A 114,585-nucleotide genomic window follows, 5' to 3' on the forward strand; every position below is an offset into this window, starting at 1 on the left:
CACATGGGGGCCTGAGATCACTCATGTGAGCTGGAAGGGAGGGAGGGGAGTTCCATCAGAGAAGGGTGCTCTGAAGAAAATCTCTCTTTTCTACCTTAGCTAAGACTGCAGAGACCATCTGTTACCACCCCTCTGTCCTCTTCCCCTGGGCCTCAGGGAAGGAGATGGTTAAACTAAGTAGGAGGGATAGACACTTTCCCAAAAGCAGGGCAGGCTGCTTGCTCCTTGAAATGTCTGGGGAGCTGGGTTATGAGCCTCAGCCAGGTAACTGGAGCGGAGGAACACAGGATCCAGGAACAGCAAATCCTTTGGGGCTGTACTGTCTAGACCCTGGGAAGCAGGAGGTGGACAAAATGACCTCTAGGAGGTATCCAGTCTCCAGCCCAGGGCTCTGTCTGACTGTTTTGCTGCCCTTGCCATCTGACCTCAAACAATATTCCCAAGTCTGTGAAGAGTTAAAGTTAGGCCAGGCCTGGTAGCTCCTTGCTCTCTGTGGCCACTCCCCATTACTAACCTTGAACAAGCACACAGACAATTATAGACCTCCCAGCTCAGAGCACCTCTCTGACCCAGCTCAGTGCCAATACCCAGTCCTCACAGCAGCCTCTCACTCAGTCCCCTTATCCTTACAGTCCCCAAAGCACCCAGGCATCTGGGGTCATGGATCTGGGAGCCATTCTGAGTAGTGTTTCTCTCTTTGACCCCACCTGTTCTCTGAGCCCCTAATGAAGCAGGACAACTCAGGCTGCAGGCCAAGTCCTTGTGTCCCTATCAAAGGCAACATCTGTCCCCTCTAAGAAGATAACCCTGGGGGAAGGGGGTGAGACAGGCACAAGGGAGAAACCCCAGTCTTGCCTGGGCCCTCACCCCGGATTCCACTGCAGGCATCTTTTGGGAGTGAGGGCCAAGAGAGCCGCAGAGGCCTACACTCACACATGCCCCTGTATGGGCCTTCCTGCCTCTCAGCCCCCACATATGAGAGCCCCTCCTGGGCTTACCCAACTACCTGGGCTGCTGCTGCTGCCAAGCGGCCTTCTTTTATTCATGCGTTGTTTTATTGCTGGCAAATGCTGCTGCTTGCCGCTGTTGGAGGCGTTCCTGCCAAATCCATCCCAACATCTTGGCCTGGCATCAGGGCGGCATGCTAATGTGGAAATTTAAAGAGCCGCTCGGCTTTAAATCGGAATTTTAAATGAGCAGCAGTGCTCCGATGGGACCCAGGCAAAATCGAACAGTATCTGATACACCCTTCCTCCTCCCACACCCACAGCATCACCCCAAGTTCCTCCCACCTCTCCCTTTGATTTGAACACTAGAGGAGGTAGTGGCATGGGACACAGTAGGGGAATAGGGAGGGAATGGGGAGCTACCAGGGCAGAGGAATTGGTGCAAGGTGGGTCATCTGGACCAGTAAGGAGCTGGGACCCCCTGCTCAGGACCAAGAAAGGATCTACTTCTTGCTGTCATGGGCAAATGGCCAAATGGAGGGTGCAGAGCTGGGAGTAGTGAAACTGAGGCTTACTCCCTCACTCCCATTTTCCAGGAATCAAGAAGAGAAGGCCTGTTCCGCAGAGAAGAGAGAAGGTAGAATTCCATGAAGACACTCACACATTTGTGCACAGTGGGATGTGTGTACACAGCTGTGCGTGCGGGCTGGGATGCTTGCTGAGGGGCCTGTAGCACATGTACATGTAACTCACACACCACCCATGCATGGAGAGGAATTATCAACACATGGAGGGCAGTGTTTCTTTCCCTATCCAGGCCACTATCCTAACCCAAGAGCAAGCTGGCCTCTGCCAGTTGCTAACCTACCTAAACTGCCCCAGGTTTTTCTATAGATCCTAATTCCCCAGCTCCTGGCAGCTACCTGGAGTCAGTTATGGAGACGGAGCCCCCCAGCTCCTCTGCCAGGATGTGGGCAGGGGCACTTGAGGTCATCCTGTGCACCTGTCTTGGCCACAGTGTGGTGCCTTCTCTGTTGACCACCAGATGACAGGCTCAGACATCTCATCTGGGAGAGGTGGTAAGCACAGCCTTGGTTTCAAAGGGAAGAAGGGGCTAATGGGAGGTGAAAGAGGCAGAATCTGTGCCTCCCTCTCCTTACCTGTCTCCAAGAGTTAGATGGACCCTCATTATCAGAAAACGTTTTTTGAGTACCTGCCCTCAAGGAGACACCATGCTTAGTATAGCGGAGTGCTATACTCCGCTATACTCCTCACAATTTTTGGGTTCATGACAGCCTGGAGAATCTGGATGTACTGTCCCCAGTGGAGGATCCACAGTAACTCACATGGTAACCTCAACCTTACCCATATTAGGCTGCTAGGCCAAGGGATGCTCCCAGACCTTCCCCAGGATTCCCCCTCCCTTAAAGAAGGGGCCAGCTCCTCCAGGGGCTGGTATGGCTGCCAGCCAAGAGGCTTGGGGCAGGCCTGGGGCAGGCAGCTGGCACCTGCCCACCAGATCCCCAAGGAATGCCCTCCTCCCCCACCCCCACAGCCCCATTTAGATGGCCCCTGGGCTACCAGGAGATAGAACTCACTTCTCCCCATTCCCAGAAAAAAACAAGCTGGACAGCCCATTGCCTCCCTTTCCACAGTAAACTACTCCAAGATCCTCCACCCAGAGTAGATACACTAAAGACCCACCAGGCAATTTTTCCAGGCAGGACCAAATGCCTAATATGGTAGGTGTTGAACTGGGCCTAGGTAAGAGAACTTGAGGGGTAAGGCCTGAGCTGCAATTCTAGGAGAAGTTGCTGAGGTCAAAAGATATATGAGGAAGAACAACTCTATGTAGTGAGATAGGACAGGGAGACATGAAGGGGAGGGCCTGAATGAATCTGTCTCTTATCTAATTAGCAGCATGCAAATAATATGCAAATAACACCCTCTTTGTTTAGAGACCACAAGGTTGGTGCTTTTTAGAAGTGCATTGCAGAGGGCCTTCCAGGCAGCATGGCTGAGACTCTCAGACATGGCACACCCAGGCTCAAGAGAGAGGCCAAAGTGCAGCCATCTGGTTCTAGCTTATTTCCTGGATTGGCTCGCTTTCTGTGGGCCTCAGTTTCTCTATGTGTAAAATGGCAAGATTAATTAATTCATTGGTTCCTACAGCTTTTTTCCAGTATTGACAGTCTGGAGTTCTCTGATCTGGGGCACAGTGCCAGTGCAGGGCAGAGGGGTTGCTTCCATTCTTGGGGGAAAGCCAAGGTCCTCAGCTCTCTTGCCTCCACTGCCCACCTCAGCAGTTCCATCATGCCACCCCCCATTCCCCACATACCTGCCATCCCCAAATGTGGGCAGTTTCCTGAAGGCAATGTCTCTCCCACTCCATGTCTTTTCCCATGTTGTTTCCTCAGCTGGTAATGCCCTTCCTGCTCTAGCCCCTCATCTGGCTAAGTCCCCTCCAGCTCCAAGAGCCTTACCTGCCCTACCCCTCAACTCCCCAGTTCTGGCAAGGTGGCTCCCTTCTGGGTGCCCCTATGCACTGTCTGTTTACTTCTCTCTTTTCCTACTAGGCCATGCACTCCTGGGTTTTGTTCAAGACTGAATCACCAATATAAGTGCATTAGTTTCCCAGGGCTGCTGTAACAAATTACCACAACCTTGTGTCTTAAAACAACAGATATTTATTCCCTCACATTTCCAGAGTCCAGAGGTTCAACATCAATTTTACTGGGCCAAAATCAAAGTGTTGGCAGGGCCACACTCTCTCTGGAGGCTCTAGAGCAGGATCTGTTCCTTGCCTCTTTCAGCTTCTAGTGGCAGCTACATTCCTTTGCTTGTGACCCCATCATTCCAATTTCTGCCTCCATCTTCACATCACCTTTTATTCTTCTGTGTGTATATACTCTCCCTTTGCCTCCCTCGCCCCTTCTCTCTCTCTCTCTCTCTCTTTTGAGATAAGGTCTTGCTCTGTTGCCCAGGGAAGAGTGCAGTGGCATCATCATAGTTCACAGCAACCTCAACCTCCTGGGCTCAAGCAATCTTCCTGCCTCAGCCTCCCAAGTAGCTGGGACTACAGGCACATGCCACCACGCCCAGCTACTTTTTCTATTTTTTTTGTAGAGACAGAATCTCACTCTTGCTCAGGCTGGTCTTGAAATCCTGACCTCAAGCAATCCTCCCGCTTTGCCCTCCCAAAGTATTGGGATTACAGGTGTGAGCCACCATGCCCAGCCCTTTTCTTCTCTTATAAGGACACTTGTGGTGTTATGTAGCACCCACCTGGATAATCCAGAATAATCTCCCCATCTCAAGATTCTTAATGTAATCACATCTGCAGAGACCCTATTTCCAGATATGGTAACATTCACAGGTCCCAGGGATTAGGACATGGACATATCTTTGGGAGCCATTATCAGACTACCAAAATAAGCAAAGACATTTTTTAATTTATCATTTATTATCTACCATCTGCCAGACACTGTACATTTTTCTTACTTCAATTAAGTTTTGCAGTAACCCTGAAAGGTAGATATAAATATCTCTAGACAAGGGAACTGGGGCTCAGGGAGACTGAGTCACCTGCCCAAGGTCACATAGTTGGTAAATGTCAGAGCTGGGATTTGAAACCAGATGAGCTTGGCTCCAAAGCCGGCATGCTTTTGCCTCCCCAATAGCCTCCGAGCCTACCCCAGGCCCTGGCACAGATTTCTTGCCTGAATGGATGTGCAGAAAGAGGAAGATAGGTGGACAAGAGAAGGGAAGATGAGGCCCAGCTTCCTAGTGATACTGGCTTAAGCTTTCTTTTGCCAAAGCCCCCTTACCACCCTCTTATTCTCCCCCACCAACTCTGATCCCTTGTTTCAGAAGCCTGGAATCCCCCAGTTTGCAGCCCCCTGCCAACTACTGCTGCCCAGAAGGGTGGCACAGTGCCTGGACTTCAGGCAGGAGCTATCAAATCAGAACCAGAGGGACGTCTGGAGGTCACCTCATCTAGCCCTCTGCCCACATCCAGGCCTGTGCATGAGGACAGGGGCAGACAGGGTCAGGGTGGTGGGCAGCAGAAGGGTGAAGCAGCCATCTCTCTTCCTTCAGCTGCCCTTTCTCCTTTCTCACTTTTTATACAATTTATTTTGGGAAGCCCTCACTCTGGTCTAACCTTGCAGACATCATGCATAATGAAAGTTGGCCAGAGTCAGAAGGCCTACTACCCAGTCCTAGAGTCTCCAAAAAATAAAACGAGATTTTTGGCTAATCTGTTCACCTCTCTGAGCTTCTAATTCTTGATCTTTAAAATGTGATCGATAATGGTGATGATGATAATAATAATAGCCATCTCACAGGGATGTTGGGGGGATAAATACAGCTCAGGAAAGAAGTGTCCAACCCACAGCCTGGAGCAAGGCAGGTGCTGCAGGGATATTTCACAGCGGCCCAAAGCCCTCCAGCCGAAGTCCCCTCATCCTGGATAACAGGGCTCTGCTCACCTCAGCCATTCTGGTCTGCCTTGCGCGCTAGACTGTGAACTCCTCTTGGCAGGATCTTGTTCATTTTTAATCACCGCTCCTTCCCCTCCCCAGTGTCTAGCCCATGCTCAGGCACGTAGGCTCAATATACATTTAATAAACGAGTGAGAGTACGAGTCGGACCCCCAAGTCCCCAGAGGCACAGAGCCTGACTCCCACCAGCAACCCTTCTCTGCACAACCCTTTCCCCTGGGGTCCAGGCGCCGACTGCAGCGGCGGGGAAAGAGGCGCTGCAGCTTTAAGATTTCTCTCGGGCGTCCCCGTTGCCAAGGCGCGGTTGCCAGGGGCCTGCGCGGAGCTGCGTCCGGCCTTCGCGCGCCGGCTTCGGGTTTCCTCCTCCTCTTCCTCCGCCGCCGCCGCCGCGCCGCCCTGGGCTCGGCTACTTCGAACCGTCTGGCGGACTTGGCACTGGCCCCCGCTCCTCGGTGCCCCCGCAGTGCGTGGCAGGCTGCGGCTTCATTATCCTGATTGATTCCTCCTGCTCCCCGACACCGTGGGGGCCCAGGCCAAGGAAGGGGGGCGGAGGCGGCATCTGCGGGCCCCTGCCCGGCCCTCGCTCCCATCGGCTCTTCAGGCTGCCGGCCCCTTGGTGCCCTGCTGCGGCCGGCAGGGCAGGCAGGGAGGGCCACCCCCACCCTCTGCCCCCCTTGGTGGGCCGGCAGGGACCCAAGGAGCAGAGCACTGTCCGGCTAGGCGCTTCTGCCCAAGTGCCCGCTCTGGGCCACGAACGGCCGCCTTCGTTTTGCCTTCTCCAGGAGGATATGGAGGGGTTCGGGTTGGGAAGGAGCACGGTGGAGGACTGAGAACTTCAGGAGAACAAGCCCTCGCAAAATGGGAAAGGTGACATCGAGGAGCATTGGTCACGTGGGCCAAGGCCTGGTGACATGGATCTTATCATGTGACTCCCTGGGCAGCTTAAGTACAGTTCTCAGGAGACTCAGGGACAGGGTCTTCGCAAGCCCCACAGGACACCTGGCGTGGATGTGAACTCAAAGCAAGGCCTCTGTGAGGGAGAGGACCTGTCCCAGAATCTGGCAGGGTGTGCCCACCCACCCCCAAACTTAAGTGCTGAGACCTTAGTAAAAAGAGCATTTGGGAGCCAGGCCTGAGAACGGAGTCATTCTAGTTCTGCCACTTTGTTTGCGAACTGGACAAGTCACTTTGTCTTTCTTAGCCATGGTTTATTCCTCTGTACAGTAGGGCTAAGACTTCGCAGTTCTCAGTGGCTAAATGGGATAATGCGTAATGTGTCCATGAGAGGATCCTACCTAAGTTCTCAGGCAAGAAAAAGAAAGGGAAATGAGGGGCTGGCCACCATCCCTCCTGTTTTGGGTGAATCCCATTGAGGGAGGTGAGTCCCTTCCATATGCTTAAATCCCTTCTTAACTAGAAAGATGACCTTGAACTTTCCAGCCAAAGCTGCCCCCTTGTCAGAGTAGAGGGGCAAAACTGCTCTCTACCTCAGTGGCATGACATGGATTCAATATGTGAATTCACATCCGGCTCTCTACCACTCTTATCCCTCTCTGCGTGGGGCTTCTCTTTCTACAGCCCTGGCAGTCTTCCTCTAGTGCCCCAGCCCTGTCCTGTCCAAGGGCCAGACATGAGAAATTCCTTATATGGCTTGGCCCATGTGGGTAACTCCAACCTTTAGTCCTCCTCACCCCTGGGAAAGAGGGAGCTGGTAGAGAATTTGAGGCCATTTTCCCGACCTGTTGTGTTTGTGAATACGATCTGGGCCACTCTGGCAACGCAGTGTCTATCTCTGGGCCTATTTCCTCTTCTGTAAATTCCTTAATTTATTCTTCCAACCCATATTTACTGGTGACCACAGTGGGGCAGCATGGTGCACCCAGCATGTGAGTGTGTGGGAATGAACACAGACGGGTGGGAAGCGCTCCGCTGTGAAACCACTGTTGGTCAACAGATGCATACAGCAGCCTCTCCAATACAAGGGGGTTTGCTGCAGGGGGACCTCCCAGATTCTAGAACATTCCACAGTGTCATGATGCTTCCTCTCTCCTTCCTTAATACTGCAGACTCTTGCCCTGGACCCTTCAGTAAGAGGCTAATTACTTTCCTGCGGGAAAAAGACAGTTTCTAAAATTGAGTCTGGGGCTTTCGTTCAATCCCTTTTGTTGGAATTACTTATTTTTACAACAATCATGCATTAATTTTACTTTTTTATTTATTTATTTATTTTTGAGACAGAGTCTCACTCTGTTGCCCGGGCTAGAATGCCATGGTGTCAGCCTAGCTCACAGCAACCTCAAACTCCTGGGCTCAAGCGATCCTTCTGCCTCAGCCTCCCAAGTAGCTGGGACTACAGGCATGCGCCACCATGCCCAGCTAATTTTTTCTACATATTTTTAGTTGTCCAGCTAATTTTCTTTCTGTTTTTAGTAGAGATGGGATCTCACTCTTGCTCAGGCTGATCTTGAACTCCCGAGCTCAAACAATCCTCCCGCCTCAGCCTCCCAGAGTGCTAAGATTACAGGCGTGAGTCACCGCACCTGGCCCATGCATTACTTTTATATTCAAGAAGAAAATATAATAAAAACAGTCCCAGTTTGGAAAAAAGATGCCAGGGAACATTTTTTTCCTCTGGTAACCAGAGGCGGGTCAGCACGTATATTTAGGCCTGCTAAGCTGCCCAGGACCCTTGAATAGTGTGGCCCTGTATGTGCCTGCCTCAGTCTACTCACTGGCCCAGCTATCCATCCACCCGCCCCTGTCTGGCCTGCCCATCCTCAGCGCCTGTAGCTCTCAGCTTCACTTCCTATTAATACAAGCCACGTGGGACCCTGGCTGTGGCGTCTCCAGGCAGAAGAGGAAGCCACAGCCGCCTAGTGGCTGCCAGGGAGGCTGGCAGGAAGGGGCATCTCTACCAGGCATCTCCTGGGAAACAGTGAGCTTCCCAGAGAAGGGATATTTGGAAATAAAATTCCTGCCTCTGTGTGTGTGTGTGTGTGTGTGTGTGTGTGTGTGTGTTGGGGTGGGAGAGGGAGTTAGGACACCTCCCCAGCCCCTGTGCTCTTCTCTCTTCTCAGGGAAAGCCTCTCCCAGCAGCCCTCCTCACTGCCTCCCCAACTCCAGCCCCTATGGGTTCTACTGGGGCTGGACAAGTGGCCTAGACCACGTCCCTCAGATTCATGATACAGTGGTCAGAGGCCCGAGTTCTCGGCTTCCCTGCCTCGCCCTGTGGCTCTGGCTTATCACACCTCCCTCTCTGAGTCCCAGCCTCCTCCTCTGTAAAGTAAGGGAACTGGATGAGATTTTCTTGTCATTCTTCGTCCCTACATTGGGGCTCCTCCACAAAGCTCAAAAATACAGTCAGGGCATTCTAGGCCATTCTTTCCTGAACTTAGAACAGATATTTGATAGGATCTCATGCTTCCCTGTGTGACTTTGACTGGTTGCTGAAACCAGCCTGGGCCTTTCACCTGCACATTCATTCTTTCAGGTATTTGTAGGTTCTTTTTCTTTTTTTTTTTTTTTGAGACAGAGTCTCACTCTGTTGCCCAGGCTAGAGTGAGTGCCATGGCGTCAGCCTAGCTCACAGCAACCTCAAACTCCTGGGCTCAGGCAATCCTCCTGCCTCAGCCTCTGGAGTAGCTGGGACTACAGGCATGCACTACCATGCCTAGCTATATTTTTATTTTCTATATTTTTAGTTGGCCAATTAATTTCTTTCTATTTTTAGTAGAGACGGGGTCTCGCTCTTGCTCAGGCTGGTCTCAAACTCCTGACTTTGAGTGATCCTCCAGCCTCAGCCTCCCAGAGTGCTAGGATTACAGGCATGACCCGCCGCGCCTGGCCTGTAGGTGCTTTTTGAGAGTGAAGTCTCCACTAAGAAGGTCCAGAGGTAGCCCACATTTCCATGAACGAGGCATCTCAGCTCCCCTTTACTGTTCTGTAACCAGAGGCCAGCTGCATGCCACATTCCTTTCATGATAACCCCCTTCAGGAGGAGCTTGAGGGCCCTGGAACCTTCCCTTCCCATAGTGTCCAGAGCCAAGTGAAGGGAGAAGCCATGGCATGTGCTGAGAAATAGGGTTGGAGGTGATGTCCCTGCCCTCTACCCTCTCTCACCCCCAGCTGTTTCCCTTTGCTCTCCCTTGTCTTTGAGGAACCGCACCCCCACTCCCAGCACAATTCACCCTTCCCCGTAAAATTATGGGATGCCAAAATTGGGGACAGAAGCCCTTTGTAATCCACAGGCAGAGGTCAGAGGGACCTAAGTAAAAGCAAGTGGCTCTCTCCCAGCGGGAGTGCCCTATCCTCTGCTCTAACTTCCTAGAGCTCCTCCTCCTCAAAGGACCCTACCTTGGAGGCAGGCTGGGAGTTGCTGAGAGAGTTCTGCACGCAGGAGACAGGCCCCCACAACTTTTGGAGGAGACAGAGGAGCTCCAGAAGGAAGAGGGCTGGGGCCCATGCAGAAGCCCAGGCCTCCTTGGATGCCCTCTGGGGAGGAAGCCGTGGCTGGCCCTCACAGCCTGGCCGGACCCTGAGGCTTCCCAGCTCTTGGTCTGCCCTGGGGTTGGGGGAGCAAGGAGTGGGAGGTGAGAGAGGAAAAGGAAGGTGAGGGGGATGGGAAGGCAGAAGCAGTGTGAGAGAGTGGAGACCTGGACTCTGACTTGTCACCTTTACTGGACACCTACTATGTGCCAGGCGACGGGCTCTGTCCCAGTTTTACCTGTGTTATGTCATCCAGTCCTCATCCCAGCCCCGTGCATGATGTTGTTAGTCTGCTCTGACAGAGAAGGAAACTGAGACTCAGATGCATTATGTAACTTGCCCAAGGTTACACAGCTTGTCAGGAGTGAAGCCAGGAACCCAGCCCAGGTCTGTCGGCCTCCAGTGGGTTCTCCCTGCTGCCAGAAAGTCCTCCTCCTGGAAAAGCAGGTCTGGGGTTGGGGTTTTCAGTCAGAGCTCATCAGGATCCCCAGAGGCAAATCTATTGTCATCTGCCCTCCTCCTCCTCACCCATCTGCCAGGCAAGTCGCAGGTGAGTCCCCTGCCACGGCCCCTGCCCCAGCCCCAGGTGCCAGCTCAGCTCTGCCTGGCTCCCGGCCTCTCCCTGGTGCCCCGAAGGTGGCTCTGAGGTCACCCCACACCCCAGAGCCTTCCATTCTGCATTTCCACATCTCAGCGTGCATGGGAAAAGCAGGAGACAGGAGGTCACTTGAAGGCTGGCAGTGGGGGCTCTGATCGCATGCAAGGGATGGGGGCCTGGTTATCTCCCTTGATTCAAATGAACCCTCTCCCCACCGCCCACCCCCTCACCCCCAGAGACAGCCAAAGCTTTGCTTAGTTAATGAAATACAAAAGAAGGAATCGGGTGGGGGGTGGCTCCAGAGCACTGGAAAGCGAGGGAGAGAGGAAAAGTTGGGTCTCTTCCAAAGAGTTAATGTTCCACAGTATGATCGATTAGGTGTCAGATGTAATTTCAAACCAATACAAGATGAATGGCATAATTTTCCCTCTCTCATTTTAGACAGAATTAAGAATCCATTAGCTAACACAAATTTTTGGCAAGTTTAATAGGAGCTCAAATCTACATTCGGAGGAAATGCTCCCCAAAGCCTGTTTCAAGCTTTTACTTCTCAGGCCCCCTGCCTCCAACGTCCTCTCACCAGCCCGCTTGTTGTCTGTCCCCCTCTTGCCCCTATTCCCTCCCCTTGGTCCCATACGTTCCCCTCCCCAACCCGCCTGAGATTAACCGGCCTGACCCCTCTCACAAAGGCTGGCCTGCCCACTATTGTCCTCCAGTGGCCATTGGTGGAGGGGAAGGGGTGGAGGGGCTGGCAGTGGCCCAGGAAACAGGGAGAGGTTGCTGTGGCCCCAAGCTCCAGACAAACCCTGGGGAGGGGGTCAATTGGGACATTGGGCTATTTGAGTGTCAGCTACTCAGTTTCACCCCCAGAAAACTTGTTTTTATCCTAGACAAAACAGTTCCTAAGGGAGACACATAGCCCATTCTTGATGCCTCTTATATTTACACATATTAATTCACATGGTAAACCTGAGAGCTGGCAAGAACAACTATCATCCCATTTTATAGATGAGGAAACTGAGGCTGAGAGGGGTTGATTGGAGCCAGCTGGGCCCAAAGATGGACCTTGGCTCTGCTACTTGCTCACTTACTAGGGCTCAAAATCACTTACCTCTGGGCCTCAATTTCCTCATCTGTAAAATGGGAAGAACATTAGTACCCAGCTCATAGGGTTATCCTAAAGGACAAATGAGTTGGTATACATCAAGGGCTCCACACAGGGCCTGGCACATGAGGAAGCTCTTGATAAAGAAGAGCTTTCATGAGTGTCCATCCAGGCATAGGTGCCAGGTGTCCGCTCTGTGCCAGCCTTGTACTAGGCTTGAGACCTGGAGCATAAGCTCAATCAGCTCCAGCCCTGGCCCCCAAGCTCACAGGCTGGTAGGGGAAATGGATACGTAGACCAAGCCCTGTCCTGGCCTAATCATGGCGGCTCACCCTTGCCGGGCATTTACTCTTTACCCGGTGTGGGAACAAATCCTTTACACTTAGTAGCCCATTTCCTCCTTACAATAACCTTATCAAGTAGATACTATTAGCATCACCCCTATTCTCCATATCAGGAAACCGAGGCCCAGAGAAGCAAAGTGACTTGCCTTAGGTCACTCAGCTAGGAAGTGACAAGTTGGGATTCTAATTCAGGCAACCTGGTTCTGGGGCCTGTGGCTCTTAACCCAATGGATGGTGGAGCACGAAGACATGATAGACCATGCTTGGGGGTCTAGGAAGGTTTTGCCGAGGACAGGAAGCTTGAACTAGGTCTTAACGGATGAGTAGGAGTTTGCCAGATGAACAAGGAAAGAAAGAACATTCTAGGCAGGAAGAACAGCATGTGCAAAAGCACCAAGAGAAGTCTCAGCCCCCGGGGGATGGTGAGTAATGCACTTGCAACATGAGGTTCACGTGGAGGACGGCAGGAAAGAAAGTTGAATGGTCAGGCTGGGTTCTTCTTTTTGACAATCCTGCTCTACAAGTTGGGAAGTCCTTCCTATTGTCTGACTATTACTGACAACTTTGCACGGCATTCTCAGGAGCCGTGATTTGTCATGTTATAATGATAGGTATAGCCAGTATCTCCTATGTGCCAAATGCTTTGCATTCCTTGCCTTGTTTCTTCATTACAATAACCACTTGAAGTAGGTATTCTTATCCCATTTTTCAGAGGAGTAAATTGAGGCTCAGAAATGTTAAGTAACATGGCCTAAGAGACACAGCCAGAAAGTGACAGAGCTAACCTTCAACCTAAGCCTGACACTCGAGCCCAAACTCTTAACCACTTGCTTGCTGTATCTGGTAGGCAATGGAGGACTTTGGAGGAATTTTCAGCAGCCGATTTTTTTTTTTTTTGAGACAGAGTCTCACTCTGTTGCCAGGGCTGAATCTCAGAGATCCTTCTCCCTTCAAGGCAGGAGGCCTGGGTCTGTTTTGCAGGCTGAGGCCCCAGTAGGTCTCTTCCTTTCCCTCCCTCCTCCTTCCTCCCCTCCTCTGTCCCCCACAAACACTGTTCCTTCCCCTCTCTGCTGAGGAAGGGCCAGGGAAGGGGGCCTGGTCATTTCCCCTTTTCAGGTGGGATACTCTGGAACCTAGCCACCCCTCTCCATCCATGAGTTCCATGGGTTCCATGGTGTCAGCCTAGCTCACAGCAACTTCAAACTCCTGGACTCAAGCTATCCTTCTGCCTCAGCCTCCTGAGTAGCTGGGACCACAGGCATGTGCACCATGCTTGGCTAATTTTTTTCTATATGTTTTTAGTTGGCCAATTAATTTCTTTCTATTTTTTTTAGTAGGGACGGTGTTGCACTCTTGCTCAGGCTGGTTTCGAACTCCTGACCTTGAGGGATCCGCCCGCCTTGGCGTCCCAAAGTGCTAGAATTACAGGCACGAGCCACCTCGCCCAGCCCCGATTGAGTTTTAAAAATAAAATTCTGGCAAGGTGTAGAGGTTGGATTGAAGCAAGATAAGACTGGAGGCAGGGAAGTCCCAATAAAAAAAATATTGCCCTGGTCCAGCTGAAAGTTCCAAGTGGAGAACGATGGGAGGGAAAGGCCCTTCCTATGGATCAAAGAGTGGCCCTTTTGGAACCTAAGTAATAACAACCATGATGCTAACTGGTAAGTGCTACCCTGTGCCAGGAACTTCCTAGAAACCATCTCCCAACTCACACAGTGCTGCGGGGCAGGTATTATTAGCCGCACTTAACAGATGAGAAGTTGACCAGCCTCTCTGGATCACACAGGTGGTCCAGGACTGGCCTGAAGCCCCAACCTTTTCCTTGCACTACACTGCTGGAAGGTGCCCGGGCCACGCATCAGAGGTCAGCTCTTCCCTCTTGATCTGGCTCAATATTCCCTGGGACACATATGGGGCTGGCCCTCTGTTTTGGCCCCAGCAAGTGGCCTTGAACTGAGGGAAGTGGGAAAAGGGGTGAGGGGGAGTAGAGAAGGGAAGCTGGAGAAGGATGAGATCCAGAGCTCTGAGGACATGTTGCTGACCATTCAGGAAGATGCGTGTATTTAATTCTCTTAGCTCGTAAGAGAAGACACCTCATTCCTTCACTTCCTAACTTTTGGGAAGTCCTTCCTGCTGTCTAACTTCCATCCCTCCTAATAGAGTCACACAAACAACCCCAGTTGCCAGTTTTAAAGAAGAGCTCCTGCCCATGCTCCCTGCCACGAGGACATACCTCTTCATCCTTTCTCAGGGTGGGGAGTGAGGAGATGGGGGAGTATTTCATCTACTTATGCATACTCATGGGTGGGGAGGGGTGGCTAGGTTCCAGAGTATCCCACGCGAAAAGAGGAAATGACCAGGCCCCCTTCCCTGGCCCTTCCTCAGCAGAGAGGGGAAGGAACAGTGTTTGTGGGGGACAGAGGAGGGGAGGAAGGAGGAGGGAGGGAAAGGAAGAGACCTACTGGCGCCTCAGCCTGCGAAACAGACCCAGGCCTCCTGCCTTGAAGGGAGAAGGATCTCTGAGATTTAGTAAAATTTAGTTAAATTCTTCAGTGCCAGAGTAGAGGTTGAATGAACAGGGAACTACTGAGTCAGTCCAGGATTCCCCTTAGGGAGAGAACTTGGGGAGGAGGCTGGGGAGAATATGTAAGAGAAAGTGGCTTTGACGGAAAGAACTTTGCTTTGGAAGCAAAAGGGATGTGGTTAGAATCCAAGCTCTCCTGCTGCAAAGGCAGAAGTATCAGGGCAGGTTTGTTCATTTATTCAACATACTCTCATTGATGTCCTACTATGTGCCAGTTACTATTTGAGGCACTGGGATATTTGAGATAAAGATCCTGCACTGAAAGAACTTTATCCCAGCTGGGAGCCGGGCACAGTGGCTCATGCCTGTAATCCTAGCACTCAGGGAGGGTGAGGCAGGAGGATTGCTTGAAGTCAGGAGTTCGAGACCAGCCTGAGCAAGAGTGAGACCCCTGTCACTACTAAAACTAGAAAAGTATTAGCCGGGCAAATAAAAATAGAAACAAAAAATTAGCCGGGCATGGTGGTGCACACCTGTAGTCCCAGCTACTCCGGAGGCTGAGGCAGGAGGATCGCTTGAGCCCAGGAGTTTGAGGTTGCTGTGAGCTAGGCTGACACCATGGCACTCTAGCCTGGGCAACAGAGCAAGACTGTCTCAAAAAAAAAAAAAAAAATTTAAATTAGAGTTGACCCTTGCACAACATGGGTTTGAACTGTGTAGGTCTGCTTCTATGTGGATTTTCTTCTGTTTCTGCCACTCCTGAGACAGCAAAACCAACCCTTCCTCTTCCTCCTCCTCCTCCTCAGCCTACTCAACATGAAGAAAACGAGGATGAAAACCTCCACTTAATTAACAGCAAATAAATTTTCTCTTCCTAATGATTTTCTTAATAACATTTTCTTTCCTCTAACTTACTGTATTGTAAGACTACAGTATATAATACATATAATATACAAACTTAACTATTAGTAGTTAAATTTTGGGGACATCAAAAATTATACATGGATTTTCAACTGCACAGAGAGTTGAAACTAACTCCCACATTTTTCAAGGGATCGACTGTAATTAAAATTAAATAACAGTTAAAATTCATTTCCTCGGTCACATTAGCCATACTTCAAATGCTCGGTACCCTCATGTTGGCTAGTGGCTTCCATATGGACAGAACAGAAATAGAACATTTCCATCATTGAAGAAAGTTCTATCAGTCTAAAGAACTCGACACAGGGCCTGGGTCAAGTTAGCGCAGTGAGTGAACACCATCATTCTTGGAGAGTTTAGGGGGGAGTTACTTAACATCTTTGACCCTCACTTAACTCATCTGAAAAATGGGATGAACACCTACTTCCTGTGGTTATTGCAATGAAGACACAAGGCAATCAATACACAGCACTTGGCACATTGGAGATGCTCACTATACCTATTTTTATAACATGATAAAAGAGCTATGACTTTATAAGAAAGAGAAGACCAAGAGGTAAAAGAGAGAGAAGAGAAAGAGAAAGCTGGGAACCAAGAGCTGGACCCCAAATAGGTCTCTTTGCCTCCCCTGAAGAGTGAATGCCACTTTGAGATCCTCAATCACCATACCTTTATTGCTGAGTACATTCTTCAATTATTCACTGAACATTTATTTATTGGGTACCTAATATGTGCCTGGTCCTGTCCTACCCAAAACAACCCCCTCCCCAGGGAGCTTGTATATGAATGAGAGACTGGATGGGGGGAGATAGACAATGCACATATTTAATAATAATTGTGTAAAACAGTGTGTTAGTGATATGTACTAAAGAGAAAGAGGGAAAGCAAAGAAGGAGGAGAGGAAAAGGAGTTTTGGATGGGGTAGCCAGCAAAAGCCTCTTAGAGAAGGTGATCTTTTCATACAGACCTGAAAGAGGACAGATACCTGGGGAAGAGCTTTCCCAGCAGAAAGAACAGCCAGCACGAAGACCTGGAGGCAACAGATTTCCCAGAGTGTTTGGGGGAGTGAGGGGCACGAGGAGGGTTGAAGGAGATGAGGCCGGGGAAGAATCCTAGGGTCAAATTGTGTTGGGCCTTCCAGGTTTTTACTGGGAATGAAAAGATGCCACCTGAGGGCTCTGGGTTCTAAGCAGAGGAGTGATATCATCTGACTCAATATTTCAAAATCCCCCCACACACATACCTAGGGCTAGGGGGCAGGGGAGATGGGGAGTGACCGCTAATGGGTATTGGGTTTTTTGGGGGGTGATAAAAATGTTTAAAATTGATTGTGGTGTTGGTCACACAACTCTATGAATATGCTAAAAACCATTGTATTGTACACTTTAAATGGGTGAATTATATCTCAAAAAACTGTTACTTAAAAAAAAATAACTCTAAGCCGGGCGCAGTGGCTCACGCCTGTAATCCTAGCACTCTGGGAGGCTGAGGCGGGCGGATTGCTCAAGGTCAGGAGTTCGAAACCAGCCTGAGCAAGACCCTGTCTCTACTATAAGTAGAAAGAAATTAATTAGCCAACTAATATATATAGAAAAAATTAGCCGGGCATGGTGGCGCATGCCTGTAGTCCCAGCTACTTGGGAGGCTGAGGCAGGAGGATTGCTTGAGCCCAGGAGTTTGAGGTTGCTGTGAGCTAGGCTGACGCCATGGCACTCACTCTAGCCTGGGCAACAAAGTGAGACTCTGTCTCCAAAAAAAAAAATAACTCTGGCTATTGCAACAAAAGTCAACTCTAGCCCGGAGGAGACCAAGGGCAGAAGCTGTGGTCATCCGGGAGAGAGAGAACGGCAGGCTGGTGGCAGTGGAGTGGTGGGAAGTGCTCAGACTCTGGATGCATCTGGAAGGCAGACAGAGCACACATGTTGGCTGATGCATGAGGTGCGGGCTATACAGGAGCGGACGGACAGCAGAACAGGTGAGGAACTGGAGTCCTGGAAAGGGGAGGGGCCGACCTAGGGTGCAGGCCACCAAGGCTAGTACTGGGACTGCCCTTAGCATGTAGTTCTAAGACTCTGGCCTTTAATTTGAATTCTAACCGTGTCGTATTTCTGAGCATCAGTTTCCCCAACCTGTACTCAACAGGGAGCTGCAAAGGCTGATGGAGACAGACCTGACTCACATAAGGTTTCTTTTCTGGCCTTCTAACTGGCCTTCTAACTTAGACTGCTCTGACCCAGGGGCCCGGGATAGAATGGGAGGAGGACTATGGCAGACTTTAGGTCCCAGAGGGAGTGCTGGGCTGGGGGCCTGGGCATTGCTCCTAGCAGCTGTGCGATTCCTGTAGTGGGGAGACAGGAGGAAGACACCGCCTATCACCTGTGAGCCCGACTCCTGGGCATCCTCCACCTTCTCTGGGGACAGAAGGGCTAGTGCCTACACATTTGGGGTTGGCAGAGGATTTTTTTATTTCATTTTTTTTTTTTAATTTGAGACAGGCGGGGCATGGTGGCTCACGCCTGTAATCCTAGCACCTGAGGCGGGTGGATCGCTCAAGGTCAGGAGTTCAAAACCAGCCTGAGCAAGAGCGAGACCCTGTTCCTACTAAAAAAATAGAAAGAAATTAATTGGCCAACTAAAAATATATAGAAAAAATTAGCCGGGCATGGTGGTGCATGCCTGTAGTCCCAGCTACTCGGGAGGCTGAGGCAGGAAGATCACCTGAGCCCAGGAGTTTGAGGTTGCTGTGAGCTAGGCTGACACCATGGCACTCTAGCCTAGGTGACAGAGTGAGACTCTGTCTCAAATAAATAAATAAATAAATAAATAAATAAATAAATAAATAAATTTTGAGACAGTCTCACTCTGTCGCCTGGGCTAGAGTGCCATGCTATCAGCCTAGCTCACAGCAACCTCAAACTCCTAGGCTCAAGCAATTCTCCTGCCTCAGCCTCCTGAGTAGCACACACCACAACACCTGGCTAATTTTTCCATTTTTAGTAGAGAGACGGGGTTTTGCTCTTGCTCTGGTTGGTTTCAAACTCCTGACCTCAAGCAATCCTCCCACCTCAGCCTCCTAGAGTGCTAGGATTACAGACGTGAGCCACTGCCTCTGCCAGTTGGCAGAGGATTATCTCAGAGCCAGTTCTCCTCAACCTAGTGGGAGGTTCTAGGAAGCCTTTAATTACTACCTTAGAGCGGATGCTAGGTTAATGTGATGATCTGAAAAGTATATTTTTCAATTACATTTAACAAAAAGATTTATAGGCAAGTAAAACATAATTAGGAGGCTGCCAGCAGACAGGCCTCCTGAGAGGAAGAAAGAGAGGTGAAACCAACTCCTAATGAGGCAGGTTGGAGCCCAGGCAATAGGACCTACTCACCCTTCCCCATCCCTCTTCAAAGATGACAAAGCACTAATCAATTCTGCCATTCAACACACATTTATAAGTACCTTTTCCATGCTGGATCCAGAGTGCCCAATGGTAGCAGAAGAAATACTAGGATCCCTACCTTCAGCGAGCTTACTGACCAGGAGAGGCGGCAGACAAAACACTAGTCCTCAACAACAACAAAAAGAGCTAGGTGTGGTGGCGCATGCCTGTAGTCCCAGCTACTTAGGAGGCTGAGGGCAGCAGGATCGCTTGAGCCCAGTAGTTGGAAGTTACAGTGAGCTATGATCACACCACTGCACTCCAGCCTGGGCGACAGAGCAAGGTCGTGTCTGAAACCAAAACAAAAAAACAAAAAACAACAACAACAACAAGCCAAAGGAGCCAAGAGGAGAAACAGGTGGGAAGACATGTATAAATATAATTCAGACTTGGAGACCCTCCTGAGGTTTCCCTGGCCCTGAGAGATGGGAGAAATGGAGATCTGGATGCCCCACCCAACGGGGTCTGCTCTGACCACCCGTTCTGTTGCTCCCTGGCTTATCCTTCACCTTTTTTTGCATGTCTAACTTCCATTCCTCCTGTGCACTTGGGAGTGCATCTCTCTGGTTTGGAAAGAGAATTCTGTCATTCTCAGCTCCCTTTAACTGCCTACGTTCCCGATAGTCTACCACTAAATTCATACATACTACACTTGTATTCATTGAGTATCCACTATGGGTCAGACATTGCTCTGGAAGCTTTGGCTGCATGATTTAATTCAATCCTGCCAATTCACTCTTTGCATAGTATTAATAATATAATAATAATAAGGCTCAGTGGCTCATGCCTGTAATCCTAGCACTCTGAGAGGCTTAGGTGAGTGGATCACTCAAGGTCAGGAGTTCGAAACCAGCCTGAGCAAGAGCGAGACCCCATTTCTATTAAAAATAAAAAGAAATTAATTGGCCAACTAAAAATATATAGAAAAAGTTAGCTGGGCATGGTGGCACATGCCTGTAGTCCCAGCTACTCGGGAGGCTGACACAGGAGGATTGCCTGAGCCCAGGAGTTTGAGGTTGCTGTGGGCTAGGCTGATGCCACGGCACTCTAGCCTGGGGAACAGAGTGAGACTCTGCCTCAAAATAAATAAATAAATAATAATAATAGCAAAACAATAAGAGACAAGATCGGGTGCATTCAGGGTGGTATGGCCTTAGACAATAATAGCAAAACAATAATAGGGACCACTGACAATTCACTTGAACTAAATCCTTTACATGAATTGTCATTTTTAAATCCCTGGGAAATAACCTGCCCAGGGTCACACAGACAGTTACAACTGGGACTGGGATGAGAAATCTGGGATCATCCTCGTCTCCAGCATGCCAGACTCTCTAGGGGAATGAAACCTTTGGCTACATGGGCAGAGGTACACAGGAGCCATTTTGATGCCTTTCCTCTCTTTCTCACTTCTTCTTTCTCACATGAAGCACGGGGCAGCATTATCCCGGGTGCAGACTGCCCTGGGTCCATAAAGCAGACACCCCTGATGACAACCCCAGGGCCTGCACTGTGCTGGGGAAATGTGTCTATTTCTTAGGGAAGGCAAAGCTGTCATAGGAGCTACCAGACTCTTAGAGTGGTTGCCCAGTATCATAGGAGGGAGGGCCCCACCTATGTAGTGCAGGATCCTGCTCTGTGATACAAAGGGGTGATTCTTGTGTCCTTCATCCTCTGAGGATGGTTTAGGTGTTTGTGTGTGTGTGTGTGTGCATTTTTGCAGGAAGTGGTATGCAAAGAACCATGTGATTTGCACACATGCATGCAAGCCAGAACAGCCTGCATCCTGTGCATTTCCCTTAGGATGCGTGTGTGTGTGAGGGGTGATTACCTGGGTGTCTGGGCCCTTGCAAAGGCAGGTAACTCGTAAATTGTATGTGAGTGGAGTTCTCACAGGATAGAAAGGGCCTGGCCCCAGAGTAGAGTTCTGAGCTCAGCTCTCCACCTCTTCCTGCCCATATCCAGCTCTCTGCCTCCCCCCACCTTCCTCCAAGCTGGGCAGAATGCCCTCAGCCTGTGCCGGCTGGCACACATGCCACATGGTGCCTGGCGTGCGTCTGGGCAAGGATGACGCCCCCAGGACCGGCTGGGATACCAAGCCACCCGCTACCTCCCCCACCTCCAGAACGCAGCGTCCCCATCCCGTCCCCTTTCCCAGCCAGGGACTTGGGGAGCAGGCGGGGACACAGCACAGACAGATACAAACACACAGATGCACCCAGAGACGCCCACAGGCGTGCGCCCCAGAGAGGCACAGACACAGGCGCTCACAAACGCTCGGGTACGCACATGCACACTCACACCTGCCCAAAGAAATTCATGGGCAGTTGCCACTCGCTCAGATCCAGAGAAGTTAACGGCCTGGGCTTAGGCTGTTTAACCCACCCAGTGTCTCTGTCCGTGGTGCTGAAACCAGAGCGGTTTAACCCTCCTCCCTCCAGAAGGACTAGACAGGAAAGAGATGGGAGAAAGAGACTTAGGAATGGGTGATGGACAAAAAAGGAGAAATGGAGGAGAGAGAAGAGAGGGGAAAGAGAAATCCAGTGATAAGTGAGAGAGAGTTGAGAGGATACCAGTGGAACCAATGCCTGAACGCTGGGACTGGGAGAGAGAGGTGAGTATGGGAGGAGACCTCAGTGTCCCATCCCTGCCCAAGTACAGGCTTAGACTCAAGGATTTATCCCTCTTTGCCCTTCAAGGCCAAGAATGGGGAGAGTTTGGTAAAGATTCTGTGGCAGCTGAGGGACTCTGGGTATGTGGCTTCTGTGGCCTCCAGTCATCCCTTCCAGGTGCCACCTTGTCCTGGAGGACCTGAAAATAGTAGGAGGAGGCAGACACCAGGAAAGCTCAATAATGGCCCTGCAGATAGCTCCCTACCTGATTTCTTATCCCAATTTGTGTTGGGCAAGTGGACAACAATGTTGATCTGGATTTGTTCTGGGGATTGCAGGGATTTAGCATCTGCTTAATGCTTATCCATAAGATTGGATTATGGGTTCCTCTCTCCCTCTCTTGAGATAAAAACTTCCCTCCAATGAGATTGTTTAGTGGAGATGGCTTTCCCACCAGCAGCCCCTTAGTTGTGGAATGTATGGAACATGACGTATGCCCACTCTCCTGGTAGGGGGATATTTTCAAGGACTAAAGGGGGATATCATATAACCAGTGAGGAGGGATGAGGAAAAGCAAGGGAGAGAACAAAGAGGAAAGGGAAGGAGCAAGAATGTGTAAGGATGAATGAAAAGAAGAAAGAAAGGTGAGAAGAGGAAAGAGGCTTGAGAAAGAGGAGGGAGGAGGATGAAGATGCAGATGGCAGGAAAGAGAGGGCAGGAGAGGCCCAGACAGACCCCAGTGTCTGGGGAAAGCACGGGGAAGATGCCAGGTGAAGCAAACTGCTCCCCGCCAGCTTCCCAGGGGCCCAGATTAGAGTGGAATTCCAGCTCAGCCCTGCAGCTGTTCACAGTGGCATCCTTCACCCAGAGCTTCGGGCAGAAAGACCCCATGGGCCGGGGCTGCGACGCGAGGAGCAGCTGCTCTGGCAAGGAAGGTGAGGTCAGACGCAGTCAAGTGCATGTGTGGTTTCCTCATGGTGGGGTGGGAGGTGGGCGCCTCCTTGGGGGTGTTTCTATCTATTCATGTGTGAGCAGTGGCAGGAGGCAAAGCCACATGTGTGGGCATTCACTGCAGAGTGGGGACTGAGTGGATAGAGGGTATGGAGCAGGCAGAGGAAGAGGAAGAGGAGAGGCAGAAGGAGAGAAGTAAGTGGGAAGAAAGGATACTGGATCTCTTTCTGAAAAGTTCTGGACCTCCTGTTACTCTCTTTTTCTTCTACCAAAACAGAAGAAGGCAGGCCTAGGCCACAGCTGGGCACGTGTACCTTAGTCAGCATCCTTGTCTGTGGCATAGATAGAATGACAGGCCTGACCTCATGGGGATGTTGGGGGTGGTTATCAACTCATGTATAATGCTTAAGCCAATTACTGATATATAGTGAGCTCCAAATGGATGTTATGTTAGCTTCTATATTATTGTTGTTGTTGTTCTATCTTGGCCTTGTACTGGGATCCGTTGGGAAGTTCTTCTTTATGTTTAACTAGACCTTCTTGCTATAGCCTCAGGTCCAACCTTTGGGTCTCCCTTTGGGCACTATGGAGGACTGATATTTCCCAGATCTTCAAATTTACTCCTGAAGAGGGGGAGCCAAGAAGTTTTCTGGGGTGCAAAGAGGAAACTCCAGGATAAAGAAGGTGACAGAATCTTGGGAACAGGGCACTGAATTTTCCCACCAGGGCTTATCAAGGATGTTTCCTGGATTCCTGAAGAAGTTAGACCCTGGACCTACACCTCCCTGCCCAGTCTGGAGCTGCAACCATCTGCCCTACTCAGTGCTGATGCCCCAGCCCCCAACCAAGCTGGCGTGGATTGGGGTCGTTTCTTCCAAACTTCTCTTCCAACCCCAATTCCTTCTCCTCCTTCCCCCTTTTCTACCTACTCTTCTCGTTTCTTGTCCTTTCTCAGGAATCTAGTTGGAAGGAAAAGAATTCCCTTACTACTTAGAGAGGTGGGATTCCCCCACTCTGCACCAGCGAAATGGATGGTCTCATTCTGGAGGTCAAGGAAGCATGTGGGGGCTGGCACAGGAGGGGTGAGGGGTGGCAGGGCAGTCCCCATGTCCCCCCATTCCCCCCAGCTCCTGTCTCATCACTGTCACCATTCAATCATAGCAGATGGGCTGCAGCTGTGAGCGCCAGCCCGGCACACAGGCTGGTCCGTGCCACTTGGGAGAGAAGGAAGAGAAAGGGAGGGAGGGAAGGAGGAGGATTAAGGGAGGAGGGAGAGAGGAAAGGGAAGAAGAAGAGGAGGAAAGGGAAGAGAGTGGAGGAGGAGAGAGATGGCTTGGAGAGAAAGGAGACTTGGTGCCTTTTATGCCTCTCTCTTCCCAGCAGGAGAGCAGAGGCCAGGGCTGGGCTCATGAGCTGGGCAGTGCCAGGCGAGATGGGCATATGCCCTTGATTACTACCAGGACCGCAGGCCAAGCCTCCGCAGCCGCCACGGCCTCATAAATCAGTTTTTAAGTAGCAACCACATGGACATTTCCCAGCTGAGAGGCCTGGCCTCTGTCAGCCCAGCTAGGGCAGCCCTGGCAGAGGGGTAGGTGCCAGGTCAGGGCACCAAGGAGAGAGAGGTGGTCATCCAGGCTTGGTGGGAAGTAGGGTTGGAGCTTGTTCAGGCAAAACCTGGGGCTGGGTCTCCTGCCAAAAGGGAGTAGGTAAGAAGGAGACAAGTGACTGGCAGTGGGTCGGGGACTCCCTACTGGGCCTCCCAGACTCTGTCCTGGATTTTCCTGGGGAAGCTGCTTACAGATGAGGGAGGGGGTGTTGCTACTGGAACTCCCACCCTCCATCAAGAACAGAGTCTGTGAGCCTGTGAGCCTGTGAGCCAGGGCAGCGGTGTGGGCAGGTGCATGCACTCAGCAGCTCCTGGCTGGGGACCCTATCTCCCCAATATCCAGCCTGGGCCCAGCACAGACTAGGGACCCAATAAAGTTGCTTGAAGGAATAAGTAACTGAGTGGGAAAGGGGCCAGTTATGCAGACTTTTGTGTGTTCCCAGGAACGGGAGGATTTATGTCTGAGTGTGAGAGGACTGGAGTCTGGGTACGTGTACATGGGGGGTGTCTGTGGGTGCTCTGGCAGGGGAGGGCGTGGGCAAGTGGGGGGATGGGAGGAGCTGGGGGGCGGGGATCTATTCCAACAGATGTCCCTCTACCCTCCCTTTCAGGATCTCTGTCCCACACAGCCCTCCCCTGAGCCCTGCTTCTCCCTTTCTGAGGACCCATCAGTAGAGCAGCCGCAGCTCCTGCACCCCCTAGCTCCACACGCCCTGACCCCACGCCTGGCACCTCCCCTTCCCGCGCTGGCCGGCGTAGGTGGCCTGGGGTGCGAGGTCCCGCCCTGAGCACTGGGCTGCAGAGCGGCGCGGGGCGGGGGCGCCCTGCCTTCTCGCGCGGTGTCTCCTCCCTGGGTGAACAGATGTCTCGGAATTTTAGATGTGCTCTCCGCCCCTCCGCCCCTCCTCGCAGTAGCCCCCTCCCCCAGCTGGCACCCGCTGTGGCGTGGCGCCCTCCTCCTCCTCCCACCCCATAGCAGAGCGGGCTGACGATCCTGGAGCGCGGCCGGAGGCCAGGAGGCCCCGGAGGCCCGCGGGGTGGCGGTGGCGGTGGCGGTTCCTTCGCCCAGTGAACCAGTCGGCGCTGCCCCGGCCTCTTGCCTCCTTCTCTGGTTCCTTCCTTCCCTTCTTCCGCTTCCCCTAAGCTTCAGCTCTCCACGGTCTCTGTCCCTGTAGATACTGCCCCACCCTACAGCCCAGCCCAACGACGCATCTACACAGACCCTCACATTTAGCGACAGAAACTCCTCCTGGCAACTTTGGCTGATTTCTTCCCTCAGGAGACCCCTTCTCCTGCATTCCGTGAGCTGCCTCCCCCCATCAACAACTGGCTGCCTGCCCTCAGTAGAAACCCGGAGTTAATCCGGAAAACGCGGGGAGAGGGCAGGAGGGAAGTGGGGATCGAAATTAGGGAGGTGGAGGGGACCGAGTTGGCCCAGCAGAGAGACACCCAGATTTTCTAATCGCTGCTAATTAATGAATAATCCAATTCCGTGGGCCCCCAACTCAGGGAAGGGGGCGGGACCCGCAGCGGGCAGGAGGGGGCCTTGGCAGGGCTCAGCAGTCGGGGTGGTGCCAGGCGCCCTCCCCCACCCTCCCCCCACCCGCCAGCATTCCGAGGTAACAGGCATTTGTTACCCAGCTCGTGCCAGGAGCGATTGGCAGGTTCGAGTAGGCACAGTCATTCCGCACACAGATGTCCCTGCGTTCACTCTTCTGATATGAATTCTGTCAGCTCCGAATCCGAGAGCCCAGCAGACAGCTACACAGACAGAGTCACAGACAGACACAGACACAGATAGAGCAATTGTCTGGAGGACTCTACAGATATTTGTTTTTCTCCCCTGAGAACAAATTTTTTCTTAAAAAGAAAAAAGAAAGAAAAATAAGCAAGGCTCCCCCTAATTTGGGGGGACACTTCCAGAGCCCTGTGAATGGCCCTGCCCTTTTGTACTCCTCGTGTTGCCTGTTCAGACTTTTCCAGTAGCCTTGAGGCCCCCACAGTGTCATCCTGGAGCTTCGAAGTTGAGTGGTGGCAAAAAGGACCGCTGAGGTCTGGAGGTCTGCTCCCTCAGACAGGACCATTTGGAATTCTAGAAATTCAGCATCTCCGGGAGTTCTCGAATACCACCAAGGTGCAAGTTCCAGCAGTCTAGAATCTCCAAAATTTGAAATTCCAGAACTCCCACAAATTGCAAATTGTTCTGAGTGCCCAATTCTTGTGTTAACACTCCTCATCAGCAAGGGGGATGTGGGTGCTTTCAGGTGTCCCCAAATGGAGGACCCTACACGCCTGGTCCTCACCTGGCTGCTGGAACTTTGGCAACTAGCCAAAAATGCAGCCTGCCCTTTGAATTAGGAACACAGAAAGGTCAAGCCCCCTGGCTACTGTCCCCTTCTGGCGCTGCCAGTCCAAACCACACACCATGCCTGCTCCTGTCCCCACCCTGGCCCTCTGAGCCCGACCGGGCCACCCTGCCTCTGCCCCTGCCAGCGGCTATGGGAGTGAGCTGCTTGGCCACTGGGCGCCTGTGAGCAGCCTGGGCGTGAAGAGCGCTGGGGTTTGGTTCTCCCTGGGCATCCCCAGCTAGTGCAAGAAGAAAAGGTGGGCAAAAGGGGGCAAAGAAACTTGTCACGACAGAGGAGAGGGGCACAGAGGGGTTTGGATGATGGTTTGTTGGGTTGTGTTTTTTAATCTTTCTTTCTTTCTTTTTTTAAAAGAAAAAGCCCCCATCCTGTGTCATCATTTTTATGGGATCTGCAATTCTGGCAAAAATCTGTCTTTAATTTAGCTGTCCATATAAAAATCCTCACTGTATAATAATGAACAGATGCCATGGAATTTAAGCTGGAGCCTCGGCTCCTCCCCGCCTTCCCCCCGCGCCTGGCACTGGGCACTGGGCACCGGCTGAGTGGCACAGACTGGCACCAACACGCGAGCAAAGGGTGGGCAGGGGGCGACCTGGGCTCAGCGCCAGGGCGCTGGGGTGGCGAAGGGGCGTTGGGGCGCTGGGCTTGGCCAGGCGGGAGCTCTTTCGTGGCGGCACCAGGGGAGCAGTGTCTGAGGGATTTTTCTTTTTCTGCAAAATGATCATCAGTTAAGGATTTTGGTTTGGTTTTGCTTAGGGGCTTTCTGGTTCTTCTGACATTTTTTTAAAGCACTGACCTCCGGTCCATGTAAACCCAAATGTTTTCGATATTTTAATTGAGTTGTTTTTAACTCTCCCCCTGCGCCGTGCCCCAGCCTCGGCCTCGGAGCCCAGCCGAGCCGAGTTCGCTACAAGCGGGATCAGTGCGGCGCCGGCCGGCCGGCAGCCTCCGCGGTACTCCCGGCGCGGGCACCTCCGGGGGCTCCCCGGCAACTCCGGCAGGGCAGGAACACCCTGCTGCCCTCCAGAAATGAGGCCGGATGTGGCAACTGATTGGAAGTGGGGTGTATGAGGGGAAGAGAGAAAGCCCCATGTGCCCCCACCTCAATTCTCACGCTGTTCTCTAGGGAGAAGAAAAAAACTATGGGAGTCCGGTGTTCCCTCCTGCCTCCGCCTGCGGTTGAGAAAGTGGGCATCGGTCTGGGCTTGAGGGGTTGGTTCTGAGCCCCTCACCCCCACCCTTCGCCTTTAATGCGACTCTGGCGAGAACAGATGTCCCAAACCGGGCGGACTGCCCAGACCCCGCCCAGCTGTGCCCTTGGCGAAGACTTGGCTGAGGGTAGGAACTGGCACGCGGGTCCCCAAAGGGACTTGGGGGTTCCTGCGGCCCCAGCGGGACCTGACCTTGTAGGCACGGCCTCCTGGCCAGCGCAGCCCACCGGCGGGAGGCGGGAGAACCCCGAAAAGACCGTTCCTAATGTTCCTAATTGAATTAATTCCAAAAAGAAGAATAAGACACAGACAGACTCTTGAGAGAGGCAGAGAGAGAGAGAGAGAGGTTCGAATGACCGAGCACCAGACACACACTCCGGTATGGAACTCGGCAGCCCTAGTCGGCCCAGGGAGACCTCGCGGCGATCCTGCTCCGGAGCGGGCAGGAGAGTTGGAGGTGCCAGAGCCAAATCCAAGCGCACACGGGGCAGCGCCTCCACACAGCGCCGGGCCCCTGCTCCCTTGGCTGCGCCTAGGGGTTCCCTTGTTCCCTTCCCTCAGAGCGCCCCAGCTTCCTCTGCCTCTCCTAGAGGGCGAAGGCGACTCCTCTCCTGGTTTCCCCCAAGAAACCCGTTGCCTTCCTCCGTGTGAACCGGCCCTGGCCATGGCCTTTTTCTCGCCTCCATGCTCCCAAGGCTGCTGCTCCTGCCCAGGTGCTTTAGGATGAAGAAAGTTTCAGAGAGTAGAGCCACCCTCCGGAGGCAGCTTCACCCTTTCTTACCACTTCTCACCCAGGGAAACTTTGTCGAGAATGTTTAAAGACGCAGGACAGAAAGGCAGAGCTGCTTCAGGATTCCGAACCCGGGCAGGGTTTCAAGGATTCTGAAAGTCCAGGTGTCACCTCCACTCTGGGCCAGTGGCCAGCGCCTGGGCGCCCCAGCCCCAAAGGAAGAAAAAATGACGGTGTCTTGGGCTGTGAGCTGGGAAGCCTGTTCTGACAGCAGAAACCCATCTGCCCCCTCCCACTTCCCACAAAAAGAAGCTTTCTCCTCTGAGCACATTGGAGCAGACAGGAGCAGGCTTGTCACGGAGGGGCTTGGGAGAGGAGGTCAAGGCCAAGACTGGTCAGGCCTGGCCTGTGTTTTCTCTTCCTTCCCATCTTCCTTGAGGACTCAACTGTGGGATCTAGAAGCACACTTCGGGCTCAATGCTCCCCTCAAATCAACGGACTCTGTAGGAGCAGGTGCCTTCACATTAAATATTCTGGGGAAGAGGTGGAAGCAAAGGTTGTCCAAGAGAGAACGAAATTTCTGACCTCTGCCCAGAAATTCTTGTGTCCAGAGCTTGTGGACTTTCCCATGAAAGCGAAAGAGAGAAACAAACACAGCCCCGTGGAGTCTCAGGAATGTCAGGGCTTCCCTGTGGCTAACACTCATGGGGCTCAGCTTCCCCTAGTGATTTACTGGATTGTCTCCCTGGGTGACAAAATCAGAGCAGGACGTTCACTGGGGGTCAGTGGCTCACTGTCCAGGTCCTGGCTGGAATAGAGTTAGAAGGTAAGGAGAGAGGGAGTGATGGATTTCCTTCCCTTTCCCATCAGATGGGCGAATGGCCTGGATTCAGAGATATCTCTTTTTCTCTGTCAGTTTCCAAATGCCAGAATTGAAATAGGGGCTGGAAAATCAAAGGGAACACACCCTCCTGGTTGAACCTGGCTCCAGCGGTCGGTTTGGCAGCCCAGGGGGTGAGGTGAGCTGGCTGGAGAGTGCTTGGAGATCCTGCCGCTCAGGCTAGGGCAAGGAGGGCGTCCTCTCCCGCCTTCTCTCCTTGGCCCTGGGCACCACACTGGCCCCTTTTCTACCTCCCCTCCCCTTCTGTTCCCGGCTTCTCTGGGTGTGTGCGCAAGCGGGAGTGCGAGCGAGGGAAAGAGACCAGCGAGGGGACGTCTGGGGCCAGGTGTCCCTGCGCATCTTCTTCTCCTGCTCATCTCGCCATCTCGCCAGGGAAGTTGAGTGTTGGGGAGGAGGGCGATGAGAGGACGGATGAGAGGATGGAGCGCAGCCAGAGTGCAAGAAATGTGGGGGAAGGGTCAGGAACCGGGAAAGGGGGGGCAGTTGTAGACACCCGCATTTATAAGAAGCGGAAGCACTTGGGATCTCCGCCCCAAAAGGGGCTCATGCGACGACCACCCCCCACCCCACCCCCTACCCCCCACCCCCCCACCCCCGCGCCCAACAGGATCACAGAAGCAGTGGCCCAAGAGTTGTCAACATCCTTCTAAAGGGGCTGGAATCTGGTTTCAAAAACATAATTGAGCCACATAGGGTAGCTGGAAAAGTGATGCACAGAAGTCTGTGGTCTGGCCAGGGGAGCCACGTGGAGGGGTCCTTTGCTCCCGGCCTCAAGCCACCTGGATCCTGCCCAGCCAGGACTTCAGAGCAGGTTCTGGGAAATTGGCTGAGTGGGATAGAAGCCCAGTTAACCTTGTTCCCAGGGCAGGATAAGAATCAGGCCTTGGGATGACTGCCGAGTCCCTTTTTTCTCCAGTTGTCCCTGCCAGGCCTTGCCCTACACCATGTGCCACGAATGGAGACTAGACTTCTTCAGGTTAGAATCTGGGCTGCTACGCACCGTGCTCCACACTCTTCGTAAGATGTGAGGGAGAAGGAATGTGGGTCCAATTCTTTCTCCCAAGAATAGGAGTGATTCAGAGGTCTATATGACCCCGAAGACAAGGAGGAATCCTTGGGACGAAGGGCCTAGTCTGTGATCTTACTCTAGAGAAGTGATCCCTGGAGAATTCCAAGAGATGGCAGTGAAATTTTGAAAGAATCTGGTAAAATGCTCTGAAAACTGTGGGAGAATTCCGGCAGGATGTTGCAAAGGGCCTCATGCTACGCCTCCCCAGAGCCAGGCACGGGGAACCTCCCTTTGCAGTCAGAAGAGGAGAGGCTAGATGAGGGTCAGCACCTTGGAGCGGACAGCTCCGGGCCCGGTGCCCTCTCCCCAAGCAGCGGTCCTAACAATGCCCCGAGAATCGAATCGTCTCTACTGGAGAGGCAGAGGGGGTTTAGTGGTAGACATTTAGGGGAGCCAGTGAGCTGAAATTCAGACAGTATGATTGGATCCACCCTATGACATTTATGACTTCCTTCTTCAACTGCCTTTCCCTTTCCTGCCCATCAAGGCAATCGCATTTTGGGATCTTGGACCCAACCTTTAAAAGCCTTAGCAACCCTGAACTCATTCCTCAACCCCAAGACTAAAACCCCCATTTCAGCTCTAAAATGAGCCACAGTGTTGTAAGAAAAATAATTTAAGCAAGCAACATCAGAAACACCCCCATTGGGGCATTCTTAAGTGTATTCAGGCTTTTAGGATGGGGGTCTTTGGGACTCAGATCCTCCTTCAAATATTCCAGGACTAGGGTGTGCCAGGGTCTGGGGGGTGGGGAGGAACTTTTTTAGGGAAGCCTGTTCAGAGCTACCTCTGAGACTCAGAGAAAAAGAATTTCGAGGCCGCTGTGTCTGAGCTGGAGAGGCTCCTCCCCAGCGCACTTCATTTTCCCCCAACCCCCAACTCATTGAGGGGTTCCCTCCGTCGGAACTGTGCCAGGCAGGCTGCCCAAATGTGGACCAGGGGGTTCCTGCTGCCCTGTCCCAGGGAGCACATGGTCAGGTCAAGCTCCACTCTACCAGGTGGGCACCCAGACTCAGCCACCACACAGACCACTGGGATGTTCCTCTGACTTTATCAACACCCTTAAAAATGTCAACATTCCTGAGACCAAGATGGTCAATTTCCTTGAGTCCACTGAAACACAAATTTAAGATAGAAAAGGGGTTTTCTCCATTAATATTTTATCCTCATGACATTATAATTTTTTTAATTTAAAAATATCCCTGTCTGGCTCAAATGGTTGTCTCTTTGTCTCTACCCACTTGCTTTTTGCAACAGTGGGCAGAGGGTTGTGAAATGACTGGCTGTTCCCAACCCGATCATTTTTCAGTGATGAAAGGATATTTTATTTTCCAGGGACGTGCATGCGGACTGAAGGAGTGTACAGCTATCAGTGCCTTTGTGCTAGGCTGGTGTGAGTCTGGGTCGGGTCTGGGAGGGGCAGCTAGTGTAGCTGTTTCTGTGCCTACTTGGTGTGTGTGAGGGGGTTGCAGGCTGGGAATCCCACCCAGGAATCCAGGGTTCCTCTCTCTGGCCTCTGTACAGTCAGTTGACACTACCTGGATCGCCCTTGCCCCAGCTCAATCCTCTTCTCCCCCCTCAATGAAATGAGGCCACCGTGAGAAACTGGGTCCAGCTTTGCATCTCATTTACATAAATATTTATTAATCGTCATTAAACTGAACAGAAACACGCAATGCACTTCGGGTGTCCGACGGGAGTTTCATCTTCGCTACAAGAGGAAGGTAAAATTGTGTAAGTGTGTGGGTGAGTGTGTGGGTGTGTCGTCTGTGGGTTTGCATTTTTGCATCGTGTGTTTAGATGCCTGAGCCCCTGCCTCCTGTGGGGAGAGGTTCACCTTTTGCCCCTTTTTGGGGAAACCTCCAGCAGGAACCCTCAGCCCTCTCCCCTCCCACCACCTGGCAAAAGCCAGGAGGATTCCTCGGACAAAAACCCCCCTCTCCAGACACCTGAAATCGCTAGGCGCCTGGCGCCCACCGAGGCACTGTCCCGGCAGGTGTGGTGCTGCCCCCAGGTCTCCGTCCCCACCCCCTCACCGCCAGGAGGGGACGGAGTGCCTTCGGGGAGGGAGAGCCGAGAGCTCACCTCCTTCTGCCCCCGGACGCCTGCGCCGGGCCTGCTTGTGCGTGCGGTGTGGTGTGCGTGTGTGTGTCTCTCATGCAAACCCTCCCTCCCCAAACCGACCCCCCAACAGTTTGCCATTCCATACAAATTTGGAAACAGGTTTTTAAAAAACAGCATGACGCACAACGGGGACGGGGCGGGGGAGGGCAGTGGCACTGGGGCTCCAAATCTCCGAGTCACTGATTGTAAGAACCTGGGGAGGGGGAGGGGGCGGCGCGGCCCCCCACTTCACCAAAGTGCACAGATCCGCGCTGGGGCGGGGCGGCCCGCGGGCCGGGAGGGGCATCCCGGGGCCGGGCCGGGCCGCTAGGCTCAGTCAGAACCTCCTTGCATAGATATTTGTGTCTTTTTTTTATTATTATTGGTAGTAGTATTTTTTGCCTTTTATTGCTTCTAAAAGTTCTTACTGCGTTTTCTCTCCGATCCGGACTCTGCGTTCGGCCTCCGTCGCCTCTTAGCTTTTTTTTTTTTTTTTGTATGTATGTTTGTTTGTTTTAAAAAAAGAAAAAAGAAAAAACGGATTCTAGTTACAAATTGTCTTGGCCTCTCTCTTTCCTCTCAATCCACATCCCCTCCCGCCAAAATTAAAATCCCAAAACGCGGAGACTCGGGGTTGGGGTGAGGGCGCTCCAGGCCCGGCTCCGGCACCCTGACTTCTGCCCTCTTCAAGAATAGGGGGTCGCCCTGCTCCTTTCTGGCTCGGCGGCTGGGTGTCTTTTTAAAATAATAATAATGAGGGGGAAACCGCATCCCACAGCTCAGCTGCCCCCTTACCAAAGCCTCTGGGCCTGCAGGGAGGAACGGGAAGAGGAAACCCAAGCGAAGATATTGGGAATGGGGGAGGGGTGTCTCCAGGGAGCGCCGGAGCGAGGTCCCCGGAGAAGCACTCCCTGGGAGAAAGGAGGAGTGAACCCCTTGGGGAGAGAGAAGGCGAGTCCCCTGGGGGAATCAAGGCCCCTGGGACGGGCCACCCACAGGTAAGAGGACCACGCTGCCTAGGAGAGCGGTAGGACCGGCGGCCTGCTCCCCGCGCCCGGCGCCGGAGTAGGTGGGGGCGTCCCTGCGCTCAGGGGGCTGAGGGCAAGGGGGCGGGCAAAGGCAAAAGAAAAAGAAGGGGGCCGGCGCGAGGTCTCAGTTATGAAAAAACGCATTGAGCTCCTCGTACATGGGGCCCCGGTCGTGGTGAAGGTGCATATCGTAAGACAAGAGATTCTCCGAGTGGACGCCCCCGCGCACAGCCGACGAGCCGAAGACGAGCCCGTGGCCCGTGGGCCGCGAGCCGGGCAGCGCCGAGTAGTGCATAGAGTAGTGGTAGCTCTTCTCGTGGTCCGGCGACGAGTCCTGCTTGAGCGAGAAGTTGCCATTGAGACAGAGCGGGGGGCTGAGCGGGCCCTCGTACTCGGAGCTGTTGTAGTCCGGGCTCGCGCCGCCACCGCCTGCCGCCGCATACAGCGTCTCGTAGGCGGCGCAGTAGCCGTGGGTCCGCAGGGCGTGCGCCGCGCCGCCGCCCAGGCCGCCGGCCGCCTGGCACTGTGCGCCCGCCAGGCGCGAGCACGGGTACGGGTACGGGTGCATGGCGAACGGGCCGCCCGAGCCGTGGAAGCGGCCCGCGCCGTCGGCGCCCTGCTCTGTGAGGAAGTTGCGCGAGTTGAGCTGCAGGCAACCTGCCACCAGATTGGTTGTGGGCTGCGACAGACCCTTGCACAGAGTCTGCACGTAGGACACCAGGTCTGGCCGCTTGCCGGAGCGCAGGATCTCCGAGAGCGCCCAGATGTAGTTCTTGGCTAGGCGCAGCGTCTCGATCTTGGACAGCTTCTGCGTCTTGGAGTAGCAGGGCACCACCTTGCGCAGGTTGTCCAGCGCCGCGTTCAGGTCGTGCATGCGGTTGCGCTCTCGTGCGTTCGCCTTCTGCCGCCGAAGCTTGGAGCGCTCCAGGCGCGCCTTGGTCATCTTGCGCTTCTTGGGCCCGCGCTTCTTGGGCCGCTCGCCCTCCGCCTCGTCCAGCCCTTCTTCCTCCTCCTCTTCCTCCTCCTCCTCGCCCCCCAGCTCGCTCTCCTCCTTGACCTCGGCCAACGTGGCCTCCGGCACCTCTTCTCCACGGAGGGGGACTGGCTTGGGAGCCCGGGCGGGCCCCGGAGCCCCCGGCCCGGGCGCAGGCGGAGGCGGCGGCGGCGCGTCGCCCTTGTCGCTCCTCGGCTCGTCGTCGTCTCCGTCGCCCCAGCTGGCGAACTTGGGCACGTCCGAAAGGAGGCCGGGCTCGCTGAACAGGCGGGTCAGCATGGTGCCTGAGGGCGCCCCGCGGGCGGGAAGGGAGACAGACAGCACAGAGTGAGGGGCGCGCTGGGGTCACGACGAACCCCCAGCAAACCGCCTCCACCCCCAAGTCTAGAGGGGGTTCCTGCCCAGGGTGCCCCGATGCCCCCGGCCTGCCTGCGCTGCCCCGCCCAGAGCCGGCCCAGCCCTACCCGGCTGCCCGCCCGGGATCTCGGCCCAGGCCCTCTCCCCTGCGCTGGGCTCCGGCTCCGCCCCTGGCTTGAATGGGGGGCCGCTCCCCGCACCTGGTTCTTCTCAGGGTCAGGGCGGGGACCGGGTGGGGGCTTTGGCGACCAGATATCTTTGCCAGAAGAGGCACCGCGCCCGCCCTGAAAGCCTGTTCTCTCCCGGCGGTGGAGAGAGGCTGGTCGGCCGCGGGTGGGGACAGCCCTGCACCGCGGCTCTCGCGGCCGGGCCCCTCGGCCGGGCTCCCCCACCCCTCCCGTGGCTCTCACCCCCACGCTCCCTAATCCAATTTGCAACTTGGCCGCGCGCCGCCCCCTGCTCGGCCCCCACCCCCGCAGCCCCAATTCCAGAGGCGGGAGGATCGGCTCCTCTAGCCGAAGCGTCCCCAGCTCCGGGAGCTGGCTCTGGGCGGCCAGGACTGGAGAAGCGGGGCGTGGGGAGGAGACTGAGAGAAGCGAGCCCTGTCCGTCTCCCCCGCGGTCAGGGACCCCCTTCCCCCTTCAAACTGCCTCCCTCCCACACGGCTCTTCAGATCTCGTTGTATTTCGGGATTGATGGAAAAAAATCCAAATTTGTTTGTTTGCTTCTCTTTTTTGGTTGTGGGGAAAGGTCGCAGGTTTTCTCGGTACAACCGTGGGGGAGGTCCCCATCTCGTCCCCTTCGTGTCCCCCCATGATCCTGCCTTTCTCCCCCCAAGCCCGTCGCAGGCAGGGACGCCTCCTCCGCAGCCCCCTGAGCTGCAGCCCCACGGGGAGAGAGAACCTGGGGCGCCTCCGATGCCCACCCAATGAGGGGGCATCTTCCCAGGAAGGGGGGATTTGGGGACCCTCCTGTCGGCCGAAGCAGCTGCCCCCCTTCCCCACCGGCGGGTCAGATCCAGCTCCCTTTCGGACAACTTACCTCGGAGAGGAGTCAAGGGGAGAGGGGAGGGGAGGGGGGGAGGGGGCAAGAGAGAGAGGGGGGAGAAGTGGAATCTTCTCGCTTATTTCATTGTTCCCCCATCTTCAGGGAGCGGGGGCAGCGGCTCCTCAAGGCGGCGGGCGCCGGCGTCTTCAGAGCGCCATGCGAACCGCGGAGCGAGTGTGGCATCTCTACCAGGCGGGGTACCAGCCTCTATGCCAGGCCATATGGGCTTGGCACGTCACGGGCAGCAGCTATCACATGAGAGACGGTGATTGGCATGCGTCTGCATTGGGGGAGAGCCGGCTCCCCCGGGACCCGCCGCCATCTGTCACTCTCTACTCCAAAAAAAAAAAAAAAATTAAATAAATAAAGGAAATAAATAAATATTTCTGCCGCCCTCCCCTCCCCGCCCAACGCAGGGAAAGCAGGGACTGAGCGGGAGGTGGGAGGAGTTGCCCCCCCTCGGATATAGAGCCCCCCACATGGGAACAATGGGGTAGCAAGGTTGGAAATTGGGGGGTTGGGATGGCCAATTCTGTGCTCCCACCAGGGTCCTGCTCTGTCCATTTCCTCTCTTGCATGCCCCCAAGGTGAGTCCTGGACCAGACCCTGGGGTGTGGAGAAGGGACCTCTGTGCTTGCCTCTACACCCCAGGAGGGTCCCCTTGGCCACAAAGGGACAGCTGAGGCCCCCCTCCCAGGGTGGGCATGGGGGTGTCCCTGGCCCAAGCCCCATAGGTAGATGTTGGCACCATGCCATCCCTCATCCCCGTCTGCCCCTCCCCCCTCCCTCACGCACACACAACATATGTGGCTAAAGGAAATTCAAACCAAGGGAAAGATAGAGAAAGGAAAAGATTTGCCTGGTGTCTGTGCCTCTGCATGGGCGTGTGTGTGTCTGTGGGGACGTGTGTATGTGTGGAGTCCGCCGATGGCAGATATTTTCTCAGTTGTTGGGGGCATCTGTTTGTTGGGGTGGGGGTGGGGAGGAGCTGGGGAGATGAGCCCACCTCATCTGGGGGTGGAGGACAGGGTCTGAATTCCTAACCCAGAAACCTCTTACTCTCCCCCTCGCTGTCCTCCCCTGCCAGACAGGTGGCCATCCCACCAGAGGCTCTCCCTCCTGGCCTTCTGACTTGGTTATGGAAGCAGGCGGAGAGGGCTGGGCTGGGAACTGCCTAAAGTTCCTGGATGAGACTTGAGCATTCTCCTCCCCTTGCAAAAAGTACTGAAGCCAACCCCAAGAGTGGCCAGGAGGAGGCAGGTCAGACAGGTGTTTTGACAAGGAAGGTAGGAAATTGCTGTTTTATCTTGCAGCTCACCTTTCAACCCTCTCACTGGGCCAGACACAGATGCAAATGGCCCAGGTTGAGGGAGGTAGCCTTAGACACACACACACACACACACACACACACACACACACACACACGGGCCTGTTCCTCACCCCTTGGTGCAGGAAATGGATGCACACTCCCACTCAGATAGACCAGAGTGTGGACTGTGAGCAGGTAGTCACAGCCAGGTGTTGAGAGCCCCTGCCCACACCTCAGTTTGGCCATTTGTGTGTTTTAGAACCACATTTTCTGTACCTCCTGGTCCTCTGGTTGATATATGAACATCCAACGCCACCTACACTTTCAGCACACATGTTTTACTGTCAGCCATGTGCCGAGCACTGTGGTGGCAGAAAGGGGAGCAGAGGAGGACTAGACCTTCGCTCTCTCCCTCTGGCAGCATCCAGAGATAGCCTTGGGCTGGTAAGATTTGACATGGGGGTAGACTGGATTCAGTTGTAAATAGGGGCGCATGTAAAGGCTAAGAGGGCCTTGTGGAAGGGGGTGCTGGTGCTGTCTGGGGCTCTCAGAGTCACCTGGCCAGGAACTAAAAGAGCCTCAGACAGCACAGTCCCAACTGCCCCTGGACAGAGGCCCAGGGAGGGAAACTGACTCACCTAGGAACACACAGGTGAAGCACTGAACTGAGTCTGGAACTCTGGTACTTGACTCCCAGCCCAGTCTTGCTCCTTCAAGAACCCACAATCTGCCTCAGTGGTCTCCAAGGATGAGAAGCAGAGAGTAAGTTTTCCTCCATTCATAGACTCCGAGTGTGGGAAGGTGAATCCCTTCTATGGTAGATTCCATGGGGGGTTCTGAGCATGGCAGAGAACGGGGCCAACGGAAGGGCCTTGGGTAGGGCAGAGACTCAGGAGTGCTGGCCAGACCCCCCTCTAAGTTCGGGCACAGCCCCTAAAGCTTTGCTGTCCCTTTACTGAGGGCAGAGTCCTCAATCCTAGTAGCCCTTCTCCTTGAGTTCCCTGGCTCCATGGTCCTTTGGCTACATGCAAATGCTCTGGGCTTCTGATTCCCAGCCAACTCTGCTTACGAACTTTAAAAAATGCTGAATGCCTTGAGCAAGTTATATAACTTCTCTCAGTCTTGATTTCCCCATCTGTAAAATGGGGATAATTATGCTACACCCTCGTAGGGCTGCTGTGAGTTCTAAATGGAATAACACATGTAATGAGATTAGCACAAGACCAGCAATATATGGAGCCTCCAGTAAACGCCAACTCTTATTTTTATTAAAACACTTTGTAAACTGTAACATGCTTTACAATGTTGATTTCTTGCACGTACCCCTCCCTACACACATTCAGAATGCTTTGTCTGTATAGAAAGGAAATTTTTGTTGAATTAATGGATGAGTAAATCGAGGAACAAGTGAATGAACATTTCGCTGGGGGGGAAGGATACCCCCTGCCTTCTTCCCTGGACACTGAGGGTGGGGTGAAACCCACCAGAGGCTCCTCCAAGCTGGAGGCAGAAACCTGTTCAGGATAGGGGAGTCCTTAGGGGGGTCCTCCTGTCCCTTGGGTCTCCTGTCAGGAGCAACCTCAGCTCTCTGGGTCTGAGAAGCCCCCAGAGAAGGAGGCCTGAGTTGGGGGGCTTGCCTGGGGGTGCAGAGAACTTCATCCCTCTAGGTCTCTCTCCTGCCCCTGTCTTTTCTTCCTTCAGAAAAATGGAACAAGTTTTTCTCACTCGACACATTTCAACTTTTTTTTAGAAGATACAATAAAAACCAGGGGAAAATTGGAACAGAGGGAGGTGTGGGATGGGCCTGCCTCAGACATGGGCTTGAAAGAGGCACAACACGTGTGTCCACATACACACGAGCAAGCATGAACACGCAGGGACATACGCGCCCCTCTCTACACCAGAGATGCAGAGATGCAGTGACGGAGAGACAGAAAGAGCCAGAAATGGAAGGAAGGAGACGGAAGGAGAAGGACACCCAGAGATGCCATCTGTTCCTCCCCCTGGCATTGGGGGAAGGGAGTTGGTGAGGGGCCTGGTCCCCTCCAGGTCTCCGAGAGGAAAAGGGGGATGGTGGGCACTTCAGACAGGCCTGGAAGACCCCCGTTTCTGCCACCCACACCTCACACAGGGAGCTGGGAGCTGGGGGCCTGAGGTTCCCATGGAGACATAGCCCCATCCCAAGGGAGGCCACAGTCTGGGCACCTAAAATGGCTGCCTCAGAGGGGTGGCAGCCATTTTGTACAGGCTCAGGTCCTGGGGGGCAGGGGTGAGGGGGCTGAGGGTGTGGAGGGGGAGTAGAGAGGGAGGGCGGGAGGGGTTAGGTCATTCCTGAGCAGTCTAGGGGAATCTTGCTCAGGGGACAGCAAGAATGTTCTATAAAACTGCTCTCATTATACCCCCTGCTCCACCAAAATAAATACACACACACACATGAATCTGTAACTGCTCCACTCCACCCTGACACACAGGGACAGCTAGCCAGTCGCTGCCACCCCCATGAGACTGGTGGGGGCAAGTGCGCTGAAGGAGACTTGATTTCCCACCAAAGCACCAGGCTGGGGAGAGAGGCAGCAGGTGGGTCAAACGCAGGTGTCCCTCCCTGCTGCAGCCAGACACCTCTCTCCTGGGGCCGCCCTAGGTGGAGGGGGCAGGCAGGTAAGGGAGCAGTGAGCACGGGGCATGGGGAGAAGGGGGACACCTGTTCTTCCCACCCCCACTTCAGATTTGAGGGCTAGGGCTGGAATTTGGAGATCCTTGCAGGGCCTGTGTCCCTGGCATTAGCTGGGCTGCGGGGGGTGGGCGGCGGGAGGGGAGGGGAGGGGCGGGCTGGCACTGCCCAGACGGCGCCTCTTCCAGCAGTTCGGGTGCTTGAAGCTTCCTCCTGAAGCAAAAGAGCACCTGCCGCCCCCTTCCCAGCCCCCTGCCCCACCTCAAGTCCAAAGGATGCTGGGGGAGGGGACCTGCAGCTCCTTCCTGGCTCTGGGGTGGGCACCTGCCCCGCTGCCCCCTCCTCCTCCCGCCCGCCGCAGTGTGCTGGGGAGCGGCGGGCACGCCAGATGGCGTGGCTGAGAATGCGGCGACGTTGCCGGGAGGTGAGGGCTGGCACGGGTGATATGCGGCTGCGTGCCTTGTGGTGCCATAGGGGAGGGGGAGGGGAGGGCCAGGGAGGTGTCGCCCCCTCCTCCGAGCTGACCTCCTGTCCTGATCCCCAGCTCACGACCAGGATTCTTTCCCACTTCCTTTCTCTGCTCCCTGGGCTCCCACTCTGGGCCTAGACCCCACCCAGAGATGGGTGGGCCAGGCATGGGCTGAGAGCCCTGGGTCAGACGGCCACTGCATCCCTGTCCCCTGCCCCACCCGCAAACAGGGATAAAGGACAGAAAGAGGAGACCAACTAGTCCTCCAGCAAAGCCAGCCCCTCAGGATTATTCCCTTGCTCTAAAAGTGGAATGACCTTTGCTTCCATAACCTTTGACTTCTGGCCTCTGAGCCCTGTTTTTCAGAGAAGAGCTCCCTCCCTGTGGGCATAGGTCCCTGAGTTTCCCTTTGACCAAATGCATCCTCATTCCTACCAAGACAGGTTCCCAGACACCTCCTCCTGGGAGCCTTCCCTGATCTCCCCAGCAGAGCAGCTTACCTCCTCTGTCAGGGTCCACTTACCCTGACTTGGCCTTGGTGCTACTTGTTTCCTGTCTCTTTAGTCCCAGGCTTTGCGCAGCCCTTACTGGTTGGCACTCCACAAATGCTTGTTGCATTGAAGCCTGGCTGGGTTAGAGACTCTCCTAAAGCAGTAAGGTCAAGGTCCCTGTCAACCCGGACCCCCCAACCCTGCCCTTGCTTTTTGCACAAATTTCAGCCTGGAGAGGTAGACTCGCATGGCAGGCCACAGATTCTCCCCAAAGTGGCCCTCACCAAGAGGGCTTGGGGCTAGGAGGCCCTGGTCCTGAGGCCCCATGAGGCCCCATGGGACTTGTCCCCAGCAGGCTCAGACCCCCTCTTCTTACCCCTCACCCTACTCCTGCCCACTAGGGGGTAAATGCAACTCCCTGAGGAGAGGTGAAGTCCAATGACACAGAAGAGTCCCACTCCTGCTGCCTTTTCATCTCTGCTGATGCCAACCCAATCCCTCAGAACACTTCTGATTTATGGGCCTGCCCAGGCCCTCCTCCTCCAGGAAGTTGGCACTGATTTCCCAAGGGCCTGGCTCCTCTGGCTACCTTCACAGGACCAAGGCTACCCACCCTGTCAATCTCGTCTCAAATACAAATCCGAACATGGTATTCCCCTGCCCACTCAGGCACCTTCAATGTCTCCCCCTCACCCTGAGGATCAGGTCAGGCTCCTTAGGGACCCTAAGCATATCCCTGACCTGGCTGCCGCCTTTAACTCTGTCCTCTCAGATCGTGACTGTTTCCACTTTCCCAAGCCTCATGCCCTGGGACTTTTGTTCAGGCTGTCCCTTCTTCCTGGAGCGCCCCCTTCCTCACTTATTCAGTCTAAGCGTCACCTCCTCCAGGAGGCCTCTCTGGGCAGCACGTTCCATAAGCAGGAACTGAGCCCAAAGCCTGGCCTGCAGAAGTTCCTCTGTCTGTGGTTGTGGCACCAAAGGCCTGTCCTGCCACTGTTGGAGGAGGTGCCAGTTCCACCCCAGAATGGGAGGCTGCAGCCGGGGCAGGGCACCCATCCCCAGGAAGCCCCTCCTCAGCCTCCCCACCAATCTCAGCACGGACATGGCACCTCAGCCTTCCCCTCTGTAAAATGGGTGTGATCACTACGCTAAGCCCTGCCCGATAGCACTGTTAGAAGCTGGACGTGAGCTAACAGGTGTGAAAGTGCTGCCTCAGCCGGCAGCCCTGTCCAGCAGTGGCTGATTTCACTCCAAGCTCCTGATCAACTTTATTTTTTTAAAAAAGTGTTTGTTCCTGGAGCTCTCTTCATCACTGTATCTTTGTTCTGCTTCTCTTGTTCAGTTTCCACGTGAGCAGCTGATACACCTTGCTCCTGCCGCCTCCCAACTCCACTCCCACGGCCAGAGCAAGAAGAGGGAGCTCCAGGTGCACCAGACTGGGCAGTGCCTTGACCTTGGTCAAACCGTGTAACTCTCTGCTTCCCATCTGTAAAATGGGAACAGTGAAGCCTGGTCACCCATTCCCTGCACCTCAGCACTGACAGGGGACCAAAGGACAGCAGGTTATGAAGTGCACTTCTGGGGAGCCAAGTACTGACTGATGGGGGTGGCAGGCCCCTCACTGACAGCGCAGAGCAGGGCAGCGGCAAGAGCACGGAACCAAGGTGCAGCCTGGGCTCTCTTTCCTCTGGGGAGGCTCTGCTGTGGACATCCCTGTGACCTGGACATTTCCCAGTTTCCTCCCCTGGAAGTCAGAGCCAGGGGTCTTGGCTGGGGAGTTCTGGGGGCCTGATACCGGACAGTTCTCTGATGCTTCCCTTGAGCCTGGCATGGATGTCATGGACACTTGGGCCTGGCAGTAGGCACAGGTGACCCACGCCACAGTGGTGCTGGTGTTCACAGGAGGACAGCCCCAAAGGGCCACTGGGGCAGGGTGTGTGTGGAGGACTTGGTCAGGGCAGGGGGTCTCAATTTAACCAGAGCTCTCTTGGCTCAGCCCCAGGAGTGGAGCTAGGAAGGACCGCCTGGCATAAAGGGTGGATACTTTTTAATTGGGGTCCAGAGGGAGGAAGAGAGAACAGTCTAGGGGTAGGAGCCTCGGGGACCAACCCCACATTTGAAGATGAAGAGATCATAGCACAGAGAGGGGAAGCGACTTGCCTGGAGTCACGCAATGAGTGAGTGGCAGAGCTGGGACTAGAAAGCAGAACCCGATCCCTGATTTGGGGTCCTCCTGCTCCCGGGGCCCCAGAGGTCCCTGTAATAATGTGTGTAAGGGTGTAATGATGACAATGGCGAGCCTTATCTGTGCCAGGCACTGGGCTTCACAAGTTTCATCTTATTTCATTCTTGACAAGACATCAGAGGGAGGGACTACTATTACCGCCACTTAAAGACCAGGACGCTGAAGCACAGAGAGGTTGAGGTTAAGGTTAGTGTGTCAAGGTCACACAGCTAGTAAGTGGCAGAGCCTGGATTTGAACTCCTGAGTCCTGCTGCTCTAATTCACTATTATAAAAGCACTCTCCTTTCCCTGGTCTGCTGAAAGGGAAGTATCTGTGCCCAGCATTTGCCCTCTGTCCTGGGCCCCCATCACAGGAGCCAGTGCCATGTCCTGGGTCTATCAAATTCTCCTCATGGGCAGGGAGGCAGGGCTTCCTCTATACACAGGGAGGGGCACATGGGGTTTCTCCCTCGTACCCTCCTCCCTCAGCTCCTCCGGAGGGGGCCCTATTCGCCCTTACAGGCTCAGTGAGGTGCTTCCTCCACCAGAAAGTCCTCCCTAATGTCCCCTCAGCAAATGCCACTCCCTCTTCTGGCCCCTGGCACCACGTTGAACATTTGGGGATGGGCCGACCAGCTCCATGCGCCCCAGCTTTGCCGCTTGCTCAGTAGCCGCCCGCCCGCAGCGCCTCTGACGTTGCATCTGTAAAATGGGAACAGGAGCCCCGCCTCCCAGGATCTCCGCGAGGATTAGCAGCGGCCCCATCCTATGAGGAAGCACCTGGCACCCAGAGGCTCCTGCCACTCTCTCCTTCTCCTTGTCCTTCTCCTGGCTTGCTCCCGGTCTCTCCTCGCCACCCCCGCCCCGCGCCTGGCACCGCGCCCGGCGCGCCCAGCCGCCCAATCCGCGCTCGCAGCCCCGACTTCCTGCCGCCCGGCTCCCTCGGCACGTGCCCCGCGCCCCCGTGACCGCGCCCCTCCCGGCGGCTCCGCGCGCGCCCTCTGGCCAGGAGCCGGGTCGGGGGTGCAGGGCGCCCAGGCTCCGAGGTGGGGCCGGCGGCTGCGGGGGCGGGCCGGCGGCGGCGGCGGGAAGAGGACGCTGCCCCTTTAAGGTGCCACCGCCGCGTGGCAGGGAAACAGCTTGTGCCAGCCCCATTCCGCCCGGCTCCGCTCGCTACAAGGAACACAATGCATAACAATCAGGCGCGCGCTTGGAGCCGTGCCACGCGGCGGGGGCGGGGCGGGGCCGCGGGCCGGGCGGGGCGGGGGCGCCGGGTCGCGACCCGGCCGGGGTCTGGGGGCCGCGGGGGGCCCGGGCCCGCGCTCCTCCGCGCGGCTGCTCTGCGCCCCAACAGGCGCCCCGGCGCCCCCAGCCTCACCCTGCTCGCCTCCCCTCGCTCCCCGCCATCGCGCTCCCTACAAAGTTCATTCCCACTAACTCTTTTCCAGGCCACTTCCCCCTCACATCTGACAATCGGGGCCCCTCATTCTCCCAGTAATCACTCCACTGCACTAATTGCACATGCAAATATGCAAATGCGTATTAATTAATTACTATACTAATTAGTTCTGTGGTATTTGCGAGTAATAAATCATTGGATGGGAGCGAGGAAGCTGGAGACCTGGCCCATTTTCATTCTGCATAAAATTTTAATGGTCTCTCTGGCTGATCCGGGACGGCAGCGCGCGGAGAGGCTCTTAAAGGGCCAGTGGCGGCGGGAAGGGGCAGGGGCAGGGAGCGCGGGTGACCCTGGCGGCACCTAGCTCCCTGGGTAGACTTGGAGATGCAGCCCCGCGCCCAGCAGGGGCTGTCTCAAGCGGGCGATTGGCTTTTTCCTACCCCTGTGGGACTCAGTGTCCTCCTGGGTGGCTTCTAAGGAGAGAATCTGGGCGGGAAGGAGGAGGCTGAACTCAGATTCTTTAAGAAAGGAAAGAGGGCAAGGAGCTCTGAGAGTCAATGCCAAGGCCTTTGAGACCCCTGGGAACCTGGGAGACAGGAAGGAAGGCTCCATTTCCAGGATAGCTGAGTAAACTGAGGCACAGGACAGGCCAATCTCAGCTCCCACCCCTTTCTGTCCCCAGGGGAAGGAAGCTACAAGCATGTCCTGGGTGGCCCAGGCTCTCTTCTTGTATCTGGTAGGGGCCACCAAGGTTGGGGGTGCCTCCAGCTTTCTCTTTCCACATGATCAAATCGCGGCCCCGCCCCCGTGGGCACCAGCTGGCACCCTGGCAGAGCAGTCCTGGGCTTGAGTGGGCCCCGGGGACCCTGCTTTATTTCCAGGAGGTAGTCAGGACCCGGGCACCGGGAGGGGGCTGGCTGTTTGCAGGGCCATTGACTGGGGAAGGCAAAGGGAACCAGTTGTGCCCAGGCCAGGGTCCAGGGGGAGGCCAGAGGTGGGCACACTGAGGAGGTGAGGATTGAGGGCTTGTCCTGAGCTGGGGTCCCCAATGCCAGGGCCTCCAGTCTGGTCCTGCTCACTCTCCAACCTTTTGCCTTCAGCAAGCCCCTAGGCGGGGCAAGGCTTAAGGAGGGTCAGAGCCCTAGTGGGGGCTGATGATAATGACAGCAACTAACAATACTATTAAATCCTGCAAACATTTATTTAGCTGGAGAGCTGTTCCAAAAGCTTTAGATGCCTCACAACCACCCAGTGACATAGGTTCTGTTACAGTCCCCGTTTTATGGATGGAGAAACAGGCACGAGAAGGTTAAGCAACCTGCTGAAGGTCACCCAGCTGTCAGTAGTGGAGAAGGATTGGCACCCAGACAGTCTAGCTCTGGCATCTGAGTTCTTTCCCCCACACTCTACCCCCATGTCTGCAGCTCCTGCTATGCGCCAGGCCCAGTGCTAACAACTTTACGTGCAGTGTCCCATTCAACTCTCACAGCAACCCAGGAGGTGGGTTCTAGAATTATCCCCATTTTAGAGATGTAGAACCCAAGGCACAGAGAGGTTGACTAAGTTGCTCTGGGACACACAGGGGGAGTGTAGCAAGGCCAGGCTGTGGCCCGGCCTGTATGAGAGCAGAGTCCACCAGGCTCTGGGACAGGGTGGAGAGGACCAGGGCAGAACAAGAGAGGAGGTGGAAGGGCTCTCAGTTAGACTGTGGGAAGAACTGGCTTCTGGAGAAGGGGCTCCAGGAGCTGAGGTGGGGTGGAGACTTTTCCTTCCTTTGCCAGAAGGAGGCTGGGGAAGGGCCATGGCTGCCCAGTGGGCTAGAGGTGGAGGCATGGGGGGAAACAGAGAAGCCCAGAGTGGTAAAGCGTAGTCTGACCTCATAACCCAGGAATCCTGGTTGGGTTTTTTCCTTAATTTTGTCCCAGACACACTCCTACCTGCCTCCATCCCATTCCCTCTGGCAATCTCTTGGGCACCCTCACCCCAAGATTTGCTACTTTCTCTGCTCCAGTATCTACTCTTTCCAGCAGGGGAATAAGAAGATAATACTATGATCACTTCATAATAAATCACTTTTTTTACCATGTGCTTATATGTATCAACTTGTTACATTTTCATAATAATTCTATTATTATCAACATTTTGTAAATAGAGACACTGAGGAAAGAGAGAGAGGTTAAATGACTTGACCAAGGTCACACAGCTAGTAGGTGGTAGAACTGGGATTTGAACTCCTGCGCTAGCTTTACCACCCTCCTGCCCCTTTCCTACTGAGCGTGTGGCTACAGGGGCATGGCCGAATTGACCCCCTACCCCTGTGGAGGCAAGGATCACAACGGCAGCAGGCTTTTCACCCTGGGTGTCTTTGGAATTTGCAGAGGCAAAGAGAAAGAATATGCCTCCTTCCTGCCATCGTAGTGGCCCCCAGCCCTCGTGGATTTTCACGTTGTCTTTTATGTGCTAGCAGGAGCTGGGCAAAGTGGACGTTCAGGAGGCCAGACCTCCTCTGCGTCATCCTGGGGGTGGATGTGTGTGGGGATCTCCCGGGAGTAGGCTGCCTCCCCTCCCAGCCCACCCCGGAGCGAGGAGCCGGTTAGCATCTGTCAGGGGGACCACCCTGATATGGGAATTGAGATTCCTATGCTCTCAGGGACAAGCCCTGGGCCCTATCAGGGTCCCCTTACCTCCAAGGGGCTCAAGGGAACTTCTCCAGGGAATCCCGACACCTACATCTCCCCAGAACTAGAGAAACCTTTGACACCCACCTTCTGGGCCTGGAAGTCTAGGGTGACGGGTTGGAGAGCATTGGGAGGGATGTCCTTTGGGCTGCGGCCCACCAGGCAGGAAAACCCATCCTCATCTCAGCACTCACTACAGACCAGAGAAGCTGGGTTCATCAGGGTTTCCCCCCACAAGCCCAGTTTCTGGGGGCAATGTTTGGTGGGGGGTGTTGGGGGAAGGAGGCATGAGGAGCAGGCTGGCGGCTCTGAGCTTCTCCATGCAGCCCCCGGGGCCGGGTGCCTGGGCAGGAGGAGGGGGCAGAGCAGCTGCTGGCGATTTATTAAGCAGTCACGGAAAAATTGGTTTATAAATTAACAGCTGTTTTAACTTTAGGGCCTCTTCTTCAGGGAATGGAAGCAGCCGACTGGACCGGGATTGGAGTGTGTGCGAGGCTGGTGGAGGGAGTGGGAGGCGGCGGACTCCGGCAGCTGGCATTCTTCGGGGGCAGCCTCAGCTGGCACCTCGGGGGGCACCAGGCAGTGGCCAGAGCAGGGGGTCTCCAGGTGCCGCGGGCTGAGGCTGCCCCCGCTGTGGGCTGCGGCTTGGTCTCTTCTCGGCAACACCCCAGCTTCCACCTGGGGGCGCCAGAGGGCACAGACACTGCTGTACTCGTTTATGCCACCAGAGGGCAGCTTCGGCACATCGATTTCTGCAGCTTCCGCGGTGGGTCCAAACCGGGCTGGGTGGGAGAGAAACCTGGTCTAGTAACCCAGCAAGAACGACGTCCGCTGCAAGAAGTGCGTCCAGGCGATCCTCCACTCGTCCATCCTCAGTGGGCTAAAGGCAGCAGTAAAGACTGAGGGCTCTGGAGTTACACTGTCTGCGTTTGAACCCAGGCTCTGGGCAAAAGCTGCTGAACCCCTCTGAACCGAATCGCCTCACCTGTAAATGGGAATGATACTAGTGAGGTGCATATAAAGGGTCCAGCCCAGTGCCCAGCACAGAGTAAGTGCTCCATATATGTCACCACTGTCAGTTTCTATGACTCATGGATTTACCTATGCATTCCTTCGTTCCTCAAGCCATCCTCTCTAGAGCATGTACTGCAAACTGTACTCTGGGCACTGCAGCAGGCAGGTGGTGATGTAAAGACGGGTGGTGGGAAGGACGCGTCTCAAAACAGTGTGCTAAGAGTTATGATACACCCAGTGGGGCGGGAAGGGAGATTGACTTGGATGGAACAAAAGAGAATGTTTTAGGGTGATGGAAACATTCTATGTTTGTATCCTGGCAGTGGTCACACGCTATAAAATTTTCAAAAACTCATTGAAATATATATTTAATATTTTATTGTATGTAAACTCTAACCCAATAAAGTTGAATTTTAAAAAGCACCTAAGTACCCAATGTGAATTTATTGAATGGGCAAAGAGATGGATGAGTGAATGAATGAATGAACGAGGGTGTAAATGAATGTCTCAGATGATTGCCCACTTGTCCTAGTGCCACCACCGTCCTGGCTGATGGTACCTTTGCCCTATCCTCTCGGTGTCCAGGGTTTCCCTAGAGGAGGTGGGTCTTGGAATGTCTTTCCCCCCAACGCCCCCCCCCACACACACACAATTTCCCCAGCCACAGAGAAGGAAGCCCTGGTGCGCCCAGACAGCCCTCCCGGCTCCTCTAAGGCTGCTTCCCGGGACTTCCTTGGGCCTCCCGTCCAGCTGCCACATGCCAACCCAGACAGCTCCAGCTCGGCCAGCTCCAGCTCCGCTCCCTGGTGCCAAGGTCACAGGTGTGATGCCCAACTACGGACCTGCAGTGCCAGCAACTTAGCGGCCCAAACCCTGGCCGACTCCGCCACCTGCTGGCTCTTTTCAGAACTGCATCCCTAAAGCTCCAGGGAAGCAGGAACCTTTTTGTCGAGGTCCCCTGCCCTGGGCTAGGGGCTTTATTAAATTTTACCCCATTTAATAGTCACAGCCACCGCGTGAGGGGGGACTTTGAAACATAAGGAAACTGAGACACAGAGAAGGTAAGACATTTTTCCAAGTTCACACAGTAAGTTACAGACCTGAAATTCCTACCCAGGACTGTCAAACTCCCTAGTTTATGTTCTGTCCATGTGTCCACATCTTGCCTGGGGAGAGGAAGGGAATATTCCCAAGCGTCTCTTCTACTCACCTCTCCAAAAGAGGGCAGAGGCCTCGCACCACCTTCTCAAACTTACCTGCAAGAGGAGGTGAATGTAGTGCCTCGGAATGCCAGGTGCTGTGGGAGGCACCGGGCAAGGATAAATGGTGGGAAGGACACGCCTCAAAACACTGTGCTCAGGCCTGACACACTAACAGACACCCTATCATAAACTTTTTTTGTTGGTCCAAGCAGGAAGACCCAGAGTTCAATCAGAGGTAAGTCAAACAAGGTCTTGAATTTGTTCCTTGGACCCAACCGCCTGTGCTTCTAACTCAAGAATAATAACCAAGGAGTGGCATATTATTTTTACATCTCATTTGCATATGATTAATCCTAAATCAAAGTGAATGGAGGTCATCCGGGCCCCTTGATCATCAGTGCACACCCCTCCCATGTGCCTGGTCCTGGCCGCCTCCTCCAGCTCCTGCTGGGCTCCACTGTCCTCCCAGCCCCTCCCCACTCCCTGCCCCTGCCCGCCCTTCCCCCAGCTCCCAGAAGTCCCTTCCCTTCCTCCTCTGTCGCCGCCCACGAAGCCCCCACCACCTGGCCGCCCACCTGAAAAACTTTTCCCCAAGTTCTTGAGAAGTCGCGTAGGATCCAGGAGAGAAAAATCAAAGTAATAAAACCTCATTTAATTCCTAACGGAGGGCAGAGCTGTGAGCTGCAATTATCTTAATGCTGAGCTATTTTTACTCTCTCTCCATCTCTGTCTCCTGCCTCTCTCCGTCATGAGCTTTCTCCTCTCTGCCTGCCTTTGTCTCTTGTCTTTCACATGTGTTGTCTCTTTTCGCTTTCTCCTACCTACCCCCTTATCTCTCTCTCACCTCCAGTCTCTGTGCAGTCTCTGTCATCTCTCCTTCCTTCTTCCTGTCTGTCCCTTGTGTCTGTCCCTCTGTCCACCCCTCTTGGCCCCAGGGTTTAGCAGCCAGAGGTGTGGGTGGCCAGGCAAAGGCTGGGAGCAGAGGGCAGAGACCCTCCCTCTACCCCCAAAGATGCCATCTTCCAGTCCTAGAGGAGGAGGAAGATTCTCGGCTCTCATTTCCCTTCTTAGCTGCCCCTACCTGGCATCAGAGGACTCTTTCCTGATGCGGGTCTCCTAGAGCTCCAATACTTTTGGCAGGTCCTCCATAAATAAGCCCTTTGGGTCAAATGAGTCTCAGCTGCCATGTTCCCCAAGGCCTTCCTGGCTTTGAAGGGCTCTGAGGTGCAACTGGTGGTGACTGCCTCCCTGTCCCTGTCCTCTCATCACCCACCCAGCTCGCCTCTGTCCCCTTCATCCCACCCAACCATCCTTCCCCGTGCCTCCCAGCTCTGGAAGCCACAGGCCCTTTGGTCCACCTTTGCCCAGTGGCTGTTCAGATTCTGCCTGGGCCATGCCCTTCCTATGCCCCTTCTTACTTTCCAGACTTCCTCATTCACCCTCCCACGGCATTGCCAAACTCCTTTGCCACTCCCCACCATGCCCCATTGGGAAGAGGGGCTCTGGGCCAAGCCAGGGGCTGCCAGAGATGCCCACGCCCCTGGGCCAGCAACCTGGCATCCGGCTGGGCTGTTTCCTAACAAGTATGTACGTCAACAAATGCCCAGGAACTTGAGCCAGACCTGGGGTTGGCAGACGTGGAGCTGAGTGGCTAGGACATCCCATTCCCATAAGCAAAGCTCTGCCCCTCCTGCCGCCCAGCTCCCTCACCCCCAGAGTGGGCCCTGACCCTGTTTCCATAACATTTCTCTGGCCTCTCACTCCACCAAGGGGTGGAAAAGCTGCCGGGGGAATTGAGGGGTAGGGAGGGCTCCTGGCTGTTCCAGGCCTGAGAGTGAGCAGGAGAGAAGACGCCAATACCAACAGAGCCCCAGGAAGACACACGCATATGTACACACGTGTACCCTCTTGGCACCGGAGAGAGGCTTTCAGACCCTCACACACCGCAGAGGAAACCCCAGCTCCCGCAAAGACACCCAGAGCCTGGACAGACACAGGGACATTCCAGCCAGGGGCTTCTCCTCTCCCCTGGTCCAGAGACACACACACCTCTGGAGAGGCTCACACCTCGGAAAGGAGCACACCCCCCTCTCTCCCCAGCTCTGTTCCCCTATGCACCAAACTCACACACGTGATGGCACGTGTACAGGCAGCCCCCAAGCCCACCCCCACCCCGACTCTGAGCTGGCTCTGCCCCCCACCGATAGATCTGGGGAGAAAAGGCAGGAGACACGTGAATCCAGGGAACATTGTGGCAGGGACACATCTCCCTCTTCCCCCCAGGAGTGTCACACATTCACAACCTCATACCCTGTCTGCTGTGGGTACGGAGCCCCCACCCCCCTGCAAGCCAGCACACGCCTGCCCATCACCTTGACAGCCTCTGACATCCTCCCCACACCCACACCCTCCCCCGCACACACGCAGTCCTCCCACGCCCTGCCACTCACACCCGCATCCTTGACACTCTGACACACTTACTCACACAGACTCACACTCACACCACAGCCCCCCCCCCCCCGTGGGCACCACAGGGCCCCTGGCATGCACTTGCACACACTCCCTGCCATGATGACTGACACGTGTCCTCCCACACACAACTCGCTCACACTCACTCCATTTCTAGGACACCCCCATTCACAGCGTGACTTGTTGGCACTCTCTCCACGACCTCACGGCCTCCGAGAAACTCCAAGTACCAGGGCCATGAAGTGGTTAAAGCTGGAGTCCTGACTCCCCCCTTCCTGCCTGCTTTAGCCTCTCTGCTGGACTCCATCAATAATGCAGCTTCAAGTTCTGGGGAGACCGCAGGGGGCCCCCAGCCCGGCCTTGGCTCGCACTCCCCACCCTCCCAGCCCCAGGAGAGCACGATTCTTGGTGCTTATTGGCCACTTTCTCCTGAGCCCTCCCTCCAAGCACCCGGGCGCCAGTGCCACGCCGAGGGGACGGGCTGAGGACCCCAAGGCTGGGACCAGAGGGGTGAGCCCAGCAGAGACAGGGACACACGGAGAGGAGAGGCAGAGGGGGGGAGATCGAGGAAGAGCGGGAGAGGCAGAGACACTCGGAGGCGCTCCCAGAGAGCAAGGGAAGGAGAGGAGAGACACAGAGCCCCCGAGCCGGAGGTGCCAGGGGACCGAGGCCCTGAGCGAGCGCGGCGAGCGCGGCCGGCGAGCCCGGAGGGAGCCGGGGACGCGCCCAGCCCGGCTCGACAGGCGACCCCTCCTCCCCGCGCGCGCCCTCCCCTCGCGAGCGCGGTATTTTTATCTGTGCGTGAACAGCCCTCCTCCTCCTCCTCGCCACACACAGCCCGCCTGCAGCGCGCGCCCCGAGCAGCGCGGGGGAGCCGAGCAGGGACCGCAGCCGAGACCCCGAGCCCAGCCCCGCCGCCCGCCCCGCCGCCATGGACCCCAAGGACCGCAAGAAGATCCAGTTCTCGGTGCCCGCGCCCCCCAGCCAGCTGGACCCGCGGCAGGTGGAGATGGTAAGGGGGCAGCGAGCGCCCCGCCCGGGCAGCGCCCCCAACACACCCCGGGGGCTGCTCGGTGCCGCCGGGCGCTCGGCGCGGACGGGCCTGGGTGGGGGCGGAAGGACAGTCCGGGCTCTGCCTCGGCCGCGGCGGGGGCGCCGGGCCGCGCGCGAAGTTCGCTGGAGACTCGTGCAACTTTTTCCCCGGGCCTCCCTTCTGATCCCCGGGACCGGAGAGTTCCCAGCAGCGAGCGCCCGGGAGCAGGCAGGTCCTTTAGACCCTGCGCAGTCCCGCAAGGCTAGCCCCTTTCCCTGGACTGCCAGCAGGACCACTCCGCCCTTGTCAGATGGGGGAAACATCGCCGACCCTATTACACAGCAGGAGTTGGAAGCCCCTACCCCGCTGCCCTGCGTCTCTCTGGTCGCACCGCGTGTGCCTAGGCTGGGGTCGCCAGAACCTTGTTCTGACCTCCTTCTGCTGCCAGGTCCCAGGGAGGGAGAGGTGACCAGTCATTACGGAAGCCAGAACTCTTCCCACAGACTACTGAGTCCGAGGAAGAGCCTTCCTGGAGGCTGGGAGGCCTCAGTGGTGGGGGCGGGTGGGTTGTGACAGAGGGCTCCGCCCCCCCACGGCCCAGCGGGGGTCACTTGTTGCTGAGCTGCAGCTGACTCCCAACAGAGCAGTGAGAATGGGGCCAGTCGCATTTGGGGGGAGACCGGGTGGACGGTTGAGTCCTGGGCCTGAGCAGCTTTTGGTCTGGAGGGCAGAGGGAGCTTGGCAGGGGGAGGTGGCAGTTTCAGCTTCACTCACCTGGTTCTCTTTGTGCATTTCCCTGGAGCTCAAAGGGGACCTAATTAACCTACAGTTGGTCTGATTGCCAAGCTGATGGGGGGGGCAGTTGCTGGGAGTGCTCAGTGCCACCGCCATTCAGCTTGGCTCATGTAGCAAGAAGGGCAGCTTTTCATTTTTCACAAGGGCTGGGCAACAAGTTCAATGGCCTGACAGAGACTGCCAGAGGGGCCCAGTCCCAGGCCCCAGAGACACCCCCAGGTCCCTTTGGTCAGGGTCTCAGGCCCTCAGTGTGAGGTGGATGTGCCCGGGTTCAGCTTCCCTCTGCAGCTGGATCTGGTTTCTTTGGAACCCTTGAGCTGAACTTAGGTGGGCAGAGCCATGTGGGTGCCACCGCCCACGGGGCATCTTTCCCAGAAGTTCCATCCCTTGAGGCGGCTGGAGCTATAGCTAAGCCAGCTTTGGCTCCTGAGGTCTGATGTCTTCAGACACTGGGGAGAGGAAGGGCCCTGGTGGGAGAAGACAGAAAAGGAGATGTCTGTTCTGGAGTAGCCATGGAGTGGGATGAGCACAGGAGTCAGTGACTGGGGTTTTTTCTCCTCTTTTGGACTTGGTGTGCTGTGTGGCCTTGAGCACATTGCAGAACCTCTCTGAGCCTTGGGTTTTCACCTCTATAAAATGAGGGGGTTGGGTGAGCTACAGAGTTTCTTTCAGCTCTGACAGTCTTTGATTCAAAGGTTCCCTGGGGACTCCAAAGCACTGTTTGTTCCCTGCTGCCTGCCTGGGGGTGGGGGTGGGCTGCAGGTGTCTATCCTGTCCACCCCCCCCCCCAAATCTCCTTAGATCCGGCGCCGGAGACCAACCCCTGCCATGCTGTTCCGGCTCTCAGAGCACTCCTCGCCAGGTAGGGCCCCTTCCCTGCCCTACCAGCCCTGGCTCCACCCTAACTCTGTTGCCTTCCTGGTGGCCCTGCAAAAAGTCCTTTGAGTGGGAGACAGAGCTGAAGCCTGGGGAGTGGACAAGGTCTGGGAGCCCGACTCTACTGGGTTCATTTATCAACATGGCACCTCCCGACACCAGGAGGGAAAGGGCACACTTTCCTTTTCCCCTGAGATTGAGACTGCGGGAAAGTAACTTGGATTTCTCTCTCTCCCTCTTCTCTCTTCCTGCTCTCTCGGTTTGGTTTGGTGGCCTCCCTCAGAGGAGGAGGCCTCCCCCCACCAGGTGAGTTTCCTGGGGCAGCTGGAAGGAGGGATGCCTGGGCCATTTGGGGTGGGGTGGGCAAGTGCCTGCAGTGCCAAGCCACCAACACAGGGTGCCACCCGTGAGGGCACATTAGCATATCAGTCAGCATCTCCTCAGAGAGTGCCTGATTCCAGGATGCCACCAGCAGATCCTCCTCTGCTCAGACTCTGGTGGAATCTCAGGCACTTAGGGTCCTGCCCTGAACCACAGCTTATGGGGACCCTCCCAGGGCAACAGGGTGGAGAGCTCAGGCGAGGTGCAGGATCATTAGCAGAGGCTGGACCAGTCTGCTTGGGTTGCCAAGGGCAGCAGGGAATGGAGGGAGGGTGAAGGGAAGGGGCCGCTGGTGAGCCCATTTAACGTGGCATTTCCCTGGCAGAGAGCTTCAGGAGAGGGGCACCACGTCAAGTCGAAGAGATCCAACCCCTGTGCCTACACGCCCCCCTCGCTGAAAGGTACCACCCTCCACCCATCCATCTGGCTGTCACCTTGATCCCTGGAACTGGGCTGACACTGGAGGAGGGAGGTGAAATGTTGAGCTTTTGTCCATGGGGAGGGATCATTTTGTGCAACACAACCCCAATTTAAAAACCAATCCTTTCTTAATCTGGCCTTGCAAAACACAAGGAGCCCAGAGGCTGGAAAGGGCAGCTGTGGGCCCTAACATCAGGTTGTAGGGGTGAAAGAAAAGAGATGGCTGGTCTGCAGTAACCATCAGGCACGGGAAAGAGACTCGGTCCACACCTCCCTCTGCCAGACCACCTCCCATCCCCTAATCATCTCCTGGGGCTGCACCCCGCTCTCCCTGCCCATTTGCACAGATCTGCACACTGGACTGTTTCCTGCTTTTCCTTTCTGCACTAAAAGGCAAGGCATTTTTGCACACCTTTAAGGAGCACCTAGCGTGTGCCAGCTCTCACTGGCAGGCACTGGACAGAAGAAGATGGGTAAGATTTGGTCCCTGCCCTCCTGGGGTCCTTGGCCTCAAAGGCTCATGGAGACTCCAGCAAGGAGAGGATGTGAAGCCTGGATTTGAAGGCTCACGGGAATATATATATATATATATTGAGACAGAGTCTTGCTTTGTTGCCCAGGCTAGAGTGAGTGCCGTGGGGTCAGCCTAGCTCACAGCAACCTCAAACTCCTGGGCTCAAGCAATCCTTCTGCCTCAGCCTCTGAGTAGCTGGGACTACAGGCATGCGCCACCATGCCTGGCTAATTTTTTCTATATATATTAGTTGGCCAATTAATTTCTTTCTGTTTTTAGTAGAGACAGGGTCTCGCTCTTGCTCAGGCAGGTTTCGAACTCCTGACCTCGAGCAATCCGCCTGCCTCAGCCTCCCAGAGTGCTAGGATTACAGGCGTGAGCCACTGCGCCCAACTGGCTCACAGGAATTTAACAGGCAGGCAAGGGCATCTGAGAGAGAGGGAAGAAGGTGTGCAAAGAGGAGGAGATGTGAGTCAGAGGGGGCTTTGGGGCCAACCTAGACTTGGTTTCTAGCTGGGGAGCTTGGGGGATACACTTGAAGGGGAAAGGCTGCAGATTGGAGCATGGGGCCAGCCTGAGGCTCTTCCTGCCTGGCCAGCCCCCTTCCTCCCACAGAGCTTGGGAGACCAACCAGAAGGGTGTGCTGAGAGCTCCCTTGGAGCTGGTTTAATAAGTTCCCAGCACCAGCCAAGGTCAACAGGTGCACCTGTCAGCCTGCCTGCCAGGGTTGAGAGCAGAGAGGAGAGGCTGGGAGGTGAGGAGAGAAGGGCAGAGGTTCTTCTGTTCCTCCAGGACAGGAAATGAAGGGGCACAGCTGCAGCAAGCGGGCAGTGTGGTTCAGCACCTGGACGGGCCTCCCTACCTGTAGGGATGTGTGGAAGGGCCCCAAAGCAGGCATGAGGGAGGAGGTGACATCTCAAGAGAGGATGTAAGAAGTCCCTCCCCTCCCTCCCCTGGGCTGGGGAGAGGCTGTGTGGCTGTGAGGGGGAAGAGCTGGGCTCTGGATTGCAAGCCTGGGAAGGCAGGCCTGGGGAGGAGGTTAGGGCCAGGGTGCTTCCCAGTACCCTGCGGCGGCCAAAAGTGTGTCCCCAGCCTGCTGCCGCTTTGGGCTACAGCTTAGGAGAGTCCAGGTGAGCAGAGGCAGGGCAGTGGGAAGGGGTCAGGAGAGGGGTGGGCAGTCTGGGGTCTGTGCTGGGGAGCTTCAAACTTAGAAAGGGAGACTTGGGGGGGTATCCAGGGCCCCTGAGATGGAGACAGAGAAAGAGACAGCCTGGGAGGGGTGAGGGAGAGACCCCAGAGAGCCCTTCGAGGCATGAAGGAGGTGAGGCGAGGAGTGAGAGGCTCACAGGCACCAGCACAGGTGCTGCACACACCCATTGTTGTCACTGTGGCTTAAGAACTGAACTCTCCTCCCCGGAGGGGAGACGGAAGCGGTCTGAGCCGCCACTCCTCTCCTCCCGTATCTTCCCACCAACCCTCGAAGACCCTTCTGTACCAGGAGGGCACTGTTTTGTAGACTTTAGCCCCCGTCTGAGCAAAGGAAGCATCTAGCAGGGTAGGGGTTTGTAGGGGAAAAGTCAAGAACCCTCGAGGGAGGTAGACGACACGGTCTTGGAGCAGGGTGCTTCAAGGCTGGAGCTCTCACACTTGGCTCAGGATGAAGATCTGCCACGTCCCCAAGGCCAGGGCAAGGAGATTTATTGCACTTTTATTGCCTGGGTGGCTTGCCCAGAGCCAGCAGGAGGCATTGGGCAGGGAGCTGGGGGCAGGGCGGGGCAGCAGGCACACACAATGCACCCTCTGTGCCTGTCCCCGAGTTGGCAGGCGTGCGGTGCCCTGCTCACTGCACTGGAGGTTTCCAGCCTGGACCTACCCCTCTGGGACTTGTGAGGGGAGGGGCTGCTGGTAGACTAAGAAGGAGTTGCAGCAACCCTACCCCTACTTGTCAGCATCTTGTCTGTGGCTTGTATCCCATATGCTCTAGAATCCCACCAGCTCCTGCAGCCTGTCCTTACGGTGTCCCCTCTCCTGCCATCTCCAGAACCCTCAGCCCTGGCCCCTCTCTCCTGACCCCCTGCTCCTTTCCATCTTTTGGAAATGTCTCTCCAGCTGCCCACACTGTTCCCTTCCTAGCCCTACCCAAGCAGGTCTTTTGGCGGGGGCTGGGGGTGCTTTCTAGGTCACCGCAGAGGGAGCTGGGAGCTTGGGGATGTGGGTCAAGATTGCAGGGGCCGCATCTGAGCAGGCCACATCCCCAGGCACAGACTCTACTGGCTGCAGACTGTTATGTCCTCAGCCTCAGAATTGTTCCTACCCTCGGAGCCTGGGCAGGACTGTGCAGATTGGCACCTATGACTGGGCCGTGCCGGGCTGGTGACCGCACAGCATGGGAGGCAGGATCCGGGTGAGCAGTGAGCCCTATGCAGGCTGGGCACTGCCCCAGAAATGGCAAGGGGCAAATCCCCAGGTCCCGGCCCACAGGCGCTGTGCCCTCTGCCTGGGCTTGAAGCTGGTAGACACTGTCTCCAGTGCTGGGTTCTTGGCAGATGGAGCTCCGCAGCCAGGGAATGTTAAGCTGCTGCTGTGCCCGCCTGGTCTTGCCCAGCCTGGCGCCCTGTGGTGTGGGGGAGCTGCCTGGTGCCAGCCTCCAGGGGGCCAGCATCATGGGATGGCTTGAGAGCCAAACATGATCAAATCTACTCCCTGCTGCTTCTGCCCTGGTCAGACCCCCAGGAGACTGACCTGTATCCTTTGGCCTTTGAATTTGGGCCCCTGAGGGAGTGATCTCTGCAGATCCATGGGCTGCCTCTGGTTGACACTTGCCTCCCTGGGTCCCCTCTGTGCCAGCCGTGCAGCGCATTGCTGAGTCTCACCTGCAGTCCATCAGCAACTTGAATGAGAACCCGGGCTCAGAGGAGGAGGATGAGCTGGGGGAGCTTCGGGAGCTGGGTTATCCAAGAGAGGAAGACGAGGAGGAGGAGGATGATGATGAAGAAGAGGAGGAGGAAGAAGACAGCCAAGCTGAAATCCTGAAGGGCAGCAGGGTGTTTGGTAAGCTGAAGGGACTGTGATGCATGCTTCCCACCACCATGGGTTAGGAGTGGGTCCCTAAGTATCCTGAGACAACCCCTCCCGGTTCAGTCTCACACATGCAGAGGGCAGTCACACCACGGGGGCTCCCCGTCCTCTCCCTCCACAGGATGCCTCACACTAGCCCTACGTGAGACATGGGCTTCCTCCATCCTTGCTCAGTCCCTCTCCCAATCAGGTCTTCCACAATAATTCCTTTCTGCCCTAAGAATTTTTTTTTTTTTTTTTTTTTTTTGAGACAGAGTCTCGCTTTGTTGTCCAGGCTAGAGTGAGTGCCGTGGCGTCAGCCTAGCTCACAGCAACCTCAAACTCCTGGGCTTGAGTGATCCTTCTGCCTCAGCCTCCCGAGTAGCTGGGACTACAGGCATGCGCCACCATGCCCGGCTAATTTTTTATATATATATCAGTTGGCCAATTAATTTCTTTCTATTTATAGTAGAGACGGGGTCTCGCTCTTGCTCAGGCTGGTTTTGAACTCCTGACCTTGAGCAATCCACCCGCCTCGGCCTCCCAAGAGCTAGGATTACAGGCGTGAGCCACAGCGCCCGGCCCTGCCCTAAGAATTAAGGCCAAAGCCACATGAGGTTTGAGGCTAGACCCAAAAGGACTGCTCAACCATGGTAGCGAGGGGATGTGAGGACACTCAGGGGTAGATGACTGAGAGAGTCCAACATCCCCACTGCCTGCGTTTCTGAATCTGGGATGTGGTCTCTGCCAGGATGCAGAGGGCTGGCTGATTTGCCCTGTTCAGGACTGTTTTCTCCCTCACTTTCCTTCCTAGGATGGGGTGAGAGGGTGCCCTCTAGTGTTTAGATGGAGACTCCAGGATTCAAGAACCAATCTGGGCTGGCCCTGTGGCTCACGCCTGTAATCCTAGCACCTGGGAGGCTGAGGCAGGAGGATCTCTCGAGGTCAGGAGGTTTGAAACCAGCCTGAGCAAAAGCAAGACCCCTGTCTCTACTAAAAAGTACAAAGAAATTAGCTGGACAACTAAAAGTATATAGAAAAAATTAGTTGGGCACTACCACCGCTGCTGACTGGCTTCTAGGTGCTGGTGCTGGGCTGGGCAGATAACTAATTATTATCTTGTTTAAGGTAATCTACACAACTTCCCTCTTACTATCTCCTTCAGAAAGGTACCCACTGACTCATCTAAGCCATACAGCTAGTCACTGGAAGAGCTGTCCTAGTCCAGTGCTCTCTCCACTATGCCATAATGCCCTCACAGAAGCTTAGCCTCAGCCATCAGAAAGACTCAGTTCATGCTCCAGGACAGTGAGATGGATACTCAGAGCCTGTGTTTTTATCTCTTCTTTGCTGTCCTCAGCTGGGCAGAAGACAGCCTATGGCCAGGGTCTGGAGGGGCCCTGGGAGCGCCCACCCCCTCTGGATGAGTCCCAGAGAGATGGCAGCTCTGAGGACCAAGTGGAAGACCCAGCACTAAGTGGTGAGGCTTGAGAGTATGGGATGGGGACAGCAGGGCTGGGAGCTTAGTAGGTGGGGCCTGTCCCTGAGTCCCTCTCTGCTTGCCTTGCAGAACCAGGGGAGGAGCCTCAGCGCCCTGCCCCACCTAAGCCTGGCACATAGGCACCCAGTCCTGCATCTCCCAGGAGGAAGTGGAGGGGGCATCACTGTTCCCCAGAAACCCACTCTGTCCCCGCCCTATTCTGTATCCTTCCTCTTACCTGCTAGGGCTGCGGCTTCTGACTTATAGAAGACTAAGGCTGGTCTGTGTTTGCTTGTTTGCCCACCTATGGCTGATACCCAGAGAACCTGGGCACTTGCTGCCTGATGTCTTCCCCTGCCAGTCATTCCCTCATTCACCCAGTGGGAGGTGGGATGTGAGAGCCCACAGTGGAAAATCCAGGAAACCAGGAACAAAGATTTGCCCTTCACAATTCTACTCCCCAGATCCTCTCCCCTGGGCACAGGAGACCCACAGGGCAGGACCCTAAGATCTGGGGAAAGAAGATACTGAGAACTTAGTTCCACCTCCATGTCCTCTCCTATGGGAGATGCCAAGTCATCACCCTTCTGCTCACTGGCTTGTACCAGGCCCCAGGACTCAGGCATCTTTCTCCACAGCCTCAACATTTTGGAAATCTTTCCCTTATTACCCCTGCTCTTCGTGGGTGCCTGGAAGATGGACTGGCAGAGGCTGCTTTGTTGCGTTTTGTTCGTGCTTTGATGCTGGAATGCCGCCTAGTATATGTCCTTGGGGTGCACATGGTGGGGCAGCCAGGTTCACCTTGTCCCCCAGCTACTCTGCTTCCTTCCCCTTCTTCCCTGACTCCAGGCCTGAACTCCTTCCGTGCTGTAATCTGTAATAAATCTTTGTAAATAACTGTGCTGAGATACCTCTTTAAGGGGAAGGGGGAGGGGAATGGAGGTAATGGGGTGTCCTAATATAGAAGGTTGGTGGTCATCCAAGGGTAAGCACTTTGACCCTAGCGTCCATTATACTGTAGCTGCTTTTCCTGCAGACAATAGGCTCGAGGCACTCTTAGGAAGGAAGGCAGAAGTTCTAGCTCCTGCTTGGAATTGATGAAAGTGGCGGGGATGGGGAGGAGTGAGGCATGGTGAGGGGCGGGATAAATCCTTCAACACTAACAGTGAATTCCTCCAAGGTACCTGTCTCCCACCCCCACAGGCCTCCCCTAAGGAAGTTCTCTTCCACAGTACCAGGCCAGTGTGGCCCAACAACGATGGCGCCCCTGGGCTTCTTTTCCATTCCCTCACCCCCGGAAGACACTCTTCCTGTCTAACTTTGGCCTTTGCCGCCATGGCGACGCTTCCTAGTCAGCGCCGGAGGGCTTGAGGCGGGGCGAAGGGCGGGACTGCAGCCAGACGCGCGCCCCGGTTCGCTCTCGGGGGCGGACTCAGCGGCGGAAGTGGCGCCGCTGGGAGATCTTCTTCCGCTCTGAGGTGCCGCCGGGGCCGCGGAGTAGGACTGCGCTGGGACAGCAAGAGCCGGGGCCGTGGCTGACATGGAGCAGGTGGGTCCTGGAGAAGTCACTGGGACTGGGGGTGGTAAGTGGGTTGTCTCTTGCCGGCCGATCCTGCCTCCCTGCCCGGTGTCCGACCTGGGTTCCGTCCGGCCCTTCCCACACCCCCCGCCATCCAGGTTCCGCCCCCTTCTGCTCGGCCTCACTTCGCCCGGTGCGGGCTTCGCGACCCAAGGCGCTGACCGGCGGCGACCCCGCCCACCCTAGGGGGCCGAGGAGGGCGTCCAGGATCGCCTTCCTAAGTCTTCCTCTTGGCTGTGAAGGGAGAAGCTATGGGACAATGTGCGGGATTAGGGGGCAAGGGTTGAGTATGGGGAGGGGTCAGGATCTGGGAGGAGGAGGAGGAGGGAAACATCTACTCATTCTGGTAGGTCTGCGTCTCATTGTCATCCGGTGTCTCCCTAACTTCCTTCTGAAACGGCTGTAAATAACTTCCTAATTGATATCAAAAGTGCTCTTTAGAGTATCTTTGAGTTCTTAGAGGTGCTTAACATTGTTGACACTCAGTCCTAATTGACACCGTCCCCCTCTCCGCCCCTGTTAGCTCTTTCTCATCAGTCGCTCCTGATTTGCTTCCTACTGCTCTGACAGTAGGTAAGAAATGCCTCTTCACGTCCTCCTCTGTTGCCCAGCCCTTTGCTCTGTACACCCGAATCTGGGTGGTCTTATCTCCTCTCACAGCCTCAGCTTCACACCAACTAAATACTCTGGCCCGCAGCCTCAGCACAGCCCTTCCCTCCCTTCCCTGGAGCTCCAGACTTGGCCGCCCAGCTGCCAGTTGGACAGCTCCAATTCACATGGAGCTCACTGTGTTTAAACTTGACCTGGGCAGGGCACAGTGGCTCAGGCCTTTAATCCCAGTACTTTGGGATTGGGAGGCCAAGGCAGGAGGATCACTTGAGGCCAGGAGTTCCCAACCAGTCTGGGTAACAAAGTGAGACCCTGTCTCTACAAAAAATAAATTAGCCAGGTGAGGTGGTGCCTACCTGTAGTCCCAGCTACTTGGCAGGCTGAGACCTGGAGTTTGAGACTGCAGTGAGCTATGATGGCACCACTGCACTCCAGTCTGTGTGACAGAGCGAGACCCTGGCTCTAAAGAAAAAGTAACAGTGGTCCAGACTTGATGTCAGTCTGCTCAGGAAAACAAATCTGGGAATGAGTAAATGATGTTACATGGCAAGCATTAATTCTAGAGAAATATACATAGAGCTCTCGGAACCCAAGGGAGAGGTAGGCCGAGGCAGTTTCCCAGGAGCAGACAATTAGTGAGGGCCCTTAAAGCGAGAGGATGAGTTTACCAGAGGGAGGTAGAGGCTAGAGTGGGCTCGGAGAAGGCAAAGCTGGGTCCTCTGAACAGAGCCCCAGCGGGTCATGCAAGGGTGTGGGGAGATGGCGCTGAGACAGAGGCAGCTTTCTCTGCTGAGACTTTTGATTCTTTTCCTCACATGGCCGTGAGGAAGTGTCCCCCTGATTTAGGAGCCAGCGGGACTGTGCCATGCTCTGGAGGCCTAGGAGCCTCCCTAGGAGGCTGCCTTTAGGAGCCTGCCCTGGGACCGTGCTCTGGAGGCCTAGTACCTGGTGTTTCAAGCCAGGCCCCCTGAGGTAGGATCATTGTACATGCCTTTGGGCTGGGCCTGTGCCTTAGAACGGAGCCTGGGCTGATGTTCGCGCTCCATTGCGTGCTTGGAATGCCCTTCCTCCTTGCTTCCAGCAGATAGACACTGATTCTTCAAGGCCTGGGTCAGAGGCCCCTCCTCCCTGTGGCTTTCCTGACCTCACCCACTCCAGACAGGGTCAGATGATCCCTTCTCTGGGAGCCAAAGGTTCTTTGTTCATTCCTCCCTGAAAGTACTGATCACAACATGGCACCATGTTGATTATTCATGTCAGTCTTCTGCAATAGGAGCCCCTGTTGGACCAGAACAGGGTCCTGTGGCCCCAGGGACTTGCACAGGGTCTAGCACACTGTAGGCTCCCAATCCCTGTATGTGGCATTAAACTGAGCTCTCATACACCTAGATTTGTTAGGAGAGGGTAGTGCGGGTGAGACCCCAGATCCTGTACTTTTGGTGGCTTGTATGTATTCCACTGAGTGGTGGAGCTTGTTGACTCCATTTTATAGGTTAGGAAACAGAGATTCAGGGGAGGTAAGGTCAAGGTCACTCAGCAGCGATTTAAAGGACTCTCTCCTGACTCCAGGTCTGAAGCTGTCTCTCAGAAACTGCCTTGGGGTTCTAGCCTCCAGGGAGGCAGCTGCCACATCAGTGGGACAGAGGACAAGGAAGGCATCCCGTCTGGCCAGTTGTATGTCTCCCTGAACTTTTTCTCACCGGGAAGAGGCTAATCCTGCTTTTGTCTGCTAGGGTTGGTGCTGGGAGGAGCCTGTGCTGAAACACCCCACCCCTGTGGGGGGCTTTCCTTGAGAAGGCAGGGATCTTGAAGATGACGGGCCTTTCCAGACTGACCTTGGGAACTTGACCCCATCAGCCCCAAGTTTTACCTAGCAGCACTGAGGGGTGGGTGGAGGGGTGGGTGAGTAGGCCAGGGGTCATGGAACCGCAGGGCAGGGGCTTCCCTGACAATTAAAAGGGCCTGGCGTGAGGGGAAAGGGGGGCTGAGTAGATCTCAGTTCGTTAGAGTTTCAGTAAACTGTACCCATAAAGCTTCCCCGGCTGCGGGGAGGAGTGAGTGGCGGTGAATCTTGTTTCTGTTTGGCTTGACTCTTCCCCTTCCGCTTCCCCAGAAGGAAAGGAGAAACGAAGCCAGTCTTCAGCTTTGAGATCTTATTTGTCATTGCAGCTGTGCCCTCCTCTCTTTACACTCACACTTCTCCAGGGGACTTCCTGAACCCTCTGTGGGTGGGATGGGGTAGGGCCAGTAGGCCAACTGTCCCAAGGCTGATGGCATGGGTCACTGAACCCTAAATTACAGGAGAACCCAAAATGTGCCATCCTAGGTCAGCTTCCCGAGGCCTGGGCCCATCCTTCCCTCCAGCAGTACTGTTGGGACTCTCAGTTTAGGCAAAATGCTATGCTATGCCTGGCCCAGGGCCCCGCCTCTGACACTGTGCCCGTGGAGGGCAATAGTAGCAATAGCTACCATTAATTAGGCACAGGCACTGTGCATGTGCTGGTTCTTGTCCTTTCAAGCACTGTGAACTAGGCACTATACTCCCCCCGTTTTACAGATAAGAAGACTGAGTGATTTGGTCAAGACCACACTGCCTAAGGGATGATGGCCTTGGCTTTTTCACTCTGGGTCTTATGCCCAACCCTCAAACCCACATCCTTTGCTGCCTGGGTGGACATGACAGATCCATAAACCAGCTCACTTATTAGACATGTAAGTGGCTGGGCACTGTGACTTGTGTCTCAGGCACTCGAGGGGAGACAGCTTTGAGGCTCAAGTCTAGCTGTGATAAGGGAAGGGCTAATCCAGAGTCCTGAAAGGTCAGGGGAGCTTGGAGGGTGAGGCAAAGCTTTGCCAGGAGGTGACATTTGAACAAGCCTCTGAAGGGTTGGAGTCCCCCAGAGGGAGGATCCCATTCCAGAACGAGGAGACAGGGAGCTGAGGCACAGGAAGAAGACTGGTTGTGGGGTGCCCTGGGAGCAGCCAATGGTCAGGAGAGTAAGGAGTGGGTGTCCACCCCCATAGCGAGAGCAGAGTGCTGGGGTCCCACTGAGGGGCGAGTCCTTCCTGCTTCTTGACCCTCCTCATCAAAGGGATTTAACTTCACCTGGAGTCTTTTCCCTGCAAGTTAGGGCTCAGGGGACAGGAGGGTGCCCAGGATATCACCCCCCTGCCTTACTGTAGAGGGGTGCCTGGGCCCTGGGCAGGGCAGGATGCCAGCAGAGGGTAGAGTCCAGCGCTGGGAGGGGCAGTCTGGAAGGAAGAGGCTCCTCCTCCAGGGCTGGGTGTGAGTCCTTGCCTACGTGGGCAGGTGCTGCTGTAGGGAAGGGTGTAAATAGTCGAGCTCATTCCCTGAGCATCCACTGCGAGCCTGGCGTGGTTCTGCTACTGCACCCGCAGCGTGAGCAAAGCTCAGGAAGTCCCTGCTCTTGTGGGATTTGCATGCCAGCGGAAGACCAGTGGACGTGTCATATGTCAGGGGTGACAAGTGCTGTGAAGAAGAATACAGCACAGGAAGAGACGAAGGGTGAGGTCTCAAGAGGGGTTCAGGAGAGGTGTATCCCCATTTGCGTAGAGACCAGGTGGAGTGAGGAGCAAGCAGTACTGAGACCTGGAGAGGAGCTCCCGCCTCAGCAGCAGGTGCCAGGGCCCTGGGGTAGGAGCGTGCGTGATGTGTCCAAGGACAGCGAGGGACCAGCGTGGCTGGAGTGGAAGGTTTAAGGGGGAGGGGGGACTTTGTAGGCCAGGTGGGCACTTTGGCCTTTACTCTGGGGAAGCCACCAGAGGTTTGGGACATTGGAGAGATGTGGTCTGACTTTTAACAGGATCCCTCTGGCTGCTGTGTTGACAGCAGACTCGGGGGGCTAGGACAAGGAGGAGGTCAGGAAGCAGGTGACAGATGATGGCCTGGACAGGGTAACATTGTGCTAGGTGAGCAGTGGGCAGATACTAGCTGGGTTTTGAAGGAAGAGACACAGGATTTGCTGATGGGTGAGATGTGGAGGGAGGGCACAAAGGCAGGGGGGCAACAACCTTGTGTTTAGTCCATTTCAGCCCAGTATGGGGAGGCCCACGTGGCCCTGGGGTCAGCTCTGCGCCTTTCTGGCTGGGGGAGCATGGGCAGCTCTCCCAGAGCTCCGGTCTGTTCCTTCCCTGGTGGGTTCTCACCCCTGCTCTTGGGAGGGGCATGATGTGTTAAGGAGAACATGTCCGAAGGTTGCCACTGCAGGCCACTGCCAGCCAGGTTTCTTTTGCACTGGCCCATCTGGGTGGTTTCCAGCCTGTTTGGTCTGCTGTCCTGCCTTCCCTGAACCAGCACCCTCCTGGGCTGGCCAGCAGCAGGACGTGGGCCAGAGCTAGCCTCCTCCACAGGGCCCTGCCTTCCACCCATCTGTGGAGTCTCCGGTAACCTGGTGTTCACAGGGGCTGCTTGACTCAGAACAACCCCAGGCCTGGCCTGAAGCCATGTCACCGGGCAGTTGGAGCTCAAAACCCTCTCTTAATCTGGAGAAGAGGGAGGAAAGTAATAATAGCTAACCCTCACACAGTGACCACGCTGTCAGGATCTGCTCTAGGCCACTGCTTTGAATAAGTCACTTAATCTTTGTGTAATAAAGATTATTAGCCCCATTTTACATAGGAGAAAACTGAGGCACAGTGAGGTTAAGTGACTAACAGGGTGGGAATTGAAGGTTTGGCTCTTCCCCTGGCTTGGGGTCCAGTTCTCTCTTGCCTTCACTGACCCCCCCTGATTTGTACTGAGTTAGGGACCCCTTGGGAAGCCCCCATAGCCAGGGTGGGGCTGGTGCTAGCATTTGCTGAGGAATGCAGAGTGGGGGGCGAGTGTTGAGTCTGTGTCTCCTGTCACCCCCGCCTCAGTAGAGGATTTGGAGAGTCCACACTGCCTGGGAACCTGGGTCATCGCTGGGTATCGATTCGGGAGCCAGACCAGAGACTTAGGGAGCTTGCTCTGGGTCACACAGCAGGTGAATTGCAGAGTTCAGATTGGAACCCAGCCCCTTCAGGGTGATTTTGTGTAGATTTTTGTTTTTGTTTTTAAGAAGGCACAGCCTGGGTAGCAGGGTGATTTTTATTCCAGGTCACTGTAGTGTATTCTAACTCCCTCCCCGTTCATTTCCCTCCTACCTGAAAGGTCTTGCAGGCTACTCGTCCCCTCTCAGCCACCACTGACCAGCACGTGCCATACTCCCTCGTGACACTTGCCTAAATACCAGCCCTATGAGGCAGGAGCTCTTGTTGCCTTTTTTTTAAGTCATGGTAAAATATATATAACATTGAATCTACCATTTTAACCATTTTTAAGAGTACAGTTCAGTAGCATTAAGTATATTATTATTACCTTTTATAATGCAGCAGAGAACACCGAGTTTTAGAATGGTTTTACTTTGCCCCAGATCACACAGCCAGGAAGGGGACAGTCTGAGATTTGAACCCGGACCTCAGAGTCCATTCCTTTTCCCCATACCAGCCACCTCCTGTTGTTTGCCTGGAGTCCTGTACGCTATCCAAGGCCTTATCGCAAGCAAGACTGTATTAATACATCCTGGGGCCGAGAAAGAGAAGTCATGAGAAGGCATCTGAGGGCCCGTACCTCCCCTCCCCTTCGCCTCGGGAATGATCCACTGTGCCCAGACACCTGACCACCCACCCCTCCCCACCCTTCCCTCTCCAAAATCTCTGATCGCCTCCCTTTCTCCTTCCTCCTCCCCCCTCCGAAAGTCTTAGCAGGTCAGCTTCCACAAACAGGCAGACTCCTTCAGGACACATGTCCTGCTCCCCACTTGATACCTCTGAAGGCGCTTGGGAGGGGCTGGTGACAGCAGGCGGTGGACTTGGCAGGGGGTGGCAGCCCTGCTCTCTCCAGCCTCAAAGTGCTCATTCCTGCCTTCCCCTGTCAGGAGGGTGGGCGTGGCAGGGTGGGGGCTGACACTCACTGTTCTGGTGGCAGCTGCCTGCCTCTGCCCTCTAGGGCCTGGTGGCCTGGAGTCAGCCAGAGAACAAGTGCTTTGGGGACTGATGGCTAGGGGCAGTTCCAGGCCAAGGCGGGTTTTCACCGTGTAGACTGGCAGGTTGTTTGATGGAGCTCAAAGGCCTTTCGAAGACATCCGAGTGAGCCACATTTCCAGACTGCAGCCAGGGAGGCCTCGGGTGATGTTGGAATTTGAGGAAAGGCTGATGGTGGCACTCTACAGCCACCTTCACCCATAGCAGTAAGGTCTTTGTCTGTTTTATATACTGATGTTTTAAGTAAGGGTTTACTTATTTTTAAGTTTCTCTTGCTTAAAAAGAGGGGTTTGAAAAACCACTGACCTTTTTCCCCAGATAAACAGAGGTTGATGAGAAGGACTTGTGCAAAGTTACTCAGATCAGTGGCTGCCCAGGGACCGGGCTGCGGGTCTCTTAACTCTGGACCGGTGCTCTGTCTACTGCACTGGCTCCCGTTTGGACTCTGAGCTGCTTTCCGTGGGAGAGTGGTGTGGAACCCCCTTTCTCTGACTCTTGGCCAGCAGCCCCCACCCCTGCTCCAAGCCCCCACGCTTGGCTCCCGCACCCCCTGGCATCTTCAGCTCTCCCAGCCTCTCGTGACACCTCTGCTCTAGCCCCATCTGCGTCTCTCGCTTCGACAGGGATGTCTGGGCGTGTGAGTGTCAGTGCAGTTGCCACTCCAAGTGCGTCTCACACCCAAGCTGCTGCCACCCAAGTCCTGTCCCCAGGGAGGGAGGGAGAAAGCCAGTGAGAAAGACAGACAGACATAGAAGCAGACCAGAGGAGGGAAGCTACAGCACCCAGAAGTGAGGCAGGAAGTGGGGGGTGAGGGGATGATACAGATAGAGAAGTGAAGGGGGAGGGGGAGAGAGAGAGAAAAGGGGGGAGAGACTGATGGGGGTGGAGAGAAAGACTCAGAAATGGGAGCGAGATGGAGAGGAAGACCCAGACGGGGAAAAATACAGACAGACACGGATGACGATACATTCTGTGGGTTGTGGGGAAACAGGCATTCTCATACATTGCTGGTGGGAATGCAAACTGCAAAGGGAACTGGCAATACCCAGCAAAGCTACATATGCAGTTTGACCCAGCAATACCACTTCCAGGAATCTGTCCTGAAGATACACTTCCAACAACACGAGGGTATATTTATGCAAGGTTATTCATTGCAGCATTTCTGATAATTACACATCTAAATGCTCATTCATAAGAGACTGAATAAACTGTGGTTTGTCTATAAAATGGAGTACTAAGCAGCTCTATAAAAGAATATAAAACTGAGATGGAGTGATTTCTAGGATATACTGTTAAGTGAAAAAATAACATGCAGAAGAACATCTATCGGAAGCTGTCCTACACGTAAGGAGGGATAGCTGGGAGTGGTGGTGTGACCCTATAGTCCCAGCTACTCAGGAGGCTGAGGCAGGAGCATCACTTGAGCCCAGGAGTTCGAGGCCACAGTGAGCTATGTTTGTGCCACTGCACTCCAGCCTGGGCGACAAAGGGAGACCCTGTTTCTTAAAAAAAAAAAAAGAAAGAAAGAAAGAAAGAAGAAGGGATATAAGAAATATATACAGGTATTTGTTCCTTTGTATAAAAAAAGGATAGGCCACACACTAAAGAGGTACGTTACTGTTATGGGGTTTTTTTTTCTCTCTCTCTTTTTTGTTTTTTTCTTACAGCTCCACCTCCACACACCCTGTTTTGTGTTGTTGAACTGTGCTCCCCACAAAAAGATAAGTTGAAGTCCTGACCCCTCTACTGCAGAATGTGACCTTTCTTGAAAGTGGGGTCATTATAGATGTGATCAGTTAAGATGAAGTCATACCAGGGTAGAGCAGGCCCCTAATCCAGTATGACTGGCGTGCTTCTAAGATGACCACGTGAAGACCCGCACAGGGAGGGCATCATGTGACAATGAAGACAGAACTGGAGTCATGTAGCTGCAGGCCGAGGAAGGCCAGATTGCCAGCAAACCCCAGACACCAGGAAGAGGCAAGGGGGATGCAGAGGGAGCGTGGGCCTAAGGACACCTTGATTTCCGTCTTCTAGCCTCTTAAGTGTGAGATAATCAATTGTTGTCGTCTTAAGCAAACAAACAAAAAACCCCAAAATAACAGCTGTGGGAAAAGGAGAAGGATAAAAAGTCACAAAGCACAGATGGAAAGTTACTTTGTGACAGATACAGGAAAGAGACAGAGAGAAATAAAGAGAGAGAGGGAGGGAGACAGGTCTGGCAGGACACAAAAGGGCTATTAGAGACAGGGAAATGTCACCTGCCCTGGAGCTGTGGCGGTCATGGTGAGGGATGTGCTGTGTGTGCAGTCTGGCACTGAGCCGGCTGATGGATCTTGGGGGTCCCATGGCCGGCGGCCTGTCACGTCCCCTCTACTGACTGCCTTGTTCCAGAGCCGGGCTTAGCTCCCCCCAGTACTGTTGAGATGAACTTGTCATGGGCACTCCAAGACTGTGGTACCAGGGAGTGGCCTTGGGCGAGTGCCCCTGTCAGGGAGGGGCTGCTCCAGGGTTCCTTTTCCATTTAGAGTTCGTGAAAGCCCCATGTTGGCGCAGGATCTTAAGGGATTAGGCACATCCTTTCATCTCTCTGATGGCTGTTTTATCTGTAAAATAGGAGGAATCACCCCTGCCCTGTGTGGGCACGAACATGGCTGTGGACACGTAGACATTGGGCGGCAGGACGCTGGTCCACTTTGGAGTGGCTGGCTCTTACTTGCTTCGGGGTTTGCCCTGGTCTTCTCCGCTACACAGCGTAGAGCTGAGCGCCAGGAGACCCTCTGGAAACTTCATTTATTCAACAGTCAATTATGAAGCACCTGTTATGTTACAGGGTTTGTGCTGGGCACTGGGAACATGGCAGTGACCAAGTCAGATAACGCCCCTGCAGCCACAGAGTTTTCGGTTTAGCGAGAGAAAGGGTCGACGGTAAAATCAAACAGTAAGGAAGATAACTTGAGGTAGTGACAAGGTCACTGAAGAAAGTAAAGCAGTGTGATATAATATTCTGTGAGTGGGGCAAGAGGCTGGGAGGCTCTGAGGACAGGACTTTGACTGCCAGTTGAAAGGACTGGGGGAGAACATTCCAGACATGGGGGAGAGCCAGGTACAGGGCTCTGAGACAGGACAGAGCACCTGTGTTCAGGGGTCTAAAGGAAGGTCAGAGTGGTAGTGGCAGTGAGACGGGGCGTAAGAAGAGCAGTAAGATGGGCTAGACTGGGCAGCCTGGACTGAAAGGGCCTGGTGAGGAGGGGCCCATTGGCCTGAGAATGGTGGGCAGCCCTGGTGGGTTGGGGGGGCAGGACCTGGTTGACGCTTTGGAGAGCTTTCTTTGCACCACTGCGCCGTGGAGACATGGTGCTGGAGGGTGAGGGGGCAGCCTGGAGGCCCACCCCCTAGGAGCGGATTGCAGCTGTCCAGGCAGAGATGATGGTGGCGGTCCTATGGAGTGTGGAGGAGCGAGAGGGGGACGGTGATGTCCTTGCTCGGTAGCCCTGTCCCAGCTCCAAGCACACAGACAGCTCTAGGAAGGCCCTCCCAGTTGCCATGGATGAGGGGGTGGGAGGGCAGGGCTGGCTGCTGGGAGGGAAAGTGGCTTTGTGCTTGGAAAACAAAGAACAGAGCTTGGGGCCCTCTTCTCCTAGGGGTGGGGGCAGGCCAAGAGGCTGTTGACAGGACCAGAGTGGGAGCTCAGAGCTGGGCTTGGCAGGAGCAGGCTGTGCCCCCAGGCATTGGGGAGGCGGGTAGGTGCCCCCAGAGCCCTCCAAGGGTGAACTTTGGGGCCCTGGGCTTTGGGGCAGGGAGGGCAAGGACAGAGAGAAGGATGCTCAACCCCCCCATCCCCCTTCAACCCCCCCAGCCAGGCCGGGGCAGGCAATTTGGGAAGAGTGCCCTGGGCCGCGCGGTTGAGACAGGGTGGGAGTGGGGTCAGATGTGTTTGGGGACAAATGGGTCGCCTGGGAGCTGGGTGCGAAGGGACCTCCAGGGCCCTGACCGGCCCCTCTGCCTCGCCCGCAGCCGTGCCGCTGAGGCCCCGCCCTGCCCGCCCTGAGGTGGGGCCCACCAGGATGAGCAAACTGCCCCGGGAGCTGGCCCGAGACTTGGAGCGCAGCCTGCCCGCCGTGGCCTCCCTGGGCTCGTCGCTGTCCCACAGCCAGAGCCTCTCGTCGCACTTCCTCCCGCCACCTCCGGAGAAGCGCCGGGCCATCTCTGATGTCCGCCGCACCTTCTGTCTCTTTGTCACCTTCGACCTGCTCTTCATCTCCCTGCTCTGGATCATTGAGCTGAACGTGAGTGGGGGCGCGGCAGGGGCACCTGCCACATGGGAGGGCTGCGTCCCCCACGAGGTTGGCTGTCTGGGGAAAACGGAGAATAGCGGTTCTCATCTTGTGGGTGAAGGAGATGGGGCTCAGAGGGGTGGAGTCGTTTGGCCAGGGTCCCTCCGCGAGTGTGTGAGGGAGGCTGTGCTGAGCCGACCCGGCCCGGAGCTCGCCCTTGGCCTCCGCGCCATGCCGCCCCCTAGTGGAGGTTGCCGAGAAAGGAGGCGGGCTCCGATGCAGCTGTTGGAACCTGTTGTCTTCTGTCCTATTGCTCTTGGGCTCTAGTTCATTCGTTTGTTTGTTCATTCATTCATTCACTAAACATGTTTTGAGTCCCTGCTGTGTCCCAGGAACTGTGCTAAAAGCAGAGGGTACAGTGGGGAGCGAAACAGTAAAAGCTCCCAGTTGCCAGTGGCCGTGGCTCCAGTTTTGGCAAGATGCTGCCTGGTGCTCTGGAGAAGGTGCAGGGTCCCAACCCCCACCCCCACCCCACACACACAGTGCTCGGCCCACCCTCAGGAGCACAGTCTAGCTGGTGGGGGCCTGATCTGGTCTCTGGGCACTGATGGGGCAGAGCCCACGGAGGCAGGAGCCCTGGGAGCAGGACATTTCTGGTGTGGTCCAGTCCCAGCTCATCGTAGGTACTGACTGTGGCTCAGCGAGGGGCTCAGCCTCTCAGCCTCCCTCATTTTCCCTGGGCAGCATGGGCTCGCCATCAGAGTTCTGGATGGCAAGGACCCTTCCTCCAGGCCTCAAGCTTGGGTGACAGGGAAATGATGTCTTTCTCGATAGAAGTATGGAGTTTGGGGGCCTGGCATGGTGGCTCACGTCTGTAATCCTAGTATGATTTCCCTCCGAGCCGAGGCGAGAGGACTACTTGAGCTCAGGAGTTCAAGACCAGCCTGAACAAGAGTGAGACCCCCGTCTGTATAAAAAACAGAAAAATTAACTTGGTGTGGTGGGATGTGCCTGTAGTCCCAGCTACTTGGGAGGCCGAGGCAGGAGGATTGCTTGAGCCCAGGAGTTTGAGGTTGCTCTGAGCTAGGCTAACACACAGCACTCCAGCCTGGGAGACAGAGTGAGACTCTTTCTCCAAAAAAAAAAGTGAGGAGTTTGGGGAAGGGGCTGGTTTAGGGACAAAGAGGGTATGTTTGATTCTGGACATGTTGAGCTGGAGGGAAGGACAGGGCTCTGAGGATGACTGTACTTTGTACACCGGAGATGAGCAGGCACCTTCAGCGAGATGGGGCCACAGCATGGAGGGCCTTGGAGGCCATCTTACTGACAGAAAACCCAAGACCCAGCAAGATTCGGAGCCTTTGGCAGAGCTTCTGAGGTGTTAGGAACACTTCCTTTTGAAGGTCCCACCCAACATCAGGGCAAACCCTAAAATTTACCTGTCTCCTACATTCAATACATATTTCCTTGCGAAGGAAGAGCTGAAAACATTTTGATAACTTTACTTTTGAAGTTATTTGGCCATGTCAGCTGTACTTGCTCTGCAGTCATCATTAATACTCTGGAATTCTTGCAAAGTGAGAGAATCTAACAAATTGTTTTCAAATGTAATGAAAACTTTCAGAATACTGGATTTGACAATTAGTAGAGTCAAACCTGATGTTTCACTTGGCAGAGATTTAATTAGAATTTTATTAATTTTCAGTTTTATACTTTTATTTTCATATTTTGGAGCATATGTACTTTTAGTTCCCTGACTATGTCTGTATTGAGTGGATACAAAGACCCCATTAGGGCTGTGACCAGCGTGGGGTCTTGAAGCCAGAGACTGGCAAAGCAGGGACTAAAACTTGCCTCTCTCGAGTCCTGATCCAGTCAGCTCTGGTGGGTACCCAGGCTGGGGGGGAAGAGGGCAGAGGACAGACTTCAGGGACATCAACTGTGAGCGTGAGAGGGGCTGTGGAGCCCACGAAGGAGCTGTCTAAGGAATCAGAGGAGGGCTGACTGGGCTGGGGTGGGTGTCAGAGCTGGGGGCCTCATCAGTGGGCCAGAGGATGTCGAGTTTTATGGGGCTCAGGTGGTCTGGAGGTAGAGGTGGTGGCATGTGTGGTGGCGTTTGAGTGTCAGCAGGGAGCTCTGCAGACTGTGGGCTCCTTCTCTGAGCATCAGAATCACCTGGTAGCTTCAAAAAGATCCCACGGCCAGGCGCAGTGGCTCACGCCTGTATCCTAGCACTCTGGGAGGCCGAGGCAGGCAGATTGCTCGAGGTCAGGAGTTAGAAACCAGCCTGAGCAAGAGCGAGACCCCGTCTCTACTATAAATAGAAAATTAATTGGCCAACATATATATATATAATTGGCTGGGCATGGTGGCACATGCCTGTAGTCCCAGCTACTTGGGAGGCTGAGGCAGGAGGATCGCTTGAACCCAGGAGATTGAGGTTGCTGTGAGCTAGGCTGACGCCACAGCACTCACTCTAGCCTGGGCAACAAAGTGAGACTCTGTCTCAAAAAAAAATAAAAAAAGATCCCACATGCTCAGAGTCTCATCCTGATATTCAGACTTGGTGGCCTGAGCATCTGTATCTTTAACAAACACCCCGAAAATTCGGGTGACCAGCCAAAGATCCGAAGCTCCAGCCTAGGTGGTTATAAAGGGTCTCCTTTCTCAGGGTTCCTGTGCTCCATCCCCCAGAGTCCCCTTGTGTCCTCCCTTCTCCAGGGGTGGCGGTGCTAGTGCCCCCACCTGCAGAAGCATAGGCCTGCCACCCCATTCCTTCTGTGGAGTCAGGCTGCAGTCTGGCCCCTGGTGCCCTTCCAGACCACCTCATCCCCCAGACCCCTGGACACTGGAGTCCAGGCCAAGGTCTCAGGGGTCCTGGTAAAAATGTATGGTGTGCTGGGTAGGGACGGGCAAGGACATGCCTGCTCACTCTCCATGTTATCCTCTGCAGCAGTGTGATGGATTTTGCCCATTAAGCACAAACCTAATCAACTGATTTGCCACCTGAGGCTCCGTCTGACACCACTACTCATCCCTGGCCCGTCACCCCAGATGGATTGTTGGCTGGGAAGATGGAGCACCCCGGTGTGGGAGGGAGATGGAATTGCATGAGAGGCAGGCTCCCACACCCCGTTTAGGGCCCACTGCTTCCCCTGCACAGCCCACAGCCTACCCCTCCCTGGGCAGTGTACTTGAGCCCTGCTTTGCCCTCCAGGGCTGCCTGGGCCCATGGAGGAATGCTGTTGGTGCCTGGGGTCTGGGGCCTCTGGCTGAGCTCCCTTGGTGCCTCAGGGGCCCCTGTGGGGTGGTGGCTTAGCACTTACAGCCTCTCCTCTAGCTTCTACACTCCCCTAGCTCCCCGCCAGTCTGGGAGGTGAGGGGCAGCCCCAGGGACTTGGTTCTGCCTGCAGAGCTCTTCCTCTCTCCCTGTCCCTCTCCCAGACCAACACGGGCATCCAGAAGAACCTGGAGCAGGAGATCATCCACTACAACTTTAAAACCTCTTTCTTTGACATCTTTGTGAGTGGCCTTAGGAGATCCTGGGGCCCTGGGGGGGAGGGGGGACAGGGGAGGAATGACTCCAGCTGGGTTCTCTTCTTTCTGTAACTCCTGTCCAGTCTGATCCCATTGTCCAGGAGCCCTCAGTCTTCAGAAGGCTTCCTCAGCGAGGCCCTGCTTTCAGAGAGCCCCAAGTGGGAGGGAGAAGATGAGACCTTTGTCCAAGGAGGTCACATCCAAATTGTCCCAAAGGAACGCTAGCTCAGCCATTCTCTCCTGGGGCATGCCCACCCCCCTGGAGGGACATGGGGGAGCAGGATGGAGGGGAGTCCATCCTGCAGCAGGGTGGGGGTGTTGGCTCTCTGTGATGGCTTAGGTCACACCCCCCTCCAGGTCCTGGCCTTCTTCCGCTTCTCTGGACTGCTCCTGGGCTACGCCGTGCTGCGACTCCGGCACTGGTGGGTGATTGCGGTAAGATGCCACTTTCCTGGCAGCTCTTGGGCCCTGGCGGGGCTGGTGCAGGGGATGGGATGGAGGCGGACTCACTCCCCAGCCTCTGCTTTCCTTCTCTCCCTCCTTGCCTCCCCTGGGCAGGTCACTACACTGGTGTCCAGCGCATTCCTCATTGTCAAGGTCATCCTCTCTGAGGTCAGTGGCTCAGGGTCTGGCTGGTCTGGTGGGCATGTGGCCTAAGGGATGGGCTTCTCCTAAAAAAGGACCATTTCTCTGATTTCTCTGTCGCTGTTGTCAGGATTGGGGAGAGGGCAATCCAGTCCTTTGATACCTCTAAGGAATCATCTTCACCTGCTTCCCCCACTCATCCCCCTGCAACCCCAAGAATCAGGAAGTTCTTCCTCCAGCCTAACCTCAGTTTACCCTGCTGCAGACTTAATTAATGCTTCTCAGGGGCATGTGCCACAGAGGGTTCCCAAGCAGCTGGTCCCAGGCACAGGGTCTATGCCAGTTTGGCTGGCCAGAGTTGGTGACCCCAGGAGAAGACTCTGGTTTGGGGTGACCGCTGACCCCTGCCATTGAGCTCACCCCCCTCCCTCCACAGCTGCTCAGCAAAGGGGCATTCGGCTACCTGCTCCCCATTGTGTCCTTTGTCCTCGCCTGGTTGGAGACATGGTTCCTCGACTTCAAAGTCCTACCCCAGGAGGCCGAGGAGGAACGATGTGAGTGCTGGGGACTGGGAGCTGTGGCAAGGGTCATCCCTCCCCCGAGTGAGCAGGGTCTGAGCAGCCTCCAAGAGCCTGGAGTGAGCCTAGGATGGGGGTGCCCCAGGCTGCTGAGGCATGACTGTCCTTGGTCTGGGACGATGGCTGCCCATATCCCCTCCAGGGTATCTTGCTGCCCAGGCTGCTGTCGCCCGTGGACCCCTGCTGTTCTCCGGTGCTCTGTCTGAGGGCCAGTTCTATTCACCCCCAGAATCCTTTGCAGGTGAGGGCGGGTGGGTGGCAGAGCTGCCTTCAGGGAGGGGCCTCGTGAGGAGCGGGGTGGGCCAGGTCTGTTCTTTCTATTCCTTCTAGCAGGCTCCCTGGGGAAAGCCAGCAACCCTCTCCCACACGCTTTTTCCCCCACATCTTGCACTCACGTACCCGACCCCCACTACCTCCCTGCACTCTCTCCCCGCCCCTTGCCATTGTCATCATGCTTGTTTTCTGCAGGGTCTGACAATGAATCAGATGAAGAAGTTACTGGGAAGAAAAGTTTCTCTGCCCAGGTATTTGGCTGCCTACCCCGCCCCTGCCCTGGGAAAGGCACCCGCACAAGGGCCAGCACCGGGCTGGGCCAGGGTGGGCAGGGGGTTCCCAGTAGAGGCTAGTCCTCGGGCAGCACGAATGCCAGGCAGTGCCCGGGAGGCCAGCCCAGGCCCCAGACACGGTGGGTCAGGCTCCTCCAGGGGTGTGTGGAGTATCCAGAACAGGCCACAGACAAGGTAGGGTGCAGGCCCCAGGCTGACCCCTTCCTGCCTGCCCCTCCTGGCCAGGAGCGGGAGTACATCCGCCAGGGGAAGGAGGCCACAGCAGTGGTAGACCAGATCTTGGCCCAGGAGGAGAACTGGAAGTTCGAGAAGAATAATGTAAGAAGCCCCTCTGCCACCTGCCCCTCCCATGTGTGTTTCTTCTTCCTTTTCTGAGGCCTGAGAAATGAACCCAGGATTACATGGCTTAGAAACAGATTCCTGCCCCAAGAGAGGGAGCCGGGGCCCGGGGCTGGCCACTGGGCAGGGGGCCTGGTGGGATGTCTCCCCTCCAGCCCCCACCCCGTCCTCCCCTCCCTGCCGCCCTGCTCCCTGGGGTCTAGGCTTTGAAGGGGAAGCCAGGCTTCTATCCTGTGTGCAGTGTTTTATTTCATGATCAAAACAACATTATCTACAAAGATTGCAGAGAGCTTGGGAAACAGGGAAACCTCCCCAGTCCCTCTTTCTGGCCAGCTCCCTTGGCAGCCCTGTCGGCCTGGAGATACGGCTTTTAGGGGTCACAGCCGCGGCTATGCTCTTGCCTTTTAACTGAATATCAAAGCCTGTTTCTCCTCTGTGCCGCACATTGGTTAGTACCACCGTTTGGTAACGGCTGCTCAGATACCCCCAAAGTCCTGTAGTCTTCACCCTGAGCTGTAGAAAACCTGCCCTGCCTGTCACCCTTCCTGTGCCACCAGCCCACCCCTGTGCCCTCCACCTGCTCTCCACCCTCCTCCCTGCTACCCTCCTGTCCCTGCCACAGGAATATGGGGACACTGTGTACACCATTGAGGTTCCCTTTCATGGCAAGACGTTCATCCTCAAGGTGAGTGCGGGAAGTGCGTATCCTGGAGCCTCCTGCTCCGTCTGGGGCTCCAGGAAGGGGCTGAGGGGCCCTCTGGCAGAGCCCCCCAACCAAGAGGGAAGGGCTGGGGTACCCAAGCATATCTGGCCTCCCTGCCCAGACCTTCCTGCCCTGCCCTGCGGAGCTGGTGTACCAGGAGGTGATGCTACAGCCCGAGAGGATGGTGCTGTGGAACAAGACGGTGACCGCCTGCCAGGTGAGCCCAGCCTGGCCACCTCTCATGACATGGATCAGGGCATAGTCAGGCTGCAGGAGACCTGGACTGTGTCACCAAACCACTCTGTGCCTCAGCTTCCCCATCTGTAAGTCGGGGACGATGGTCACAGCACCTCCTGGAGAGGCCAGGAGGGCGGGAGGGAGGAATGCGCACAGAGCGCCGGCCCAGGACCTGTGAATGGCGACAGCTCCCAGCACGACAACCTAGGCAGAGGGGAGGCTGGCCTGGGGTGTTCCTGTCCCTGGGTTTTCCCTGGGGTGGGCTGCATCTCACGTCTCCCCTGACGGCCCTCAGATCCTACAGCGAGTAGAAGACAACACCCTCGTCTCCTATGACGTGTCTGCAGGGGCTGCGGGTGGCGTGGTCTCCCCCAGGTGAGCACCCGACAAGCACCCTCCTCTCGTCAGGCCTGCTGCACTTGGATCCTGGGCTCAGCGGCCCCATCTAACCCTCCCTCCCCCAGGGACTTTGTGAATGTCCGGCGCATTGAGCGGCGCAGGGACAGATACCTGTCCTCAGGCATTGCCACCATACACAGCGCCAAGCCTGCCACCCACAAATACGTCAGGTGAGCCTCGCCTTGCCCGGGGTCATCCCAGCCAGCCCCTTCCCCCAAGCACTAGCGGTGCAGGGTACACTGTGTATAGCCCAGGCAGTTTCTCCCGCTGAGGCTGCGTTCCTGTTCCCTGTCCCACTGGGCTCTGCCCCTCCCAGCCCCTAATCCCGCTAATCTTGCTGCTCTGTCTGCGGGGGTTAGGGGGGCTGGGGTACTGGAACCAAGCCACCAAGGCTGGTGGGAATGTGTGCAGGGGGTAGCTGGCCGGGGCTGGAATGTAGGTGGGGACCAGTGCAGGGGAGAGGCCTGGGAGCCACGTGGTTAGCTGGGCTGTTGGACCTGAGCCAGAGGTGCTGAGCTCTGGGTGTCATTTTCCTGCCTAAGGAGACACGGGTCTCCTTTCCTCCTCTTTGCCCTGTCCCTGCTGCTTTGCCTTTCTCCTGGAGCAGCTCAGAAGTCCCCCAAAGGGAGAATACTCATAGTCTTCCTGCTGCCTGTCCCTGGGCTTCCTCCAAATCTTCCCCACTGTCTGATCTGAGACTGCAGTGCTGTGGGTGGCCCCCTCCCATAGAACTCGATCCTCCCCACCCCCTCCTGGGGCTCCGGCAGAGAGCACTGGTCTTTGAATATGAGACTGGGCTCTGGTCTTGGCAGACTTGCTGGGTGACAGGACAAGCTCACTTCCTCCCTGGGTGGTCCTTGTCTGTGGCGTGGACTGAAGCATGCTCGGTGGGCTATGGGAATGAAATGTCTAGGGAATGTGAACTGTACAGCCCAGACCCTGACTGCCCCCTCCTGAGAAGGTGCCCCAAGTGAGAAGCGCCAGCTCAGCCCCCTCCATCATAGCCAGAGCTGACCTGGGATCTCTGGGGCTAGTGGATAAGGGCTCGGAAGGTGGTGAGCTCCCTGTCACCAGGGGTATGCAAACACTAGCAGGCTGTCATAGGAGGACTGCAGCATCAGAGAGTGGATGAGGGTGGAGGGCTGATACTGCAGCCTCTGGAACACTTGTGCTAAGCCTTATTCAAACAAGGTAGTTTCTAAACCAGTGTCTGCCTTCCCTCTTCCACTCTAGTCCAAGCTGGGCCAAGAACGGGGTATGTGGTTGTCAGGGGCATGAAACTTGCTCAGTTCCAAAGTCCCCTCAATGATGCCTCTCTCCTTAGGGGAGAGAATGGCCCCGGGGGCTTCATCGTGCTCAAGTCGGCCAGTAACCCCCGAGTCTGCACCTTCATCTGGATTCTCAACACAGATCTCAAGGTGGGGTGCTGGGCGCTGCCAGGCGGGCCTCGTGGCGTGGAGAGGACTCTGCTGCTGACTTGGTGGCTGAATGACCTCGGGGTTCTCTACCATGCTCAGGGTCTCCCCTGCCTCCTTTCTTACTTAAAAATTTGGGGCAAGGTCCTAGTGGTCATTTAGCCCTGATTGCTGTAGGGCACCTACCCCTCTTCTTACCTCTGATTCCCGAGGTCCCGAGGAGGGGTGGCTGGCTGCCCGCCCAGCCTCGCCCGGGTCTGTTTGTGTGGCTGGTGCCAAGACCTGGGCACAGCATGTTCTTCCTGCCAGGGCTGGGGGCGGGGGTGGCCCAGGCTGGATTCCAGAGCTGCACCTGCATTCTGGCCCAGAGCACCCCTGCTGGTGCCACCTGTGAGGGCAGAGCTCCTGCTGAGGACAAGTCGTCATGTAACTTTTGCCTGCCTTCCCCCAGGGCCGCCTGCCCCGGTACCTCATCCACCAGAGCCTCGCCGCCACCATGTTTGAATTTGCCTTTCACCTGCGGCAGCGCATCGGAGAGCTGGGGGCGCGCGTGTGACCATGCCTCCTTGCCCACCCTGCAGGCCAGGGTCCTGTCGCCACAGCCTCCAGAGCCAGAAAGGGGGGCAGCTGGGCTTCCTGCTGTTCACACAGGACCTGGCCCCAAGCTGCCACCATCCACTGAGCCACTCTGTGCTGGAGCCACCGCCCTGGGCAGGTGGAGGGTCGAGTGCTCAGACTCGGGGACTCTGCTGGCCGGAAGAAGTGGGGTCTGTCCTGTTCTTATTTCCATGGGGTGTCCCCACCTCCTGGAGGAGGAGATTTCTGTCCCCTACCCTGCCAGGGGCAGAGTCTGGGATGGGAACCTCAGACCTGGTTGGAAGGGCCAGGGCCCTGGGCAGGACAGGTCAGGGCTGCCTGTCACCAGTGTTAAGGTGAAAGAGCCCTTCGTCTGCCTGCTCTCAACATGGTTTTTAAGGATTTTTTAAAGGGTCTGGGACCTTTTACTATACAAAGTTGTGGGGGAATGGGTGGCAGGTGGGGCGTGGTGGGTGCTGGCAGTGTGTCTCTGCCTCTCCCAGGTTGTTTCCTTTCTCTGAGGGCCTCCTTGAGGACCCTTGTAATTTGAGCCAATTAAAATTATGAACTCGGAACAAAAAAAGCAACCCCTTCCTCTGCCTGGCCTCTTGAGGGAGAGGAGGGCAGTGCTGAGATGGGGAAGGAGTGAACATCACACAGCCCAGCCTCGAAGTCACAGGAGGGCAGAGCCAGTGGGAGCGTTTCCTGGAACACTCCGCCCCCTGCCTGACCCGTTCAAGTGAACAGATGACAAGTCAGAGAAAAATGCCCCCACCCCCACCCCCCCGCCAGGCATCAGGGCAGATTAAGGTCTCCATCCCAGGATTGGGGGGTGAGGGGAGGCGCTGGGCTGTGTAGGCCTTGACTGTTTTGGGGGCCTGGAGCTGGGGCCTGAGCTCTGGGATCCCAGCCACTCAGAACCCTGAGCCTCTCAGGCTCCACTCGCCCACCCCCTCCGCCCCCACGGCCCACACCAGGGGCAGCGTGGAGCCTGGAGTCCCAGGACACTGCCTCCTCCCTCCCTGCCTGCAGGCTTCCCCAGGAGCCACCTTGTTTAGAGCCAGGTGGATCCTATCTTGGTCCTGGCTAGGTGTGTGGCCCTGAGCAAATCTACCTCTCAGACTGTTTCCTACTTTGTGAAAACGGGACTAACATCATAGGGTTGTGATGAGATTGAGATGTCAAGAATGGGCATAGTGCCGCAGTAAGCAATAGTATGCAGTTCTGCACCCAGGTGGGTGCCCACGGGCCTTACCAGTTGCTGGGTACTCTGCTGTCCCCACGAGATCCTCAGCCCAGCTCCTCTTCTGGTGCCTTTGCTTTGTCTACTCAGCGATGCCCTCATTCCTCATCCCCCCACATAGCCCCCACCTGTGTGCCAGCCTCTTGCACCTTGAGTTGCTAGCTTTGGCTGCCGAGCTGTCCCTACAACCGTCTTTCACCCCTGCTCCCCGTGACTGAGAGCCAGCCTCCCAGGGTGCACGTGGAGCCGGGCTCAGAGCTCTCCTGGCCATTTTACTGTGGCCAGAAAGTGGGGCCCCAGGAGGGGCAGAGTCTGACCCATGGTGACATAGCCTATTTCTGGCCAACTTGGGGCTGGAGCCAGGTTTTTGACTGGCATTCGTCGGGGCCCCGGAGTACCATTTCACCCCAGGTGAGGTGTTGAGGCAGATCTGGGGGCTCCCTCCACCCCACTGGCCCGCCTTAGGAGACCACTTCTCTGCCCACTGGCCACGGGGCAGGAAGACACCTGGGAAGGGTTCATGCCCAGGGTCCCAGGTGGGGCACTGATGTCCACCACCCCTGCTGCTGCTGTGGCAGCGGTGGTCAGGGACTAGGCCTTCGGTGCAGGGCCAGAGGACATGGCTGTAGTGTTTCTCCTGGTCAGGGGCACCATCTGAGGATGTGCCCTTGAGCCCAGGCAGAGGAGAGAGTGGCAGGGGCAGGACCTGGCAGCCTGGCATGGAGCGCAGGGGGGCACCAGTGCCTGCCCTGTTTACTGACAAGCCGCTGTCCTCCCTGGGCAAAGGGATGTGGGTGGGGCAGAGGGCGAGTGCCAAGGGGGCACGAGGCTGGGCACGTGGCTGGTCTGAGGTGGTGTCTGAGGAGCCTAGGGCACCTGAAGGTGTTGCTCTGAGGACCCCAACCCCAGACCTCCGGCCCCAGGGCAGCCAGGGTCCAGGTACCCCAGCCCCTGCCCTGGGCCCGAGTGCCCCCATCAGTGAGTCTTGGCTCTGCTTATAGCATCTGACGCCAGAGGGGCTGAAAATAGCCCCTGGAGAAGGGGGAGGAGGGGGTTATTTAAAGGGCCTGGGAGGAGCAGAGCAGAGAGGGTGTGAGGAGTGATCATGGCCACTTCAGAGCTGAGCTGCCAGGTGTCTGAGGAGGACTGCGAGCGCCGAGAAGCCTTCTGGGCTGAGTGGAAGGACCTGACGCTGTCCACGCGGCCTGAAGAGGGGTGAGTGTGGGTCAGCGGGAGTCACACCTCTGCTCCCCCAAAGCAGCCACATGGGGCTGGAGCACAAAGCCCTGGAGAAGTTTCTGGGGGTGGGGACAGGAAGAATGCCTGCTGGGGAGAGCGAAGCAAGCGGAGCCCCCTGCCCAGCCTGTGACTGGAAAGCAACCGCTCCCAGAGCTCAGGGTCCCCTCCCCTCCCCTTCACAGTTGCTCGCTGCATGAGGAGGATGCCTGGCGCCGTGAGACCTACCACCAGCAGGGGCAGTGCCAGGCGCTGGTGCAGCGCTCCCCCTGGCTTGTGATGCGGATGGGCATCCTCGGCCGCGGGCTGCAGGAATACCAGCTGCCCTACCAGCGGGTGCTGCCGCTGCCCATCTTCACGCCCGCCAAGATGGGTGCCACCAAGGAGGAGCGCGAGGGCACCCCCGTCCCACTGCAGGATCTGCTGGCACTGGAGACAGCCCTGGGTGGCCAGTGTGTGGATCGCCAGGAGGTGGCTGAGATCACCAAGCAGCTGCCCCCCGTGATGCCTGTCAGCAAGCCCGGTGCCCTCCGCCGCTCCCTGTCCCGCTCCATGTCCCAAGAAGCACAGAGAGGCTGAAAGGGACTGTGACTCGGGCTCCACTGTGCTCGCCCTGGGCTGGGCCCTTCCTGGCTAGGACTACGGAGGGGAGCTGCTGGCCATGGGTGCTTCGTAGTTTGCCCAGAATTGGGGGCTAGAGGAGGAGGGAGCCAGAGGCCAGGAAGCCTGAGCCCACGGAGTTCCCAAAGGGAGGGGGGCAAAGACGGTGGGTACTGAGGGTGGAGAGCTGGGGACCAGCGAAACCTAGTACCCCAGCCCAAGGAGAAAGGACAAAAGATGCTGCTGAGGGCGAGAGGTGCCTGGGAGGAGTTCAGCTTCAGAGAAGGACTAGGAAAAGTGTGAGGGGATCTGGAATGCTCTAGGCAGGAGGCTTGGAGAAGACCGGAGGGAGGGGGACGTGATGAGGGCAGGGGCAGGCATAGTGGGGCCCCCAGCACGCTGTTAGCGCTGCAATAAATGCTCAGTCGTGTTGCAGAGTCTTGTCTCTTGCCTCGTGCTTGCGGACAGCCCATTGGTGCCCCCCCCCCCCGCATGCCCACTTCTGGGAACAGGCCCTGCATCTGAGCTAAATATGGCAGAAGTGGTGGGTACACTCCCTGCCTGGGAGGGGGGCAGGCACAGAGCTGTAAACAGGGTGGCTGTCTATCCGGTCCCCTCTTGTCCCCTGACTCTGCTGCCCAGCCCTGGCTTCCATGTCCAGCATCCTTGGCATGGGACAGTGCCCAGCAGGCCAGCTGGCATCAGGATTTGTTTCAATGATGTCTCCTGGAGAATATGGAAGGGGCTGGCACCAGGACTGTCCTTGGCTGTGCCTCAGGGTGTGGATGGGGTCAGTGACCCTAAGGCTAACCTTCCTCTCAGTTCTGAATCCAGACAGAATCAATCCTTGGCTGGTGTCAGGGTCTCCACCCTCCCTGCCTGGGAGTCCAGGGTGGGCTGGGGGTGGGTAGGAGGTCAGGTTCCTGTCTGTGACCCCTGCAGCTGTTGTGGTGACTCATGTCCCAACCTGGCTGCCTCACCCAAGGAGGCTTTCCCCTTGGGACAAGGAGGGTCAAGGGGACCAAGAACGGATCTGGGCAGGGGCTGGTAGCCTACCGAGGACAGAGGGGCACCCGATACGCCAGAGGGGTCTCACTTCAGGAAGACCATGGAGATGCTGTGGGCAGAATCGGTTTCCCATTTGTGGGGATAGGAAAGAAGACCCTGCCATCTTGACAGCCAGGTACCTGGAGCGCCCAGCAGAACCTACAGGTGTGGCCTGGCTCGCTCCCGCACAGGAGGACTGGAGTGTGACCTGCGAGGGGAGAGGGGTCAGAGACCTCAGACCCGCCGGACCCCAAATCTGCGGACGCCCGAGGGCCCGGACTGCGCCCCCTGGTGGCCCTGGGGGCCCCGGGAGAATGCGCCCGGAGCCCTCCGCCCGCACCTGGGGCTGCGCTGCGGACTTGGCGGGAACATCCCGAACCTTCTGTCTTGGGCAGCCCTGAGATAAGCGGCGTGGAGCCGCGGGGCCCGCGGGGGAGGCCGGGCTGTTCCGCCAGCTAAGTGCATTAGCCCCTCGCGCCTCCCCTATCGCTGCGGCCATCGGACGGGCGGGGCCCGAGCCTGGCTCTGGGGCCCCGGAGCGACCGCAGCGGAGGCCAGAACGGACTGTCCTTTCTGGAGTGGAGGGAGGGGGCGCTGGAGGCTGAGGGTGGGATAGGAAAGGACAGGAGAGGATTGGCGGAGGGGCGGAGAAGGGGAGCTGGGGTGGCATTACTAAGGAAAGGGTGGGTGTTGGAAAGGACTCCGGGAGGAAGGGGAGCCTGGCCTGGCGGAGGTCTGGGGGCGCTGGGAGACGGGGCCTGGGGAAGAGGCTAATTCAAACCATGGGGAAGAGAAGGGACGGGGCGCTGGGCCAGGGGGTGATTGGCTGCGGGGAGCTGGCGAGAAGACGGACGGGAGGAGCCGGGCGGCGGGGGCGGGAGAGGAGCTCGGGCGAGGGGCGCGAGGCGGGACTGGGACGGGCAGGTGAGGCGCAGAGGGGTGGCTGCGGGAGCAAGCGGGAGCGGTGTGGGCGGGAGCTGACGTCCCCGCGGCCGCCCCCTCACCTCCGGTGTGTCTGCTGTTCGGACACTAAAGGAGATGGATGGGGTGGGGGAGACGTGGCGCGCGTGGCCCCGGGCGCTCATCACTCCGCGGCGGCCCGCCGCCGAGGGGCCGGGCCAGGGGTCTGGCGGTAGATAAAGGGGCCGCGGGGCGAGCGGCGGACAGCGCGGGTCGCGGTAGCAGCATGAGCGGGGCAGACGCGAGCCACGCCTCGGGCGCGGCCCCTGACTCGGACCCGGGCCGGGCGGCGGTGGCCTCGGCCTACCAGCGCTTCGAGCCGCGCGCCTACCTCCGCAACAACTACGCGCCCCCTCGCGGGGACCTCAGCAGCCCCGACGGCGTCGGACCTTGGAAGCTGGGCTGCTTGGCGCAGACCTTCGCCACCGGTGAGCGCGGGGAAACGGAGGCACTGGGGACAAGAAGTCACAGGGAACTACAGGGCGCAGAGAGAGACAGAAAAAGAGAGTGAGAGAGCGAGAGACGCAGGTGGGGATCAAGAAGCAGCAAATAGAGAGAGAAGAGCAGCATCCCTTGGGAGAGGGCAGAGGGGAGAGCGTGGGGAGGGGAGAATGCTCAGAACTGAGAGCCAAGGTGGGGGATGCCGCAGAGAAGGAAATGGAGGCAGAGATTGGGGAGGGGAGAAACAGCGGGCGCTGTGGAGATTTCCGCACTAACCCTCACTGGCAGGCAGTTTCCTAGAGATGGCACCTGAGTCTTGGAGAGGTTAAGTTCCTTTCCCAAGGTAGGTGAATCGGTGTTGGAGCCAGGACTCGGCCAGGTTGTCTAACTCTCCTTTTTCCAGACAGAGCCACACTTACGGGGAGAAGGAACCAGAGAGTGGGAGGGAGGAGCAGGCAAGGAAGGGGTGACTGAGGCAGGCCTGGCACCGGCACCCTCTTCCTCTGCCCCATTCAGGCGAGGTGTCTGGATGCACACTCATTGACATCGGTTCAGGGCCCACCATATACCAGCTGCTCAGCGCCTGTGCCCACTTTGAGGACATCACCATGACAGATTTCCTGGAGGTCAATCGCCAGGAGCTGGGGCTCTGGCTGCGGGAGGAGCCGGGGGCCTTCAACTGGAGCACGTACAGCCAGCACGTCTGCCTCATTGAGGGCAAGGGGTAAGGGCGAGAGGGTGAGGGCTGGGCAGGGGCTTTCCCGTAGAGTGGCTGGTGGGGGCACAGAGGACTGAGTATGGGGCAGTCCTAAGCCCCACCTCGTGCCCCTGCACAGTGAGTCCTGGCAGGAGAAGGAGCGCCAGCTGCGAGCCCGGGTGAAGCGGGTCCTGCCAGTCGATGTGCACCAGCCCCAGCCCCTGGGCGCTGGGAGCCAGGCGCCCCTGCCTGCCGATGCCCTGGTCTCTACCTTCTGCTTGGAGGCTGTGAGCCCAGACCTTGCCAGCTTCCAGCGTGCCCTGGACAACATCACCACACTGCTGAGACCAGGGGGGCACCTCCTCCTCATTGGGGCCGTGGAGGAGTCGTGGTACCTGGCTGGAGAGGCCAGGCTGGCAGTGGTGCCGGTGTGTAAGGAGGAGGTGAGGGAGGCCCTGGTGCATAGTGGCTACGAGGTCCGGGACCTTCGCACCTACACTATGCCTCCCCGCCTTCAGACAGGTGTAGATGATGTCAAGGGCATCTTCTTTGCCTGGGCCCAGAAGAAGGTGGGGGTGGGGGTGTGAGGGCCCAATGTGCCAGTGCCCTGTCCCCAGCCACTCAGATTCCCTATTCTCTGAGGTGGCATCTAATAAAGAAGTAAATCCCTGCTGCTGAGTGTCAGTTTTGTCTGTGGCTCTCCTGGGAAGCAACAAGGGCCCAGAGATCTCTTCTGAGTGTAGGGTATGGGAGGCATCAACCCTAGGCTTTCCTTTTTTTTCCAGAAGCTTCTTGAGGGTAGCTTTCCGTAACCACTCATTCTTCCCAAACTAAGGTAGGCCAAGGCCAGGGGAGCTCATTCAGCTTGCACAGTGCACCAGGCACTTGTGATAGACAGTTATTGCATCATTCAGTCCTGCATTGGGCAGTAGGTCCTGGTGTCCTGTTTCCAGGTGAAGCTCAGAGAAGTTAAGTAACAAATAATGGTGCAGCCCGGCTCAGACCAGAAAGGGGGACAGTAGGGGAACTTAGGAGACTGAAGTGGAATTTGCAGGTGGTGGGGAGGTAGGGGGTATTGCAATCTAAGCACAAAGGCCAGGGCAGTGAGAGGGAAGAAGTGGCACCAGCTGCCTCCCCCCCAAGCTGGACTTGAGCTCTGTCCAGCTCTGCACCTGGTCCAACCCCCACCCCCAGAGGCTGGGGTGGAGACTCCACTTTTGTCTACTGCCTCCAGGCAGCTCTGGGTCCTCTCCTTCCCTCCAGCGCCTCCTCCTCCCCCAACTATTCACAGGAATGAGCTGAGCAAGGGTAGGTGAGGCTGAGAATTGATTTATTAAGCATGTCCCTTGCTACCCTCCTACTTTAAAATCATTTTCAGTATCAAAAGAACCTAACATAGGCCACCCAAGTCCCTGAGGTTGGAGTCCTAGCAAGCTCCCCTCCCTCAAGGAGGGATGGGGGGGCAGGAACAAAGCCAAATCCAGTCTCCCTGCTCCAATCAGAGACTGCTTTTGGGATGGAACGTTCTGGAGCTCCACATTCTACTCTTGTGTGGCAGGACTGTGCCAAGGCTGCTGGTAACCGGCAGGGGGTCACCTGTACTGGGATGCAGGCATAGTGTGGCTCCTGCCTGCCCTGGGGCCCCCTGGGACAGTTAGCCCCTCTTGGGAAAGCAGAAACCAGACCCAGCCATAAGCTTTCTCCCCTCCTCCCTCAGATCGCCCAGTCCCTCCCAGAAGTCCAGGCTGTGGCAAAGGGGCTGCCAGTAGGGAAAGGGGGGTGGAGGGGGAGCCCAACTATACCAAGGCAAGGAGACAGGCTGGAGAAAGCCCCAGGGATCCCCATTTCCCTTCCTCTGTCCCTAAGGGGCTGGTTCTGGAGGATGCTCTTAAGCTGTGTGGGGGCCCTGTGAGGTTTGGAGGGAGGTGGCAAAGGGGCATGGGACAGGAGCACATCCATACACAGGCAGCCTGGACACCTGCCCCCCACCCCCGCCAGAACATGGGGATATCATGCCTGTCTGCCTGGCTGGGGCCTCAGGCAGAGTCGGTGCCCAATAATCAACTATTGATGGTGACATGATTTTCCCATCTTGCCCCAGCCTCCTCCGACTGTGTGGCGCACTCACCTGCATCCCCACGCATCTGACGCACCTCATGCTCACGTGCACATTCCCCTAACCCACGCTAACCCACCCACCCCTGAACACACACACTTTGAACCTGCCCCCTCCCCGCCAGGCACACACCCCACGCTCCACACGGCACACCCCAGCCCAGCCTCACACACACCCAAGTCCATGCTCACAGCCCACCCAGATACGCAACTGGTCTGGCCCACACTCCTGGACATACTCATGTGCAGACTCCCAACCAGGACAGCAGCACAGGATTCTTGTCCTGAGCTCGCAGGTGTCCTGGCCCTAAAGGGGAATGTGATGAGGCCTCCTGGGAGTCTGGCTGGGTGAAACTATCAGGGTGAAACCCCTCCCCAGTCCCATGGGGAGAAAGAGACTGGCCTTGAAACTCGGCTAACCAAAGAGGAAGCATCCAGTGCCACCTAGTGGTGCCCTGGGGGAGGGCAGGGGGTAACCGAAGGGGACCCCACTGTTTCCCCAAAGGCAGGTAGTGCCTGGCGTCCCAGGTGTACCTAGGGCTCTGGGACCCAGCCAGGCAGCAGGGGATCCGGGAGGAACCTGCTGGGGAGGAAACAGGCAGCTCTTCTCTGAGGAGAGCTAAGGACACACTCAGTTCTGTCCAGTTCAGCTCCAGAAACCAGAGGGGCTACCCGTTCTCCAGCCCCAGATCCTGGGAGGCCATCCCCAGAACAGGCTCTAAAGACCTTTGAGGGCTAGCAAGGGGGTGGGCTAGCCACATGATTCTGGGCCCACATCCCTCATGTCCAAGTTCAAGAGGCTAAAAGGAGAAAAGAAATCATCGCGAGGGTTGAGGGGAAAAGGGGAGCCATCAGGGAGGGGGCAGGATCCTGCTCCCAGGGTCCTCAGTCCAGCTTGAACTTGGCCTCCGATTCCTTCAGCAGGTACAGGCTGTCATCTTCCAGAAAGCTGTGGGCCGAGGGAGGAGCCCACTGAGGCAGGCAGCTCTGAGAGCTCCCTCGGGGGCGGGGTGGGGGGAGTGCAGCAAGCTGGGAGGGGGCGGATGGGCGCAGGAGCAGGCAAGGAAGGGCACAAAGCAAGTAGGCGCCAGGCAGGGAGTAGCACCAACCTGAAGAAGAGGACGTGGACAGGGATGGTGCTGATGTGCCAGATGGCATGGGCGTCCAGGACCCAGAAGAGAGGTGGGAAGTCGAGCAGCTCAAGCAGGGACAGCCCCTGTAGCAGCAAGACCACTGCCACGCACTTGCGCACGTGAGGCAGCCGTCGCTGGTTCCGCAGGCACCAGGCCAGCCACCACACCATGTTCACCAGGCCTGGGTGCCAGTGGGGGCAGGAAAAGCTCATTCCCTGGACTCCTTCTCCCTCCCCAAGGCTACCCCCAGCCCCATGCTCTCTGACCCCAGGATCATCCTCAGGCTCTCCCAGCCTCTCCTCTCCCACCTCAAATTCTTTCCCCTTCCTCCACCCTAAGGGTCTCTCTAGAACCTCCTCCAGGAATGGAACCAACCCTCCCACCCACACCCCAAGCCAGCAGCTTTGCAGATAGCCCAAGGCCCCTGAGGCCTCAGCCCTGCTCACCAATAGCCACGTTGGCTGCCAGGTTGTAGCCATAGTCGAAGCGGATGAGGCTCAGGTAGGAGATGTGCGCGGTCAGCATTAGCAGCAGGAGGGCCCGGAAGGCACTGGCCACAGCCGGGCGCTGTAGCCCCACGGTCCTGCCCCACCATCACCGTCCAGAGCTGCTCAGAGGGTGGGCGGCCCATCCCCAGAGCAGCATCCCCTGAAGCATCTCCTCCCCTCAACATCAGTATGTGCTCTCTGAAGCCACGAAGCCCTTCCCCCACCAAAACAGGCTAGCTGGACAGGCCTCCCGCCTCCCAGAGGCCAGGGGCCAAGTGTTACAACTCCTAGTAGGGAGCCAGGGTCCCCCAGTGCCGCCAGAGTCCCCATCCAGGACAGCCCAAGGGGGTGTTGGGAGACCAGGCTCTCAGGGCAGCACCCCCAGGAGAGGGCTGGGTAGCCCTTTTCTGTCCCTAGGGCCTGATTTTGGCCCTGCAGCCACCAAGGCAAGCTCACCTGACACAGCACAGATACACTGAGTGCAGGATGACGGTGGAGGCACAGAAGTAGTCCATTTTCTGAGGACAGGGAGAGCCGTGGGAGCCAGTGTGAGGGGAGCAGGGATGGACAAGGCTCCACAGAGAGCAGGGCCCAGAGAGGACACACAGGGATGGGGGCAGGGAGGGGATGGGGGTCCCGGGCTTGTCATCAGCTGGGACCGTGTCTCTTGCTCCTTCTGCCTATTGCTGTTTCACTCCTGAATTGAACAGGCTGACCCTTGAGCTCACATTTTACTTTTATATATTTATTTTTGAGTCAGAGTCTCACTTTGTTGCCCAGGCTAGAGTGCCGTGGCACCAGCCTAGCTCATAGCAACCTCAAACTCCTGGGCTCAAGCAATCCTCCTGCCTCAGCTTCCTGAGTAGCTGGGACTTCAGGCATGTGCCACCATGCCCGGCTAATTTTTTCTATATATTTTTAGTTGGCCAATTAATTTGTTTCTATTTTTAGTAGAGACAGGGTCTCGCTCTTGCTCAGGCTGGTTTCGAACTCCTGACCTTAAGCGATCCTCCTGCCTCAGCCTCCCAGAGTGCTAGGATTAAAAGTGTGAGCCACCTCGCCTGGTCCATTTTACAATTTTTTAAAAATGTGCCAAGCAGCAAGGCTTCAGAGGCAGCGGTGGAGGGTGGCCACCGCGGAATGCAGAGCCCAGTCCAGAGCTCGCCAGCTGTGGACTCAATCCGGATTGAGCCCCTTTACTACCTGGGTGACCCTGAGCAAGTTGTTTCGCCTCTCCAAGGCTCGGCCACCTCCTCGGTCAGAAAGAGGCAACAATCATACCTATCTCACAAGGTTCAAATGCAGCCCAAGTGCACAAATAGGCCTGAAACGCCTCGCTCAGAGTACATGCCCCTCAGAGGAGTCAGCTACAGCCCAGAGCCCCGCTCTGCCCACCCCTCCTGGGCTCCTCTAAGAGAGTCCCACGCAGGAGGGGGCGCTGGAGGGGCACTCACCTCTGTGAGGTTGGTGTCCCTGGTGTGGAAGACGGTGGACCAGAACCAAGCGTTGAGGGACACCTGAGGAGGGACGGGTTGGTGAGCGCGTTACCCTGGGGTCGGGGAGACCCTCAGAGGGTCACATCCACCTTGCCTTCTGGAAGGGGCTCTCTGGGGTGAGAAATGTGCTTTCCCCTGGCCTCTGGGGGCCTCTGAACAAATCCGTGTCCCTCCGCCCCTTCCTAGCCTGGTTCCCCATGGTGGACTTCCGGCCAGCCCAGGTCCCCAAGGCCACAGGGGGCTGCAGCCTCTACAGGTTCCCAGGTTCCGGCCTGGCCTGGGAGCCAGTTCTGACAGAGCCAAGTTCCTCGGTTACTCAATCCTCAATCGCTAAGACAACAGCCCCCAGGGGCCTTGCCTCCTCCCCCAACCAGCAGGTGATGACAGCCCCACCCGGGCCCAGGGGAGCCAGTGACCTCAGCCTCTGGGGGCGGGAATGAGGTGGGTGGGGTGGAGGGGCTCAAGCCAGCTTGGGGTGTGATCTGAGGGAGGGAGGATGGGAGGGAGATGAGGCCGGTCCCACTGGGGCCCAGTTTCTGAGCAGGAGGGTGGCCAAGGGAGCCTAGCTTCCTCCTGGCTGGGCCGGCCCAACCCGCCAGACCAGTGGCTGCTCCCCAGCCCTGGGAGGAGATGAGGGATAGGGCTGGAAGGGCCCTGGTGGGCAAGGGCTGGCAGTTTTTTCAGGGACTGCTATGTGCGGCAGAGGCCCAAATTACTGAAATGGGCAGGAGGAAGGACCGGGAAACCTGTGACAACCAAAGGAAGGAACAGCGGGGCCAGGCCTGGACAGGCCTGCAGGTGGGGAGGGATGGCTAGGATGGGACGGGCCTGCAGATATGGGAAAAAGGCCAAGAGCTGCTCGCACAGACCTAGCATGACAGGAAAGCAGGCCAGGCAGGGGACAGAGGAAGCAGGGCAAGAAGCCACTCTCTGTAGGGCACTGTAGCAGCAGGGTCCCTGGTAGGATGAGTTCCCTAGTGCAAGACAGGGGAGCTTAGGAGAGAATGGGAAGAGGTGGAGGCTGGGAAGGGCTCTGTCGCAAAGCCAGTCTGGCATTCTCACGATGCCAGCTTGGGAGGGCTCAAGGCAGCAAGGTGCGGCCTGCCAGGCCTGGGCCCTGGGCTGGGCTTACTGCTTGTGCATCCCTTGACCTGGGCAAAGGCCCTGCCCTTTTCAGCCCAAGCTGCCCCTGGGACAAATCAGCAGCCTAAGTGAAATTTTAGTTCCTTCCCAGCCCTGGCATCAGGTGACTTGGTCTAGGTCAGGTTGCTTCTTTCTTTGAGGATGGCCACTTTGTCCCTCCCACCTGGCTCAAGGCCCCTTCCACAGAGATAATCATGGAGGCCTGGTCTGGAGGCTGGAAGATGTGACTGAGCCTGGCAGCTTCTTTTTTTTTTTTTTTTTTTTTTTAGACAGAGTCTCACTTTGTTGCCCAGGCTAGAGTGAGTGCCGTGGCGTCAGCCTGGCTCACAGCAACCTCAATCTCCAGGGCTCAGCGATCCTACTGCCTCAGCCTCCCGAGTAGCTGGGACTACAGGCATGCGCCACCATGCCCGGCTAATTTTTTTTTATATATATATTTTTAGTTGGTCAATTAATTTATTTCTATTTTTGGTAGAGACGGGGTCTCGCTCAGGCTGGTTTCGAACTCCTGACCTTGAGCAATCCGCCCGCCTCGGCCTCCCAAAGTGCTAGGATTACAGGCGTGAGCTACCATGCCCGGCTGGCAGCTTCTTTGACACTGCTCCCACAAAGTCTGCAGAGCTTGGGGTCAGGACAGGGAGAAGAGCAGGCGTGGGCTGGAGACAAGGTCCAGGCGATTGTATGGATCAGGTCTCCTGGGCAAGCCAGGAACAGGGACATCCTTAGGGAGGAGAGTGGCCCTGGTGCCAGTATGGGAGGAAGGAGGGGAAGGCAGCAGGGACTGGCAGCCAGCCAGGCCTCCTTGTCACCCACAGCAGGAAGGGGGAGGTGACAAGAGGACTGAGCTAAGTGGTGGCTGGAACACCCAGAGTAGGGTGTGTGTGTTCATGTATACACAAGGGGCCACAGGCCATGTGAGGGCTGTTCAGTGCCCTGTCCAACCACCTCCCCGGGTGCCTTCCACTTACAGAAACCCACCTGAAGCCTGGACTCTGCACCCCTGAAAAGTCCCCTCTCCCCTGGGCAGTGTCCCATTTTGGGGGTGCTCTTCTTCTCACCCTCTCCTCAGATTTGGGAGGTACTGTCATTAAGACTGCAAGCCCTAGAGCCAGACTGCCAGGGTGCAAATCCTGGCTCTGCATTTCCCGTGTGTCCTTGGACAAATTATTTAGCCTTGCTCTGCCTCAGTCTTCTCATGTGTAAAATGGGAATAATCACAGTGTTGATAAGGATTGAAGGAGCAATGCAAACACAGTGTACAGCATGGTGCCCAGGACAGGGAAAGCATTAGGTATTATTTCACTCCACTTTGCTGACCAGCACAGAGCCCTCCCAGCTTTTCAAAGACCTGAGACTGAAGGGGCCAAGTCTACCTCCCATTCTCCTGCAGGCCAAGGACATCTAGACAGAGAAGGGGCGGTCTCCCCAGCAGCCTAGGCCCACCTCCACAGCTCCAGGCTCAGGGCAGAATGTCAAGAGCAGGGGTCCTCGAACTTTTTAAACAGTTCACTGTCCCTCAGACCGTTCGAGGGCCAGACTACAGTTTAAAAAAAGCAATGAACAAATTCTTATGCACACTGCACATATCTTATTTTGAAGTAAAAAACAAATGGGCAAAAACACCCTCATGTGGCCTGCGGGCCGTAGTTTGAGGACGCCATGGTGGAGACTCCATGAAACAGCCCCTGCCTTCAAGTCCTGCTTCGGCTCCTAAATAGCTGTGTGACCTTGAACACATCACTTATCATCTGTCAGTTTCAGCTACCTCATCTACAAAACAGGGTTCATGACAGTACCCACCGCATGGGAGGGTCGTGAGAACAATGTCTGCAAAACACCTGGCACTAAGGAGTCACTTGGTAAACGGTTGCTGTTACTGCTGCCTGGAACACGGCAGATGCCCCATAAATGTCAATTTCCTTCATTCTGTCCCGTAGACTGACTCTCACCACTTTCTTTCACCTGACCCCCAGCTTCCCTTTCTTCAAGGGTCACAAAATTCAAGGTCAAACCATGGAGCCCCAGGATCTCTCCATCCCTGAATGTAGACACCGCAGCTATGGGAAGAGCCCCTCCTCCTCCCGAGCCACTATCCCAACTAGTATGGACCGAAGAGATACCAGTTCTCTGCACTCAGAGTTTGTCATCAAGATGCAGGGGGGACAGATGGATGTGGAAGGAAGGGGAAGTCCGAGATGCAGACTCCGACTGCTCTCAGGCTCCTCAGCCGAGCTCGAGTGGAATGGGGCGCAGATGGGCTAACTGGCCAGGTGGGCGAGGGGCTGCCCAGTGGGCACCGAGCACTGCGTGTGAACACTGAGGAGAGGGGGCGGCCAGGGTGCCCGTGGGGGTGGAAATGGAGGCTGGGCAGAGGGAGAGAGAGCAAGAGGCTGTTTCAGTCTGTTGGAAAATAAGAAAATTGAGACAAAAATATCATAGCCGTGAAACTGGTTGGATGCCAAGTGAGCCAGATCTGTCAGGAATTCGACCCCAGCGCTAAGCCCCAGTGCTCCAGGCTGTCATTGACACCGTGGTGGTAGGGACAAGTGGGTCTTTAAATAGCTTGGTGTCTCAGAAATGGGGAAGGCAGAATGTTAAATATGACGCCTGCTGCCATCCTGCCCCCCTCACCAGGCCACAGTGTCTCACCCCTTGCCTCAGGGAGGGCAAGCCTGCTCCTGCTCCCTCCTGAGAGGGGGAAAGAGGTGGTGGAGAAGCAGGAAGGAGGGCTTTTTCCACCATCAAAAAAGATATCTTGATTTCCTGCTATTGCTTGTTCCACTGTTCTTGTCTGACTGTTGGGAAGTCCTTCCTGAAGTCTGACCACCATTCTGCTACAGCCTTAACCTACCTCTTCTTGTAGTTTCCTCAACAGAGGGAGTGCACAGTCAGTCCTTATACCCATAAATCATCCTGTGAAGACAGTCTGGAATTCCCTGCCACCTCTCCCCCTTATCTCTACACTTGAGGACCTTTCCTTGCTAGATGAAGGGGTGGGGGATTGGTTTGGCTCCTAGCTTTGGCAGAGAGCAGGGGCCCCCTGCACCATGAAGTCAAAGGGCCACAGTGTGCAGAGCTTTGGCGGGCTCCCCACCCCTGCCTGGTGGCTGCCAAAACCCAAACCTAAATGACAAGGCAGGGGCCGCCTTCTTGCACCAAAGCTCCTCATTTCCCAGAGAGCAGACGGAGATGCTCCTCCTCCAAGATCTAACCTGGAGCAGGTGAGGGGCCTTCCTACCCCACCCCAACAGAAATCAGGAGCCCCACTGCTCCAGAAGACCCAGCCCAGGACAAAGTCCACTGCTACGCCCTCCACACAGCTCAAGATCCCTCCCTCCTGCAGAATCACACACACAGGACTAAAGGTCAACTGGGAAAGCCAAACTAGGTCATCAACAAGACCGTGGGCTCTGAGGCTCTGTCCCTTAAGGGCCTAGTGGCATGAGGGGTTCCCATATCCCAGAACCCTATATCCTATAGGGTACCCTAAGACACAGACTCCACCTATCTGCCCTCTCCCACTCCAAGTCTCTTGCTCTTTCCCTAAGGGTCCACGGTCACCCTGGACTGCAGGATACCCTGGGAGGTGTGACCCCTTGCCAAGAAGGAAGCTGAGTCCCAGACACCATTGAAATGAAACAGGGAAATCAAGACCAGCATTGTGAAGGGACCACTGGCCTCTGGCACATGTCATAAAGACAAAGGCTGGGACCCTCTGGGGTCCCCTCAGATCTGTGGTCTACCCCAGGGGGCTCTGAGCTTTGTTCAGAGAGTTCAGGCGGGGCTGTCCCATGCTATCTAATGGGGCCGGGGCAAGGGGGCGGTACAGGCAGTGGGCCCAGACAAGCAGTGTCCCTGGAAGAACCCCAAGGAAAAGGGGACAGGTGCAACCTCCTCAACTTCTCTGCCCTTCCTGCTTTCTTGGCCAAGACCAAATTCCCTTCTCTGCGAGAGACCTACAGAGGAAGTGGTGGCTCTGTCTCACCCATGCCTGTGACAGTGTGTGCGGATGCCAGGCCCTGCCTACATCAGAGCCCCTGGCCCTCAGCCTGGCCCCCAGGGTCCTCTCTGCTCCATCTCTTGTCCCTCCGCTCCCCTAGACACAGCCACGCTGGGGCGAGACTGACTGTCCCTCGGTTGCCTGGCTCAGTCCCGAACATGGCCAGGTCCCACACGTGTCCCTCAGGCCTGGAATGCTGGAATCCAGTCTCCTCTCCCCTGATATGTACATGTCTAAGCCCCGCCAGGCCTGCAAGTCCCCATGAAACCTCTCCTCCTCCTTGGGCTTCCCTGGCAGATGTCCCTAGCTGGAGGATGTGGTCTCCCAGCCTCACCCCCCCCCCCCAGGCCTCCCTGCCCAGCCCCCTGGGCTCTGCCTGCCAGACCTGTGCCTCCCACTATCTTTAGCTCCCCGGGGCAGGGGCTTCAGCCTCTACAAGTGCTAAACCCCATCTCTACCCACAGCAAATGCTCCACGAACATTCATCACAGGGCAGGGAGGCAACCCAGAAGAGGGACAAGAACTCAGGCCCTGGGGTCAGACAGACCTAGATGCCAACCCTATCTCCACTCCTTGCTAACTTGTTAGTTGTTAACTTCAGGCAAGTTTTGTTCCCTCTGAGCCTTACTCAGAGCTCATAGGAGTGTTAGGAGGATTAAACATGAAAATGTATGTAAAGTGCTTAGGACAAGCCTGTCACATGGCTAGTGTTGCATAATTCATAACGATTATCATTAACAGTTGTTGAATAGGAAGTATAGCGAGATTCAACACTTCCCAGAGGTTCAACAGTGACTTACCCCCTTCTGGTGCCCACCTCCCAGGTCCAAGGCTCAGCCTGGACTTCTCAGCATACCCCTTGCTATGCTATCAGTTTTCTTAAGGTCCTTAGAGACCTCTGGGTCACCAGACCCAGCAGCATCCTTCAGTTCTCATTTAAACTGACTACCTAGTAAAATTCAGGACACAGACCAGTCTCTCCTTCCTGTGTTTGTCCCAGGGCTTCCCCAGGCACACGATCTCCTAGTTTTCCACCTATGCCTCTGGCCACTCCTTCTGTCTCCATTGCTGGCTCATCCTCTGATCTCCAGCCATTAAGTTTGGGGGTTTCTCAGGGCTCCATCGTAGACCCCTTCTCTTCTCACTGTCCAAGTTCTCCCTCTCCTGAGGTGATCTCACCCACACTCAAAGCGTCTATCGCTGTCTCATACGCAGAAACACAGGGGTCATCCTTGATTCCTCTCTCCCCATCTGACCCGCCGCCGAGGGCTGTCAGCACAGCCAAGACGGTGAAAGTGGAGACTCTGGAGCCAGACACCTGGAATCAACCCTGGCTCCATGACCCAGGGGAAGCAACTTAACCCTTTCAGTCTGTGGTTTCCTCCTCTGTAAACTGGGGATGATAATACTACTACCTCATAAGCTGTGTTAAACAAATGTCATGGGGCCCACTGAATGGGACTGAGCCCCTGCACTAGGCCCCAACAGAACAGAGCAAACTAAAATGGAGTCACTCATGCTCAATGCCACATAATCAAACTGAAACTTTAAGGAAGCAGATAGAGTCCTAAATAGACCGCTTTTTCCTGAAAACAAGAGATTTTAGTCTACCTAAGTCAGCATAAACAGGAAGTACTCTCTGCTTCAACCCTTACAAAAAAGTAACCTGATGTTAACCAATCAGCCTTTTCCCCCTCTATTGTTTGCCTCCTTCTTCCCACCCTAGAGAACCCACTGCTCCGCTATCGCCCGGCCGGAGCTCGCATTCTAATTTGTAGAATGAGAACACTGCTCTGATTCATGAACTGCAAATAAAAGCCAATTGGATCTGTAACTAAATTTGTTGCGATTTTGTCTCTTGACACTTGTTACAAGATAAACAAGGTTAATATTTATAACATGCTTAGAATGGTACCTGGAATACAGTCAGAGCTGTGCATATTAGTTAAATAAATAAAATAAATTTTTTAAAAATTTCATGTCACCTATAAAACACATCTCAAACATACTTCTCTTTAATGTCCAAGATCTGTGTCACCTCTCTAGTCTAGCTGCTGGGCTCTGTGCTAAAACTACCAACTGGTCTACTGCATCCTCCCGCCCCCTCCAATCTGTTCTCTATACAGTAGCCAGAATGAGTTTTCCAAAGGGCAAATCTATTCATGAAACCACTTCTCTTCCTAATCCTCATTTAAAATCCCTTGGTGCTTTCCGATGCTTTGAGAGTCAAGATCTACAGCATGAGGCTCTCCGGGGGCTGGCCCCATGCGCAGCCCATCTGCCCACCCATCTCACACCCCCTCCCTGGCTTCCTGTGTGGCAGGCCTCCTGGTCTTTCAGGTCCTCAAATGACCCTCACTCTCTCCTCCCTGTGCACTTTCTGAGTCTTGGATCCTTGAGTGCAGCCTTTTGACTTAATCCAAATTTTACAGAACAAATTCTTTTAATAAAGGGATCTGTTCTGTAAAATTTGGATTCAGTGGAGGGGCCGCACTTGGGGATCTGGAGGGCCACATGTGGCCTTGAGGCTGCAGGTTCCCCATCCCTGGTTTAGAGGACTCCCCCTATTCTCCTCAAATTTAGGGACCTTTTTTATGTACTTCTGGGTGTCCAGCACCCAGCAAAGTGCCTGGCACATAGTAGGTTTTCAGCACGTGAGTGAATGGTTGCTGTGACAGCAGGAAGGTGAGTGAGTGTGGATTTTTTCCCTAAAGGTTTATAGGGATAGTTCTGACCAGAGACATGCACTGCATTCTCTGACGCTCACACCCTCCCCAGGACTGTCACAGTTCATATCTTTACCCTAGTCCATGCCTCTCACACAATTCCAGGCCCTGGATACTGACTGCTCAGACCAACCACACTGAGGCTGACAGCCTTCTCTGGGTACTCAGATGGACCCATACCTCAGCTTCTGTTGGGGACTAGGCTGAGCTCTAGACAGAGTCCTGTGGCTGCCGCTGCCTAGTAGGTCTGGGCTAGAACTGAGATCACTCCCAGTCCTGCAGAGGGGTCCCTGGAAAGACCCACGGTCCCAGCATCCTCTCTACCACCCATCTCCCTTCTGTGTTTGTAAACTTCCCTACTGAGTCTTTTAGTGGCTTCCTCTTCGGGATAAGAACAATGTCTCTTTCCCCTCTCCTTCCTAAACCACCTGGCCTGGGACTCTGCTATAAAGGTAAGGCCTAATTCAGCACCTTCCCTGTTTTCTCTCCAGGTGTGACCACCCCACAGCTGCAAATTTAGCCCTGGAAAACAGAGGGTAAGCTGGGTGGGTAGAAGCCCTGTTGGGTATTAATAGGGATCTAAGAGTTCCTCCTTCCTAGACAAGGGGATACAACAGGAATCCTGCCAGGTTACCTACCCAGGCGAAGGCCACACAGGTGTGGTACATGGGGGAGGAGGCTGGCACAGAGGTACGGTAGCGGCAGAGCATCACCAGGCTGGCCAGGCCGTTGAGAAAAGAGGCCACGGCAGAAGCCGGCTCTTGAAAGAACAGGAACCGGGAGAAGGGCCACTGAAAAAGGAGCAGATGGAAGAGGCTTGAGGAGCAGGCAACCCCCAGCTGGCCCAGTCACACTTTTCTTGACATGTTGCATTAACAGGTTTCCAGCTGGCTCTTCAGCTCTGCACTTTGGCTAAAGCCTCAGGTTCAGTGCTTCTCCAGTGCCCAGGTAAGGGTCATGCCCCCTGGCCTGGCCAGTGCACACAGTACCGTAAGCCCTGATCTCTGGGAAAACCAGATGGCCAGTGTAGGTGGCTCACTGTGGCCTGGTGGAAGCAGCACAGACCTGCCATCCAGAAGACACAGGTCCCAATCCCTCCTCTACTGCGGACCATAGTCCTCTGAGCCTCAGCTTACTCTGTAGAAAAATGGGGAGAATAATTCCTGCCAACTTCAACAGGCTAGAATGAAATAATACTGGATCAAAAGGTACCAGCAAACAGTGCCTCACTGGGCAATCAAAGAAGTATTACTATTAATCCAGACCACTATTGGAAAAGCAACAGAAAACATGTCACAATGTGTCAGGAAAGTTCTCCCAGCAGCATGGTGGGCATCTCAACCACCCTAAGAATCCCAGCACCACTTTCTGAGGAGACTCCAAAACCTCCTGGATCTTGTAGCTCTAAATTCAGAGGCAGGTCCCATCCAATTATATAAAAACCAGCAAATTTGAGAAGAACAGGTACAAACACGTACCCATCACCCCATGCCTCAGATTGTTTGGACAGTATGGTCCAACTGGGGGGTATCTAACTCCTACCACACTACCACCATATACTCACCCTGACCCTCCAACTCACCTTGCCATGGAACTGAGGCACTTTGTGACCTTCCTGGAGGTAGAGGCCAACGGTGACCCACATGCACTCATACTTACAGTCGTCCGGACAGGTCCAGCCTGAAACAGACAAACATGGCCTGGTGGACTCCCCAGTACATAGAGGTACAAAGAGATCAGGAATGGGACCCAAGTTCAAATACAGCCCAAGAAAGTCTGCACGTGGGAAAGAACCAGAAAAAAATCTCAAAATTCTAGCTTCTCATTTAAATGGATAAGGGATGGAAGGGATGTGTCTATGTAGGTGTATTTTAGGGGTAGGAGTGTATAGTGAGCAAACAGAAATGTTTCTTTTCTTTTCCTTTTATCCAAGATGGTGATCTTCACATCTGATGGACTCACCTATGGAAACCTGGGATGTTTGTCTTCCTGAACACAGGATTTACTCTTATTCGCCAGGATGGAGCCCTTACTATCTTACCCTCCTCCTTTGAAAATGCAGCCCAAATTCTTCAGCCTGACTTTTGAGGATCGAAATTGACCTTATTTGTCACTACTTTTATGCCCTCTTCTCACTGAGTAAAGCAAGCCTGCTGGATGCAAAATGGAGGTAAAAAGGACAAGCTTGTGGTAACAGGTAACAGGTAACTGGCTGTGTGACCTTGGGCAGGGCACTTAACCTCTCTGAGTTTCTGTAAAACTAGGATTAGAGAAACTACCTCAAAGGGTCCTGATAAAAACTAACAGACTTATGACACCTGCTACATGGCAAGTGCTCAATATGTTGTTACCTTGCTCATTATGATTACAGGTCCAAATTTAATGTATCTGTCCAAAGCCCTCCTCCACTCAAAACATTCCAAGATGATCCCTGCCTCCATCCCCTCAAAGCCAGAGTAGATTCCTTACCATCCCAAATGCTTCTAGTGCTTAAGCTAAGAGTCTTTTAGGGCTCAATTATTCCTGTACCTAAGAAGGCTAATGTCCCGTGGGGACTGTAAGCTCCAAAGGGCAAGACCCTGGAGTGATTTCTGTGTCATTCCAAGGCTCTGTATCCAGTATGTATTTAGTAAATACCCTTTTGACTGAATAAATAAAAAGCAAATGAAAGCTTCTGGGAAAGTAAGCCAGGCTGATGAGCTCTCATCACTCAGGGGGCTCCACTCACTCACACTCATAAGAGAACCTGTGATGGGAAACTAAGGTCCAGAGATTGCAGACTACAGGGGCGGGGCCAAGACCAAGGGGCGGTGCTTACTATGGGAGGGGCTTACCTGCTAGACTCATGTAGATTGGCTGGCGGGAGCGGAAGTGCTTCAGAGCGCCCCCCGAGCAGTTCCGCTCTTCGCACTGGAGTACGCAGTCGCGGTACACCGGCTCACGGTCGCCCTGGGAGCCGCTCGCTATTGCGGCTGCCCCAGCTAGCAGCACCAGCCGCGCCGCCCGGCCGGCCATCCCTTCACCCTGGCTCGCCGCCGGGGGAGGAGCTTAGGAGAGTGTGAAACTTCCACTTCCGGAGTAACCGGAAGTTCCTGTGTTCTTTAGTCTACTCTCCGCTGACGTCCACTCAGTTTGAATAAAAGTTCCCGGATTTTTGTGGGTTCCTGCCCCGCCCCTCGTCCTTCTGCCATCTCCCGAAATTGAGGCGACTGGGTTAAGGGAAGGGGGACGCTCGACTGGTTAAAGAGCAAAATAAAGTGCTTTGTTTCTGTTTTTCTTCTCCAGGGTCTTTCTTTTTTGAGGCAGGGCTATTTTACTGTAACCAGCCCTATCGGATTTCACTTTCTAAATGCACCTGGAACTGTCAACTTCTCTCCATCTTTTTTGGCATCACCCTGGTTAAACATATCATCGTCTGTCACCAGGACAGCCGCAGTAGTCTCTTAACAGGGCTCCCTCCCTGTCTCTTTCAAAAATTAAAATTTGACCATGTCACTTTCTTTCTTAGAAATCTATAAGCACTATGATGTAATGTTTCAATTGGTTCTTAATTACCCTTAGGATACAATCCAAACTCCACAAGCCCTGCATGATCTGGCCCTTGCCCACTGATCTCTCTCACTCCTTTGTTCCAGACCCACTTCAAAGGGCCATGTCCCTTACACTTCCTAACTTTGTCCAGTCTGTATCACTCTCTTCTGCTTATTCTTCTAGTCTCAATTTAAACACCATCTTCTGAGGGTGATTGTTAACATCCTGTGTGTGATAGACAATGATCTGTTTTTCCCACGCAGGGTGAGACCTCTGTTGTCATGTTCACTACTTTATCTCCAGCATTAACACAGAATTTGGTTCATGTTAGGTGCTAAGTACGATTAAAAAAAAAAAAAAAGAATAACACAATTCAACAAAAGAGCTTGCTAGGTGCCAAATTCAGGGCTGTCAAGTTACCAGTGTGGTTCTACACTGAGATAAGAAAGATGTAATATTTCAAAGAAAATTAAGGAAGACACTTGGGAATAGGATACTTGCTTTAATATCCCCTCTCCCCACTTCCGCTGCACTACCACTGGTGCCCCGCCCCTGTCTCATTGAAGCCTTATAGCTAATGATCACCTTTCTTTTTCCCCTACTTTCTTCACCCCCTAGTAAACTTTTCCTTTTTATCCTGGGTGGTGGAATGAGCAAGAAATAACTTCAGATTCCATTCATTTCCTTACTCAGCAAACATTTCCTTATCCCTTAGCGCTAGCACCTTGCTAAGCAGGGCACAATTCCAGGAGGCACCATTCACATTGCATTTTCTGTGAATGGTGCTCAGGCGAGCACCATTCACATTGCATATTCTGTGAATGGCAACTATTCTAGTTAAATGTTACATGAATAGTGTCCCCTGGAGTTGACCACCCAGTTGATACTGACTGGGAAACTTACATGAATAAAACAATCACTGAGCCCTCCAGGAGCCAACTAGAAACAATCAAGTGCTAATACTACTTTGCATCTGACAGATCAGTCCTTTTACAATACATTTTTAAATATTTTCATTTAGTCCTTACTATAATTTTGGAATGAATGTATCTTTTTATAAGAATCCCCATTTAAAGATGAAGACATTAAAGATTAAAGAGGATGAAATCCTCACAAGGTAGGGATTCTCTCTTTGAGAAGACTTCTAGGTAGGACTCTTAAAACTTTTAAGTTTTCAATTTTGAAGACCTCATCCTATATTACGTCAAACATATTAAAATGTGGCAATGCCCCACATTTATAAATAATTTACAAATAATTATACATAGTTGAATTGAGTTGCTGTTAATAGTTGACATTGCTACATTTATATATATTTAGTAAAATATTAATTTTTATAGATTTCTTACCATATTTTGGAGCTAACAATGAAAATCTGTTCAGGTCTCAAGCATTTCAAAGGTCCTCAAAAATGCATGCCTACATACCTGATGGACAAAACAAGCTGGAGGGGGCAATGGATACTTCTGTCCCGTTGTTCTCTCCAAAGATGAGTTATTTTCTCTCTGGAACAGCTCTTGAGAATTTTCCCCGTCAGCACAGCCCCAGACAACAAACAATCTCTAGATAAGAGTTACCTAGCCTTTCTCTTTTCCAACTTTCCAGCCTGGATCCCCCACTTCCCTATTGAGCCCCCTTAGCTTCATCTGCTTCCTAACTTAGCTTTCAATGTGAGCCACAGCCATCAAAATCATAGATTCACTCCTTCAACTCAGACTTATTAAGCCCTATTGTGTCAGCCATTGCACTAGTTTAAAAAAAATAAATAAATAAAATAAAATGGGCCGGGCGCTGTGGCTCACGCCTGTAATCCTAGCTCTTGGGAGGCCGAGGCGGGCGGATTGCTCAAGGTCAGGAGTTCAAAACCAGCCTGAGCAAGAGCGAGACCCCGTCTCTACTATAAATAGAAAGAAATTAATTGGCCAACTGATATATATATATATAAAAAAATTAGCCGGGCATGGTGGCGCATGCCTGTAGTCCCAGCTACTCGGGAGGCTGAGGCAGAAGGATCACTCAAGCCCAGGAGTTTGAGGTTGCTGTGAGCTAGGCTGACGCCACGGCACTCACTCTAGCCTGGACAACAAAAGTGAGACTCTGTCTCAAAAAAAAAAAAAAAAAAATGGAGGCTGAGACGGGTGGATTGGTCTAGGTCAGGAGTTCAAAGCCAGCCTGAGCAAGAGCAAGACCCCGTCTCTACTATAAATAGAAAGAAATTAATTGGCCAACTAATATATATAGAAAAAGTTAGCCGGGCGCATGCCTGTAGTCCCAGCTACTCGGGAGTCTGAGGCAGGAGGATCACTTGAGCCCAGGAGTTTGAGGTTGCTGTGAGCTAGGCTGAAAAAAAAAAGGAAAGACAAAGCAAATAGTATAGTGTGCTAAGGGCTCAAAGGCAAGCTGACCATATTCTTAGAGAAAAATTGGAGGATAGTCTACAATGAGAGTTTCTTATGCATCAAATATTTATTGAAGTTGACCATGTGCAAGGCTCTGGGAACAGAATTATGAACAAGGGACTGTCCTTCTCCTGGTCAGAGGAGGGAGACAGGCCATAAACAAGTATCAAACAAAAGATTAAGGCCGGGCGCGGTGGCTCACGCCTGTAATCCTAGCACTCTGGGAGGCCGAGGCGGGCGGATTGCTCAAGGTCAGGAGTTCAAAACCAGCCTGAGCGAGACCCCGTCTCTACCATAAAAATAGAAAGAAATTAATTGGCCAACTAATATATATAATATAAAAATCAGCCGGGCATGGTGGCGCATGCCTGTAGTCCCAGCTACTCGGGAGGCTGAGGCAGGAGGATCGCTTGAGCCCAGGAGTTTGAGGTTGCTGTGAGCTAAGCTGACACCACGGCACTCACTCTAGCCTAGGCAAGAAAGCGAGACTCTGTCTCAAAAAAAAAAAAAAAAAAAAGATTAAGATAATTTTACTGCTAATGTAAGAGGACATTGTATAACCACTATGTAGGATAATTTGGCACTATCAGACTGTGAAATATACATATGCTCTAACCCAGCAATTTCACTCCTAGTATACATACCTACACAAGCTTTCTTATACCTACAAAGCTCAAAATGATGTAAGTACAAAGCTATTCATGGCAACATTAGTCATGATTTTTAACAACAACAAAAAAGGGAAACAACCAAATGCTCATCAGTAAAGAATGAATTACAGTAATTGAGGGAGGTCCATACAATGGAATGCTGAACAGAAATTAATAGGAATTGGGCAGAATTATAAGTTACAAACATGGAAAAATCTTCATGATATTTTTGATAAGTATAAAATGCAACAGTATGTGCACACAACATAAATATTAATACATTACCTTGTGAAGAAAAATAAGAACATATAGTATTATATTTGTTATTTTAGATAATATCTAGAAAGATATATTAAAAAGTAGAAATAGTTATTGCCTCTGGGGAGAAGTGGAACTGTGTGTTTGGGCAACAGGGAAGTGAGTACTTACTTTTTGTTCTTGTACCTTTAAAATTTTGTACTATCTGTATATACAATCAGTTGAAAACAAAGAAAAAATGTAAAAACAATTATGTGTAGTAACAGACAATTATTGTGTTAAATACAGTTAACGGTTGAATAACACTCTTTGAACTTGTAGAGTTTACTTATACTCAGATTTTCTTCCACTTCTGCCACCCCTGAGACTCTTAGACCACTGGACCCTTCTTCTTCCCCTTCTCTTCCCTCTCTTCCTCCTCCTCCTCCTCAGCCTAGTCAAAGTGAAGATGATAAGGATAGAGACCTTTATGATGATCCACTTCCACTTAATGAATAGTAAACATATTTTTCTTCCTTATAATTTTAATAACATTTTCTTTTCTCTAGCTTATTTTATTATAAGAATACAGTATATAATACACATAATGCAAAATATGTGTCGATCAACTGTTCATTATTAGTAAAGATTCTAGTCAACAGTAGACTATTAGGAGTTAAGTTTTGGGAGAGTCAAAAGTTATATGTGGGCTGGGCGTGATGGCTCATGCCTGTAATCCTAGCACTCTGGGAGGCCAAGGAGGGAGGATGGCTTGAGGTCAGGAGTTTGAGACCAGCCTCAGCAAGAGGGAGACCCTGTCTCTACTAAAAATAGAAAGAAATTAGCCAGACAAGTAAAAATAAAAAAATTAGCAGGGTGTGGTGGTACACACCTGTAAGCCCCAGCTATTCGCTACATGGGAGGCTGAGGCAGGAGGATTGCTTGAGCCCAGGAGTTTGAGGTTGCAGTGAGTTATGATGGCACCACTGAAACTCTACCCAAGGCAACAGAGAGAGAGACTGTCCCCACAAAAAAAAAGTTATATGTGAATTTTTGACTTAACAGGGTGGGGGTGTTGGCGCCCCTAACCCCTGCATTGTTCAAGGGTCAACTATATGATTGGATAATATAGTAGTGACATCAGGGAGAGCAGAGGCATAGGGAGGGAGGGGGGGGCCTACTTTGGATTGGGTGGCTAGGAAAGGCATTTTTGAGCTGAAACCTGCATGACCAGAAGGAACCAGCTCTGTGAACACCTGGAGGCTGATTGTTCTAGGCTGAGGGAACAGCCCCAAAGGCAGGAACAAGCTTGACATCTTTGAAAAACAGAAAAGAAGCTGCCAGCTGGAATGCAATGAGATTCAAGCTGCAGCCAGAAACCAGGTCCTATCAGGTCTCAGGTCATGGTAGAGAGTTGAGGCAATGGGAAGCTGTTGAGGGGTGTTTTAGCCTTCGAGCAAATGACATGATTTGATTTATGTTTAAAACATTTGCTTTGCCGGGCGCTGTGGCTCACGCCTGTAATCCTAGCTCTTGGGAGGCCGAGGCGGGCGGATTGCTCAAGGTCAGGAGTTCAAAACCAGCCTGAGCAAGAGCGAGACCCCGTCTCTACTATAAATAGAAAGAAATTAATTGGCCAACTGATATATATATAAAAAATTAGCCGGGCATGGTGGCGCATGCCTGTAGTCCCAGCTACCCGGGAGGCTGAGGCAGAAGGATCACTCGAGCCCAGGAGTTTGAGGTTGCTGTGAGCTAGGCTGACGCCATGGCACTCACTCTAGCCTGGGCAACAAAGCGAGACTCTGTCTCAAAAAACAAACAAACAAAAAAAAAAACATTTGCTTTGACTGATGTGGGGAAAGCTAAAGCTAAAGGATGGTAGGGGGGAAAGAGCAGCACTCAGGGTGATCAAAGGCCAGTGCTGTAGCCCAGAGGAGAAATGATAGAGGCTCATACTAGCTGGTGGTAGAGGCAGAAAAAGCACTAAAGTATTGAAATAGGAGTTGATAGATCTGAAAGAATGATGGGATGGAAAGCACAAGGGAAGAGAAAAATCAACAATGTGAGTTCAGTGAATGAAAACATCTGAAACTGGAATTGTCCCCCAAAATCAAGACTTTGTGATTGCCATAGTTGTATGCTTCTGCAAGTTTCCTAGTCTCCTCTTCCCCAAACCAAAAGCCAGAGGCAAGAGCATCCTTATTCACACCCAATGGGCTATACTTCCCACAGCAAGAGGGGTGAGCCTGGGGTCCGGAAGGGCCAGGGGAGAGGTGGAGAAGAGCAGGGGAAGACACAATGCTCGTGACACAAGGATCTGGAATCTAGGAAAGGGATGGCTCAATGGGGCTTTCAAGGGACAAGCATGGTGGTTAAAGGGGTCACTTCCTCTACACCAAATTCTAAAACATGTGACCAGTAACCATTCTGTCTAACTCTCTATTTCAGATGGTCAAGTGAAGCTATATTCAAGGCCAGAAGCAAAGCGACCCTCTGAGGAAAGACCCACAGAAAAACTAAGGGCACATGCTAAATGACCAGCACAAACACAATGACAACACCAAGACAGCCTCGTGTGCACAGGCAGTGATGGAAGTCCCATGTACCGTTGTGCACATGCATAACAGTGGGGTGAGTCCAAGGACAGAAGAGTGCTTTCAGTTTCAGCACAGCAGCCTGGGGAGAGATGAAGGCAAACTCCTGGCGCCTTGGGCCTGCCTTCCTGAAAGGTGGTGAGGGGGGCTGAGGGAGGGTCAGCAGGCTGGTGTCAATCCCTAGGGCTCACTGAAGGCCCAGGGAGTGGCCTCCTTGTGGTGAGGCTATAAGTGTTCATAAAAGGCCACCTTTAGGAAGTACCAATTGTCTTACCAGAAGCTTCTAAATTATTCTCCTTTGGCCCCAGGTAGGCTACAGTTTGTGGCCTGGACCTCGGACTGTGGACCAGACCAGCTCCTCCCTTTTTGTGTTTGTTTACAGTCCTCTGACCCCAGGCTGGCTGGTGAAGCAGGTAGAAGGAGGAGACTTTGGTGCCAACACCCACACACACACACCCACACACACACACACACACACACACACACACACACACACACACACACACAGAGGCTCCTGTGTCCCACTAGTCTCAGGGCTGGTCAATGATTGACTAGCATTTCACAGGCCGTTAGTTCCAGACCCCCAGCTGTTGACCCTTAGAGGTCACCCTCTTGAGCCAGAGCCTGTCCTGCCTCTTCGGTGTCGTTGGTCACCCTGCGGCCCACAGCCCGGGTTCTCGGGCAACTCGCTTCTGCCCTGATCCGGGTTTGCAGCGCTGTGTCCCACGGTCAGCTCCCCTCTCCCCAGGCCCCTCACTAGGCCCGTCTCCAGCTCTCAGGCTCTCCAACAGTCCCGTCCCCCAGCCCCCTCTCGTCCCCCTGAGACTCCCCCTCTCCGTCTTTGTCCCTCAGACTTCCCCTTTCCTTGGCTCTCCTGCCAGGCCCTGCTGGAGGGACCGCGGAAGAGAAAATCGAATCAGCAGCGCCCACCCCTGCCCCCCCCCTCTCCTCTTGTCAAACCCCAGACAAGGTTTTTTCCTCTTCCTTCCCGGCTCTGAATGGGCTCATTCTCTTTGGGAGGCTCGGCCCCTTGGAGCCACCTCCCCGGGGCGTGAGTCCTGACCCCGGCTCCTCCCCCAGCCGCTCGGGCCCCGCCGCCGCCCCGCCTTCCCCCGACCCACTGGGCCTGAGCTTTGTCCCGGCGGGTCTCTTCCCGGGATTTGGGGTGTGAAAAGGGTGGGCTTGCCGGGGCGGGGGCGGAGGGGGAAGGGGAGAGGCGGGATCTTTGCGGAGGGAGGGGCCGTAGTTATGCGGACTTCTTGGAGGAGCCGCCTCTGGCTCCCTGCAGGGGCCTGGGGAGAGGGTGGGCTCGTGGCACCCTTGGTTGGGGCTCTTGAGGTTAATGGGGGAAGCCAAAGCCTTCGAGGCTCAGCCCCCGGGTCTGCTCTGTGACCTTGGAAAAGTTACTTTACTTCGAGAAATCTCAGGGCTCCTCTTCTGCAAAATGGGGAACGGTAACACTCCTCTAATAAAGAATGAGGCTCGCGGTCAGAGTGGCACACAGGAGGGGTCCAATAAAGGATGGCGTCCAGAGCCGCTTTCCCGGCTGGACTAACCCTCTGGGACACGAGGGCAGGCGATGGGCGGGGAGAAGGGACCCCTTTAACCTGACTCTAACATCCTGGTGGGCTCTCTAAGGCCGCATGCACACTAGCTCCGGTGCAAGCTGTATGTGTATGACAAGTGACTCTTGGAGCCAGGTCAGCGTATCCCCTTCCAGAAGGGCTGGTTAGTGCAGGACTGAGGCAGGTAGACTAGGTCCAGGGCTGGATGATGAGGTGAGGGTTAGGGGCTGGTTTTGCTGGATGCTCAACTTTTCCCATCAGCTCTAAGAGGTCCTGTGCAAATTGCTTAACTTTTTTTTTTTTTTTTGGAGACAGAGTCTCGCTTTCTTGCCTAGGCTAGAATGAGTGCCGTGGTGTCAGCCTAGCTCACAGCAACCTCAAGCTCCTGGGCTCAAGCGATCCTACTGCCTCAGCCTCCTGAGTAGCTGGGACTACAGGCACGAGCCACCATGCCCGGCTGATTTTTATATTATATATATTAGTTGGCCAATTAATTTATTTCTATTTTTATGGTAGAGACGGGGTCTCCCTCAGGCTGGTTTTGAACTCCTGACCTTGAGCAATCCTCCGCCCTCGGCCTCCCGGAGTGCTAGGATTACAGGCTTGAGCCACCTCGCCCGGCCTCTTTTTTTTTTTTTTTTTTTAAACAGTCTCACTTTGTTGCTCCAGCTAGAGTGAGTGCCATGGCGACAGCCTACATCACAACAACCTCAAACTCCTGGGCTCAAGCGATCCTGCTGCCTCAGCCTCCCAAGTAGCTGGGACTACAGGCATGTGCCACCATGCCCGGCTAATTTTTTCTATATATATTAGTTGGCCAATTAATTTCTTTCTATTTATAGTAGAGATGGGGGTCTCGCTCTTGCTCAGGCTGGTTTCGAACTCCTGACCTCGAGCAATCCGCCGGCCTTGGCCTCCCAGAGTGCTAGGATTACAGGCTTGAGCCACCGCACCCGGCCTGCTTAATTCTTTTGAGACTCAGTTTCCCTGATCCACATCCTAGCCCTAACCCTAATTCAAGAGAAAATAGAAATATTGATGGCCATCCTGAAGGGCTGCTGTCCCCACATATGGCAATATTTCTCCAACATTTGTGACAATGATCCAAGGAATAAATCCATTTTATATCATCACCCAGGACATACCTATAAAACCACACCTTATCCTTACTACATGTGATGTGCTAGAATCATTCTGTTCCATTCTGTTTCTTTAACAACAAAAAAAGACTTGTCTTGATCAAATTGGTTTCACAATCAACTTTGTAATGAATCCTAACTGGTTAGAGCCAGAAGGGCACTTACTATGGGGTTTAAGAAGGGCAAGCTTGCTTCAGGCCCCTCATTTGCATGCATAAACCTAATTTTGGATTTTTTATATTCATAACATTATATTCTTTTCTTTTCTGTTCTTCTTCTTCTTGTTGTTTTTTTCTTTGAGACAAGGTCTTGCTCTTTCACCCATGCTGGAGTTCAGTGGTGTTATCACAGCTCACTGTAACCTGGAACTCCTGGCCTCAAGAGATCCACCTCAGTCTCCCCGAAGTGCTGGGGTTACAGACATGAGCCACTGGGCCTGGCTGTATTCCTTTTCTTAAAGAGAGTCCCCCAAATTTTATAAGCTTCAGGTCCCACAAAACCTGGATCTGCCCCAGTATACCTGAATCTGGGACCAATTATTGAGCAATTATGTGCCAGGTACTGTGCTGAGTGCTGCAGGGACATTATCTCCTTTAACCCCTAGGGCAATTTGCCAGATGCTGTTTTACAGAGGAGCAAACTGAGACCAGAGAAGCTCAGTCACTTGTCCCAGGTCACACAGCTAATATGTGATATATTCAAGATTTGAACCCAGGTCACCTTGATCCCAGAGTCCCCTGTTCTCAACCCCTCACTGTGGCAGTGCTTGCCTATGACTGTGTTCAGAACACGGAAGCAAGTTAAGAAATGCTGGTGTCAAAAAAAAAAAAAAAAAAAAAAAGAAATGCTGGTGTCAGTTGGTTCATTCTCTAGTCCCTGATAGGTGCCTCTGATCCCCTCTTGACCAATGCAAGTGTGTTCTTGGCTGGGGCATTCCAGTGAGATTTGACAGATTTAACAAATAAAAATAAGGATGCCCAGTTAAATTTGAATTTCAGGTAAACAATGAATAATTTGTTAGTATAAATATGGCCCATACAATATTTTGTTGGAATTTCCAACAAAAACATGCCTGTTTTCCATGCCTTCTCCTACCACCAGGCCTTGGGAATAGATAGGGTCAGGGACTCCAGGTGGAATATAGAGTGTGGAGGGGGACTTAAGCAGGTTAATAAATGGCAAGGGACAGAGAAGAAATCTTGAATGAACTGGGTACTGAATGTTCCCACAAAGAAACAAGAAGGATGTACCTGAAGGATTGAGATGGAGGTCTCCGCAATGTGACTGTCTCCTCCCAAATGTGTACACCCTCTGAAGATCATGCTTTTCAGACTGGACAAGATACCCAAAAGATTTGGGAAGACATGCCAGGCAGTTCTGGACGCCACGAAGTAAACACGA

The 114,585-nt window shown here is 54.8% G+C and overlaps 6 protein-coding genes and 1 pseudogene across 8 annotated transcripts; 4 read left to right on the forward strand and 3 right to left on the reverse strand.

Moving 5' to 3' along the window:
* Positions 1-24,519: 24,519 nt before the first annotated feature.
* Positions 24,520-85,257, forward strand: TCAP (titin-cap). Its single transcript, XM_012765905.3, has 3 exons — positions 24,520-24,530; positions 84,072-84,199; positions 84,406-85,257. The coding sequence occupies exons 2-3, from the start codon at positions 84,090-84,092 to the stop codon at positions 84,797-84,799; spliced, it is 504 nt and encodes a 167-aa protein (XP_012621359.1). The 5' UTR covers positions 24,520-24,530; positions 84,072-84,089; the 3' UTR covers positions 84,800-85,257.
* On the reverse strand, positions 30,555-36,150 carry NEUROD2 (neuronal differentiation 2). The gene is made up of 2 exons (XM_012765906.2): positions 35,830-36,150; positions 30,555-34,715 (listed from the first exon to the last, which is right to left on the reverse strand). The coding sequence occupies exon 2, from the start codon at positions 34,708-34,710 to the stop codon at positions 33,562-33,564; it is 1,149 nt and encodes a 382-aa protein (XP_012621360.1). The 5' UTR covers positions 34,711-34,715; positions 35,830-36,150; the 3' UTR covers positions 30,555-33,561.
* On the forward strand, positions 52,208-61,213 carry PPP1R1B (protein phosphatase 1 regulatory inhibitor subunit 1B). Of its 2 annotated transcripts, none has more exons than XM_020280970.2 (8): positions 52,208-52,271; positions 52,599-52,773; positions 54,391-54,451; positions 54,749-54,771; positions 55,172-55,247; positions 58,628-58,831; positions 60,198-60,317; positions 60,408-61,213. In XM_020280970.2, exons 2-8 carry the CDS (start codon positions 52,693-52,695, stop codon positions 60,455-60,457), a joined length of 615 nt encoding a protein of 204 aa, XP_020136559.1. In that variant the 5' UTR covers positions 52,208-52,271; positions 52,599-52,692; the 3' UTR covers positions 60,458-61,213. The 2 variants fall into 2 exon arrangements, with proteins under 2 accessions (XP_020136559.1, XP_012621358.1); XM_012765904.3 differs by having other exon boundaries at positions 52,232-52,414.
* Positions 61,739-81,937, forward strand: STARD3 (StAR related lipid transfer domain containing 3). Of its 2 annotated transcripts, none has more exons than XM_012765901.3 (15): positions 61,739-61,866; positions 72,547-72,818; positions 76,251-76,328; positions 76,701-76,778; positions 76,902-76,955; positions 77,365-77,482; positions 77,649-77,747; positions 77,975-78,030; positions 78,298-78,390; positions 79,034-79,096; positions 79,236-79,331; positions 79,647-79,726; positions 79,816-79,920; positions 81,075-81,168; positions 81,617-81,937. In XM_012765901.3, the coding sequence occupies exons 2-15, from the start codon at positions 72,597-72,599 to the stop codon at positions 81,719-81,721; spliced, it is 1,341 nt and encodes a 446-aa protein (XP_012621355.1). In that variant the 5' UTR covers positions 61,739-61,866; positions 72,547-72,596; the 3' UTR covers positions 81,722-81,937. The 2 variants fall into 2 exon arrangements, with proteins under 2 accessions (XP_012621355.1, XP_075850659.1); XM_075994544.1 differs by lacking the exon at positions 61,739-61,866 and adding an exon at positions 72,169-72,272.
* A 1,773-nt stretch (positions 85,258-87,030) lies between the features above and the next one.
* On the forward strand, positions 87,031-88,744 carry PNMT (phenylethanolamine N-methyltransferase). Its single transcript, XM_012765902.3, has 3 exons — positions 87,031-87,255; positions 87,785-87,992; positions 88,105-88,744. The coding sequence occupies exons 1-3, from the start codon at positions 87,054-87,056 to the stop codon at positions 88,550-88,552; spliced, it is 858 nt and encodes a 285-aa protein (XP_012621356.2). The 5' UTR covers positions 87,031-87,053; the 3' UTR covers positions 88,553-88,744.
* Positions 88,745-89,278: 534 nt separating this feature from the next.
* On the reverse strand, positions 89,279-90,864 carry LOC142861956 (uncharacterized; annotated as a pseudogene).
* PGAP3 (post-GPI attachment to proteins phospholipase 3) lies at positions 89,279-104,883 on the reverse strand. The gene is made up of 8 exons (XM_012765903.2): positions 103,901-104,883; positions 102,649-102,746; positions 101,705-101,857; positions 93,156-93,218; positions 92,158-92,219; positions 91,660-91,796; positions 91,190-91,394; positions 89,279-91,029 (listed from the first exon to the last, which is right to left on the reverse strand). The coding sequence occupies exons 1-8, from the start codon at positions 104,079-104,081 to the stop codon at positions 90,966-90,968; spliced, it is 963 nt and encodes a 320-aa protein (XP_012621357.1). The 5' UTR covers positions 104,082-104,883; the 3' UTR covers positions 89,279-90,965.
* Positions 104,884-114,585: the final 9,702 nt, after the last annotated feature.

Source organism: Microcebus murinus, chromosome 18 (genome assembly GCF_040939455.1).
Source record: "Microcebus murinus isolate Inina chromosome 18, M.murinus_Inina_mat1.0, whole genome shotgun sequence".
NCBI classification, from domain to species: domain Eukaryota; kingdom Metazoa; phylum Chordata; class Mammalia; order Primates; family Cheirogaleidae; genus Microcebus; species Microcebus murinus.

Coding starts and splice junctions, on each gene's coding strand:
- NEUROD2 (XM_012765906.2), bottom strand. CDS start 34,710: ATGCTGACCCGCCTGTTCAGCGAGCCCGGCCTCCTTTCGGACGTGCCC.
- PPP1R1B (XM_020280970.2), top strand. CDS start 52,693: ATGGACCCCAAGGACCGCAAGAAGATCCAGTTCTCGGTGCCCGCGCCC. Junction 54,772..55,171: donor AGGAGGCCTCCCCCCACCAG/GTGAGTTTCCTG, acceptor TTTCCCTGGCAG/AGAGCTTCAGGAGAGGGGCA. Junction 55,248..58,627: donor CACGCCCCCCTCGCTGAAAG/GTACCACCCTCC, acceptor CCTCTGTGCCAG/CCGTGCAGCGCATTGCTGAG.
- STARD3 (XM_012765901.3), top strand. CDS start 72,597: ATGAGCAAACTGCCCCGGGAGCTGGCCCGAGACTTGGAGCGCAGCCTG. Junction 77,748..77,974: donor ACCCCCAGAATCCTTTGCAG/GTGAGGGCGGGT, acceptor TGTTTTCTGCAG/GGTCTGACAATGAATCAGAT. Junction 81,169..81,616: donor TTCTCAACACAGATCTCAAG/GTGGGGTGCTGG, acceptor GCCTTCCCCCAG/GGCCGCCTGCCCCGGTACCT.
- TCAP (XM_012765905.3), top strand. CDS start 84,090: ATGGCCACTTCAGAGCTGAGCTGCCAGGTGTCTGAGGAGGACTGCGAG. Junction 84,200..84,405: donor TCCACGCGGCCTGAAGAGGG/GTGAGTGTGGGT, acceptor TCCCCTTCACAG/TTGCTCGCTGCATGAGGAGG.
- PNMT (XM_012765902.3), top strand. CDS start 87,054: ATGAGCGGGGCAGACGCGAGCCACGCCTCGGGCGCGGCCCCTGACTCG. Junction 87,256..87,784: donor GGCGCAGACCTTCGCCACCG/GTGAGCGCGGGG, acceptor TGCCCCATTCAG/GCGAGGTGTCTGGATGCACA. Junction 87,993..88,104: donor TGCCTCATTGAGGGCAAGGG/GTAAGGGCGAGA, acceptor GCCCCTGCACAG/TGAGTCCTGGCAGGAGAAGG.
- PGAP3 (XM_012765903.2), bottom strand. CDS start 104,081: ATGGCCGGCCGGGCGGCGCGGCTGGTGCTGCTAGCTGGGGCAGCCGCA. Junction 101,858..102,648: donor TGCCTCAGTTCCATGGCAAG/GTGAGTTGGAGG, acceptor CTCCTTTTTCAG/TGGCCCTTCTCCCGGTTCCT. Junction 91,395..91,659: donor GGCAGCCAACGTGGCTATTG/GTGAGCAGGGCT, acceptor ACTGGCACCCAG/GCCTGGTGAACATGGTGTGG.